At 49.1% G+C, this 130,239-nt stretch overlaps 2 protein-coding genes and 1 long non-coding RNA gene across 6 annotated transcripts; 2 read left to right on the forward strand and 1 right to left on the reverse strand.

Annotated features, from left to right (window-relative positions):
- Positions 1-464: 464 nt before the first annotated feature.
- MACO1 (macoilin 1) lies at positions 465-63,888 on the forward strand. 2 transcript variants are annotated; one of them, XM_042995275.1, is made up of 11 exons: positions 465-702; positions 16,233-16,374; positions 18,139-18,265; positions 23,182-23,305; positions 24,655-24,833; positions 26,232-26,733; positions 49,943-50,101; positions 51,365-51,547; positions 53,722-53,842; positions 57,800-57,974; positions 63,413-63,888. In XM_042995275.1, exons 1-11 carry the CDS (start codon positions 623-625, stop codon positions 63,604-63,606), a joined length of 1,986 nt encoding a protein of 661 aa, XP_042851209.1. In that variant the 5' UTR covers positions 465-622; the 3' UTR covers positions 63,607-63,888. The 2 variants fall into 2 exon arrangements, with proteins under 2 accessions (XP_042851209.1, XP_042851210.1); XM_042995276.1 differs by lacking the exons at positions 465-702; positions 16,233-16,374 and adding an exon at positions 17,876-17,987.
- A 19,244-nt stretch (positions 63,889-83,132) lies between these two features.
- LOC107179766 lies at positions 83,133-96,520 on the reverse strand. 2 transcript variants are annotated; one of them, XR_006221042.1, is made up of 6 exons: positions 96,432-96,520; positions 95,464-95,570; positions 94,709-94,882; positions 93,794-93,870; positions 85,462-85,642; positions 83,133-83,190 (listed from the first exon to the last, which is right to left on the reverse strand). It is a non-coding gene; the product is annotated as an uncharacterized LOC107179766 (long non-coding RNA). The 2 variants fall into 2 exon arrangements; XR_006221043.1 differs by lacking the exon at positions 96,432-96,520 and adding an exon at positions 95,745-95,810.
- Positions 96,521-96,595: 75 nt separating this feature from the next.
- On the forward strand, positions 96,596-120,804 carry LDLRAP1 (low density lipoprotein receptor adaptor protein 1). 2 transcript variants are annotated; one of them, XM_042995836.1, is made up of 9 exons: positions 96,596-96,761; positions 106,039-106,181; positions 107,025-107,137; positions 109,050-109,164; positions 114,660-114,732; positions 115,126-115,212; positions 115,758-115,888; positions 117,351-117,382; positions 118,971-120,804. In XM_042995836.1, the coding sequence occupies exons 1-9, from the start codon at positions 96,674-96,676 to the stop codon at positions 119,113-119,115; spliced, it is 927 nt and encodes a 308-aa protein (XP_042851770.1). In that variant the 5' UTR covers positions 96,596-96,673; the 3' UTR covers positions 119,116-120,804. The 2 variants fall into 2 exon arrangements, with proteins under 2 accessions (XP_042851770.1, XP_042851769.1); XM_042995835.1 differs by having other exon boundaries at positions 117,348-117,382; positions 118,971-120,803.
- The last annotated feature ends 9,435 nt before the right edge of the window (positions 120,805-130,239 follow it).

Genomic DNA, 130,239 nt, shown 5'->3' on the forward strand with positions numbered 1-130,239 from the left:
CCCAGGCCTCCTGGTTTCATACGGTGCTAGTGATAGCCCGCAATGAATATAGCACGGTATGCTCTAGCGTGGATTATAATACAATGAAACGCAATCCAACAGTCATGAAGTGTACCTTCGCAATAAGGCAGAATATAGGATGTTATATTTATAGGGCCTATTTATAAGCCTCTATTTAAATCTTTTCTGATAGGCCCAAGCACGGACTCAGACACTATAATGATTGGCGCATTCTTCTGTCCTTCAAAGAGGCGGGTTCTAGAGTCCGTTTTGCCTCAGCGGGCCCTTGGATTGGCCGGCAGAGGCGTACCGGCGCCTTCGATTGGTCCCGAGGGCCGTCCGTCGGAGCCGAGGAGGCGGGGCAGACGGCTGGCTGGTGCTGGGGCGGGCGGGCCCCGGAATTGTCATTTCTTTGTTTCCGAAGGCGGAGGAGGCTCTGAGCCCCCCCCCTCCCCGTCCCACCCCCTCCCCCCGGGTGCTGGCTCCATGTCTGTGTGACCGGCCCCAGGGGTAGAGTCCAGGCCCGACGCGGGGCGGGCCGGCGGCGGCGGCGGCGGCGGCTGAGGCTGAGGTGAGAGACGGCGGCGGAGGCGGCGCGGGCACCCGGCCCCCCAGCGGGAGGATGAAGCGGCGGAACGCCGACTGCAGTAAGCTCCGCCGCCCCCTAAAGCGGAATCGGATCACCGAGGGCATCTACGGCAGGTGAGCGGCGGCGCCCCCGCCTCCGCCCGCGCGGGCCCCGCGGCCCCCAGCCGGCTCCGGAGGGGCCCGGCCCCGTTATGTAACCCCGACTAGGCCGCACGCCCGCGCCGGGGGCTCTTCGGAGGAGCGCGGCCCGGGGGGCTCCGGCCGGCCCGCAGGGGTGCGCCCCGGGGGCGCGGGGCGTGGCGAGGGCCGCCGGCCGGGCGGGGAGGGCGCGGCGGGCGCCGGTCGAGGAAGCCGCCGCGCCGCCGTTGGGAGCGCCCCGGCCCCGCAGGGGGGAGGGGCGGCGAGCCCCCTCCCCTCCTGCGCCCCCAGCCCGCGCCGCGGGGCGCAGGGCGCCGCTCCCGGGGCCGCCGGGCCTCCGCTGGTCCCCCAGTTCCGCTCTGGCCTGGGAGTCGCCGGCCTGAGCCGGGAGACGCGTGGACCATATGCACTAGGGGGAAAGGCTGACAAAGTTGGGAGCAGACGGTGGCCCCACGGTCCCCGGCAGACTGGGCAGGTGGCCACGTTGCCCCTTCTTTCGCCCTCTACTTCTCTTACGGGATCTCAGACTTGGCACCGAGGGCTGAAGCCGATACCCCCTAATCATGCCTTGTGGCCCCGCTCCAGACTCCGAAGGAGCTGATGGTCATTTTTCCCAGCAAACATTATTTTGATCATTCCAGGCAGATAGTTTTCTTCGAACCTTTCACAGGAGATTTTCTCCAAACTCAGTTTTATTTTTCTAGCGAAAAAAAGCAATGTTTCTTTAAATAGAAATTGAATTCACTGTTCTGAGAGGGGGGAAGGACGACAACAGGTTCATGGGGCAACTTAGTGACAATCACAGCTTCCTAGGCAGAACTTGTATATGACTTATTTTCTGGTTCTTCTTAGAATGTTCATTCTAAACGGTACTGGCCTTGATAAAGCAATGATTTTAGTGGAGAAATAATTAGTTTACAAAGGAGAATGCTCAGCATGTGCATATGGGTTTGAGTCTTTGTGGCATTTTACAATTTAGCTCTCCTAGCTGTGGGACTTAGAGAGAGGTAGCTGATGACACCCAGGTTGTCACCAAGCTAATGACCAAGTGTTAGCATAACTGTACAGCTTGCACATGCTGTTGTTTACATACGTGGAAGATTGCTTTTCACAAGCAGCTGAGTGATGTAAACAGGAGGGGTTTTCTTTATTTCAAGTTTAAAATCATTAAGAAGTCAAAGTGTAAAGTTCTTCTGTGTATCTATCCTTACATATAGATATATCCTTATGTAATGAGCTGTAGATCATAGGAATAATTCATTCATTCAGAAAAAAAAATATATATATATACGTATATATGTATATATATATATATACATATATATATATATATATATATACGTATATATAATATGGCAGGCCCTGTTCTAGCTACGAGAGTACAGCAGTCAGTAAAACCAGCCAAAATTCATGCTGAATCAATCAAACTTGACCATTTAAACTGAAAAAGTAAAAACCATTTTCCTACAAAGTTAATGGGTGGGGGAAATGTCTCTTCAAGTTACACACGCTATGCTTCTTGAATAAAGGATTTTTTTTTCTGCCCATTGAAAAAAGATTTGAACAACTTAATAGTGACACAAGAATAGAAAAAGCGTATTAAACAGAATTGTAGACCAAAGACAAGTGTGGCTTTGAATGGCTGCTATTTACAGTAACATATGAGGAGGTACCTTTATTTATAGAAAGAAGATTGGGGATCCCATATTGTTTACATGTCTTCTGTTGTATTTCACCGTCTCTTTATATTTGGACAAATGATGCCCAATTTAGTACCTACCTGGTAGTAACCACTCAATCAACATGAACAGTGTGAAGTGAATTCATTCTTAATGAAGATCTATTTATTTTAGTGATGATCTCTTGGAATTCGAATGTTCTTACGCTAAAGGTTGATAGTAAATACCCTATGCAAGTTATTCAGAGTTTCGCTATAAAATTTTAAAACCCCGGTAGCTCTCAAATCTGTTTACCCTTCTCTGTTTGGCATTTTTTTTAAGTTAAATGTTAATAAAAGACCTACATATATATTTACTGGTCTTTCCTTTTGGAGCATCGTATATCAAATGAATGTTTTCATTCACTTACCTGTTTCTCAGTTTATAATATGGTGTATTGGCCCGAAGCACAAGATCATAGTTTTGGTTTTTTCCAATTCTGTTTTTTAAAAAAAGTTTAGGAAGTTCTCCTTTATTTCTAAAGCAAACAGAATGAGTGGGCTCGTTATGAATTATGGTGTTTGAGGATTTGTGAGTATCACATTTCTGTGATCATCCAATTTAACTATACTGAACTGTGTTTCCTACCATCTATTTACCCATTTTGTTTCTCAACATGTGGCCAATTTTGGTCATATTAAACAGAGAAGTTTGGTTTTTTTCTGAGTCTCTGTGGACAGTTTTGATAACCACTATCTACTGTTTCACAGCATAACCTTTCATGAACATTATTTTCACGTTCTCAGTCTGCACAATGTTTTGAACCTGGGACGGCAAGGAGGCAGCTGTGATGAAGAGAGCCCTGGACTGCGGGCATCGGGAGACCTGGGTTTGGACTCCCAATCCCAGCTCTCCCACTTTGAGTCCCAGTTCGCTCATCTGTCAAATGAGTCTTGAGGACCAAAGGAGATCACGTTCAGTTTGTGACACTCTGTAAATTCTAGCACGCAATACAAATATTATTTACCATGTTGTTGTTATCACAGTTTAACATGTTTGGTTTATCCTGTAAGGAGGCAAGAGAGACTAGAAGATTTGGTACAGCTATAAACAGAAGTTGAGTAGTCAAAACAGAGGGTGAGTTGCTTCTTGGTCTTGCTGAAAAAAATCCTGTTGCTGAGACGCTTTTAATCATGGGCTCCAATCCAGCAACTGTGACTGAGGTGATTGTCAAATGATAGGATTATTGTCTGTATAATGGCTGTGGTAGAATTGTTTCAGGGGCAAGGTAGAAGGAAAATGGATTGTAGACCTATCAACATGATCTCCATTTATATATGTGCCCTTTGTTTGAAAATTGAAATGTATAGAAATATGTGATTCTGGTCATATTAACAATCAAGAATAGGAGAAAAGAAACAGAAATGGTGATGGATTTCTTTTATATTACTTTATATTACTAAGGGCTAAAATCCAATGTCACTTATAAACAGCCCAAGCCAGCACAGAGCCAGAGTAGGAATTTAGTGCTGGATAAATGTTGAGCGTGTGCATTAATAAATAAATGAATATAAATGAATGTATCCTACTTGGTTAAGGACCTGCGTTGCTCAGGGAATTGTGAAGGGTGTGGGATAAGGCATAGTTTCTTGTCTTCAGGGAGTTTACAGCAGACCATCACAATGCCCTCTTAAATTTGCCCGGTGGTGTGGGGGTTCCAAAGAACTTCGTGTGAAAATATTTTTGTTGCATTACATTTTAACTTGCTATTTTGGTTGTTCACCGGATGCACTAACAGCTTAATTTTGCCCGGTGCTATTTTATGATGAAGTAGACGGTCGCCACTAAGTGAGGGAGTATTTGCTAACTCAGATGAGATAGATGTGAAAGTGCTTTGGAAATTGTGAAGAAAGGTCATTCATAAGAGAAAGTAAAATAAATGAGTCCACTTAACTGCGACATTTCAGAGGTCCTCGGGTTTTACGGCCGGGATCCTCTGCCCGCGTCTGCCTTCACACATGCACCAGACGCTCCCCACGGTAACATCTAATTACGTGCAGTGATTTCTCCAGGCCGGGTGGGGTTGGAGTGCTATGTAGTTTTGAAAAGCCTTAAGGGGATTCTGTGTGGTTTACCCACCTGTCACTCCGCCACACTCCCCACTTCCTTCCCCCTGAGAATTACTGACTTGATAATAGGAGGGTGAGACGAGGTGTGCTATGTAGAAGCCAGAGGCAGAAACGCTGAGGTTTAAAGTCTCTGCAGTCAAAATTGTTACTGACCCAAGTAAGCATAATAAGAATTTTAAGTAAGGCACCTGTGTTAAGCTTCGGGAAGCTATTTTAGATCTTCGTTACTGGTGGTTGAAGGAAGTGCCCCATCACTTGTGAATTTATGAATACTTCCTGTCATCGTGTGCTGGGCTCTGCGTAGCACGCTGCCTGAAGCGTGGGCAGCGCAGGACCGTAGCCCGCTCTTAGATTTGTATATCTTAATGCCTTAAAACCAGAACCGAGGACTCAGGACTTCCCTGGCAGATACAATACCTTGTCCCATCTTTATTTCAGACCAGAGTTGCCTGACCTTTGACTTTTTCAAATGATCAACGTTTGCATCCTTCTCAGCTTCCTAATTTCCTCTTTTGGATCCCAGTCCGAATAATCTGATCTCCAGAGATTTCACTTTCCTGCTTTTCCTGCCTCTTTAATTAATGATGTTTCCTAAGTCTAGTTTTAGCCTCCTCTGGGCTATGCTTATTAAAGCCACTAGAGGCTGGTATGACCCTTGGCTGCCTTGATTGTACATGTGTTCTGCAACCGAAACCCCAGATACCAATGTTGCAACCTCACAGCCTAAAAGCATTTTGGTAATCTCGGTAGGCTTTAACGGCAGCAACGCAGGACCTGACGTGAAAGTGATAAATTCGGTATGGTTTTAGAGCGGTGTTGGGGGAGGGGGTGAGGACAATGTAGAAATGGAAATGTTCTAACCTTTCCAGTGACGTGTTTACCTAATCCTTATTTTTGCAGTTTTCATGAAAGACATTTAAACAAATCTGCCATACTGGAGTTTTGTACTTCGTTTTTGCTAGTAGTGTACTACCTTTAAAAAAAAAAAAGGTACTTTCCTCCAAGTTTCATTTATGATTTTTCTTGCCTGAGTGCTCTTGGCAGTTTAGTTTCATTAGATGCTTTGAAAATCCCTTTAAATTCCTGCTACAAGTTGAGGCAGGGGAAGGAGGGAATGTGATCTATTTCAGATTATTCGCTTTAAAATTTTTTTTAACTTTTTTTATTTTAATTTTTGAGAGACAGAGAGCACAAGCAGGGGAGGGGCAGAGAGAGATGGAGACACAGAATCTGAAGCAGGCTTCAGGCTCTGAGCTGTCAGCACAGAGCCCAACGCTGGGCTCGAACTCATGAACGCAAGATCATGACCTCGGCCAAAGTTGGATGCTCAACCGACTGAGCCACCCAGGCGCCCCTCAGATTATTTGCTTTAAAGCTTCCTGTTTTATTAGTGATATTTTCCTTTTTCTTTGATTTCTCATGGCCTTTCTTGAACCTCACTAGATTTGGAGATTGATTTTAATGGGAGACTTAATAACCTATTATTTTCACTTTCTTGTTAGTTGTTTGCCAAATATCATGGAGCCAATCCTTGTTCTATAAGCACTTATATTTCCAGAGGCTTTTTCTCTGGCCATTTCTCCCAGATCTGCCCATTGATATTAACCCTTTGGGGTTTTGTGTGTGTGTGTGTGTGTGTGTGTGTGTGTGTGTGTGTGTGTGTGTGTTTTGTTTGTTTCGTCATTTTCTAGGCCGTGATCCGGGTGATAACTTCAGGAGATATAACAAGATATAACATACCTCATGGAGCCTGGAGAGTCAGATAGAAATTTTATAAACATGGTTAAGACCTCAAAAGTGAAATACTATAATTGGCTTACTTTTCTTTCTTCCTTTCTTCCTTTCCTCTTCTCCTCTCTTCTCCTGTCCTCCCTTCCTTTATTTCTTTATTTCTGTCTCTACACCCAATGTGGGGCTCAAACTCACAACCCTGAGATCAAGAATTGCAGGCTCTACCAACTAAGCCAGCCAGGTGCCCCTGGGTTACTTTTCTTGATGAAATTTAGTATGCTCTTCAATATATTACTTTTATTTTCTAGGCTTATAGATTTGGGTGTAATTATCTTACTTGGACCATTTTCAAGAAATAGGTTCAGAAGAAAAAAGTTGTGTGCTCAATCAACAAGCTACTTAAGCATAGTGGCAAATACCAACAGTAGAAACACATCTCCTTTGCTACACATTTTTTTTCCATCATGAATTTCTTCAAGTACCCAAGGAGTGACTGTTTCCTCAAGGTCTCTCACCTTTAGGCACATGGATCCCGGTAATAGAGACTTTAAAAAAAAAACAACGCAATCAACTGTTTGAATGTATTCTTTGAGGCTTTATATCTTTACTCTGACATTTAACTGATGTCAGGTTGGCCTCTGCTCATCAGCCTTCCAAAATGCTTATCATCCAGAGACTTTGAAGCCCCTTCATAACTCTGACCTTCATTCCTTTGTTTCTGCCTGCTTCTTTTAAGGGTGATGGACTCACGTTGAGTCATGGGATTGTGACGTCAGAAATAATTTATCCCTCGTCCATGTCTTCTGTTGCCTTTTCTTTTTTAGAGGCTTTGCATTTAAGTGGATTGAAACAGTGCAGCGAGTCCACTTTAGGTGTACCTGTTAGACATCACTGATTGATTTGCGCTGCTTGAGATCTGTTTCCTTACCTAGTACGGCGGAGGTGGCTGGAAACAGTTTAGCTCTGTTTTCAAATTATATTATTACTTTTTTCATCTTCAAAACACTTCCTCTTTTTTTTTTTTTTTTTAACGTTTATTTATTTTTGAGACAGAGAGAGACAGAGCATGAACGGGGGAGGGTCAGAGAGAGGGAGACACAGAATCCGAAACAGGCTCCCGGCTCCGAGCTGTCAGCACAGAGCCTGACGCGGGGCTCGAACTCACGGTCCGCGAGATCGTGACCTGAGCCGAAGTCGGCCGCTCAACCGACTGAGCCACCCAGGCGTCCCTTCAAAACACTTCTAAAAGCCAAATAAGCTACTCAGTACTAAATTCAGTATTTTGCCTATCTTGTAGTGAGGACACTTGAGTTCTAGAGAGGCGAGTGCCACGTTCATGGTCAAACAAAAACTCCTGTCTCAGATGAGAGAGATACTAAGGTTGGAGTCTTCTTTCTCAGGGGTAATAAGCATTATTTTCTTATCTTGCTCTAGGCTTGACAAGCTGTATACGTCATGGTTCATTGTATTTATGATTTTTTTTTAAAAAATGAGTTGTCTTTTTATTTTTGAATTACATGTTTCCTTATTACAATGACCGTTCTAAGAGTGTGAATTTTGCTGGAAAGCAGTCTTGAGTTGTCCCATCTTTTGTGCCATAGTTATTTCTGTAAAGAACATTTGACTTAATTTTTTTTTCTGCAGAGCTTCATAGTGTGTTTACAAATTAAGTTTATAAATTCATAGTTTACGAATGAGATACTGGGGATGTATTCTTTCCTAAAGTACATCTCATTTTTTAAAAACTTGGTCCTGTTGGAAAAATTAAAGAATTATATAATTTGAATATACACATAGGAAAGGATATAAAGAAGGAAAATGATATTTACTGAATATCTAATGTGAGATGAGAAAGTCCAGTATGAGGGATAATTGTATGGGCTTTAAGTCGTATGAACTTGAGTTCAAGGAATGTCCCCGACCCTAGTTATGTGATCTTGAACAAGTCATTTACTTGCTTTCTCTCTCTGTTTTCTCATCTATAAAATGAGAATAGTAAATAAGACCACCTAGTTTACAGGACTGATATAAGGGCAATTGAGATAAGTGACATAAAGAACTTAGCATAATGCCTGACACAGAGAGCTGCTCGGAAAGTTATTTGCTGTTACTATTTTTTTTTTTTCTCTTCATTCTTTTATTTTGTTCCAGTAAGGGTATTAGCTTCAGTTTCATATGTGAGGAAACCAAGTTTGCCCCAAGTTTAGTTCCTTTGATAGAGGCCCATATCTGTCTAACCCCAAAGTCTGTTCTCTTTTTTGTTGCACAGTATGGTACTGCTTCATCACTTCTGAGTGTCATGCATGTGTAATAATTCATACGGAGCTCTCAAGTCTCTACTACATGTAGGGCAAGTGTCATTGTCCTCATTCTCCAGGTGAAGCAACAGTTACCAGGAGCCTTTTTTAAATGAGAATCTCTGTTAAATTAAAAAAAAAAAATCAGTATAGATATGACAACAATGCAAAATGTGATTCTGGACCAGGATATGTCGATGGCTCGATCTCTATTTATTCATCTGTTGCTTCAAAGGACATCAGTGAGATAATTACTGAAATTTGAATAAGGTCTCTAGATCAGGTAATAGTAACATATCAATGTTAATTTCCTGACTGATTAAAAAAAATAACCAATATGTATGCATGGTAACAGGGGGAGCATGATAACAGAAACTTGATAACTTATTTTATCATTTATGGAATCTAGGCGAAAGATAGGAGGGAATTCTTTATACAATTCATGCAACTTTTCTGTAAGTCTAAAGTCATTTCAAAATGAAGAGTTAAACAAATAAAAGTAGTGAGGGGGTACCTGGGTGGCTCAGCTGGTTAAGCATCCGACTCTTGATCTCAGCTCAGGTCTTGATCTCAGGGCTGTGAGTTCAAGCCCGTGTTGGGCTCTGCACTGGGCATGAAGTCTACTGAAAATAAAATAAATAAAAGTAAAACTTAATATGACAATGTATTAGCACAGTGCAAGAGACCTTAGTGCTCCTGCTCTGGGATAATCACTATTACATAGTTTTTAATTATTGTTCTTTCTATATAAGCAAATGGGTATATTTCTTCCTTAACAAAAGTAGGATTCCATTTTACATAAAAGTTTCTTGGCTTTTCTCCTCACTTAATCTCTTCTCCATTTCTTACCATAGAAATGTATTTAGGGACGCCTGGGTGGCTCAGTAGGTTGAGCGTCCGACCTCGGCTCAGGTCATGATCTCACAGCCCATGAGTTCGAGCCCCGCGTCGGGCTCTGTGCTGACAGCTCGGAGCCTGGAGCCTCCTTCAGATTCTGCGTCTCCCTCTCTCTCTGCCCCTCCCCCACTCATGCTCTGTCTCTGTCTGTCTCTCTCTCTCTCTCTCTCTGTCAAAAATAAACATTAAAAACTAAAAAAAAAAAAAAAAAGTATTTATTTATTTTTTTTAGCAACAGTACAACATTCCACATAGAACTCACTCTGTTCTCTGTGGTCTCCAAACCCCTATTCCTGTGCTCTTTCAACAGTGCCCTGCAGCCTCTAGGTTCCTGGTTCCTCAGGTTTCTTTCTTATGAAATGGTAATAACTACCCTGCCTATTTCACAGTTGTAAGGCTAAAATGAGATAATTAACATGAAAGCATTTGGAAAAATTACACGTGTGGTGTGTGTAAGGTGTGATTAGGTGCGTGATTACTACCGTTGAAGATACGAAGTGTCTTCAACACAAGATACTGTGGCTTGTTCTCTTTCTCCTCATGTGCCTCTGCCCCCTCCCCATCCCAAACCTCATAGAGTCCACACTGTCAGAGGTGTGTGTGTGTGTGTGTGTGTTTTAGATGAAAGTGTTTTTGAAACAGAATTTCTAAAACTCTAAATTCTCCAGCAGCTTTAGGTTCCAGTACCTGTCCTTGATATCTCTGTAGTCCATATAGTCCTTCGTAAAATACTATACCACACAATTCTTAAAAAATTCTTAAAAGCTTTTTTAAGTGATTTCTATCCTAGTTTTTCTTTTTAAATTGGTTGTATTTTACAGTAGATTTGTCACCGCGGTGCCTGTATATGTATATATATATATATGTATGAGTGTGTGCGTGTGTGTGTGTGTGTGTAATTGACTCTCGAAAAGTTCTCTTTGCGGTCTGCAGGAGGACTAGAATAGAAAAGACAAGTAAGGAGCAGCTTAGGTCTTCTCAGACTGTCCCTCCTCTCTGGATTGCACACCGGGATGCAGGTGCAGAACATAGCAGTGGGTCTAGACCATTTGATCTTGATGCTTGCACACAACTTTCTATAGTCCACCATTTCTCAGTTGTTTTTGTCTCAGGACCTCTCTCCGCTCTTGGTTTGTATGGGTTATAGCTATCAGTATTTGCTATATTAGAAATTAAGACAGAAACTTTTTTTAAGTTTATTTATTTATTTTGCTAGAGGGACGGCACAAGTTGGGGAGGGGCAGAGAGAGAGGAGAGGGAGAATCCCAAGCAGGCTCCGTGCTGCCAGCACAGAGCCTGATGCGGGGCTTGAACTCCTGAAACCGTGAGATCATGACCCGAGCCGAAACCAAGAGTCGGAAGCTTAACTGACTAAGCCACCCGGGCTCCCCATGAAAGAAACATTTTAAGAATTACTAGTTCATATAAAAATAGTAATAAACCCATGAGAAGGGTGGTGCGGCTCTACATTTTTGCAGATTTCTGTAATGTTAGGCTTAACAGAAGACACTTTGAGAACTCCCGCTGTAGGCAGAGCCAGTGGCAGGTAGGCCAAATGGAATGATAGTCCGGCACCCAGAGCAAGACTGATTAGTGATTAGATTCGTTTGTTCCTAGTGAAGGAGAAAACAGATTGGGAGCATGTGCATGGTAATCTTTGGAGCAGAAGCTGTGTTTGTTTTCTTGGTCGATGTTGCTTTGTTTAAATACCCTTCCCAGTCATCTGTGCACGATCTCTCCATCTACCTTCATTTTAAGTGTGTGCTTTGGTAAAGGCCTTACTGTCGATTCTGAACACTCTTGTGCATTGTAGGTCATTCATTCGACAAATATTTGTTAAGCTTCTGCAGTGTGCGGGTGCTCTGCCGGGCACTGAGGCTAAAGTAGGGAACAAAATAGGCAGCTCTTTTGTTCTGGTGGACTTTACTTTTAAACAGTGAATGAAATAAAATACTACTTATTTATAATTGCGAGTAAACGTTCTTAGGGTCCAGGATGCTGTGTGAGCATATCACGGGGTACCAGTCTTCACTTTGGGATCACGGAGACCTTTTTTAAGGAAGTGACGCTCATGCTGTGCACTGAAGGGCGAGAAGTTATTAGAAGTGCGTCATGTGGTTACGTTGTACTTTGGTAGGGATCTTGTCTGTAACTCAGAAAGAAAGGTAAGAAAATGGACGAATTAACCTTAAACAGTGTTCCTAGTTGAGGGAAGGAGAGCTAACGGTTTGGAGAGAAGAACTGATAATCCGAGGAGATGGTTGCTTTCTTTCTGAGACATTGTGGAGTTCGGTGCTGGTACCATAAGAGCGAGAAGTTGATATGACGGGACAGTACTTCTCCAGTTTTAATGTACACACACACGGTCTAGGGATCTGGTGAGCACGCACGCTTCGATGAAATAGGTCTGAGGCGGGCCCTGAAATACCGCTCTTCTGAAAACCTCGTCCTTAATGCTGATGCTGCTGGTCCCTGGACCACACTTGGAGTAGCAGGACTGAAATCATACATAATAAGATTTCAGCAGGAATATCAGCTGGACAAGACTGGAGGAATATTCTAGAGGTGATGTCGAGTAGGGAGAGGTATTTGATAACAGACAAGACAGCAGTTTGGTGTAAGAAGTATCATGCTACGTACTGAAAGCTAAAAGCAGTTCACGGTTGCTGTCTGAGAGGACGGGAAAGCTAGGAATTGAGATAGATGGCCACTAGCACAGCCAGTGAAGTGTTCTAGAGAGTCATTTCTGTGGTGAGGACCAAGTGAACTAAATGGCCATTAGTCTGCCGAGGGAAAAGGTCAGGTACTGAGGATTGATGGCCACACTATGGTAATTATGTGGGCTCCAGAAAATGATCTAAGTGACAAGCAGCTAGTGGTAGCAGAGAGCAGGTGCACTTTACTTGGAAAAAGAAAAATGTCCAATACTACTTCTCATTAATCATAAATGATTAATCCATAGGTGGAGAGTATTGCTAAATAGGTTCAGGTAAAAAATGGTTGTAAATGGCAAGGGCAGGAATAGAATGTGTGTGTGGGGGGTCGGGGGGGGGTACTTAGAGCTAACAACCCCTTTGAAAGAGTCACCGCCATTAAGCCTGATAATTACACACGTCACTTCTTTATTTCACTGGCATCTAGAACAGCACGTAAGGCCATCAAAAGACACTATTGGTCTGCCTTTGTTTCATTATATTATTATGAAAACTATCTTTTTGTTGCAGTTATGCTTTATATTTTTGTTCAAGACATTTTATAGTTATTCGTAAATGTATTTGGATCAGAGAAAGTAACATCAGGCTATGAACCATGTTACGAACTGTATGCATAAAAATCTTTTATATTTAATCATATTTTCTTCATGGTTTAAAAGAAATATTGTGGAATGCTATAATGGCTTAAAACCTTATTTTCTGTCCCTTTAGAACGTCATCTCTTTGGATTTGGCAAAATCTTATGACCTTCAAAACATGGAAGGAAAGGAATTAGTTAGGGTGTCTACACAGAGAGTAGTCATTTTCGATTACTCGTCTTTTGGCTTTTTTTTTTTTTTTACAGGTACCTATAGAAGGATAATAAGCATAATTTACTGATAGAAAGAACTAAGTGAATACTGAATCAGGCAATTGTCTTAAACTTTGTAAAACCCCGAAGACGGAAAGGAATCAATTCAGTACTAGTCCTAAAGTAAAATCAACTTCTTTTTAAGACGAGTAAATTATTTATTTGCATATATTTAAAAGTGTGGCCAAATACATAATGTAAAATTTGGCATCTTAACCATTTTTAATGTCCAGGTCAGTAACCACATGTATATTCACACGATTGTGCAACTAAACTCTAGAACTCTTCTTGTAAAACTCGTAAAATCTACTTTGTTGATTAGATCGCCTCTTGATTTTTAGAGGCAGGTGCTCCTAAAAGGGGAGCCTGACGAAAGTTGAGGGTACGGCATATGTTTGTGAAAGATCAAGTTTCCTTAGATATCTACACTTCTAAACTGTGACTGAGAACTGGGTGCCAAGGAACACGAAAAGCATGAAAGCAGTTTTTTGAAAAGATACGAAATATATGAAAAGGAACCCTTGTGAAGTCACAGACTTGGAAACGAGTAGTCACTGTTACAAAGATGATAACTTTTGTATTGCCTTAGGTTTAGATGATTAGGTCATGAAAAAGTATTCAACAGCCTGTCAGTCTTTGGATAATGGCTATCTAACTAGTGCAGTAGGATGTTGCTGGCCGGACAGGGGGGCTGCCACGCCTGGGGAGCGTTTGGGGCAGAGAGTGGTACTCACCTTCACCTGGGAGCGGCGTCAACTCCACAAGTTGACGTACTCGCCACATCTCCTTCAGCTGCAGTCTGGAGGCAGCCCCATGGGAAAAAGTGTTCATGGGAGAAGTAAAAAACATCTCCATGCATGCCATTTCTTAAATGCCTTAGAAACATGGCCGAGAGGCTATTATCATAGTTCTTTAAAATCTAGAAACAATTCTAGACACAAGGAAAAAACCGTTCCGTTTGAAAGCCAAGCAGCTTGGAAAGCTGGTCTGAAACTAGATTTGTGTTCCCGCATGCCTATTCGGGACTCAGTTGTCTCTTCTAATAAAATATGTCTTGCTCTCCACTGGATCAGTGATAGATTTGTTGAGTGAGAATGGGGCCCCCATCGTCACCCGGCTAATATTGAGTCTAGGGAGATGAAACTAAAAGGTGAGACTTAGAATATAAGCCTGTTTTCTGGTTTGCCTTGGGTTCCTTGATTCTATTGCAGACCTCTTGATCGAAACCTATCATCAGAGCCCTAAGAGGTTCTATCAAGAGTTAGTATTAGAGGGGCGCCTGGGTGGCTCAGTCAGTTAAGTGGCCGACTTCGGCTCAGGTCATGATCTCTCGGCCGGGAGTTCGAGCCCCACGTCAGGCTCTGTGCTGACAGCTCAGAGCCTGAAGCCTGTTTCAGATTCTGTGTCTCCCTCTCTCTGACCCTCCCCCGTTCATGCTCTGTCTCTCTGTTTCAAAAATAAGTAAACGTTAAAAAAAAAAAAAAAAAAAGAGTTAGTATTAGAAATTGCCCCTAGTTGCAAATTATGCATCATTTTGCTCTTGAATCATTGAGGGTCATACATGTCTGTTCTTGACATCTTTTTGCCCTTGTGACTTGAGAGGGCACAGAAACAATCCTCAGTGCTGGATCCTGTTTTTGTTGCCCCCCGCCCCCAAGTTTCTAAGTTTTTTTGCAGCTTATTTTAATATATTTCAAAATGATTTATTGAAGTCTCGATTTTGGTGGTGGTGGTATATATTCAAACAGCTAATGTAATCGTATCAATATTGGAATATTTGTAGCACAAAGCAGCACGCAAGTTCTAGCCCAAGTCAAAGTGAGTGTTAGGTATTTTCAATCTATCTTACAAAAACCTTTTTTTTTTTTTCAATTTTTTTAACGTTTTTATTTATTTTTGAGACAGAGAGAGACAGAGCATGAACAGGGGAGGGTCAGAGAGAGAGGGAGACACAGAATCCGAAACAGGCTCCAGGCTCTGAGCCGTCAGCACAAAGCCCGACGCGGGGCTCAAACTGACAGACCGTGAGATCATGACCTGAGCCGAAGTTGGACGCTCAACCGACCGAGCCACCCAGGCACCCCATTTTTTTTTTTTTTTTAATGCCTAGCCTTAGCCTGCTCCAGAATTGACTAGGTTAGGGACATAGAATTAGGCGCTTATTAAATAATAAGGGGCTTATTAATCTGAAAGCTACTCTCATCTACTATACAACTCATGAACTGGAAGAATGGACTTTGAGATTTTAATCCATTTCCTTGTTTTGAGCTACTGGAGTGGTTAAATATGTGTTCTGCCCAGTTTATCAAAGTGTGTTTCTATTTAACATATATCCAGAGGGAAATGGAAGCACATATTTGTATCTTAGCTAGAGCAAGGCTGAGATGCTTCAGGATTTTTTCTTTAGTGTACATTTTTTTAAGTTTATTTATTAATTTTGAGAGAGAGCGAGCGAGCCCAAGCAAGTGGGGGAGGGGCAGGGGAAGAGGAGAGAATCCCAAGCAGGCTCAGCACCATCGGTGCAGAGCCTGACATGGGGCTCGAACCCACGAACCATGAGATCATGACCTGAGCCCGAGTCGGACACATAACCGACTGAGCCATCCAGGCACCTCTCTTTAAAGTACATTTTACATCCTTAGCAGTGATTGGCATCTGCTCCTGAAGTTCATTTCTTTCTGTTTAGGGAAGTCATTTGAGTTTTGTTTGGTTAATGCAGGTGAATAATACATAGAGAGGCAAGAGGAGAAAAGAGGGAAGAAGACAGAACCCTTCAAGCATGTAGGGATGTACATCAAGAATTTCAAAGACTCTTCAAGCAGCTGTAGAGGGGTGGGGAAACAGCAAATTTAAAGCCTTTCAACCGTGATATTTTCTTCTAATGAAGAATAGCCTGAAAGCTGTAATTTTGAGAGTGTTGCAGTATTTTGAAGTCAAATACTTAGCACATTTTTAAATAGTGGTGAGATTAAAAAAAATTTTTTTTATCTTAAATGGAATTAAGCATTTTTGGTCATCACCTTTCTTTGAGGGTTGTGGGTATCAGAGTGAACGCCAGAGCTGTTAAATATTAAATGGGTTCCAGCGACAACTCTTTTTTTGTCCTTTTTCTCCATTGTTTTCATGGTATGTGAAGATATTTTTTTTGTCTCTTAAAAAAAAAGTGTGTTTTCTTTTTCTGTGCTTCCCAGATGACCTTGAATTAATTCTTTACTTTTATTACTTTGCAGTACATTTTTATACCTGAAATTCCTGGTAGTGTGGGCACTGGTCCTCCTGGCCGATTTTGTCCTGGAGTTCAGATTTGAATACCTGTGGCCATTTTGGCTTTTCATCAGGAGCGTCTATGATTCCTTCAGATACCAGGGGCTGGTATGTTTATTAATACGTGTATTTCAAGTATAAGCGATTTAATTTTCTAAGAAAATCTTCAGTAACTGATGATAAAACTGTGTAAAGTACATTTTATTAGCAGTCCTTAGGTGACTGAAACTGGCCTCTTAAGGCAATTTTGTCTAAACCCACAGATCAAATCGTCACATTCCCTGCCTCCTCTACCATTCTAGAGACAAGAAGAGAAGGGAAGACCTGGGGAGGGAAACAAAGTAGTGAAGGAAACAATAATTACCTTGTCCTACTCCGAAGTATTTCTGGGGCCCCAATCACTGTGTTAGTGATTGGGTTAGAGTTAGAACAGCGGTTCTCAAACTTTCTGGGGGTCTCAGGGCCCCATTACATTCTTAAATTGCTGAGGATTCCAAGCAACTTTTATTTATGTGGGTTAGATCTGTCCATATTTACTATATTAGAAATTAAAACTTTGAAAGCAAATTTAGATATTTGGTGATTCACTTGAAAATAGTAACAAGCCCATCACATGTTAACGCAAATTACATTTTTTAAATGAAAAATAACTGTATTTTCCAAAACAAAAAAATGCGAAGATTGACTACATTTTTGCAAATCTCTTTAATGTCTGGCTTAATGGAAGACAGCTGCATTTTCATATCTGTTTCTGAACTCACTCGATTGCAATATTACATATCACGTAGCTTCTAGAAAAAAAACCTTAGGCCTGAGTGAATGAGCGTGTAACAGGCAGATGACATCTTGGTATTGTTATGAAAATGATACTGACTTGCGAGACCCACTGAAAGGATCCAGGAATCCCCAAACTAGGTTTGTTTTGTTTTGCTTTGTTTTTTTACGTTTATTTATTTTTAGAGAGTGTGCGCACGTGTGCACATACCCTTGAGCTGGATAGAGGCTGAGAGGGAGGGAGGGAGGGAGGGAGGGAGGGAGAGAGAGAGAGAGAGAGAGAGGGAGGGAGGGAGGGAGGGAGGGAGGGAGAGAGAGAGAGAGAGAATCCCAAGCTCCGTGGAGCCTGATTCGGGGCTTGATATGGGTTCTATTTCAGGAACCATGAGATCATAACCTGAGCCCTTACCAAGTGTCAGACGCTTAACTGATTGGGTCCCAAGGCATCCTCCCCACACAGCCCCAGGCTGTGGTTTGAAAACTACAGGTTTAGAACGAGGGCAAAGACCTGGGGTTGTTCCCTTGGTTGACCTGCAGTTCTCTTGTGTTCCATGACCACACCTTAAACCTGTAACTCTTCGACTTCGAAATCCAGAGCCTGGAAGAGATGGCTTTGAGCTCATGTCCTGTTGGTAATACGTAATAGTGGTGTGTCCAGAGAAAGGTTGCATTATTAAAACCCTGAACATCAGCATAATTCTTACTACTGTGGTTCATTTGTGCTCCAACAGCCTCTTCTTTAAGAATGAGGCTCTTTAGGAATGTTTGATGAGGAGAGGAGCCTTTTCTGTGTTAAAATTCTGACTCTTTTAGGTGACCCACCTGTGGAGTCCAAATGAACTCACTGTGATCCAGCCTCAGTGTGGTCTGGTCCGGTTGTTCTTCATGATTTGAGGCCATAAATAGGATTACTCTTTAATGCTCAATTGACCTCTCCTTTTTATATGGTGGGTTTTCAGTGTTTAAAATGTCCTGTTGTCACTTGCTCTATAGCATGGCAGTTTCAGAGATCTTTGTCCAACATGCTTTTAATAACCTCTGTTTAAAAAAGAAGTTCTAAGATGTGTTTTTAATTTTGTTTTGTTTTGTTTCCTTTAGGCCTTCTCAGTATTTTTTGTTTGTGTAGCATTCACGTCAAATATAATATGTCTGCTGTTCATCCCCATACAATGGCTTTTTTTTGCTGCTAGCACCTATGTGTGGGTTCAGTACGTATGGCACACAGGTAAGTCTTAATGGCTTCTTAACATGGATAGAAATCTTAGATTCAAGTTTTTAAATGATTTCTTCGAATACATTACTTAGGGTTGGATTTAATGCGGACATTTTTAAGTGGCCTTTTCCTAATAGATTACATCTTTAAAGTTTATTTCGTCTGTTTTTTCATTATTGAATGAAAAAGGTTTTTTTTTGTTTTTTTTTTTTTTTTTTTTAATTTTTTTTTCCAACGTTTTTTATTTATTTTTGGGACAGAGAGAGACAGAGCATGAACGGGGGAGGGGCAGAGAGAGAGGGAGACACAGAATCGGAAACAGGCTCCGGGCTCCGAGTCATCAGCCCAGAGCCTGACGCGGGGCTCGAACTCATGGACCGCGAGATCGTGACCTGGCTGAAGTCGGACGCTTAACCGACTGCGCCACCCAGGCGCCCCTTGAATGAAAAGTTTAAGCCTTTATGATTTGACATCTCAGTTGTAGGCATTTCAACGACCAATCCTCATTATGAAGATATTCGTGTGTGTGTGTGTGTGTGTGTGTGTGTGTGTGTGTGTGTGTGTGTATGTTGAAGTGATTTCTCTTTAGGTAGACTCGAAGACAGCCACGTTCCACATAGGAAAAATGTTCCCAGAGTTTCAGCTTTGAAAGGAGTGTCTGAGGTCATTGAGTTGAACCCTTGTTTGGTCTAATAATCCCCACAGCATCACTGACACTTAGTGGTTTAATCGCTGATTGAAAGCCTACAGTGACAAGGAACTCAGCTTTTGGGGCAGCTGTAATAGAAAGTTCTTCCTGATACTGACCCAGAATTTTCCTCCTGATATTTTTGACCCAGCACATCTTGACTGTTTGGGGGCTTGCTTATCTCACAGAGGACATAAAGAGGCTTTCCCCCACAAATAAAGGGAAGTGCACAGAACTTTTTCTTCAGATTCGAGGGGCCTACAGACCATCCCCTTGAGCCCAAGCATTGCGTCCCTACATGAGAGCCACACTGAATGAGTGTGGTCTCCCATCCACAGTTAACATTTCTTCAGAGATTTAACGTCTTCTCTCTCGAGTCTTCTTTTCTGTAGGCAGAACGTCTCTAGTTTCATCAGCTTTCCTTGTATGTTATCTGAACCACTTTCCCCATCCTGACCTTAGCTCTTAGCGGGTCTCTTAACCGAAACGTGCTGTTTCAGGTGTGTTCTGCCTGGAGTGGAGCCACACAGTCACCTCCGTACTTACAGCTGTACTTCTGCTGTCTCAAACTAAGATGAGGCCAGACATTCTCACATTCTTCCAGGCCACCGTGGCAGCCTGAGTCGGGGGCGTGGGGACGTGAGGACTGGCTCTCAGCGTGCTACGCTTTCAGCAAAGCTGCACGAAGCTTGATTCTTAGGCCCAGCTGCGGAACCTGTTAGGATTTTGATCCTGGAGGGAGTGCCAGCTCCTAAAAGCTCCCTGGAGCATTGTTCATCCTCTTCTCAGAGGTGCCAAGGGGATGATGTTGGCCCGTGTAGAAGGCACGGATCAGCTCTGATATTTGAAGTATCCACTGTGAGCACGGTTTTCTCCATCTTTTAGCACTCTCTCATATCTGACTTGATTTATAAGCTAACATGACAGTTTCTTAGTCTGCTTTCCTCTAATTAAAATGATTTTCTTCATACTTTAGTTTTTCCTTGTATTTCCTGGTCCCGGGTCTTGGTTCAAGTGAGTTGCCATTTACACTCGTCATTGTGTCTGGGTTGCAGTTTTTTCTTTGTCATATGAAGGTGAAGTGATCTAGATAATGTCTAGGGGAGCCTTCCAGCTCGATAATCTGTGACTTTGATGAACCGTAGTGATTTTCTAAATTACTTTAATAACGTCTTAGTAGTTGGGGAAAAAACTACCCCTGTAAACAGTTAATAGAACCTATTGGGCACGAGTTTGGTGGGGGACCACAGGGCAGCAGTGAAGCTAGGATCATAAGGGATACTGGCCTCCCTTTAGCCTGAGGCTCAGAAATGCATGTTGGAATAGCTAAGTTATGAAGTAGGTTTTAATTTGGAATGATCAGTGCTCAAATAAACAAAAAAGCAAACTTTGTATTCTTATTGGGCCAGACAAATACGAGTACAGTTTTTATAACATGGGATACATTTCTCTTGCCAACTTGTTAAAATTTAAAATTCTTTCTTAACTTTATTAGGAATAGTTGATGAAATTATATATTGCCACAAAAGAATGATAATATTATATCATAAACTTCTTTTCCTTGCTATTAAGAGGGAAAAAAACACCATACAAAACTGTGTGTACAATAGGACTCTTTCACTTGTTCAAAAATATTTTCATGATTTTATTATTTGACAAGTATAGAAATATAGATATTTTGTCCAAAATGTTCCATTTTTTTCTATAATGTGCATATTATGTGTATGATAACTTTAGACATTAATATAAGAAATTAAGAAATATAAATTTTTTAAAAAGCTTATTTGTTTTTGAGAGAGTGCAGTGGGGGAGGGGCAGAGAGAGGGGGGACAGAGGGTCAGAAGGGGGCTCTGTGCTGACAGCAGCAAGCCCAACCCAGGGCTCAAACTCACCAACCGTGAGATCATGACCTGAGCCGAAGTCTGACGCTCAACCAACTGAGCCACCCAGGCGCCCCAGGAATATAAATTTTTGAAAATGTATTTTGAAAAGAATTTGTGAAAATGCCCCATCTTTTATAGGTTAAATCTATAAGAATGGTTGAGGCCATTAGCTGCCTTGACAGGACTTTGAGTGTCTCTTGCCTCACACACTAGGTCTAAGGGGATTTAGGTTCTCCTTAGGAACAGACTCCGCATCATCTCGGTGATCTTGGACCCAATTTCTATAAACTCTGGGCCTTACTTTCTTCTTCAGTATAATAAGGAACTTGGACTAAATGATCTTCTTTGTAGTTTCAAGAAGCTATGATTTTTCTTTTATTTCATCCCAAGATCCTTAGTAAGAAGACCTTAGGTTACTGATTTCCCTCCCCCCACCCATTCTGTCTTCTGTCACTCACTTGTCTTATACAGTCTCAAAGGAGCTCTTTTCCATAGTTATTGGACCTCATGCCTGTGTAGTCCATCTTCATTAAAAAAATCCCATTATTAATCATGTCTTCACATAGATAGTCCCAGCTTGCAGATTTTGATTGTAAAAATCAGTGAAAATTACCCCATTATTTGTATCTTACTTACTCTACTGCAAGCTGCTTTTTCCTCCCTTGAAACTTGTTTTTAGTTACAAAAGGAATATAAGCTTATAGTCAAGAAAAACAATTTGTAGAACAGAACTTAAATGTCAGAAGCATTTCGTTTAGTTTTTTTTTTTTTTTTTAAGTTTATTTATTTATTTTTGAGAGAGAGACAGAGCAAGCGAGGGAGGGGCAGAGAGAGAGGGAGACAGAATCCCAGGCAGGCTCCATGTCAGCACAGAGCCGGATGCAGGGCTCAAACCCACAAACCGTGAGATCATGACCCGAGCTGAAATCAAGAGTCAGAGGCTTAACCAACTGAGCCACCCAGGTGCCCCTTAAATGTCAGAAACATTTCTTTATGTTATAACTCATTCTTAAGAATTTATTTTTTACGTATCATTTCATGTTAGTACAGATCTTCATTCTTTTGAAAAGCTGTATCATATACATTATACACATTTATTATAAACAATTCTCTGTTGATAGGCATTTAAATTCTACATTTTTGCTATTGTGAATACGATAGTTTATATTCTTATATATTTATTCCAGGGAGTTTTAAAATATTTCTGTAGGGTAGATTCCCAGAATTGGAATTTCTGGGTCAAAGGTATAATATTTTAAGTTTAATTATACTAACCAAACGGCTTTCTAAAACTTGTTGCCCCGATTTATATTTTTGTCAAGTATGAGAATGAACCCTTTGGCTTACCCTCCCTGTATTATTGCTTGTCTTTAAAATTTTTGCTTATCTAGTAGAGTGAAAAATGGAATCTAATTTTTAAAACATTTGTATCTCCCTAATCAGTAGTAGTGAAGTTGAGCATCTTTTCATATGTTTTTTAGCCATCTATATTTTTCTTTTATAAGTTGCAAATTCTTTTCTTCAGTTGCCTTTTTATTGATTTGTAGGAGCTCTTTGTAAAGTAGGGCTGTGACTCTTTTCGTTTACATATTGTAAATATTTTTTGCCAGAATGTTTGTCTTTTATTTTTGTCTATGATTCCATTGCATCTTTTGTCATATAAAAGCTTTCAGTTTGGGTCAGACTTCTTTTTAATTAGTTCGAAAGTCTTTTTAAAATTTTTTTAATGTTTATTTATTTTTGAAAAAGAGAGAGAGACAAAGTGTGAGCAGGGGAGGGGCAGAGATAGAGGGAGACACAGAATCCGAAGCAGGCTCCAGGCTCTGAGCTGTCAGCACAGAGCCTGACTCAGGGCCTGAACTCAGGAACCACGAGATCATCATCTGAGTGTAAGTCGGGCGCTCAACTGACTGAGCCACCCAGACATCCCTAATTAGTTTGAAAGTTTTAATGAAAGTTACTGTAGTTAAGAGAGCAAAGTGATGGTTGCCGGAGGAAAGGAGCGTAGGGGGATGGGCAAAATGGATGAAGGGAAGTGGAAGGTACAGGGTTACAGTTTTGGAATGAATAAGTCATGGGCATAAAAGGCACAGCATAGGGAATACAGCGAATGACATCATAATAACGTTGTGTGGTGACAAATGGTAGCTACACTTGTGGTAAGCATAACATGACATCTAGAGAAATCGAATCACTATGTCGTACCCATGAAACTAATGTAACGTTGTATGTCAGCTAAACTCAAAAAAGAAAAAAGAAAAAGAAAGTTACTGTAATTGAACTCGTGTCCCAAACAACCCATCTGTTATTTTAGTTTAATGTATCGCTGATGCTTGTCTCTCTGCTGTTTCCCACAGAAAGGGGAGTGTGTTTGCCCACGGTGTCCCTCTGGATACTCTTTGTTTATATTGAAGCAGCGATTAGATTTAAAGATCTCAAAAATTTTCATGTAGACCTTTGTCGTCCCTTTGCTGCTCACTGGTGAGTATTATGTGTATTCTTAGTCTCTAATTCAGTTCAGTGTTTTCAGTGTAGAATGGTAAGTGCCATTATCAATTTTTTCTTAGAGATTTTACACGAACCCGAAGACAACATAATATGGCAGTAAAGAGCGTGGGCCCTCCTTTCAGGCAGATGAGTATTCGAGCCCCACTTCTTTCCCCTGATAGCATTGTCACCTTGGACATGTCACCGGCTCTAAGCCTTAGCCCTCTCACCTGTATTTTGGGGACCTATCTTGGGGTCACGGGAAAGATGAAATGAGGGGATATATGTATTTAACTTAATTTCAAGCACATAGGTGTCCGATAAATGTTACCTATTTTTATCTTAATCAGATAGTGATTCCAAAATGTCTTGATGAAAGAGATGGCTCTCTCATGAAATTTAAATGAACTGACTTAATTTTTGCTAGTATTTATGACAAACCAAAATCAACAGGAATCAACTAAGAAGATATCGTTTCCAATATTTTAAAGTCTTTTCACAAGCAAGTGCATTAAATAAACTTGGTCAATAAAACTTGTCACTTTAAATTTGTAGTGAGAGCACATTTAGACTAATTATAATTTATAAGTTTGAATGTTAATGAGACTTAATATGAGTTTTGACAGTGTTTGCAGAAGCTTTGAAATGATATTAGACAGACTGATGAGTCAGATGAAAATATTTCAGCTTTTTATCCCAGAGGTTGTAAGTACAGCTGGTTTAATTTGGTGGTACAAACCAAATGTTGGCACCGATAATATCAATACTTATTTATGTATTTATTTTTTAAATATTTATTTATTTTGAGAGGGAGAGAGTGCAGGAGGGGGAGGGGCAGAGAGAGAGGGAGAGAGAGAATCTCAAGCAGGCTCCACGCTGTCAGCACGCAGCCCAGTGCGGGGCTCGATCCCACGAACCGTGGGATCATGACCTGAGCCGAAATCAAGAGTCAGCGCTTAACTGACTGAGCCCCTCACTCAGGCGCCCCCAGGTGCCTAAGTTCTAAAAATGCACAAGGGAGTTCAGTGTTAATCAAAGACATTAGCAACTGTATCCAGCAGTCACTGGGGTAAAGTTCTTGAGTTGGTTTGAAGAATGTCAGAGTCTGATGAGCAGCCTCTTATGGTCTAGCAGTCCCTCTGTTCCCTGGGGGTTTGCTCCACGTGCCCGCTGCCTGTCACTTCCACAGCAGACATCACATATATTTATGTGTACTAAATGCTCCACTGCCATCATCATCTAGAATGTATTTCTTAATTTCAGTCGTAGGTGTCCTCGTGTGCTTGATGCGTGTGTGGTTTGTGTTTCACTGGCAATTACTGGCTAGGTTTTCGTCTTTCTAGCATTGGGTACCCCGTGGTGACTTTGGGCTTTGGCTTCAAAAGTTACGTAAGCTACAAAATGCGGTTAAGGAAGCAAAAGGAAGTGCAGAAAGAGAACGAATTTTACATGCAGCTTCTTCAACAAGCCCTCCCCCCGGAGCAACAGATGCTCCAGAAGCAAGAAAAAGAAGCCGAGGAAGGTAGGTCTTTACCCTAAAGCTGTGCTGGCTCAGTAGATTAGTCATTATTTTGTCTATCAGTAGATTTCTTTTTTGGCCCTGGAAAAGTTGGTAGGACTTTGGAAGATTACCAAGGATTTTCCTGTTTTCTGGTGTTCCCCTTCAGGGCCATTGCTTTGTTTGATCATGAAATACAGGGCGTGGATGTTTTCTAGCTAGAAGCTGAAGACCATGTGCTTCAAATATGTTTATTTTATTTTATTATTTTTATAGCGTATTTTCCATTTCAACCTTTTATTTGTTACAAATATTTAAAAATGTTTATTCTCAGTAGCAACATAGCATATATAACTATGTGAGTTTATAATGGAAGCAAGTCAAGAACCAAAGTATAAGCAAGATCGCGATGTGGACATAAATAGTTGTTTTTTAAGTTAAAATTCTTCTGAATAGAGCAAGAGTGGTTCGGCCCCATTCTAAATGGTTCCTATAATGCAGTGCGGCTCTTAAAGTGAGCAGTTTCTAGTAAGACCACTCTAATGAGCACGTATCTAATTCAGTAGATGAATTGACAACAATACTAGTTTTCTTTGAAGGTTGGAAGTTTGGAGTCACGTTTTTAGTTGAAATACACCAATCTCACTCTCTGCTATAGTGCAGAAGGATCTCTTCAAGTAGACTTGGACAGACTGGAATGTGTAGGCCTCATACGGAAAATTCTTTTCGAGTGCCCTACTAAATGTCATAGACTTATCACCTCATTGCTAGAGTCAAGAAAAACATAGATGCCCCATATCCTGACCTCATACCTCTCCTTTTGTTTCATTTAATCACTTTCTTTTCAGTAAAGCTATTAACAGTTTGCTTAGCCTGTTTTAAAAGATGGTCTCTTAAGAGTCTGACCTGCCTGTGTCCTCTCATCCCAGGGACAGACAAGTTTGATTTGACTGATAAATTAAGTATGACTTAACTGTAAAATCCTCATCTTCTTTTCAAGGCCCAAACTAGAATGGCTTGGTGTTTATAAATGATAGTGATTTTCCATAAACGATAGTTTTTTAAGTTTATTTATTTATTTAGAGAGAGAGAGAGAGAGAGGGAGAGAATCCCAAGCAGGCTCCACGCTGTCAGCACAGAGCCCGACGTGGGGCTCAAACCCATGAACCATGAGATCATGGCCTGAGCTGAAATCAAGAGTTGGACGCTTAACCTTAACCCTAGGCACCCCATGGATTTGCTTGCGCAAGTTAGCATGATGTGGTGTGGTTATTACTGCTTCTAAATGAGTTTGTAAACTGATGGAGTAAGTTTCTAAGCATAGATAATGCAGTTTGTTGACTCTGTCTGTGCTGTGTTTTTATACAACTAAATGTTCCGGTGTGGGTTTTTTTGTTTGTTGGTTTGTTTTTGGTATTGTAGCAGCCAAAGGATTGCCTGATATGGATTCCTCGATCCTTATACACCACAACGGAGGTATTCCAGCCAACAAAAAACTCTCCACCACTTTGCCAGAGATAGAATACCGAGAAAAAGGGAAAGAAAAGGACAAGGATGCCAAAAAACACAACCTTGGAATAAATAACAACAATATTCTACAACCTGTAGACTCGAAAATACAAGAAATTGAGTATATGGAAAACCATATCAATAGTAAAAGATTAAATAATGATCTTGTGGGAAGTACAGAAAATCTCTTGAAAGAGGACTCATGCACTGCTTCCTCAAAAAATTACAAAAATGCCAGTGGAGTTGTGAACTCCTCACCTCGCAGTCATAGCGCCACAAATGGGAGCATTCCTTCCTCATCTAGTAAAAACGAGAAGAAGCAAAAATGCACTAGCAAGAGCCCAAGTGCTCACAAGGACTTAATGGAAAACTGTATTCCTAATAACCAGCTAAGCAAGCCAGACGCACTGGTGAGGTAAGTGTGCGTGCTGTGTCCTTCGAGCACTTTTCCAGGAAACCCAACTTAAGTCTGGAAAAACAGACCCTTCCATACGGGCCTGTGGGAATTGGTGACCAGATACTGTGGCTTTTAACCCGGCGGTATTTGAAGTGTTTATTTCACATGAGTTTGCTGGTCACCTAGTGCCGTTGTCCTGAAGCATTGATTCGGGCCCTTTTGAGTGTTCTGAGTAAGAGGTGACAGTGTTCTCTTTGCACATCGAATTTACCCGTAACTCGATTCTTGCAGTGGTTTTGAGAGACAGATCTGTGGTCCTGGTCTTGCTCTGTTTGCATATCCAAAGTTCTTGTGGCATAGACACAAGACGAAGAGTTTGTGTCCTGTTCGCACATGTCCCTCTGTCAGACTGGATCCAACAGGCGGGGTGGGGTGGGTGCGGAGAAAGTTGACCTTACCACCTTGTGCTTGTTTTTGCTTGTTTTGGTTAATTCCACTTAAAACGTGGATTATGCCCCCAGATAACTCTGGGGAAATCAAGTTTGAAAGGTAATCTCTAAACATCCCACAGGTAAATACGTTAAACTTCAATTTTAATCACAAATGTTCCTTTTCCCATCTTTAAGTAAGAGAATAACATCGTTGTATTTACCTTGACTGTCTCAGCCGTAAGTCTGTGTTTTATATATTTTCTAAAATACACATATGTTCTTTTTACCTCGTATCTTTTCGATTTGGAAACTGGGATCTGAACGGGACCTTTTTTTTAAGATTTTTAAAAAATGTTTATTATTTATATTTGAGAGAGAGAGACAGACAGACTGCAAGCAGAGGGGGGGCAGAGAGAGAGGGAGACACAGAACCGAAGCAGGCTCCGGGCTCCGAGCTGTCAGCACAGAGCCTGATGCAGAGCTCGAACCCACAAACCGTGAGATCATGACCTGAGCCGAAGCCGGTTGGTCAGCTGACTGAGCCACCCAGGCGCTCCTGAACTGGAGCTTTTTTCATGTGTAACTCAAGAGGACGGTTATAACTCCCTGCCTCCACTAAGTCATCTTCCATTCCTCTTCCTTTGGCTTAATTAAGAGCAGACAATTTCTTCTAGGAGGGAAGGTTTCCAGTGTTATAAATTATATAAAATAGATTATTAATTTGTCTTACTTTTCTGACTGGCAGTTAGATTAAGAGAAATATATGTGGGTTCTGCTGCTAAAGGCTCTAGAGGTTTCCTAGCCCCCAGCCACCTTTAGAAGCATACCATGCTGTTGATGATGTCAGGCCAGCATCCACATCTGTTTGTTGCAACATTCTGCCCATGATGCCCTGCAGAGAAAACACTCAGCAGAGAACCCTCTTCCAGGGGCCCATGGGAGAAAGACCAATTAGTTAACCTTCTATTTCAAGTCAAATGTCCCACAAATTTATTATATGCTGTAAATGAAATATGTGCCACAAGCTTTTTAACATCCTTTCTCCTATCCACGTAAGGTTTTTTTTGTGTTTTAATGTTTGTTTATTTTTGAGAGCTAGAGAGAGCATAGGTAGGAGAGGGGCAGAGAGAGAGGGAGACACAGAATCCGAAGCAGGCTCCAGGCTCTGAGCTGTCAGCACAGAGCCCGACACGGGGCCCGAGCTCACGAACAATGAGATCATGACTCAAGCTGAAGTCAGACTCTTACCGACTGAGCCACCCAGGTGCCCCTCCTATTCACTTTAAAGAATAGCAGTCAAGTCAAAACAGTTTTCCGCTGTTGGGTATTACAGAAACAGCAGATAAGACTCAGTCTTGTGATACCATCTCACTTGGGCCCCAGCTGTAATGTTGATTGACTCTGCCACCTAATCTGCCTCTAGCAAAGAAGTTCAAGGACTCAGATGGCCAGTCTTCCTTCTGTGGGTCCGGTGCCCCCATGCCTCCTCCTGGGTGGTATGGCTCTTCCTGTGGTCACTAATTTGTACTCTGATGTGCCTTGATCTGAAGGGCCCCAGAATATTATTACCCTGTTTTAGGGAATACCTGCTGTCAAATACATAAATAGGAAATACTATATTTAAAATGTTTTATAAGCTTCTGTAGGATTATTTTCAATGTCTAATGTATTACAAAGAATAAGGACACTTTGTGAATATCAACAGGGGAGAAACCTAAATAAATTATGGTCCATCCATTTGATGGACTTTCTTTTTTTAATGTTTATTTATCTTTGAGAAAGAGAGCAGAGAGAGAGAGGGGAGAGAGAATCCCAAGCCGACTCCACACTGCCAGGGCAGAGCCTGACACGGGGCTCGAACTCATGGACCATGAGATCATGACCTGAGCTGAAACCAAGAGTCAGACTGAGTCACCCTTTCTGATGAATTTTTAATATAGACATTACAAAATCATATTTTTGAGCCATATTAAACAATATAGGGAAGTGCTCCTGACACAATATTTAATGAAGAAAGTAGAAAGCAGTTCTATGAAAAACATCTTTTTTTCTCATATACACAAAAATGATTCGAAGGGGAAGGAACTAAAATGATAGCAATAATTATTGCCTCATGATAGTATTGGGGCTTTAGTTTTTCTTTTTACTTTCATGCATTTTCAAATTTTCCAAGACGAACAACAATAGAAGTTTATAAACAGAAGCTATCTGAGCACATTACTCAGCTTGGTTGTAGGAGGCCTTATCACATTTCCTCTCGTCCTTCTTGGCCATCTCCCATTTCCTCTTGTTTGACTTCATGTATGCTTTGGTGAATATTAGTAAGACTATAATTGACCCAAACCTGACGTGCTCGAGTTGTTAGCTAGACAGTGGGGTTGTATCTTAAGATGGAGAGGGGCTGGATTCAGGGGCCCGTAAGGCTCCTTCTGATGTAAACGTACTGGGCTGACAGCCTATATGGGAGCCCTGGGCTACAGCAGACAGGCTTCTGGTTGTGCACAAGCCAGGCTGGCTGGAGGGAGAAGACTGATCTCCCGCTTCCTGTTTAAAAAAAAAAATTTTTTTTTAAATCTTTTGGAAAACCAGTACTGTAATACAATGGTAAGTTAATTGCAAAACATTCCACAGCTCGCCTGTCTCAGCATCATGATTGAGAGCTGTTCTATTTGAGGAACCGGTACTGTGACTTGGGGGAAAAATTCATTAGGACACCCCTTTCAAAGAGAATTCTTGTAGGTCCTTGTGGCTGTGAAAAGGGTTGATGGCCACTCCTTGTTGGAAGGAGCAAGTAGTCCTTCAGGTCTTTTCTCTGTCCCTCTCAGCCCCACGCACGCTCCCCCCCGTGCGCTGTATTCCACAGGTTGGCGAATGACTGCGCCCAGGCCAAATCTGGCCCACTGCCTGTTTTTGTAAAAAATAGTTTTATTGGAACACAGCCATGCCCGCTCATTCATTTACGTAGCGTCTGTGGCTGCTTTTGTGCCACAGTGGCAGTTGAGTAGCTGCGACAGAGAGACAGAGACCGTGTGGCCTACAAAGACAAAGATATTAACGGTCCGGCCCTTTGCAGAAAAAATATGCTGATAGATGGCTACGGTTAGAGAATGTGCGGGAAGGTGGGGATTTGGGAAGAAGTGTTGCCTGTAGGATCCTTCCCAGGAAAAGTTTGGGAACGCGCGAAAGCCAGCCCAAAGTTTCTCTTCTCATTTGAAAAATACATCTTACAAAATGACCTGACTTCTGCCAGCTTGGTTTCTGAATCCTTTACCCAGGATATTTAGAAACAGTCTTATATTGTTGGTAGCCAAAATATTTAAATTCTGACCTGAGAAAAATTCTAGATAAAAACAGAAAATACAAGAAGGAAGATCAGTTATTTGTTTTTCTAATTTTTAAAAATGTTTATTTTTGAGAGAGAGAGAGAGACAAAGTGTTGGGGGGGGGGGGGTTGGGGGAGGACAGGGAAAGACAGAGACCCAGAATCCCAAGCAAGCTCTAGGCTCTGAGCTGTTGGTACTGAGCCCGACGCAGTGCTTGAACCCACAAACCGTGAGATCATGACCTGAGCCGAAGTCAGACACTTAACTAACTGAGCCACCCAGGTGCCCCGAAGATCAGTTATTTTAACTAAGAGCTGGGTTAAAAGGAATGATGGAAATTAGAATGAGATCTGCTACATTTCTTCTAAAATCTGGTCAATTTTAAAACATTTTAAATGTGAAAAAATTACAGAAGATTTAGAGAAAAGGGAGAAATAGTCGCACCATGTGACACAAATCACTGTTAAAATTTTGTCGTATATTCTTTTCATCAACTAAACTTACCTAGTTGTGGCCATAGTGTTTGTGTAGTTTTCGTGTCCGGCTTCTTTCTCTTAAATTGTATCTAAATCATTTTGCCAGTGCAGCCGAACCCTCTTTTTCCCTTGATGTGGAATATTCCGTGGCAGTCTGTGAGATCACTCGGCAGCTGCTCTAAGATGGGGCAGGTCAGGGTGACAGTGGAGTGGCTCTCCTGCAGTTTCAGGGCCTGGGAGCGGGAGAGCCGGCAGCCGTGTGTGCGCTCGACACGAAGCTCCCGCTCAGATACAGCCCCAGACTGGAGGGTTCTTCTTCGCCACTCTCCCTTGTTTCCAGGTCGAGGGAGAGAATGTAAAACTCTGACTACAAAATGTAAAGCGATCGCTGTTCTGTTGAAATGCTGAAACAAAAAAAAGGCTCCTCGGTTCACTTCCAGTCTATTTTTTTTTTCTTTGGTACCCAACACAGAAGATTCATCCCTTCTATTTTTAGTGCTTGTTCTTAATAAGATATCAACTTTGTCTCTAATGTAGTCGAGCCGTATCTGGTACAAAGAGTCACGAAGGAAAAGTCTCCGGGGTTTGCCTCGCAGAGCTGCATTTAACAAAACCGAGTCGGATTTAGAATGGTGTTTATTTGTTGGAGCTGGAAGCGTTCTCAGGGGCGTCTAGACCAGCCTCCCCAACCCTGTCTTTTCGTCTGTGAAGTAGATGAGCCCTGGGAGAGTAGACGGCTAGTCTGAGTGACCAAGCTAGAGTGGCGGTGCCAGGGCCGGAACCCACGCTTCTTGACTTCTGCCTTTTTGGTTCTAACCATGCTGCTTTAAAAAGGTTTATCAGGGGCACCTGGGTGGCTCAGTCGGTTAAGCGGCCGACTTCGGCTCAGGTCACGATCTCACGGTCTGTGAGTTCGAGCCCCGCGTCGGGCCCTGTGCTGACAGCTCAGAGCCTGGAGCCTGTTTCGGATTCTGTGTCTCCCTCTCTCTCTGACCTTCCCCCGTTCATGCTCTGTCTCTCTCTGTCTCAAAAATGAATAAACGTTAAAAAAAAAAATTAAAAAAAAAAAAGGTTTATCAACCTGCTTTATTTTTCTGCTTTATATTTTTCTTTCTGTGCTGTTATTCATTTTAAATATACACGCAAGCAAAGCTGGCTCGGTGACTGGCACCAGACCTAGATTTTAGGCTCTCGTGGCTAAAATCCGTGGAAGAAGTGCTTAGAACTTCAGAATTCATTTTTTATTAATTCATGAGTTATTCAGAATTCATTCATTTCCTTTTTTGTAGAGAGACGCTGTTCTAAGTGTTTTTCAAATTTTTGCTCTTGCCAAAGACACAAGGGTGTACTTAATCTCTGAGTGTAGAGGGGCCAGCCACTCATACCCTTGAAAGCTTACGAGGTCTCTGAGAATTCAGCTCTGCTTAGGGCTAGCTTGGTTCAGACAGCCCAGAACCACCCAGCCTGGAATTTGCCCTTTTGGGAGGGAGAATTCTGGAGTAGGCTTAACTGGTCACCTGGACAGCCAAGAGCCCTGAACTGGAAGACTTAAGCCCAGGGATGTAACCATCGACTTACCCTGAGGAGAGGCCACTAGCGAGTGACTTCCTGGAAGGCCTGGGATCCTGGGGTTGGGACACTGCCATGATAGTAAGTTCTGGAGAAAGTTTGAAGCCAGGGAGCCGGGGAGAGCCTTCTCTTTAGGGAAAAATGGGATCTGGGGAAAGTTATACTCTATTCAATACTCACTCTTTTATTCCTCTCTAAATTTATTTGGTTACTTTAGGCACACCAAAACGTAGTTACTTATAACTTAATTTGTTCACATAATTCTGCTTGTTAGGAGACTTGAGATCCTGGGGGTGGTGGTGGGGAGGGGAAAACTTTGTCAGGATTTTTCAGATAATCTCTAAGCAAGTGGTGACCCTGCCTCAGAGGGAAAGGAGGGAAGGGGATGGATAGAGAAGTACTTTAAGAAATTTAAAAAAAAAATTTTTTTTAATGTTTACTTAGTTTTAAGAGGGTGTGAGCGGCTGAAAGAGAGGACCTGAGGATCTGAAGCGGGCTCTGCACTGATAGCAGAGAGCCCAGCGTGGGGCTTGAATCCACAAACCGTGAGATCATGACCTGAGCTGAAGTCAGACGCTCAACCGATGGAGCCACCCGGGCGCCCCCTTTAAGAAACTTTAACTTGTTCACTGGGCCGCCTGGGTAGCTCCGTCGGTTAAGTGTCCGACTTCAGCTCAGATCATGATCTCACAATTTGTGGGTTCAAGCCCCGCATCCGGCACTGTGCTGACAGTTTGGAGCCTGGAGCCTTCTTCGGCTTCTGTGTCTCCTTCTCTCTCCACCCCTTCCCTGCTTGTGCTCTCTCAAAAATAAATCTTAAAAAAAATTAAAAAAAAAAAAAAAAAGAAGAAATTTTAACTCGTTGGCTTACACTGAGGAGTATTTAACACTCAGCCCAAGGACTGACTTATATTACCAGACCTGGACCTTAGAGAAATATTTTTGGAACATATAGATTGATGACAACATGTTTTATTAAATAGGCTATATAATGTTCTAGTCCGTCAATGAGTGTATCGATTAGTATTATGTTTTAGCAGGCTGTGATGTGTTTGTGACTCCTCTCTTTCTGGTTTAAGCGGGAGGGGGGGTGCAGAATGTCATTGTTCTTCATTCCACTTTCTAGCCCCTATAAGCCTTGTGTTTGTATTTATGATTTTAGGTTTCTCTTACAAAGGGGGACGAAGGTGGCCAAAGCTAAAACAGCCAGCTTTCCCCCTTGACCGGACTTGCTGGTGGCACAGATTGCCCAGATGTGACTTGTGACTGGCAGTTTACAATCTGTTGTACTTTAAAACATTTTTTTTTCTTTTTATTTCAGAGAGAGAGTGCGTGGGGCCGGGGGGTGGGGGCAGAGGGAGAGAGAAAGAGAATCCTAAGCAGGTTCCATGCTCAGTGTGGAGCCTGACGTGGGGCTTGATCCCGTGACCCTGGAATCATGACCTGAGCTGAAATCAAGAGTCAGACGCTCAACTGACAGAGCCACCCACGTGCCTCTGTACTTCTGAATTTAATCTTGTCTTCCAAATACCAGCATTTGAGATTGTTGTAGAACCTCTGACTTACATAAGCCTTCTTAGTGTGGTCTTGCTCTGTGGGGAAAAACGACAGGAGACCGGTTTACAGGACTTCCCGTTTTTCATTTCCCCGCATTTTGAGATGTCTATGCACAACTAAAAATTACATATCCTTTGAAAAGAAAGGGCCATGTTTTTAGATTCTGGTTTTTAATAATCAGTGGGTTCAGTGTGACCTGGTGTGAATAACTGAAAAAGAGCTAAGCGAAGAGAGACTCCAAGAAACTCGTATTTTGTCACCTCAGAGAAGCTTTTCAAAGCAACAAGGAAAGTTAGGGGCAGATGCCATGTCCCAGAAGAACAAAGAGACGCCATTTCTTCTTACGACTGTCCGCCTTTCCCGTCCCTTGTAGGAAGCTGTCCGGGTGTTTGCCCATCTCAGGGTTAGAAGTGGGTGGGGCTGGCTCCTAGCTCCAGAGGCCAGGAAAGACAAGGAACTTGGTGGGTGGTTCCAAGTTGTAACAGAAAGTGAGGAAGCAGATTCAGTGCGTGGAACCCAAGATTGTAGGCACAAAGCCATAATACAGCCCAAAGCTGAGACCTGACCGTGGGGAAGAACTAAGAGCAGTGGATTCAGGAGGTAGAGCCTGTGAGCAGCCCCTTGGACAGGTGCCCCAGGGGGGGATGGCACTTGTATGGACTAATCTAGCCCTCCCCCCCAAGGCCTGAAGAGTCCTCAGTGGGGAATCACAGGGGTTTGGGTGAGACAGGTTACAGAGGGTTCTCTTGAAAGGTGGAAACCCATCTTCAAAGCAAGTAATGGAAAGCCTCCAAGATTGATTGTTAAAGGGGAGGAAGTAGCAAAACATTGCATTTATGAGGCCATTATAAAATATGGGTGGGTATGGTTCTCAGATACACAGAAAACTACGTGGAATAACACATACCAGATGGTCAATTGTAGTTGATTGTAGGGGATATTTACTTTCTATTTACATTGTCTATTTCTGTGGAGTTTGAATTTTTACACGGGCTTGTTAATACCCAGAATAGAACCTAAGCTCAGTGAGGCCAGGGACCTCCTTTTCTCTTACCTGCCATGGTACACAGAGTAGATACTCAATAAATACCTGTTGAATGAGCATTCCCGTCGTGCAGAGAAAATGCTAGAAAGAGACGGGGAGGAAGATGAGTCTCAGTCATCGCAGTGCAGTGCAGTTCAAAGTTGAGTGACAGTGTGGCTCAGAGAGGCTTTTGAAGTTAGAAAAGTTACATATTACATTAGACAGGCCAAGCACCGAACATTCAGCGTCCCACTGTTTGTTGCTCGTGAGTAGGTTGTTAACAAGCTTATTTCTAAAAAATAGAAATACTTTCCACTCTAAGCCCCTTTCCTTGGTATTTCCTAGGAAGTTTTGCAATTTAGTACTCTGTCAGTACTATTTTCTAAGGATATTCAGGAGGTTCAAGAATTTCTGGAAGTTACCAGGGACAAGGGGAGAAAACTCATCCAAGGGACTCCTCTCAAAAAAGCCATTTGCTCTGGCAGTGGGTCGGTTGTGCTTCAGGGCCAGGGAATCTAGGCACAAGCCACGCCTCGGCCAAGAACTTGGAGGAGATCTCAGTTTGCTGCTTATTCATCTCTCCTGGTGAGTCTTGCCCTCTCCCCTGCCAGCCCTGGCCATGCTCTTTGTCTGTGTGGTAGCTGGATAGGGAGCTCAGATCCCACGTTTCTGCTTCAAGGAAATCCCCCAGGTTAGAAAAGGTGTTGACTCGAGGCACCTGGGTGGCTCAGTCGGTTAAGCGTTTGACTCTCGATTTCAGCTCAGGTCATGATCTCACGGTTTGTGCATTTGAGCCCCGTGTTGGGCTTTGCCCTGACAGCTTGGAGCCTGCTTGGAATATTCTCTCTCTCTCTCTCTGTCTCTCTCTGTCTCTCCCTGTCTCTCCTTCTCTCTCTCTCTCTTTCCCCCACCCACAAAATAAATAAACATTAAAAAAGAAAATGTGTTGACTGTTTATATATCATCTCTGGTGCTAGAGGGAGAATGATAACATTTGTTCTCTTTTGCATCTGAACACATTTTGCTGGGTGCCAGAAACAGTTTGCGGAAGAAAATCTGGGGCTTGGGCCCTGGGACTTTACCCCGGCTGCATCCCCTACGGGTGGCCCCTGCACACCGCAGAGCTAACAAACTGTGGCTGCAAAATGACTTGCTTGCTACCCTCCCCAGGGAGTGCTGGCTACCAAAGCAGACCTTTCTGCTTCTATAGGTACACAGAGTAATTTATTTGTAACAGTATTATTTCTAGCCCAGAGGTAGAATTTAGTAAAACTGTGTGAAATTTTAGAATAAAGATGATGCAAACTGGGCAGTTAGAGGTTCCAACTAGATTAAATATGTCGAATTTAGCGGCTGCCGAATTATTTGGAAATGATTAAGTGGAAAAAATAAGTAGTAGAGCCATAGTTCTATTTAGTAAATTTGGTGTGTGTGTGTTCTGTCTCTGTGGGAAAATGTTTTTGATTCATGTTTGTGTAGCATTGCCTCTGAGCAGACATGACTTATTTCCACTTTCTGCCATGCTCATAATATTTACGGTACCTATAGGTTTTATTTGGTTGGCTCTGTTTACATTAATCCACAGTATAGTTTGAGTTGATTTTAAGCACTGCAGTTATTTAAAACTATCATATTCTGAGATATAAATGTGGTAATAGGAGCATGATAATTTTATACTTAAACAGGGCTAGTGTGTGACTTGAAAACCATGTAGCTCGGGAGAAACTAGGCATCAGTGACTTTAAGCCACCAATTTGCCTACTGCCTTCACATCCAGGGAACCAAAGAAGATAATTATGTTGTACAGATAAATAAATTACGAAATGACACCAATTATTTGCTGTAGGGAGTCCACACTGGAAATATTTTTCTGTTGAGTACTAAGAGTTTATTCTAACAAAACAGGGATTTCTAGTTAGACAATTGGAAAGTTTCCCTCCCTAGAATTCAGAAGGAACTACTATAAAACTTTGTGTTAAATTCTGAGTCAGTACCCCTGCTGGCACATAATGAATTGAGATTTCCAGCTAAGGGGATTAGTGGTGGATTCCCTGAAGGGGACGTACTCCAAGGAAAAGGAACTATATTCTTTAAATGTTACTCACGCCATCATTTAGAAACTAGCTATTTGAATCCTTTGACAGCCAGTGTGGGCACACTTCAATCTTTGCAAACGTCTGAGACCTTTTTTCCAGCCAGCTGGGCCTCTCGGGGTTAGAATAAGTTTTGGTTTCTCTTTTATGGGAAGAATGACAGCTCTTCTCTCTCATAAGGTGCATTTCACAACTCCCTTGGCCCAGTGTTGTTCCAGGCTTGAAAAAGAAACAGAGTAATGGACTGGAAAAGACGGTTGCCCTTCCTCTCCCCCTGGCCCTAGAGCTGGGAGCAGGACAGGGCACAGCACAGGCTGGGGTTGGCACCATTTGCATTCGCTACTGCGCCTGGCCCCTGGGAGTCAGGATGCACGTACCCTTCCTGCGGGACAGCTGATTGTCACCATGGGGGACTGCACGTTCCCTTCCTGCGGGACAGCCGATTGTTGCTGTGGGGGATTGCAGGCCTGGTGTTGCTAAATCTTCTGAGATTTTGAAGAGATGCCAAAGATAGATATCTATGTCAAATCTCCCAGTTTTGAAGTCAGGGAGGGTCAAACAAAACATGTTTATGGGCCAGATTGGCTTACCAGTTTGCAGCCTCTGCACCTGACCCTTCCTGTTATTCTTGTATTTTGTTCCCTCCCACCCCTCTGGCCCTACCAATCAAAACTTGACTCCTATAGGAAGGATTTTTCTGTTACGGAGTATCTGGTAAATCCCGTGAACTCGTTTGCCATGTATGAATGGGAACTTTTTGCTTCATCCTCTTCTTCAGTTCTTGGCATTCCTGGAAAACATGCACCTGTTGACAGTGTCTCCCTCCACCCCAAAGACCATCCCCTTTACAGTCACATGCCCACAGCTGACTGTGAGGCTTTCGGAGCACTTAGAAGGAGAAGGGACAGCCGGCCTTGTGATAAGGGTGGTTTGGGTGTCTGGTGTTCCTCCAACCATACGCCACAGAGAGCTGCTTAGCCCTCCTGGGCCTAGAACTGGTGACTTCTCCCACGCCAACATGTTTCTCTCCCGTGTCCTTAGAGCATAAAATACATCAAAATTCGGGACGGGGATGCTGGTTATTCAGACTTCACGGGCCAGCTGGTTTAGAATCTGGCCTCCCAGCACCATCCCTTATGACATGTGTATACTTTGAAGCCTGATGTCAGAACGATGTCTGCTCTTGCCTTTCCAGAGGGAGCCAGACCAGGGCGATAAACTACAGTTCTAGAGTCTAGATTTAGAAAAACTATTGTTTTGATAGCCACTGATGAATGGGAAGTAGTTGATGTCGATTCAGGAAGTGAGGCATTCTCTACTCCAGAAGCTTAAATTCCCCTTTTTTGGGAGTGACCTAAAAAGTTTATAAAGTAAAAGAGTTGGACTTTCCCTAAGGCTTTCAGATTATTCTGAAACTGGCCTGTGACATGGACAAATCTAAGAGTAACAGTGAACACTGAAAAGCCGTGGAAAGCAGATTAATAGCCTCCTCTTTTTTTTTGTTTAAGTTTTCATTTAAATTCCATTTAGTTAACATACATCCTAATGTTAGTTTTAGGTATACAGTATAGACTCAACACTTCCGTACAAGACCCAGTGCTCACCATGACTAGTAGACTCCTTAATCCCCATCGCCTGTTCAACCTGTCCCCTGTCCCCCTTCCTTCTTGTAACCATCAGTTTGCTCTGTTATAGTCAAGAGTCTCTTTCCTGGTTTACCTCTCTTTCCCCCGCCCTTTGCCCATTTGTTTCATTTTTTAAATTCCACGTGAGTGAAGTCACACGGTATTTGTCTTTCTCTGACTGGTTTTACTTAGCAGAATACTCTCTCGCTCCATCCATGGCGTTGCACATGGCAAGATGTCAGTCTTTTTTATGGCTGAGTGGTCTGCCACATACACACCACATCTTCTTTACCGATTCATCAATTGACGGACACGTGGACTGTTTCCATAGTGTGGCTGTTGTAGATAATGCTGCTGGAAGCATCAGGGCGCGCGTATCCCTTTGAATTAGTATTTTTGTATCCTTTGGGTAAATACCTAGTAGTACAGTTGCTGGATCGTAGGGGAGTTCTGTCCTTAACTTTGTGAGGAATCCACACTGTTTTCCAGAGCGGCTGCGCTAGTTTGAGTCCCCACCAACAGTGCAAGAGGGTTTCTCCACGTCCTCGCCGCCACCTGTTTCCTGTGGTGTTGATTTTAGCCATTCTAAAAGGTGCGAGGCGATAATCTCATCATAGCCTCCTCTTTTAAAATAAGTTTCTCCCAATCACAAAATAATAATTAAAATGTTAAAAGTAAGTTCTGGGGCCTCCTGGGTGGCTCAGTCAGATGAGTGTCCAACTTCGGCTCAGGTCATGCTCTCCACAGTTCGTGGGTTCGAGCCCCGCGTCGGGCTCTGTGCTGACAGCTCGGAGTCTGGAGCCTGCTTCGGATTCTGGGTCTCCCTCTCTCTCTGCCCCTCCCCCGCTCGCTCCCTCTCTATCTCTCAAAAATAAATAAACTTAAAATAAAAATAAGGGGGTGCCTGGGTGGCTCAGTCGGTTGAGCGTCTGACTTCAGCTCAGGTCACGATCTCACGGTTCGTGAGTTCGAGCCCCGCGTCGGGCTCTGGGCTGATGGCTCAGAGCCTGGAGCCTGCTTCCGATTCTGTGTCTCCCTCTCTCTCTGCCCCTCCCCCATTCATGCTCTGTCTCTCTCTGTCTCAAAAATAAATAACATTAAAAAAAAATTAAAAAAAAATAAGTTCTATATGTTGAGTATATCTAACTTTGAAGATCAAGAAAAGATAGCCACTATCTTAATATAATATCCTGTCAGTCTTTTTTCTCTTGCATGCATATATATTAGTGCATACATATTATTTTTACAAACAGAGCTCATACTATGTATAATAGTTTGTTCTGTTTAATTTTTTTTAATATTTGTTTATTCTTCAGAGAGAGAGACAAAGTGTGAGCAGGGGAGGGGCAGAGAGAGGGAGACGTAGAATCCGAAGCAGGCTCCAAGCTCCGAGCTGTCAGCACAGAGCCCGATGCGGGGTTCGAACCCACGAACCGTGAGATCATGACCTGAGCCGAAGTCGGACGCTTAACCGACTGAGCCGCCCAGGTGCCCCTATGTAAAATATTTTGTAACTTGTCTTTTTCACTGACTACATCGTGAGCATTCTCCTGTGTCCTCAAATATTCTTCCTTAACGGTTTCTTACTGGCTGCATGTCAGTCAGACACATGAATATACAATTTATTTAGTCAGTCTTCCGTTGAATATTTAAGTGTTTCTGTTTTTTTTTTTCTTGTTCGAAGTAATGCTGCAACAAACACACTTTTATGTAAGTCTTTGTGTGGATCTCCAGTTCTCCTCTGGATAAATGTCAGGGAATGAGATGAACATTTTAAAGGCTTTTGATACAAACTATCAAATCTGACCACATCCTTTAAGGACCTTATTAAAAATACTCGTTGTAGCACTCACAGCTTTATTCTTGAAGGGTTTCAAGAAGTCAGTTCCCCTATTTCCCTATAGGACCAGTTCCGTGAATGCCTCGAGGATTCCTTTTCTCTCTTTGCATTCTTGAGGACAATGAATGTGTTTACCTTTTACATTTGATAGATTAGGGAGCAGAGACGTTAAGTACTTTGTAATAACGGTTTTACTTAGTAATCATCAGTCTGTTGCGTGTTTTGGGATATCTGTGCCTGGTAAGCAATTGTAGTAACCACCGTGAGACCCGAGGCAGCTTCAGGTCACTGTATCCAAAGCTGTGATCTATAGGACATGTGGGAGCAACTTCAAGTCAGCATCGTAGGCCTTACTGAAGATGAAGGGCATTCAGGCTTGTGTGTGCCTGTCCCGTGTTGCCCGTCCTGTCAGCGAGAATGACCTGGAAAGGGGGAAGGGAAGGAGATGGTGGAGAGGGTTCTTCTGGAGACAGAGCTTTAACGTATGAGCTCAGTGTTCCTCATAGACAGCTGTGTGGTCCTAAACAAGTCTTGTCTTGTATGATTGATGTGTAACAGGGGATCTCCTAATGGAATTAGGTCCTTAACAAGATGAAGCAGTTGGCCTTCATTTATTCTTTTCGTACACCTGCCTTCTTCATAAGCAAACGCCCGTTTACCCCTGTCTCCTTCAGCCACTATTAACCAAAAACTCTGACGGCCTGCTGTAGGTAGAATGTTGCCAGGGCTGACCCTGTTCTAAGCACTGTGAAGGTTAGAGACAGTGGCCTATAAGGACTGGAAGAAACTTTAGAAATACAGTTCCAGGGGTGCCAGGGGTGGCTCAGTCGGTTGAGCATCCGTCTGACTTTGGCTCAGGTCATGATCTCACAGTTCGTGAGTTCAAGCCCCACATCGGGCACGCTGCTGCCAGCTCAGAGCCTGGAGCCTGCTTTGAATTCTGTGTCTCCCTCTCTCTGCCCCTCCCCTGCTTTACACTGTCTCTCTCCCTCAAAAATAAATAAAGATTAAAAAAAATTAATCAATAAAAAAAAGAACTACAGTTCTGGCTTCTAATTTTATAGCACATTCAGCCCCTGGCTTCAAAGAATATATAGTCTTTGGAGAAAAAGATACATACACAGGAAAATATTAAACACCAGAACAAATTAAAAAACAGCACAGGGCAACAGCTTAGTACCCAACAAGGATCACCCACAGTAAAGGCTTTCACATATCGGGGGGAGAGAGAGGACTTTGGGCCCTGGAGATCTGCACCTTGTGCTGGAGAGCTTGTTTTGTTTTGTCTTTATTTTTTAACTGGGCCTTGAAGAGTGAGATTTGAAAATTGGAGGCCATTCCTCCCCAAGGGCTGGTATAATTAAAGGCAGAAGATGTCTGGAAACCAGGAGTGGGTAATTTTGGCTGGTGCGATGAAGTTGTTAGAAGCACCTATGTCTCAGCCACTTGGCTGCATGATTTGGAGACAATCTTCTGAAGCCCCTTTTCTTACAGAGCAGGCCATCTTGTAAGTTGGGGCTTTTTTTGAAGTGTGCTTGACATAATATTGAATCAGAGTCTCAGGTGTACAACGTAAGTGATTCAACAATTATATACGTTATGAAATGCTCACCATGATAAGTGTATTATATTATTGACTGTATTCCCTATGCTGTACTTTTTATCCCCATGACTTACTTATTTCATAACTGGAAGAGTGAACCTCTTCATCCCCTTCACCCATTTCACCTCTCCCTCTTCCCTTTGGCAACCACCAGTTTGTTCTCTGGATTATGAGTCCGTTTCTCTCTTTTTTGTTGTTGTTCATTTGTTTTTTTAGATCCCACATATAAGTGAAATCATGTAATAGTTGTCTTTTTCTGGCTTATTCCACTTAACGTAACTAGGTCCATCCATGTTGCCATGAATGGTAAGATCCCATCTCATTCTTTTTTATGGCTGAGTAATATTCCATTGTGTGTATATACCACATCTTTATCCATTCATCTACGGATGGACATTTAGGTTGCTTTCATGTCTTGGCTATTGTAAATAACACTGCAGGAAACATAGGGTGCATATATCTTTTCAGATTAGCATTTTCGTTTTCTTTGGGTGAATACCCAGAAGTGGAATTACTGGATTGTATGGTACTTTTTTTTTTCCTTAAAAAAATTTTTTTTCAATCTTTTATTTATTTTTTTTTTTTGAGAGAGAAAGACACAGAGCGTGAGCAGGGAAGGGGCAGAGAGAGAGGGAGACAGAATCCGAAGCAGGTTCCCGGCTCTGAGCTGTCAGCACAGAGCCCGACGCGGGGCTCGAACCCACGAACTGTGAGATCGTGACCTGAGCCGAAGTCGGACGCTTAACCGACCGAGCCACCCAGGCACCCTGATTGTATGGCACTTCTATTATTAGTTTTTTGAGGAGGCTCCATACTGCTTTCCAGAGTGGCTGCCCCAATTTATATTCCCAGCACCAGTGCTGGAGGACTCCCTTCTCCCCACATCCCTGTTGACACTTGTTATTTCTAGTTCTGTGTTGTCTTGCAGAGCCTGTAACCTCTCTGTCCCCAGCCCTTTAGCGTTCAGAGCTAACCAACAGAGCTGAGAGAGCCTCTCACCTTCCTGATGGGCTCATGGGGTCAAACCAGCAGCCCTGGAAGCATACACTTAGGTAGTTTTCTGGAGTGGGTATAGACTGTGACTCATAGTGGATATAGCTACTCATCCCTGGGTGAAATCCTGGCTGAGAAAAGATCTCCTCCTTTTTTTGCAGGACTTACTTCCTAGGGAAATTTACTGCCCCAAAGCCTTAAGTTTCTCTGAGCTCTCCGTTAGGTCTCATAACGCCTCTGGGTTTATAAAAACCCTGAAGTGCTTGTCGGTACCCACTGGAGACTTTTAAACCTTCAGTGAAGTCATAGTACTGTGGGCGGTAATTCAAGTAATTCACAGAAGCTAAGGAGTATACACATTTAGACACAAATATCTCCCTACCTTTTCACATACTTAAACACAAAACTGCTTTCAACTAAAAGCTGACACTTGAATCCTGTACTTTGGTTTACTACCAGATGCACTTCAAGATCCTCAGAGATATTTTTCCTACTTAGCCTGCCTGACAGACTCATGTTTGAGCCCCATTCTTTTGGTCGGCTAGAAGATTACCCCTTATTAAAATGTAAATCTTTCCTCTTAATAACTACCAACCATTTATATTACAGCTTACCTTAGTTGAGTGGGACGAGAGAGAAAATGAGATAGAGTTAGGGTCTGGAGTGGGTAAGAGGGATCCCTACCCGGCAGCTGTGCTTTGAAGGCGGCCTGCCCATCGGAGTGACGTCCTGAAGGAGCGCTGCTCTGGACAACCCCCGCTGTGGCTGGCAGGGAGGTAACTGCCGGAGGTCAGAGGTGGCTTCACAGGTTACAGGTTGGGTGCCATCTTTTAAAATCATCCGTGGGACGCCTGGGTGGCTCAGTCGGTTAAGCGTCCGACCTCGGCTCAGGTCATGATCTCGCGGTCCTTGAGTTCGAGCCCCGCGTCGGGCTCTGTGCTGACCGCTCAGAGCCTGGAGCCTGTTTCAGATTCTGTTGTCTCCCTGTTTCTCTCTCCTCCCCTGCTCATGCTCTGTCTCTCTTTTCTCAAAAATAAATAAACGTTAAAAAAAATTTTTTTTTTTTTTTAAATCATCGGTAAAAGTAGCCTGGAAAGGTGTCTGGACCTGATAGGTAACATTTTGAGTTGATTAGAACCCTGGCTTGGCTAATTGGGCACAAGTGGACATAGTTAGGCTCTAGACTCCAGACGCATAGACTCTAGACCTTTGCCATGCTGCAGTCTGTCTCCCACGTGGGGACCTCACTGGGCAGACCTCGCAAGGGTGGCAAGTGGGGCCACAGGAGTTGGGCAAGCAGGAAGTGCATTTATTTCCTGCCTGAGCATTTACCAAAGTTTTGTTAAGATCTGTCTGGCCCAATTTTTTTCTTTTTGGTTTTTTTTTGGGGGGGTGAGATTGCAGGTCTAGAGTAAAGTTCCCTTTTATATCTTAATCGTCTGTCGTATAGGGAAGAGAGTAGAATTTAGCTCTGATAAAAGGGCCTGAGTTTATGGATGCGTTGTTTCTTTTTCCTCCTTTCTTTCGATCCCTATTTACAGAAATCAGTTTTAAGGGTTACATACTGTTACTTCTGCCTCATTTTCCTCCTGACCACTTGCTTCTAATTCAGGTGGCAGCTATTGACATTTTCGTAAAATCCCATGAATGCATTTGAAGATTTAGCATTAACCTCTAACCCCATTTAATCAGTACCTCTTGGACTTCACACCAATAAATTACATATCTGCATTTTACCCAGGAACTTTTGGCCTTCAGCACCAAAGGGTTAAGTATACCCTTAAGGCAAGTAGCAGGTATTTGTCTGCTAAATGTCCCTGGTGCTTTGACTAGCTTGATTCAGTTCAGTTTACTAGTTCACAGAATTCTTTTAAAACTTGTATACATTTTTCCATCGAGCGTGTCTCAAAAATTGAGATATATCTTAGAAAATAGGAACGTATAGTGCATCCATACAATGGAACATTATGCAGCAGGTAAATTGTTTATGCAAAATTCCTAATGGTGTGGGAGGGCACTTAAGATGCACATACTATGTGTGTGGTACTCTCTCACCAGCATTAAACAATATTAACGTGCATGAAGAAAGAGAAAAGAGAAACACAGAACGGAAGTAAACCAAATGTGAACAGTGAATGGTTCCGTCTGGACGAAAGAACTAAGATTATTTACCTTTTTATTCTAGATTTCTGCTTTTCTATTATATGCGGTTCTTACTATTGCCTGGGTGTCACTTTTGCGATAAAAAATAAACCTAATGAGGGATTGTAAATTACCACCTACCTCAGTAAAGATTCAAAATATAGTGAACATTTAGGGGCACCTGGGTGGCTCAGTCGGTTAAGCATCTGACTTTAGCTCAGGTCATGATCTTGCAGTTCACGAGTTTGAGCCCAGCATTGGGCTCTGTGCTGACAGCATGGAACCCGCTTTTGACCCTCTGTCCCCGCCTCTTTCTGCCCCTCCCTCCCCTGCTTGTGCGCGTGTGCATGCTCTCTGTCTCTCAAAAATAAATTAACATTTAAATAAATAAATAAATAAATAAATAAATAAAATATAGTGAATATTTAAAAATAAAATAAAATATGGTGAACATTCGGGGCACCTGCCTGGCTCCGTAGGTTAAGCATCTGACTCTTGATCACAGCGCAAGTCTTGATCTCTGAGTCATGAGTTCAAGCCCTGCATTGGACTCTGCACTGGGTGTAAAGCCTACCTAAAAAAATACATACATACACACACACACACACACACACACACACACACGTATGTATATATATTTTTTTATATTTATATATATTTTATATATACGCATATATGTAATTGTCTCTCAGGAAAAGCATCGGTGTTTTTTTAAGTTTATTTATTTAGTTTGAGAAAGAGATTGCATGAGTGGGGGACATGCAGAGAGAGGGAGGGGGAGAGAATCCCAAGAGGTCTCTGTGCTGCCAGTGCACAGCCCAACATGGGGCTCGAACCCACGAAACCCCAAGATCATGACTTGAGCTGAAACCAAGAGTAGGTCACTTAACCGACTGAGCCACCAAGGCACCCCAAGAAAACGTTAATTTAACCTTGAATGTTCACTATATATGTATAACATTCAAGGTTAGATTAACGCTTTCTCTGAGAGACAATGAAAAATTTCCCCTCGTAAGTTTTAAAAATTCCTGAGAGTTTTCCATTTAGCACTTTAAGGTATCTCGCGCATCACGCGGTGTTCGTATAGATCGGCGTTTCTTAAACTGGGAACGCTGGTGTCAGCTCACAGGTTTGCTGTAGCTGTTTGGAGAATAGTAATTCAGAATTTTACAAAATTAAGGGCAGTTATGAAAATCCTGAAGCATTTTTTTTTTATTAAAAGAATTTTTTTTAATGTTTATTGATTTTTGAGACAGAGGGAGACAGAGCACGAGTGGGGGAGGGGCAGAGAGAGAGGGAGACACAGAATCTGAAACAGGCTCCAGGCTCTGAGCTGTCAGCACAGAGCCCGATGCGGGGCTCGAACTCACAGACCGCAAGATCATGACCTGAGTCGAAGTGGGCCGCTTAACCGACTGAGCCACCCAGGAGCCCCCTGAAGCATTTTTTTAAGTTTATTTATTTATTTTGAGAGAGCACAAGCAGAGGAGGGGCAGAAAGAGAGGGGGAGAGAGAATCCCAAGCAGGTTCTGTGCTGTCAGCATGGAGTCCAATGTGGGGCTTGAATTCACAAACTGTAAGATCATGACCTGAGCTGAAATCCAGAGTCGGACACTTAACTGACTGAGCCACCTAGGCGCCCTGAAAATCCTGAAGCATTTTTCACTTCTCTGTCTTGTAAGATTAGGTGATTTTATTTTAAAAATAAATAAACTTTATTGAAGTACAACACACATCTGCAAACATGCACGAATCCTAAGTATACAATTTATGAATTTTCGTAACCCTCGTAACCACGCTCTTCTATTTTTATTGCATTGTCTGACAAAATTTCATAATTATACATAAGAAAATATATTGTTGTTCAGGGTTCTATGGTCTCTGGAAGTTACGCTTAAGATATCTTGCTTTTTTGTTCTCATGATTACATTAACTCTCCGAGTTTTTACATATTTCAAGGAACTCTAAATTTCCATTCAGAATATTGTCGTTATTCTAAGTTCAGGATAGGGAAATTGGCCTTCAGAGATTAAAGATGCAAAAAAGTGAAAACTGCAAAATTACTGACAGCTAGGCTCAGCAGATTTAATTTTTCTTTCATTCCCAACTGCGGCTGGTTGTGTGGAACTTGATTCCTGTGCCTCCGCATATGATACAGCTCAGGTTGCTAATCTGAAGAAGCAGATCAGCAGCCAGCGGTAAGTGTGTCAGGCCTAGAAATCCTAGACCAAGCTGGGAGGGACTTGAGAGGTCATTAGCCCAAGATAGGGAAACTGAGTCCTGGAAGGTTACGTGCCTTGCCCAGGGTTGCGGAGTTGGTACCAGAGCTGAATCTAGAATCCCGATCCTAAACCCCATTAGTAAACCACGCTAAGCCTCTATGCTCCTCTTAAAACTCACCCTTTCTACTAAAAATGCAGTCCTCAGACTTTGAAATCGACTTCTCCGGAAAGATGAATAACCTAGCATGTTTTTCAGCCAAACTTCTTAATGGGGATAACCTGACAGCATTGACCTGCTTTGGGTTGCTTCGGGTGAATGAAGGATGGTGTCGGGTTGATATAAATGCCAGTCTGTAATTGTTTAGAGCAGTTCTGGGAGGACATTCATCTGGAATAACCCTGGCAGTAGGGAAAGTATGGCGTGATGTCGACTTGTGACCCCTTCCCTGGGGAGTGAGCTGCGTCAGGAGACCCAGCAGCATTCTGGAATACTGGGTCTCAAGTCTCTTCCGGGACACAGGACAGGGGGACAGGCTACTGTTCCTGGGCACTGACCATCGATGGCTTACGACTTTTTTGCTTTTGAGATTTTGTTTCAGGTGACAAAAGGTAGATCAGTAAATAAACTGCTCTTTGGTTTTCTAAGGGAGGCCAGGCAACATATGTTTAGTACGTGCTGATCACTGTGGCGGGCCCTGGGGACTTAGTGCTTAACAAAACATGGCTGTAAGGACTTAGTCTGTGGGGCCAGCCGTTCTGGGGAGAGATCACCACTGCCATCCAGAAATCTCGGTTCTGTTGGAATATCAGATCAGTGAAATGCACAAGGATCTCATCGTAGCAGACTGACTTTTGCCCGCCTGTTTGTCAGAAAGGATATCCTCTCAGTCCCACTTGGCGGCCAACCTCGGCCTGACCTTCAGTGCCACCCTCCACAGTCCCATCCACCAGACCCTTTCTGCCCTTTCTCACTCTCTTCCCAGAGTCCAGGCTTTCCTCAGAGGCCAGGCTCGTTCCGTCCCCAAACATCTGTGACCGTCCTTACTTTTGAGTATGTTTTCCCCTTGTTTAGAATGCCCCTTCCCCCTCTTCTACTTCTCTGGATCCTGCCCAGCCTTCGAGGCCCAACCTGGTTCTCATCTTCTCTTGTCAGCGCTCCTGTGGCACTTGTACCCATACCACGGGGAGATGACAGAGCCACAGTTCAGCCTGCTGAAGGGGACAATGGGCTCTGGAGCCTGTATAACCGTGGGCTGGAACCTTTCCTGAATCTAGACTTCTTCATCCGTAAAAATGGGAGTCATAATCTACCCTTAGCCCACAGTTGTGTGTACTAAATGAGTTCATAGCATTAAAGCCTGTAGAACAATGCCTGCGCATAAGTTCTCCTTAAATTTTAGTTATCATTCCTTCTCGCATATATTTAATCACGGCCTTCCTTGCGGTAAGTGTTTAATCACTTTAAGTAGCTGCTTACTGGCCCCTAGTGAAATTATAAAGCCCTCTCATGAAGAAAGAATCCTGATTTTATGCTTTCTGTTGACGCTTTTCAGTCCTACACGTGCATATAAGAGTTCCCCAAGACATAGTGCTTAAAACGAAGCTATTACTGTATTAAAGAAAACAGATGGAGCCAACGCAAGAAACTGAAGAGAGAAGATAGGCTTCAGCTCACAGATGGAGTTTGCTTATGATTCTCAGAGCATGTCATTTGTTCTTTTTTTCATTGTTGTTGAGTCTTGCGAGTCCTGCTGTCATAGTCACCGGAAGTGTGAACACCATTTAGCAAAGATGCTAGTAATTTCAGAGGTTGTCTTAGACACTCCTCTAGGCCCGTGGTGGGAGGGAATCTCAGAAGGTAAATTCTGCTCTGTCAGAATATACCAGGGCAGGTGGGTCATAAGCTGGTCGTTACTAATACATCCCCCTTGCTGCGGGGCAAAGGAAATTCACCAGGGTGTGTGGGTGTTGCAGGGGGAAGGGTTGGTGGGGGGAACCCAAGCCTTCAGGCACCCTCCCTCTGTCTTTCCTTCCTCCTTCCTTAGCAGCTCAGGAACTCACAAGTCCCTCACCTGTCCGTGTTCACAAACATTTGGAGGAAACCCACAGTTACTCTCTGGTGGTGGGAAGAGGCGGGGACCCAGGCAGAAAGAAGCACTCCATAGAAAGCCTGTCGCAGGCAGGCAGGCATCCCGGTGCTGGCAGGAGCCACCGAAGGGAGGGGTCTTCTGCCCTGTGCCCGGCGGTCTGGGACTTGAGCCAGGCTCTCCCGCAGAGGCCCGTGGGTGTCCTTTCCGGGATGAAAATGCCACATTTCTCCCTCTCCTAGGCTGGAACAAGATATTAAAAAGTTAAAGGCTGATCTGCAGGCCAGCAGACAAGTGGAACAGGAGCTCCGCAGCCAGATCAGCTCCCTCTCCAGCACCGAGCGAGGGATCCGCTCAGAGATGGGCCAGCTCCGGCAGGAGAACGAGCTGCTGCAGAACAAGTACGTGCGCCGCGCGGGCCTTCGGTCAGGAGCCAGGCGGCCGCACCGTCTGTGGCTTGGAGCACAGGATTTGCGATGCCGGAGGGACCTGGCAAGGGGGGTTTTCGATGAAATGTTTAAAGTGTTCAATTTAGTATTAGGTAGCCAACATATTATAAAATCTATAAAAACATACTACATTGCAACCAGTTTATTAATATTAGTATTTTTGGCTCATTTAATAACTTCTTCGCTTAGTTTAAAATAGTTATTGCGCCTTTGTGATAATATAAGTAAAAGTGATGAGAAGTAGTTCCGCTACAATGTGAAAATCTTGCTCCTTTGAATGAAAGTTTCCAGGGGAATAATGCACTCTATTTACCTTCATCTCTGGAACTCAAAAATGACATTGAACTTTGATTTTATTTGAAGAGGCAAGCAAAAGCCAGCTCTTCTGTGTGCATTTGTTTATGCTTCCCGTTGATTCGTCCTGGAATTTCTTCTTGACTCAATACGAATATGTCATTTTTTTTATTTTCTTCAATCTCTGCAGTGTGTGCCTGGGGTAGTGATTACTATTCTAGGCTGTGGGCTTTCCCCATTGAAAGAGAAGTCCTTCAGCATTTTTGAACAGCATAACTCGAGTGTTACAGCTTATTATAAGCAAATAACTTCTCCATTGCTTCTGGCTCACATGTGGGGGATGGAGAACATCTCACCTTACACTGATACACTGAGATAGACTCACCTTATATCGATAGGTAAAGCTGGGGGTGGTGGGAGGCAGGGAAGGGACTGTGGCTAAAATTTCTGTCTGAAATGAAGCACCGTGTGACTCTAGCTCCAGGATCTATTTTGGGATCCTCAGAAAACATCTCACAGCTGGAAAGGAAAGGCTGTATTCAGGCAAAGAAAAACCTCCCCTTCCCACCCTTGACCTCAGTTTCAGCGGGGCTGGATAAAGTTTCTTCAAAAGGTGCTTTGGGGCACTAGACTTAGTTCTACAGCTATCTTTCCCTCTGATGGAAACTTGTTTTATGCCTCTTTTCTGGATTACCTTCTGTAGATCACTTACCTTAACAGGCTAGGTCTTACTCTGTATCTTGCTAGGCAACCTCTCTGTTGATGTTTTGGGATTGTTAAATAATAACAACATTATGTTTTTCCTGGGATCTCTGGGAGCTGACTCTTATGATTTGCTGTTCAAAAGAGGAGCCATGTTCCTCCAGGGTTCCGAGTGGGCATTTCTAATTACAAAACTCTATGATAATCATTTCCATATAGATTACATAATGCTGTGCAAATGAAGCAAAAAGACAAGCAGAATATCAGCCAGCTGGAGAAAAAGCTGAAAGCTGAGCAGGAAGCCCGAAGTTTTGTAGAAAAGCAGTTAATGGAGGAGAAAAAAAGGAAGAAGTTAGAAGAAGCCACTGCTGCCCGGGCCGTTGCATTTGCTGCTGCGTCGAGGTATGTCTGCGTCACCCGAGCGCTTCCTCTGAGGTGGGCCTGCCTTGCAGCAAGACAGGCATGGGGATTTGAGGCCTTGGGCAGGATTGGAATAGAGCGATCGTGCAGGGATAGGTGGCCACCGAGCACTGTTGCATGAGCTGGCCAAGCCCCGTCTGTGCAACTCGCACTGTCTTGTAACAGCTTCGTCCTTTGGTGACCTCATCGATGGAGTGGGAGGAGGGACTCACCACGGTTCCCGCACCCGGGAGCAAAGTGCTGCTTGTAAATGGGTTTCCAGTCACTTTGTGTGTGGCCAGTAACTGCTAAACGCTTGGAGAGATTCCAGTCTGGGATTTTATTCCCTTTATAGAGCTGTCGCTACTCTCTACTCTCAGGTGTGTGTGTTTCTGGAGTTTTTGTCTTAAAATAGAAGACAGGGAAAATGTTGCTTGCCCAAGTACTTTGTACTGATCGCTCCTGTCTTTGTTGGCTATCAGCAAACTGTCAAATGAACTGGAAAAGATGAAAGGAAACTTAGGTCACTATTAGATATCATTGAATTTGTGGAGTGAGGAGAACTGGGGACTACTTCTACACCATTGAAAAGGGTGTAAGGATTCCAGAAACTGATATGTAATTGCCGCCTGAATTCCAGCAAGGAGAGAAGATCGTTTAGAGAACTCTTGGGCGGGGGGAGAGCGCTGGCAGCGGAGGGGAGGGGGTGCTCTGCTTCACTTTATCACTTTTTCCCTTCTGTGTTTGTTTTGACTAGTGAATTCCATCTGTGTGTAGGGGTCAGTTATGGGTTTACAGTTGCAGGGCGAGGGTAAACTATTATTTATTTCATTTTAAGTCTTGACCCTAATTTGTATCTACGTGATACATCTCTACCATCGTTCTTCCTTAAGTTTTGCTCTTTGCCTTACGACATGTTAAAAGCCTTCTCTTGGGCTCTGTAGAAAAACTGATGGACCATCGTTTCGCATTTAAGGAAATAATAGCCAGAGAGAACTCGTTCCTCCTGTGTGAGCCCGCCACCCCCGGTAGACTCTCTAGTGCACGTAGCTGAGCTCACTTGGCCCATCAGCGTCTATAAAGACTCACAAGACACTTTACGAGCCTGCCTAGCACGTGGGGGTTTTGTTTGTTCATTTGTTTAAAGATTTGTAAGCACAGACTTCTGAAAAAAGCCCAAGTTTCTGAAGCACTGACACTGGCAGGAGATTTTTCTGAGCAGTCACCTGGTGTGGCTTGTGCTGTCCTTAATTCGTCCAGCACCTACCCTGAAAAAAAGTCCACTGAGGAGGATATGACAGTCCCTTAACCAAGTTGTTCAGTGCCTGATAACTGAGAATCAGGACCTTGGTTTCAGTCTCTTCCCTGACTCCCTTTCGCTTCCAGCCAAGCCTGTTTGTTTTGGTCTTCTCCTTTAGATGGCCCTTGTCTGCCAACCCTTCCGTAGAGGCCGTCTGTATTCCCGAGTAAATCTCCAGGTGTAAGTCTCTCGCTGGACCTTCCTTTTTGGTAGGCACAGGACACCTGCTTTCTCCATCTGGCTGTTTCTGTGATGTGAAAGCTTAGTCAGCTTCAGAGTGGCCATTGCCATCACCTTTTTTAGTTTGTCCTTAATACGGCCCTGAGAAGCAGCCTGATGCTGTGGCAACTTCACGATTCAAGGGAAGTGAACTTGCCGATGCATAGACCCTCAAAAGTGAAAACTTTTTAGCTCACTGCCCCCTGCTGGAGACAGCACTTGCCCGGGGCTCTCTTACTCAGCTCCTGGGCACCGCCTCAGGTCACGTGGCCTGGTGGAAGCTGGCTGCATTAGGAAGCTGGAAAACCTCACTTCTTATCCCAGTTCTGAGAGCTACCAGCTACGTGGTGTTGGACTAGTATTATATCTGTGTGGTCTCAGTTTTCTTATCTGGAAAATGGGACAATATGTCCTGCCCTTGCAAAGAAGGCAGAATGGGTAAAGTACCTCACTTTACGCCTGGCTTGTATTAGATACCCAATTAATGATAATTATTTTAGATCATTGTTGAAACAATCAAGGAACAGAGAATGAGCAGACTGAGCCAAAAACTAAAACCTGACCAACTCCGGAGTAGAAGAGAAATATCAGTCCTGCAGTGTAAGTAAACCATACAGTCTTTTAAATCCCTTTCTTTCCTTCTCTTTTTTTTCAAAAGGGGGGAGTGCACCGAAACCTTACGGAATCGGATCAGAGAATTAGAAGCAGAGGGCAAGAAGCTCACGATGGACATGAAGGTGAAAGAAGACCAGATCAGAGAACTAGAACTGAAAGTTCAGGTACGGGGGGCGCAGAGGACTTTCTCGTACTTGGGTTCCTCTTCTGTGTTAGCTGTGTGCTCACTGCTGCAGTGTGGAGATGGTGCCTTTTGATAAGAGGCCAAATCCCACCACCTCGGAAAATCTCTGAAGGCCAAAAAGAAGCTCTAGCCTCGTGCAGCTCGTTCAAGTCACATTTAATTAGCTGGATTCTAACACAACCAGGAATGCTGATGGTCCTTTGACATGGTTTATACCAGAATTTGACTTCCTGTAGATTCATCTCATTCTTTCAGGTTATAGGCCAGACTAGTATCTTTGGAACGTGTATGCCTCTTCTTAGCCCTAAACCTCTGTCCATTACCAGGGAATTCACCGTTCTGGATGGCTCTGCACCTTGCAGATTGCAGTTCTGAGCAGTGCATGAGAGGAAAAGCTGCCAGTGCTATGGACACGACCAGTTTTCTGACCCATGTGGACTTTAGCCAAGTATTTGGCATTGGTTCTGCAAAGGGACATTTAAAAGTAACGTTAGAGGGTGCCTGGGTGGCTCAGTCGGTTGGGTGTCCGACTTCAGCTCAGGTCATGATCTCGCGGTCTGTGGGTTCGAGCCCCGCGTCGGGCTCTGTGCTGACGGCTCGGAGCCTGGAGCCTGCTTCCCATCCTGTGTCTCCCTCTCTCTCTTCCCCTCCCCCGCTCATGCTGTCTCTCTCTCTCTCTCTCTCTCTCTCTCTCTCTCCCTCTCTCTCCCTCTCTTTGTGTCAAAAATGAATATACATTAAAGAAAAAAAAAAGTAATGTTAGGATCCCTGGGTGGCTCAGTCGGTTAGGCATCCGATTCTTGATTTCAGCTCAAGTTGTGATTTCACAGTTTGTGAGATCGAGCCCCACGTCGAGCTCTGCACTGACAGCGAGGAGCCTGCTCGAGATTCTCTCTCTCTCTCTCTCTCTCTCTCTCTCTCTCTCTCTCTGCCTCTCCCCTACTTGCACATGCACACACTCTCTCTCTCTCTCAAATAAATAAACTTAAATCAAAAAAAAAAAGGGAAGTCGCTAGAGTAGATGACACAACTTGGAGACCAAGCCCAAAGTGTGTAATAAAAGTGGCAGCACAAATGGATGGGACAGTGAGGATCAGTCAGAAAAAGGCTTTGGAACAGTTAAATGACCAGGAAAAAAAGTTAGCAGCTCATCTCCTACCACACAAAAAGAAATTCCAGATGAAGAGTTGAATTCGGGGTGAAAAGAAGCATTTTGTTTTAAACTGGGTGAAAATATACTAGAATTTATTTGATCTTGAAACCGGGAAAAATGTTCTAAACGAAAATAATGGGGAAAAAAATCACAAAACAAAAAAAAAAAAAAACAAATCAAAAAAATCCATTGAGGGGGGTACAGGTATTGCAACAAATATAAGGAATTAATACTCTTGATATGTAAGTAGCTCATAAAATTTGTTAAGTGAAGCTCAGTTGGAAAAATAGGCGAAAGATGTGAACAAATAATTCACAGAAGAAAAAGAAATGGCTGAAAAGAATATAAGAATATATCCTCATCAATCACCAAAGACCTATAGATTAAAATTAGATATCATTTCTCTCCTGTAGAAATTTGTTTCTTTTTTTTTTTTTTTAATTTTTTTATGTTTATTTACTTTTGAGAGAGAGAGAGAGACAGAGCATGAGCAGGAGAGGGGTAGAGAGAGAGGGAGACACAGAATCTGAAACAGGCTCCAGGCTCCGAGCCGTCAGCACAGAGCCCGACGCGGGGCTCAAACTCACGAACCGCGAGATCATGACCTGAGCCAAAGTCGGACACTTAACCGACAGAGCCACCCGGGTGCCCCTGTTTCTTTTTTTTTTTAATGGCATTATATTTGGCATACAATGTGACTTTAGTTGCAGGTGTACAACGTAGTGATTGCACACAACTCTGTACGTCATGCTGTGTTCAGTGCAAGTGTCCCCATACAACACTAGGGTGTAGTTGCAGTACCTCGACTGTATTCCCTTTTCTGTACCTTTTTATCCTTGTGACTTGTTTATTCTGAACTAGAAGCCTATACCTCTCACTTCACCCCGCACCCATTTTGCCCACCTCACAATCCCCTTACCCTCTGGCAACCACCAGTTCTCTGTATCTTTGGGTCTGTTTCTGCTTTCGTTTGTTTCTTTGTTCGTTTGTTTCGTTTTTCAGATTCCTTACATCAGTGCCGTCACATGATACTTGTATCTCTCTGTCTGCCTTATTTCACTTAGCATAGTGTCTTCTAGGTCCATCCGTGTTGTCCCAAATGGCAAGATCTTGTTGTTTTTTATGGCTGAGTGATACTCTTCTCTGTGTGTGTGTGTACAAATACATATCACATTTTATTTATCCACTCAGCTCTTGATGGACCCTTGGGTTGCTTCCATGTCTTTGCTATTGTAAATAATGCTACAAAAAAACATAGGGGTGCATGTTTGGTGTTTTTGTTTTCTGCGGGTAAACACCCAGGTGTGGAATTACTGGATCATATGGTATTTCTACTTTTAATATTTTTTTCCGGAACCTCCATACTGGCTGCACCAGTTTACATTCCCAGCGACAGTGCACAAGGGTTCCTTTTTCTCCACATCCTCACCGACATTTGTTATTTCTGGTCTTTTTGATACTAGCCTCTCTGACAGGTATAAGGTGATTTTGTTATTTTGCATTTTTCTGATGATTAGGGACGTTGAACATCTTTTCGTAGTATGTCTTCTTTGGAAAAATGTCTACTCAGATCCTCTGCCCATTTTTAATCAGATTGGTTTTTTTTTTTGGTTTTGAGTTGTGGAAGTTCTTTATATATTTTGGATATTAACCCCTTACTGAATATCTCTTTTGCACATATCTTCTCCATGTAGTAGGTTGCCTTTTCATTTCGCAAAAGTATTTTGGTGTAGTCTCAATAGCTCATTTTTGCTTTTATTTTCCTTATCCCTTGTGAAATTAGCAAAGAATTTTTAAATGATAATATCAGCCTGGGTGAGGATAATAGAAACAGGCCTCATAATTGCTGGCAGAAGTGTAACTTTCTAGAAAAGTTCATATACTTTATTTCCCTTTTCAGAACTCCTGCCTAAGATAAACATTTTAAAATCTCATCATTGATTGATAAACAAAGATGTTCATCATAGTGGTATATAAATGAAAACAAAATCTTAACAAAGGGAGATTCATTTAATAAATTATGGTACATATACAAGAATATTATATAGCCGTTAAAAATTACATTTTCAAAAACCAGTTGATTTAAGAAACTATACAAAACTACATATGGTGTGATCTCATTTATGCTAAAAGATATACATATGCTTCTAAAAGACTAAAAATATATAAAGTTTTTTATGCTGTCAGGAGTTTGAGTAATTTTCATTTTCTCCTTTGAACTTTAATATATTTCTAATTCTCTGTAATAAGTTTGGATTTCTCCAAAATGAAAAAATTAAAATATCTGTATGTGTGTATATATTTATTTAAATATATGTATTTATTGGCGACATTACCAGTTGTTTTAAGTGGGCTTACTCTGCAGTATGTCCTATCAAAAGAATGAACATTTTTTATAACTTTTTAGTGCAAATTGAGAGTAGATTTCTGGCAAATTGATTACAGCATTACAGCAGCATTTGCAACTGGGCAAGGAAAAAGTTCTTTGTACGTTCTGAATTAGGCTTGTAAGAAAGTGTTTTATTTGGAAACAGAGTCCACTGTTACTAGAAACAGCCCAACACCATCAAATTCATCTACTAAAATAGTTTTGTATGTCATATCATCATATAAATACATTTTTCACTCCAAGTGGTAAGATTCTTAACCCATGAAACACCAGGATTCTGTATTCTAGGGGCCAGGTCAGTAATAGTGGGATTTTATTTGTGATTTCAGGCTAATTTGTAGACATCGATGCCAAAACTATCTTGTAACATCTTGCTGCTTTGATGATGTTGATAGGAGCTTCGGAAGTATAAGGAAAATGAGAAGGACACTGAGGTGTTAATGTCAGCGCTCTCGGCCATGCAAGACAAAACACAGCACCTGGAGAACAGTCTGAGCGCAGAGACGAGAATCAAGCTGGACCTGTTCTCTGCACTGGGGGACGCAAAGCGACAGCTCGAGATCGCCCAAGGTAGGAGAGCAGCGGGCCCCAGAGGAGGTGGTGTGACGAACAATGCACAGGAACACAGCACACGTCCCTTAGAGCTCAGAACCAAAGACATTCGGTTTTCTCGGTTTGTAAGTGCCCGACCTTGACATCTAGGAATTATCACATTAATTCATTCCGCGGACGTATTTTGAGGTGAGAGTATGTCAAGTGCAGGGCACACAGAGAAGGGGATGAGTTTCTGTGCTCAAGGAGTTCATGGTGTTGTTGAAGAAAGAGACAACTGCGGAGTCCCCCAAAGGTGGTGGTGTAGGAACATACCGAGGGGCAGGGACTGAGCCAGTCTGGGAGTTAGAGGGCTGTTTCTCAGGGGAGCTGATGTCTGAGTTGGGTTTTGAATGATGAGCAGGGGTTAGCTCAGTGACGAAGCAGTGTAGGAGGGCGAGGGGCAGAGAGGCATCTGAACAGAAGAAACAGCTTGAGGGAGGCCAGGGAAGCTAGGAAGGCCTGACGCGTTCCAGGCCGCCATGGTTACGAATGAGGGAGCACTGGGAGCAGCTTCTGGAGAGTAGGCCGTGCACTTCACAGCTACTTCCCGAGGCCCTACTGTGTGCTGGGCACTGCAAGACGCCCCAAGGGGACAGGCAATACCAAGCAGGCATGGAGCGTATCAGGTGCTGATGGATGCAGGGATAAAAATGAGGCAGTATCCAGGCAAGAAGTGTGAGTGTCTGTGTGGGGCCACTGGTTTGACACGGTGGTCGTGGAAAATCCTTTGAATAGGTAGCATTTGGGCAGAGGCTGAAAGTAAGAGAGTGAGGGAACCACGTAAATCTAAAATCTCCGGGGGAAAAGCACTTCAGGCCTCAGGAGCATAGGCACAGCCTGAGGGGCGGGTATGGTTGCTGGCGTCAGAGTGGCCGGGCCACATTTGTAGCCCTTGGAAAGAACTTGGGACTTTGCTCTGAGTAACACGGGAAGCTTTGGAAGGCTTCTGAACAGAGGCCTGATACAACCTGATGAAAAGAAATTTAGATTTTGTCCCAGAAACTAATTAGCCAGCATAGATTACTGAAAAAAAAAAAAAAAAATCAAACAGCTAACTTAGTAGGAGAAGGTTATTTCAACAGGCACTTAAAGAACATTCAAAGCATGCGTACGAGAAGCTGAAGGAGAGAGAGGTACAGATAAGACACAGTGTGGTGGGGGATCTACTAGGGTGTTCAAACTTTTTGGTCTTGGGGACCCCTTGACACTCATAAAATTCTTGAGTAACCCAAGGAGATTTTTTCCAAGTGGGTTATGTCAATCAGTATTTACCTATTAGAAACTGAAACTTGGGGGCACCTGGGTGGCTCAGTCGGTGAAGCATCCGACTTTGGCTCAGGTCATGATCTCGCAGTCTGTGAGCTCGAGCCCCATCTCGGGCCCTGTGCTGACAGCTCAGAGCCTGGAGGCTGCTTCGGACTCTGTGTCTCCCTCTTTCTCTGCCCTACCCCGCTCGTGCTCTGTCTCTCTCAAAAATAAACAAACGTTAAAAAAAATTTTGTTTAAAAGAAATTAAAACTTAAAACATGTATTAATTCATTTTCAAATAGCATAATAAGCATATAACTTATTTGTATGAGAAAGAACTATATTTGCCCAAAACCCCAGAGAAAATTTAATGAGGAAAAATGGCATTGTTTTACTGTGAGCCAATCTCTTTAGTTTCTGCTTCAATAGAAGATAGTTCGGTTCTCATCCCTGTTTCTACCTTCAGTCTGTTGTAATTTTACTTGCATGTGGTTTCTAGAAGACTCCACTTACCCCCAGGAGGGAATGAATGTGCAGAAGGCCAACGATGTATTAGTACGATCACAAAGATGGTTGGACCCTGTGGGCCCTGTGTACAGCAGAGAGGCCTATTGCCAGTGGGTAGAGGTAGGGGACTTGAAGGGCCAGAGCAGTGATCAGGGGTGGCTTCACGAGGGAGGGGACATTGAGTGGGCTTTGAAGGATGGATTCTGGGGGCAGAGAATGGCAGGGGAAAGACATTGTTACCTGGGGGGCTCGTGCAAGCAAAGGAAAGAAACGTCCAGATGAGCGGTGGCCTCAGGCTGGAGGACTTGGGAGATGAGGGGGACCGTGCATGAAGCCAAACCAGACTGTGTCTTCCCTAGATTTTTCAGGAGGGACGGGGTGACGTGTTCTGGCCATTATTTTGGAAACGTCTTTCCAATAGCAATGTGAAAGATGGATCTGGAAGGTGAGATTGAGGAGAGGCAGGTAGACTCCCTAGGAGGCTGTGACTGTCTTTTGTCTCAGAGGTGGGGAGTGTGGGGAGGGAGGGTGGTCCAGACAGGGAGGGAAGGAAAGTGGAGGCACCTGGGGGATGTGGGAGGCTAAAGTTGCTGGGAGCAGAGAAGAAGAACAGAACAGAATCAGGGAACAAGAAGAGAGAGTGACTTTGGTTGGAGATGCTCGGAGTTGGAGTCGTTTCCTGGACACCCAGGTGAGAGATCGTCGTCAGTCAGGGGGCATTTGGGGTCTCATCTCCAGCGAGAGGGCCCAAACCCCGGGAGCAGGGGGGAATATACAAGTTGTGAAAAGTTAATGGAGCCGTAGGAGGGGCTTGGGATGGCCCAGATGATAGAGCAAGAAGAATGGCAGGTTGGGAGTCGGGCTTATTAATCTGTGGGCTCAGGGAAAAGCATTTAAGAAGAAGGTTCCTGGGAATTCTGTTCTAAAGCTGACCTTCTGGGGCACCTGGCTGGCTCAGTTGGAAGAGCACGCAGCTTTTCATCTCGGGGTCATGGGTTCAAGCCCCACGTTGGGTTGTAGAGACTACTTAAACTTAAAAAAATTTTTTTGGTTTAAATAAATAAAGCGGAACTTCTGGCCACACACCGGTTCCTGTGCCCTCCTGGCTCAGCTGGCTGCGAAAGGGGCCACCTCATTTCAGCTGCTCTGATTTGCACTGTGGGAGGACAGCCCCCTGGAGTGCGGGAGCACCTGGTCTCTGAATGGCCAAGGGGAGTTTGGCTTCCCAGCACAGACTGGGCTTCCGTGTCAGCCCCCGAATTCTTGCAAAGAGACAAAAAAAGCAAAGAGAACTGCCTTTTTCAAAGCTCCGGGAATGTTTGCATGTTACTGATTAAAAACATCAAACTTGCATCTGCGTGGGGAAAAAAGAAAGGATACAGCGGCTCACAGATGCCGTTAGGTATTTTATTCATCCGAGGCTTATTTTGTTCAAAGGGAAGGAGGATATTTGATGCGAACTTGAAGCTGAGGGGCCATGAAGGAAGTCAGAGCAGTTCCTTTCTACTGCTCTTTGCTGGGCCTTCCCACTACTTCCCCCCCTTGTCAAGCTGAGAATATTCTAATAAGGATCCAACTTTGTAATTCAAATCAAACCCCTTGTTGCTTTTCTGCTTCCTACTTTCTGTATCATTTGATTCATCCCACTTCCAAAATGACTTTCATCTCTACTACATGCTTGTTAAAGATATGTCACCGCGCCCTCTTGCATTTCAAATGTATTACCACCTTCTGCAGGAATCAAAATGAGTGCAGCTCAAATGCAACCTCTTTTTTTTTTGAAAGCATTTAAATTTCTGAAGTTCTGAAGGGCTACTCCTGAGTCCTGAGTGTTCTTCCCGCAGTAGACCAGGGAGCTCCAAAGCGTGATGCAAATTGCGTGGGCTCTGGAACAGTGGTGCCAGGTTTAAATCCCGCTCGACCTCTTAATCACGGAATGACTTTGGGCAGGAGACATAACTTGCAGAGCCTGAGCTTTCTGGGGGGCTGGGCACTAGGGATGTGGCAGCGAACAAGGGGACAAACCCAGCTTCTGCCCTCATGGAGCAGAGGCCACTGGAGATGACGGGCACAGAGCATCACCCAAATGGGTAGTTACAGGAGGTAAAAGAATGTGGTACGTGGGAGTGCAGACTGGAGCCAGACCGCACAGAGCTGAATCCTGGCTCTGTCATTCGGCCTCTCTCTGCCTCAGTTTCCTCATCTATAAAATGGATGATGATGATGATGATGATGATGATGGTAATTCCCACATCCTAGAGTCATTGTGATAAGTGAGTTTGTCTATGTAAGCACTTAGAGCAGTGCCTGGCACTTGTGTGTTAGCCATTGTAATTATTATCCTTATTAGAAGAAAGGGACAAAAAGGAAAGCATGGGATGTGTTGAGAATCTAGGGATGGGGGGGTGCGTGCAGGGTCGGGTCTGATTTTAAGGGGAGGGTCAGGGAAAGCCTGGTGAGGAAGTGAAACCTCAGGAGTGAACACAGAGCAGGAGAAGCCCAGAAGAGGAAGCGGCCCAAGGCAGGAGTTGGTTGGGTCAAGAAGCTAAGCATAGCGGGGGGAGGGGGGATGCTGGGCGGCCGAGTCAGGTAACGTGAAAGTGTCCGGCAGGTGCAAAGTGGGCCGACAGGCCGAGCGGCACAGTGCCAAGAGGTGGGGAGGAGCACACTGTGTCACTCTAGACCCCCCCAGTGCAGCCGCTGCCGGGCTTCGTGTGCCTTCTGTAGGGGAACCCGGAGGCCCAGCGTGCGGTGATGGATTCTCGGGCCTCAGGTGTTCTGTATCCCTCGGTCTGACACTCAGATGTCCAGCCTCCCAGAAAAATATTCCCGCTCAAGAGGTGCAGCCGTGGTGCACCCTCTCGGCTGCCGTGGGTGACTGCCGCGCTCCACACGTGGCTCAACCTGTCGCTTGTCACCCCTCCATAAACAGAATCCCTTTTTTTTTTTTTAATTTTTTTTTTCAACGTTTTTAAATTTATTTTTGGGACAGAGAGAGACAGAGCATGAACGGGGGAGGGGCAGAGAGAGAGGGAGACACAGAATCGGAAGCAGGCTCCAGGCTCTGAGCCATCAGCCCAGAGCCCGATGCGGGGCTCGAACTTGCGGACCGCGAGATCGTGACCTGAGCAGAAGTCGGACGCTTAACCGACTGCGCCACCCAGGCGCCCCCAGAATCCCTTTTTAAACACCTGTAAAACCACGGCCCACAGGCCAGACTGGCCTGCCACCTGTTCTTGTATTCCCCATGGGCTGAGAATGGTTTTTGCATGTTAGAAAAAGGTGGGGGGGAGCGCCTGGGTGACTCAGTTGAGCATCTGACTCTGGACTGCGGCTCAGGTCATGAGATCGAGTCCCGAGTAGGGCTCCACACTGACAGCATGGAGCCTGCTTCAGATTCTCTCTCTCCCTCTCTCTGTCCCTCCCCCACTGTGCTCCCTGTCTCTCTCTCAAAATAAATCAACTTAAAAAAAAAAAAAACAACAAAGTGTGTGGCTCGCAATGCCTAAAATATTTATTGTTTGGCCCTTAACAGGAAAAGTTCCTACCCTTAGAAGCCATCAGAGCTGGAGGCGAACTCACTTGGGATTGGGCCTCCGCGAGGGATTGTGTTAGAGGGACCCTCCCTTCTCACTAACGGTGGGTCTTTACTCTTTCAGGACAAATTCTTCAGAAAGACCAGGAAATCAAGGACCTTAAACAGAAGATAGCCGAAGTCATGGCCGTCATGCCCAGCATAACGTACAGCGCCACGACCAGCCCCCTGAGCCCCGTTTCCCCCACTACTCTTCCAAATTTGTGGAGACCAGCCCCTCTGGACTTGATCCCAATGCCTCTGTTTACCAGCCCCTGAAGAAATGAAGGCCAGCTGTGGCTTTTGCCCAGCCATTTGGTTACCAGAAGGCATCACAAAGGAGCGTCTCTGGCAGTCAAGATAAAAAAAAAAAAAAAAAAGTTTATATTGTATTTTGTGGGACTGTATATGTTGTCGTTTTTAAAAAGGGGGGAAAGATAACATCCAAGTCTGATTAGAACTGCCCATCAGTTTTTCTTGTAAATTTTTAGAAGACCTCACAGAACTTTGCAGTTTATTTTTCTCGGCCAACACATTAAAACCATTCTTGGATTTCAAGTAGCCAGTTTTGCCTTTTATGTATTCTTACAGTTTCCTCTTGAAGAAAACAGACAGACAAACAAACAAACAAAAGCAGGGTTTTTGCTTCCCAATCCTTTATTTTTGTTCTGTTTTGTTCTTAAATAAGCAAGCAAAACCTGCACGTTGGATTCACGTGGGATGCTAACAGAAGCGTTTCTTTTTTAGAGTGGAAGGGTTAATAACCTCACACAGCTTTGCTCTCATAGCTGCATTACCCAAGATGATTATTGACATGACAGAAAACAAAAGGTGATTACCCCTCCGAGGAGCAGACAGACCCCAGGAGTGTCCCGTAAGCCGAGGGGAGCCAGGTGATGGGACTTGGCTCTCGAGCGTCCCTGGGGTCGAGTTGGAAATGCTCCTGTCCCCCTCGGGTGTGCAGTCCTAGAAAATCGCTAGCAGTGCCTTGGGAAAAGACATTTCAAGAGGAAACTTGATGACTTTAGACTATCTTCCCCCTTCCCCGTCATCTGTCTTCTATCTGTGTCGAGCTCACTGCGGATCCTGCTGTACAGCTGGCGTGTAGCTGGGCTCTTGGACGCCACCCCGGCTGCATCCCGTGTCCTCTCAGAGAAAGCACCCGGGTGTTCTGGACTTCTCGAGGCAAGCACCTGGGGGCGGGGAGCCGGGCCGTGTGTGTATGCCACAGACCTGCAAAGACAGCCAAGGAAACCGGGTTCGGGTTTGTTGGGTTTCATTTTTTAATCTCCTTTCGTTTAACTGTGCTTTTCCTCTCTTCATCATCTTGTGTTGGATGATTTAAAAGAAACTTGACTATTCCTCAGCTCTTGTGCCAAGGAGGGTTTGTTTTTTTTTGTTTTTGTTTTTGTTCTTAAGAGTTTTAAACTCAAAACTCTGCACAAAGATTTCGGTTTCAAGTGTATATTAGACACTGGTAGAAAAGTGTTTGCACTGGCCACTTTTGGAAGTGTTTAAGAATCCGGGTGGGGGCGGGGGGAGGGCCGGGGAGAGGGAGGGGCGAGGCAAAATTGTATTGGGAAACTAGGAAAATTAAGGAACCAAACAGATTGGTTTTGCTTCCTTGCCATGGATTCTGGAAGGACACCGTTCTTCCCAAATTTCCCGTCAATTGGCGTGCACGTCATATTTAAAGCAGATTAAGGGGGACGAGCAAGTCAGCAAAATCGAAGTATTAAAAAGAATCATCCTTTTAATCACAGATCTTATTTGGGGGTAAGAAAAAATAAAAAAAACTTCTAGCTTTAGCCAGGTGTGCATGTTGCTGCCATTTTGCATTTTTGAATCATCTTGTGTAATTGTCATCTTGGAAGTGTTAACTCACAACTGTCACAGGTTTTTTTCATCCTTGTGCAAAAACATGGAAAATTGTCACTGACTTTGTGTTGAGGTTTCCCCCACTTTGCTGCCTTTTGGGACACTATTTTCGTTAAACACTTGGTCTTGGCTGCATTCTTTTTTTTTTTTTTTTTTTCTTTCCTGTGGGGTTCAAAAGAATAAAAACATTTTCTTACAGATAAAACTAGTTTTCTGCCTTTTTAAACTTTGCAGGAGGGACCGCAGGGTAGATTGTTCTGAATGGGCCTTCGATGGTCGCCCTTGCTCTCTCCCCATCCCGGGCCCTGTCAGGAGGCAGTGCCCCCCCCCCCCACCCCTGTGTGGTGGGGCAGAAACAGGATTTGGGATGAATCCAACCAGGGTCTCAAGTTGGTTTTAGTTCTAGTCCAACTTAAGACGTATCCATACTCATTCTCCCTCCCACCCTCTTCCCTCCCTCCCTCCCTCCCTCCTTCCTGGTCCATCCCTGCCCACTTTCTTTCTCCCTGGCTTCCTAGTAGAACCAAGGCTGACCTGTTTTCTGGTACAACCCTCCTCTCCTGAAAAGGCAGGTCAGGGGTGGGGTTGGAAGGGAGTTGGCAAGGAAATACTGAGAGCAAATTTCCTTCCCGTTTTCCAGAATCTTTGGGGCCGCTTTGTGACCGATAGCCTGTTGGGTTTCCTATCTGCTCTAGATCCTGCGCTGACCTCCAAGGTAGCCACTTCTAAACCCTCCCTTGTTTCTAGAGGCTTTGTCTGTTTTCATCTTCTGACAAGCCAGCCTCCTCTCTTGGTCCCTGCTTTCCTCTCTTGGCCATTGTTGCAACTGATCTTGGCTCCAGTTTTGGAAAATTCTGCTCTTGGCCCCTCACCCTCTGTCCCCGTTGCTGCCTGGCCTTCCTGAGTCTCAGCCACTTAGGCTCTTACAGATACACCACACTTCATACCGTGAGCAGAGCTCCTCGGGGGAAGCACCTTGGCCTGGCCTTGGCCTTCGCCTTCCCGCAGGAACGTGTCTGCCCACGGCATTCTCACCGGCACGTTCTTTTACACCAAGAAAACCTCCAGTTGTTGTCTTTGTTGTTTTAGGCCCATGACAAAGGGGTTCCGCTCCTTAATACACTAAACATTCGTTACGTGCCATAAAGCCGTGTTTGCCATTCTGGATGGTTAAACATTTACAGAAGGGGCAGGGCCGAGTGTGTTTTGACTGGCCGAATAACCTCTCTTTATTGCCATCCTCCAACCTGACCAGGAAATAGCCGCCGTGTGTCCGTTCTCTGTGACAATCTTTCCAGGGGAGCCTATAAAGTGAGAAGGAACAGTTCCTCAGGGCTCGGGGCCTGAGGGGAGGGAATCGTCCTTCCTCCTCCCATCCCAGCTCGCCAGCCTCACCTGGCTGTACTCATGGGGCCGTGGCAAAAGCCACCTGGGAGGGCCGAACATGTCTAACAGCTGCTATCGGGCTGCTGCTTGCGAAATTCACAGCACGCTAGAGGGAGCCGAAGAGGTAAACCGGAAGGAAGCCCACCCGGGAGCCGGTCCAGTGAAGGGCATAGTAAACTGTTTTCCAGGCGGGCTGTGGCAGCTAGAAGGACCTCTGAGCCGGTAAGCGCCTGGTCTGGTTGCTCTCTTTGCCGCTGAGCTGGCCTCCTCCCAGGCTTGCTGCACCTGCCCGAGGGCACCGCTCTCTAAAGGCCCCCGTCTGCCCCAGGCCGCGCAAAGCCCGGTGGCTTCGGCAAGCCCTCTAGACCGGGATCCAGTTCCGTGACCTCCCGCAACCTCTCCGGGGTGGGTGCGGTTTCCTCACCTTTAAGGAGGAGTATTGTTCCTGGTCGCCCTGCTGGCCCTGCTGGCTGGAAGGAGTTGCTATGGGAACTGCAGACTACCCAGGGCCTCCCCCTGCAAGTCCAGAACTGCAGCAAGGAGTCGTGGTGGGGCAGGGAGCCGGCAGAATTCCTGTTCCTGGGGCTAGCTGCGTCCCCCACGGCACCCTGGGAGCTCCCCCCAGCCCCCACCTCACCCCACCCCACCCAGCCGAATCTGCATTTTAACAAATCTCCAGGTGATTTGGTGGCTTCGCAGTGTTAATTGTTTAGAAGCCTAACCTGAAGACCAAAGCACTGTGTCTCTCTTCTGGTTCAGAAAAAGCCAACTCTCAGGCTTTGAAAATTCAGTTAAGAGCTTAGTAGATGCAGGGGAATGGGGGGGGGGGGTGCACCTGGGTGGCTCAGGTCATGATCTCGCAGTTCGTGAGTTCGAGCCCCACATTGGGCTCGCTGCCGTCAGCGCCTGCTTCAGATCCTCTGTCCCTCCCTCTCTCTCTGTCCCTACCCCTCTCGCGCTATCAAAAATAAACATATATAAAAGAAAAGAGCCTAGTCGATGAGCAAGCTGGAGATGATGGGCCCTGAGCTTTATACATTTTGCTTATTTTGTTTATTATTCCCCTCCCCCATCGGGATGTAAGCTCTGTGCGGGCAAGGGTTTTCATCCGTTTATTTACTGCTGTGACCGAGAACAATGACTGCTACATAGTAGGTGCTCAGTAAACGCGTGTTGAATGAATAAGGCTAATCAGCGGGTTAGACGTGTTAACCTGAAAAACCGCCTCTTAACAGCGTCTCTGTAACAGTACCGTGAGAATGACAGCGTGCACGGAACGGTTTCTAGAAGATGGGACAATTTACCATGACATCTTACATCTGCCTGTGTCTCGTTTCTGCCGAATCCTTGTTTTCTTGTCAGATTTTCTCGACAAACGCCTGCTTGACTTCGCCAGGGGCAGGGATTTCCTAAACAGCCGAGTGCGCAGAGGACGCTCACTTCTCCGTCAGGGAAACCTTGCCGCAGGGAACCTGCTGGGCCCATCCATCCGTCCAGCCACCCATCCATCCGTCCAGCCACCCATCCATCCGTCACCCAGTTGGAGCCTTAGACCGACTTCCCCCAGTTCTGGCACAGCTGCGTCTTGAGTCAGTGTGGGATTTTCATTTTGGCAGGGATCGGACTATAAAGCGTTTCCTCCAGGAAGGTTAAAAGGACTTTTGAGCGGCTTCTTCGATCTAAGGAGGCCACACTTCGCTGCTGGCCTCCTTTCCTCTCGGGCTCCTTTGTCCCTGCTCTGTTCCTGTCTCAATGCTTGCTTTTCATTCCTCCGCCTTTACCTGAGGGAGCTCTTACGTTCCCTCAGCTTCTGGAATGACCCCTGCCAGTGTACCTCTGAGCTCTGTCCTAAGAATCCCGGGCCTAGTTCCACACAGTGCGTTGTGGCCTTTTAAGCCCCACTGGGGAAGCCCGGACGGGTTTGTTCACTCTGGGAGCCCCGCCTGCCCCCAGGCACCTTAGGATGGAGAGGGAGGCCACTCGGCCTGCGGCCAGGGACCTTTATGAGCTGGTTTGGCCTGGCGCCCGCCCCTGCAGCACCAACACGTCTTTAGCATTGCCCTCCCGCTTGTCCTCACAGGCCGACGCTGTTTGACACGCCCTCCGGTCCCAGGCCTGTACTTCCCTAGAACAGTGGTTCTCAAACTTCAGGGTTCATCAGAACCCCCTGAATGGCCTGTTAAAACCCAAATTGCAGGGTCCCACCCCCAGCGGTTCTGATTCCGGAGGTCCGGGGTAGGGCCTGGAACGGTGTGTTTCTAACAAGGTCCCAAGCGAGGCTGGGTCCTGGAACCCCACTCTGAGAACCACGGACTTGAGAGCAAGGGCTGGCCCTGGGGCCCCGGCCCGGCCTGACGCCATCCCCTCCAGCTGCCACCAGAGGGCACATGGGAGTCTTTTCACCTCCCCCGGCCGCTCGGTGGGACAGCAGATAGTTTTCCCTGAAGATTTCTTTCTTACTGCAATTTTTGTTATGTATGAGGAAGAAGAAATATTGACCTAAAAGATAAGGTGGGTTCTCAGAGTCTGTCTCTGACAAGTATCAAAGGTCGGATGGACAAGCCTTTTTGAAGGTATTGAATATCCCAGGTTTCGGGAAATGGAAGTGTGTTCCCAGGAGAGAAGAGGACTTCCTGGCCCCCCCTCCTCCACACCCCGAAGGACTTTCTTGCAGAACTTTCTTGCAGAACGTCCTGAAGTCATTCCATATTCAGAACCCAAGGGGCAGTTAAGATTATAGATGATTTTCATTTTCTTCTTTCTACTTCATATTCCAAACGTCCTACAATAAACGTAATAATACTTTTATGGTAAAAAACAGTAATTGTTTTAAAAACACAGTTTAAGTGTAATTAAAAGCTAAAAAAAACATCAACTCAAAAAACAAAAACAGAACCAAAAAAAAAGCCAACAACAACCCAAGGGGGAACACAGGGTTGGGGTAAAGAGAACTCCCAGCCGGAACTTGCCCCCCACTCTGCGGCTTTTTGGTTCTGCCCAGGTAGCTACCTGAGGGGGAAACACAGCAGGACGCATGCTCAGGAAGGCCCAGCGGGGACCGAGGGGTAGATGATGACGTGTGAGGGCTCGGTCACCTCTGTAATTCACCTGTCGCTAGAGCTCGTGGCCTGATGCCCAATCTCAGCACAGCCCTAGGTCACGTCCAGTGCTGCTGATCTCACGCACCAGCGCTTCCTGCCGGCCAAGCAGATGGGAGCAGCCCAGAGCTGTTAACACTTGGTTTATAGCCCAGAGGTTCCGAATCAGTGGCCTGCAGACGCATTTTGTCTGACCTGCATAGAGTTGAGTAACTTGGAGCTAACATTTAAAAATGGCGAGGGGGGGGCGCCTGGGTGGCACAGTCGGTTAAGCATCCGACTTCGGCTCAGGTCACGATCTCACGGTTCATGAGTTCGAGCCCTGCGTCGGGCTCTGTGCTAACAGCTCAGAGCCTGGAGTCTGCTTCCGATTCTGTGTCTCCCTCTCTCTCTGACCCTCCCTTGTTCATGCTCTGTCTCAAAAATAAATAAACATTTAAAAAAAAATTATAAAAAAAAATAAAAATGGCGAGGTTTCACACTATCCAGATTTTTTTTTCTTTTCTGCGGAAATATCCATAGATCTGAAATCGCAGGGGCTGACATCCCTCTCCAGGCACAATGGAGCTTGGGGGGGGGCCTCGGGTCCCCACCCTGGTTGCTCATTAGAGTCACCCGGGGAGCTCTTTGCACACCCTGGTCTCCAGGGTCCCCAAAAAACCTGATTTAATAGGCTGTGGAGGAATCTGGGGAGGAACGTTGTTGTTGTTATTGTTGTTGTTGTTGTTAATTCCCCAGAGATGTCTCCTATGCAGCCAAGGTTGAGAAACGAACTCGAGTATAAGAGGAAGCCTCTGTCCTGGCTGGGGCCTCAGAGGATATGTTCTGGGCATCTGGGGGCCAGGAGTTGGGGCCAGATCTTTGGGTGTTTAGCTGGCCAAGTTGAGAGGTGAGGGAAGGGGGTCTGTCTTCCCGCCTTCCCTGTGCAGACCCTTGTCAGCTCCCTCCTTCCTCGTGACCCCTGGGCTTCCCTCCAAGGCCCGTGTCCTGAGTCCCCTTGCCAACCACATTTATCCCACCGATCTTTACCAATTTAAAGTGTTGGCCCTCCGGGTTCCAAAAAGAAACTCTGCTAGCATCATCTCGAATTTGTTGTTATTTTGTGTTCTTATCTGAGGTGTTTTATATCGCAAGCCATATGAACAGACTGTGGCCAGTGTAAATCCAAGAGGGAATTGAGTGGAAAGGGAGGCGAGCACGTCCAGGAAGCCGAGAAGCCGGCTGGGAGGGACAGGGGTCAGCCAGCTTCGGGTCTGGGAGGCAGAAAACTGCTCTCGGGCCGGGGCCCTGCCCCTGGGGTGAATGAGGCTTGAGCAAGAGTCCGGAGACTGTGGTAGACTTGTATCACTGTTCCCCAATTATCCACTTCAGCCGCATGGAGAGAATTCCACCTCCACCCTCCCCGGTGTCAGAACTGGCTTGTGGAATGTGAGTGGACATCACATGGGCCCAATCTGAGCAGAGATTTTAAATGCACCTGAGCGGTTCAGGTTAGCCTCTTGCTTCCGTCTGCCAGGAGAACAGTATTTCTCATGCCTGGCTGAGAGCTGAGTGGGGTCAAAGTCAACCCTCATGCCCACGAGCCAAAAAGAAAAACAAAAAGCCACTGAGATCTGGGGGCTATTTGTTACTAGAACAAAAGCCGACCAATACAGAGGAAGAGTCCATACCTGGGTCCTAGGCCCTCCCCTTGGCTGATCCCTGGACAGAGAGGAGCCTGGGGAAGGAGGTGCTGGGCCCTCAGCTCCACGTGGGAGATAGAGCTTATGCCCCCAGCACACGTGCGCGTGCACACACACACCCACACACCCACACACGTGGTTACAGAAGAGAAACCAAGGCGCTGTGGGGCTGGAGAACAAGAAGCCCACACGTCAATCGTTCTAGTAGCCAGAGCCCAGGGCAGTGGGGTCCTGGCCTTCCCACCGCCCCAGCCCCTTGAAGATCCTCGTCTCCCATGAGCTCCATGTTTTCAGGATTTTGCCAACAAACAGAAGTGACTACACGTAGGAATCCGTTACTGGCAACGTTGTGCGTGTTCAGAATGCGGCCCATAGAAGTTCCGATCGACCGCCGTGGCCAGGGGAGCTGAAAAGCAAGAGAATTCAACGTTTTAAGTCACCCGCGCAGCCTTTCTGAAATACCAGAAACAGCTTTGGGAATGCATGTTGCAGCCTCCAGGCCTCTAGATCTGGGCCCCCAGGTGGGAACGGGCCGCCTAACATGCTCGCTCTCCTGACGGCGTGTCCTTCCAGCCACTGCCCCGGGAAGCCACAGACGCGTCCAGCACCACAGCAACCGGCCCAACGGGGGCGTGGGGTGTGTTTTGGGCACAGGGCAGGCTGGCACAGCGGATGCAGACAGGCTTCTCCGGGGAGGCCCTGTGAGTAAGGCTGCTCTCTGCCCACTAAGCAGCCCTGACTGCAAATAAACCAAATCCCTTGTGAGAACAGAGGGGCTTGACGTGACCCGCCCACCCACCCTGGGATGCTTTCTGCTGGAAAGAGATGGGGCCACGTCACCTAAACTCCCTGTGCCTCACTTTCCTCATCTGCCAAATGGGGATGATGAAAACGGTCCCCAGGTCAGAGGGCCCCCAGATTCAGTGGATTTGTCCCTGCCAGACACTGGGCTGGTTAGCCCTTGACCTCACCCCTCCCTTCCCTCCGCTTCACCACCGATTCAGGAGGAAAGTACGAGAAGCGAGCGGGGGAGTTAGTTGCGAGGAGGACAGGGGCTAATGCACACGAGCCTGCATCACCTCTCCCACTCCCCCGCCCCCCCCCCCCCCGCAGGCAATCTCACCTCCCTGGGTTTTAGAGTTTTAAATTGTTTCTTTGCTGATGACACCCACATTCATAATCTCCAGCTTAGACCTCTCTCCTCAGCTCCAGACTTGTATTTCCAGATGCCTCTTGACATCTCCGACTCAGGACGTTTAAACTGAATTCCTGATTTGACCCAAACCCGTCTTCCCCTATCCCTCCAGTTGCTCAGGCCATCCCTGGGTGAGGAAACTGGGGCGCAGCGAGGCAGGGCCACACAGACAGGAAGCAGAGAAGCATCTGGCTCCCAATTTCCCAGCCTCCCTGAGACCCCCCACCTGGGTCCCCAGCTGGGACTCCTCCTTCAGCCATCGGGGCGAGGGGCTTTGTGCCCTGGTGTGCAGAGGGAGTGTGATTCAGCCCCATCAGAACATCACGCACGTGCAAGGAAGGGTCTGGAGGGCGAGGGGCCTTCCTGGGTGGACCGTCACCACAGCTCCGGGCAGGCGAGCCGACGGAGGCCCTGTCTGGGCTCCAGCTCCCAGCCGACAAGAGGACGAGCTGGGTGGCAGGAGTCAGGGAGCTCCCGGACTCGGAGGGCCCAGCGGTTAGTTCCCTAGAGCGAGGCGGGGGGTCAGTGCAAGTTCTCGGCTTCCGGAAACAGGAGTGAGCGGGCAGGTGTGGCCACCTCCAGCATCTACCTGCTTCTCCCCCCCCCCCCCCCCGCCCCCGGACCCTGCCTTTTGTTCAGGGGACTCGCCTCCCTGCACTCTGGCCGGAATCAACGCCTCCCCGCTTCTGGGGACGGAGCCAGTCCGCCCAGGCGTCCTTCAGGTCGCCCAGGCGTCCTTTAGGTCACCCTGACTGGTTCAGGGATGGAAACGCAACCCAGCGAGGGCCAAAGGGATTCGAAGAAACGTTGTCCATCTTCTGGGCAAGAGCCTTCCTTTCTCTCACACCCAAACTGCCCCTGGGTGCGAGGGTATGAAGTTCAAGGTGGCAGTAACCATTTTTGGTCTGCTGTCGCGGGCCGTACGGGAGGCACTGCGGGAAGAGCCCCACGCGAGGGCTGGCCGAGCTGAAGAGGGGACACAGGGCGGTGCTTCCCTGGTGCTCACTGACCACAGGACCAGCACGTACCAGGGATCCCAGACACACCCGGCATCTGGCTGCGGTAAACTTTTCCCGAATAAATGAATAGATGGACGAAGGATACCTCCTCTCGGCTCCCCGTCCCAAAGGAGCCTCGGTTCCCTAATACATGGGTGTAATACTCGTCTCTACCTGCTGGACTTCTCGTGGGAAGTTGGTGAATTAGTACACGCCTGGCACACAGTAGACACACAGCAAATATCATTATAATTATCATCCCCATCCTCCTCATTTCCCTCTGGAGCCTCAGTTCTCTCCTCGATGAAACGGGAATTCATGTATTCAACAGACTGCTGGCCATCACCTTGTGCCAGGGAGCCTGGTGAGGATCTGAGGCAGGGACGCAGATGGACGGGCTCTGGTCTCTGCCTGGGAGAATCAACCTTCTGGTGTGGCGGGCAGTCAAGAGTTAAAACCCAGCGGGAAGAGATCCCGCGGTATATGGAAAGTCGGCTGTACGGGTGTGGGGTGTCCTGGGGCGTAAACGGCCACCTCCCGAGTTGAGCTAATTGAGGTGAGGGAAAGGAGCTGAGCCCATGTCCTCTGATCTTTCCGGTGCGTTGGCATGAAACCATGAGGGATGGGCTCCAGTTGTCGACCCAGGTCACACAGGAAAGGGAAGATAAATGACCAGAGAGCCCAGGGCTTAGAGTAGGTAGATACATAAAAGTTGAAGGTCGAGGAGGAAAGAACCAACTTGTATGTCAGGTGTTTTTCTCTTGAAATATTATATTGGTTTTTAAAAGTTATGTGAGGGGTTCCTAGGTGGCTCAATCAGTTAAGCGTCCCGACTTTGGCTTTGTCACGATCTCACAGTTCCTGGGTTCGAGCCCTGTGTCGGGCTCTCTCTGTTGTCAGTGGGGAGCCTGCTTTGGATCCTCTGTCCCCTCTCTCTCTGCCCGTCCCCCACTCACACGCTCTCTCTCTCTCTCTCTCTCTCAAAAATAAACAGTTTTAAATGTTAAAAATTATGTGAAATAATGGCAAATCTAATTCTTTAGACTTTTATCTTTTTTTGAAAAATGAGTGAAATTTTTATTTTAATGGCAGTTAATGTAATGAGCCGCCAAGTGACACCGCCACCTGGTGGCAGCATACTAAAGTCCCAGGTTTGTTTTATTTTGTTTGCGGTAACATAACACTGCGGGCCCGATTTTTGGATGTGACTAGAGATCTCAGAGCCATTCCCCTCTTACCCCTTCTCCCTATCCTTTCGCTGCAACCCGGCTGCCATAGTCGAAGCTCCCAAGTTCTTAGCTTTTTGCCTGAGCCATGCCTGCTCCAGTCTGAGAAGTCAACTTCCTCCTCCTCCTTCGGTGCTGACCTTCCCTAAGCCCGCCACCCTGCCCACCAGGGGGATGTGGGAATAGGGAGAGAACCTACCCCAGTGGTAACAGTGAAAGAGCACAGACGCTACGGACTCCTGTGAGTTCAAATACTTACTGGCTATGGGTCTGTGGACCTCTCTATGAGGCCCCTATGAGCCTCAGTTCCCCCACCAGAAATAGGAACTCAAGAGACTTCTTATTCTTTCTACTCCGTGGCTTTCTCTTTATCCAGAGCTGGAGTGAGTGGGGACCAAGAAATGAAGGGGAGGAGTGGGTGGAGTGGAGCAGAGAGGCAGAATGCCCCTGCGTTGCACTTACCCCTCTTGGGGACCCTTTGCAGAAATGCCCAAGGCCGCTTGCTTCCTGGGGCCACCTCCCAGGTTCCCCTTCCCGTCCAGTTCATCCACTTTCTCTTCCAGGCTCTCTCCGAGCCTGGTTGCTGACACCCTGCACCGTCTTATAATCCACTTAGCTCTGAAGGGACACCCTGCACCGTCTTATAATCCACTTAGCTCTGAAGGGACAGCAACCGAGCAAAGGGCCATTGGCCCTGCCTTGGGCTCTAGAGACGGCAATGCTTCATGCTTCCCCCCGTCTCAAATGGCTCAAATGCACTTGGGAGGGAAGAGTTTCAGAGCTGGGCTTCCCCAACCTTGGCAGCCACGAACGGTTCGGGAATCCAGCCTTCCAGCCCGAGGCTGCTGCCGCCTGGATCCTGTCGTGTGGCCTTGAACAAGTCACTTCCTCTCTTGAGCTGCAAATTCCGTTGGTAAAAGGGAGCTCTCCAGTCTAAGTCTAGTCCGGCTCCCATGACATGGCAGCCAGGGCCGCTGAAGAGGTGGGCAGGGTTGGGGTGTCCTCTCCCCTCCCTGTCTTCTTGGGGAACGCCAGGCCCCTGCTGGGAGGGGGAGACCCTGCTTTCCCCTGGGGAAGTGAGTCCCAGGGCAGCTCCGTGATGCTCCCCACACTCGCTGTGGGCAGCAGAGCTGAGTGCTGTATTAATTATTACCAACTCCCCCTGGGAAGAAAATTCAAAGTCAGGTCACCATGGTAACCTAGACGGTGGCAATGTGACCAAATTTTTTAAGTGCTCAACGTGTTCCAGGCAAATTACCTCTCAGTGGAAGAGAAAAGAATGGGGCCTCAATCCCACACTTCAGTGGCCGGGGGAAGAAAAACGCAGGAACTCCCACGGGGCCCAAGCCTTTCTAAGGGAGAGGGCGAGGTGGGCGCAGGGCTGTTGCAAGGCCAGAGCAGAGCTGCAGATGACATCCAGGCTTCTGAACGAGGGCCCGGCCAGAGAGCCAGACGCCTTGGGGTTCAGTCCCAGCTCCGGTCCCATCGTGTCTGTAGCCTCCCACTGGTACCCTGACCTCTCTGGGCCTCCGGTAAACCTTCACCCGGCAGTCTCTCTCAAAGGCCCAATGAGATGAACGAGCCAGTGGGTTGTTGACCTCACTTGGGGCTGGGGGTACAAAGGGGAGGCCCAGGGGGGTTTGCTCATCAGATCTTCGAGGCGGAGAGACTTGGATTCAAATCCTACCTCTGCCACCTAGCAGCTGTGTGACCTTGGACCAGTGACTTCACCCTTCTGAGCTCTGGCTTCCTTACCTGTAAGAGGAGGCCGAACAATAGTCCCTCTCCCTCGGCGTGACCGTGATTAAGATAATCCATGAACGGGCGTCCGGGTGGCTCAGTCGGTTAAGCGTCCGACTCTTGATCTCGGCTCAGGTCATGATCTCACGGTTCATGAGATTGGGCCCCACGTCGGGCTCTGCACGGACGACCAGAGCCTGCTTGGGATTCTCTCTCTCTCTCTCTCTCTCTCTCTCTCTCTCTCTGTCTCTCTGAACAATAGATGAACGTTAAAACAAAAAGATAATCCATGTAACGTGCTCAGCACAGCCCCCTGGACACCGTAGGTGCTGATGTCATCATTGTTGCTGCCACTTTAATAAGGGTCCCCTATGCCAGGCTCTGAGTTGAGCAAGTTTTACACAGGACCTATCATCAAATCCTCCCCCATTCTTCTCGCGAGATGGCAGTTACTACTAACCACAGTTCACGAGCGTGGAAACTAAGGTTAGCGAGGCGAGGAGGGGCTCAGACACACCTGACCTGGGTCTGTCTGCCTCCGGACATTCCCTCCGCGGCCTGAGGATGACACGAGCCATGTGTCGACTGCCCTCACTGGATAGTGAACCAGTGGGCACCCTTGGGCACGTCCAAGTTGCATGTCGCGGCCCCTGTATGGCCCCGGACTCCCATCTTCTGGGGTTTGGGATACTGGGATACTGGTGGGCTGAGGCAGTGATGGGGAATTAGAGGCAGGACCCCCCCCAAAAGGCCCCCCCTTCAGGCCACTGCCCCAGGGGGTGCCGGTGGCCATCAGCATTACAATGGCTCTGCCTGTCCCTGGGCCCCTGGCTGTCCTCACACTGTGGGACGCAGATAGCCAGGAGCTGTCTCTGACCTCATCGCGCCCTAGCCACTCTGGCCTTGCATGGCCCTCACCTACCCTTTCCTGCTGGGTCAGCATCCCACCCACCCCCCCCACCCTTGAAGCTGCCCCCAGGCAAAACTGGCTTTCCCGGGACAGAATGAGGTCAGTCCTGTAGGGTGATGGATGGATTTAATAACAGACCATTCCTACTGCCAGCCCATTTGCCCTTCACAGTCCCGGACCCATGTAACGGCCAGAGTCAGCCCCATCTGTCAGGGGACAGGAGTCAGAGGGGGTAGAGACCATCCTCCCAGCCAGCTCAGGGCCCCCCAGGAGCCCAGAGCAGGTCAAAGTCAAAACCCTGAGATATGGGCACCCTCGTTCTAACCTTCTCCTTGACGGTGGTACGCCCTTGAGCAAATCACTGCTCTTCTCTGAGCCTCAGTGTCTCCATCTGCAAAATGGAATGGAAAACGCCCCGCTGCTTGCCTCCTGGGGTTTCTGCAGGGACGGAGCCCGCGGCAGATGTGATCTCCAGGCACTTACAGAGGTGATCCTGGTCACTGCTCATCTTGGTTGGGTTCCCCCAGAAGCCGACCCTGAGATAAGAATAGAGAAGTTCCTTTGGGCAGTGATCCTATGATAGGGAAAGAGAGGGTAAAACAGGCAGAGAGGGAAAGGTTAGGCCGTGAGATCCCTGGGTGGGGAAAAACACATATTTTGAAACAAGGCTGGGAGCCTCTGACCACAGCAGTCTCCCGGGGGCATAAGGTTCCTCTTAAGAATGTTACAGACACCGCCTGCTCCCCCTCAGGTTCCCCTCAGGAATTTGACCAAAGACCTGACTAAAAATAAGCAGTCGACCATAAAATGTATGACCCACAAGGAACGGTGTGGCCCTAGACCACCCCTCATACGATGGAAACCAGCCAATCAAAAAGGAATGACTAGGCATTTAGAGTTATCACGCCGATAAGGGTAAAACCAGAGAAGAAATGAGTGGGGGTGGAAGGGGGGGGCGACCAAAACCTTATAAAACAAGGACCCTCGCCTGTAGTCGCGGGCATTCACTCCCTTCTCTGGAAAGAGAGCTCTCCTACTATTCTTGCTTTCTGATCTTATACTCTAATAAACTTTTGCCGGCTGCTCATTTTATTCGGTGCCCCCCCCCTTTCATTCTTTGCGGCGAGACAACGAATCCTGGGCATCGAGGTTAAAAAAGCATCCTGCAACAATCCCGGGACGCGCCGGTAGGGAAAGGGGGAAACTGAGGCAGGGAAGGAAGAATCCCAGAGTCAGGACGCGCTGGTGAACGAGCCGCAGCGGGGACAGCCGAGGCTCCGCCCCTCTGGAGACTTCCAGGAGATGGGGTGGAATGGGCCTCACGTCTGTCCCAAGAAAGAGGGGAGAAGGCTGGGCTATTTCCCCACCCCCACCCCCTCAGCTCCCACCCGCCCTTGGCCGAGGTCTGCTCCCGCAGACATCAAGGTCCCAGCACTCCCCCAGCCTGCCCGTGTGGGTGAGCAGCCCCTCTGGCCAGCGAAAGCCCTCAGAGGCTGTCCTGTGCACGGGAACGATGATCCTGAGGGGACGCAGGCAGGGCTCCACATGCACGATCTCATTTCCTGTTGCCCGCGGTCAGCCTGGCAGAGGAGGCAGGGTGATGCACCCCATTCTGCGGATGAGGAACATGAGGCTTAAAGGGCTCAGAGGGGGCAGGGTCTTTGGTCCTTGCACGGCCTCTCAGATGGGCAGGGTCCACTTGCTTGTGAGCTGTAAGCAGTAGCATGCTGATAACTGGGTAACAATAGGAGGAAAGAGCCCTGGCTTAGAGGGTTTGCCGGTTGCCATGGCGTAAATACTCCCACCATGGCCGATTTCATGCTACCGCAGTGATGGCTGTCACTGAGCACCAAGTTGGGAAACGATGCTAACCATCGGCTGCCAGGAGCCGGGATGGGCTGGATTCAGCACACCACTGGTTGGAGCCCAGGGCAGCCCTCAGTACCAATAACGCTGACTTTCTCTGCAGGGTGCAAACACATCGTCCTGTTCCGGCTCCCACCCCTTTGCTGCCCCCGTCCCTTCCCTCTGGAACGTCCCTTCCCGCCTGTCCACGTCGCCAAACCTTACTCGCCTTTTCAGAGGCTGCTCTGGTGCCGCTTCCTCCAGGCTGTAGTAGGGGAAGCACCGCCAGCTGCTACGACGAACATGACCCCGTAGCCGCAGTCATTCAACAAACACAATCTAAGTTTACCGCTGCCTGTGGTGGTGGAGTGGGGGCTGTTCTGCTCCCCCTGGAAGGAACGCAGCTTCCTTCCATCATGGATGCCTCATGTCCAAGTTCACCCCAGGACGGGGAGAGAGAGAGCGAGCGAGCACAGGTTCTCACGAGTTTTATGCATATCACTTCTACCCACTTCGATGGCCAGGTCTGCCTCTCCCGACTGCAAGGGGGCCAGGAAGGGTAGTTTCACTGAAAACTGAGGAGAAAACGAAACCGTGAAAACGAACCAAAGCCAGCTTCTGCTTCTATTTCCCCCACACCCCAACTTCCACAGTCCGACCAATTTCCTTCTCTTCTAGATTCTTCCACGACATACCATCCAGAAACGGTTTTTCTTTGGTCTTTGGCTCAGACTGCCCAGCATGGTTCCTGGGGTGGTCTTTTTTGCCTCCATAAACTCACAGAGGCTGAGCTATAGAAGGTTCCTAGAGGCTGGGTTCCCAGTGCTTTCTTTGGGTACGAATCATCTGTGAACTCAGGGTTCACAGATAATGCATATCTGGGGAAGGGCCCATCATTCAGTATCTTTAACCAGCTTAGGTAGTTCAGATGCCCAGCTAACACTGGAACTGCTGATTTAGTTAAAATGTCCCACTTAACAGATGCGAACACTGAGGCCCAGGGGTGGAGGGAGGAATTTGTCCTAAGCCACGGAGTAAGCTAAAACTGGATCTGAAAGTTGAACCCGGGGCTCCTGACTTTTAACTCTGGGCTCTGTCTATATACTATGGTGTTATCTCCCGTAGAAGATCCGATGGTAAATTCCAGCACGAGACACTGGTAGATGCTGAGTTGGTCATGGGTCATCAAGATGACCTTCGTGGTCAAAAGATACTGACTTGAATGTGAGCTCTAGAAGAAGGCCGACCTAGGTTCAAACTCTGCTTTTTGCACCTACTTGTTTTGAGATCTTGGGCAAGACTTCTTACCTCTCTGAGCCTCGGTTTCCTCATCTGGAAAATGGGGGTGATAATAGTACCTATTAGGAGGTTAAAATACAGGAAAAGTGCTCAGTGCTGTATCTGGTAAATTCTCAGTGTGTACTTATTGTTGACTCTGATTATCCGCCAAGGTGAGTGGTTGTTCTCAAGGAGCCTGCGAGGCATCTGGAAACAATCTCAAGGGTGAGCCTTATCCAGGATTGAGAGCCTCATCCGAGTAAAGCTTCATCCACTGTGCAGACAGAATTTTCATGAAAATCAGCTCCCCAAATGTACAGGCTAAGCCTCTGGAAATTCAAGCTGCACTTCTTGACCTCAATTTTTATCCAGTTTGGTGTTTCACTCAGTTTTGAAAATATACCCAAGCTATATGTGTGTGTGTAAGCAAGTCTGAGCAAGCATTGCTTCTGTGCACAGAGGCTGCTCGGGTCCCAGCCCACAGAAACGCCAGGTCAGTTGGGGAGGGCTGGGCTCTGCTGCAGAAACAGATGACCCCCACATCTCAGTGGCTACGGACAACAAAGGTTGCTCTCTCGGTCACTGTCCCCGCCCTTCGTGGCTTGGTTGGAGCCCTGCCCGTGGTAGGCACTCTGGCACATAGGCTGAAGGAGAAACTACCAACTCAATTGTTGCTGTTCCTGTAGCCAAGGAAAAGAAGGCTCTGGAAGAGAGCTCAGGCAATAAAGTGGTATGGCCCGGAAGGGACTCACATCCTCACCAAGTCTCTCTCTTCTCTTAATGTTTATTTATTTTTGAGAGAGACAGAAACAGAGCACGAGCAGGGGAGAGGCAGAGAGAGAGGGAGACACAGAATCGGAAGCAGGCTCCAGGCTCCGAGCGGTCAGCACAGAGCCCGATGCGGGGCTTGAACTCATGGACCGCGAGATCATGACCCGAGCCGAAGTCGGAAGCTTAACCGACTGAGCCAACCGGGTGCCATTGTCACCAAGTCTGAATGGAGATCCCACAGCACGGAGGCACATCCTGGAGCCCATCTCCTTCCTTGTCTGCATAAAGTGGCGTAGAATAGTACCTACTTCAAAGGACTGGTGCGAGGGGCTACCTGGTATAATGCTGAATAACTCTTGAAATAGCACCTGAGAGGGGCACCTGGGTGGCTCAGTCAGTTAAGCGTCCGACTTCGGCTCAGGTCGTGGTCTCATGGTTCATGAGTTCGAGCCCCGCGTCCGGCTCTGTGCTGACAGCTCGGAGCCCGGAACCTGCTTCGGATTCTGTGTCTCCCCCTCTCTCTGCCCCTCCCCTGTGCTCTCTCTCTCTCAAAAATAAATAAACATTAAACACATTTTTTTTTTAAAGGTGAAATTTGTTATATGAATTCTATCTCAATATTACAAAAAAATTAGGATCTCAGTATTATTAAAAAATTAAAAAGATAATAATGCTGATAAATAATAAACAATGGGGAAATCCCCCTCCCCCTGCAGGGTTGTTCACCTTCACCCCAAAACTGCCAGCTCCCATTATAATCCTCATCTCTGGGCTGTCGTTTCTGTGGGCTGGTGTCGCCCTGGCCGGGGCGCCCTTCAGCGTGTGACCTGTGCTCTCTTTCACTCTCAGCGACAGAACTATGCCCACACCACGTGCGTGTAGGGGTCACATCCTGCCACAGGACGACCGCCCTTCTCCAGTCTCCCCAGGCCCTCCTGCTGCCTGGGATCCTATGGGATGCCTGGGATAGAAAAGCCCTTGGCCATCAGCCATCCAGCCCCTTCCATTCAGTAATGAGGAAATCCAGGTCCGGGGCGGGGCGGGGGTGGGGGGGGGAGGGATTTGCCTGATGTCACACAGTGAGATGGTGGCGGAGCTGGACCCAAAACCCAGGTGCCCCATGGTACACCCGGTGTCCCTCCTATGGTGGTGGCGCGTCCGCGGGCAGGAGGTGGGGCTGGGCAACGACTGGGAGACTCTCGGGGCCTCTCTGAGGTCCTCACACCAGACAGGTGCATGAGGACAAGGAGGAGACAGCGGGCTGGCGGGATAGAGGAAAGCTGAAGTCAGACGAGGAGGGTCCCAGCCGCTTGCTACTTCCTGTTTTGCTCACAGCTTTAGTCGTGGGAAACAGTTGTCACCACAAAACTGCAACGCCAAACCCACTAGCTTCCCTTCGTGCATACCCATTCCTCCCACTGGTCTCTGTCTGGGAGCACGTGCCCCCCTCTCTCTCGCTCCAGGCCCACAGAACCGGGCGCCCCTGCCACTCCCACCCCAACTACGAGAGGTAGCTCTGGCTGTCATATGTTCAGGACTCCCTGGGAGCAGTGTTTGAGGAGAAGGGGACACATTCATGGAATGGGGCCGGCGGGCACAGATGCCACATTAAAGGACACAGACTCACAGAGGGTGAAAAGGGTTCCATTTCTGACGTGAAAGTCTCAGTGGATGCTGTCTGTCTTTCCGACCTTTCTGACCTTTGCTAACCTCCCTTCGAGCGCAAAGACCGGCCCTCAGATTGAGAACAGCCAGGGCGCTGGAATTTAAGGACACTACTTGATTACCATTATACTCACACGACTGCTTCGCTTCTACTTGTGGCAATCACGCAAGTCCTCCGTTTACATAGTTTCCTTTGAAAATAAATTTAAGTAAAGACGAGGTGATTTTTCTAGAAACACTGAGTGGCCATCAGCACAGGCAGAAGGGAAAGTGGTTTGGAATGTCTAGGAGTCTGGGAAGCAGTCGGCGGAGGTTTTCCGCGTCTGGGAGGCTGGGCTGAATTAGTCCTGGCTTTCCCCTGCTGGAAGGACCCCGGCCCGGACCTGTCAAAACTGACTCTCGGTGGCCTGAGCCCTTGACTTGCAAAGCATCCAGATTCAGGCTCCCTGCCTGCAGAGCAACACCGGGGTGGGCACTAGAGGCCCTGAAGGCGGGCTCCTGGGTGGAGGCCACCCTCCCTCGGAGGCTGCCTCCTCCTGGGTGTGTGAGCTGCCTTGTCACCTGCGGCCCAGGACCCAGAACCGTCATCCTCCTCTCTTCCCTACCCCCCCTTCCCCACAGCTTTTCCTACAAACCCCTCAAACCACCAATTACTTGGGCCTCCCTCTCACTCCCTACCGTTGTAGGTAAAGTTGAGGTTCCCTGGCACCCTACTTCCTGGACCGTGGTTCACCTTCCCTGTGCTTCTTCTCCCAGGTGCAGTCCCCTCCCTGTCTCCCCACTGCCCAGGGAAGCTGCCCTCGAGTCTGATGTGGTTTTCTGGCACCTTCCTTTGAAACCCTACCACCACCACTGCCACCACCCAGATCTGTGGGACCCCTGTAGAGCCGGGCCAGGACTAGGGTGAGGATAGTGAGGTGCCCAGGGTGCAAAATTTATGCAGATGTCCATTCTCAGTGGCCACCCCGACGGGGAGTGTCTCCTTAACTATGTGTCCAAGGTACCTCACTTGCCTCACCCTAGTCCCACACCTGTTGCAGAACACAGGAGAAAGAAAACCTGCTGGTGAAAGGATGTTCCGGGGATTACTGGGGTTCTGAGTAATGTTCATAGCAGTTACCCCTTTGGGATCCTACAACAACATCTCCCAGGAGCAAGGCTGTTGCCTAAACACAGCTGCGTGGGGTGTGCACTGAACAAGGGTGTGACGCCAAGGGGTAAGTGTGGCTGAAATCCACCTGTCTCCACTCTGTGTGTCTGAGCATGGGGCCTGCGTCACCCTGGAAAAGGGGGTACCTGGTTGTGTTTTATCCGCTGGTGACGGAGGCTTTCAGTACCTCCCACCAGAGTATGGAATGTGCTAGTGATGGCCCTGCAGGCAGCATGGAGCAAAGGTGACGGGAGAGGGAAGGCACTTGCCCTGGGACACAACAGCAGGGCACCAGGACCCGAGTTTCTTGAGTCTTCACTTCATCTTCCCTTTACTTTTTACCGCTCAAGTACAATATGTTAGACGACTGAGTGCTCTGCACAGGCAGAGCTGAGTCTAAAGCAGATGTCCCTTTTATGCCCTTTCTTGCCTGCCCCTCCCCCGCCTTGCTAAGGCCGAGTTAATTCCCTCCACGTCTTTTCAAGCAGCTTGGGCTCGCCTCTAATCCCACGTCTGTCCTCCCCACTGGACTGCGGATTCCTAGAGGGCAGAGACTGTGTCCCGCGGCCTCAGTCTCAGCACATGGCCTGGTAAATTCTAAGTGCGCTGGGCGTGCATCACCCACATTTCCTGGGAACCCTGGGGACCCAGGCTCGGTGCCACGAGGCCAGAGCACTTAATAAGACACAGATCATTAAACAAAAGTAATTTAAAAATAATGCCAACTGTGACTTGTGTCCCTCTAATACCCTTACAATCCTTTTCCCTCCGTGTCCCCGTCCCTTTCTCTCTCTCTTTTCCATTTCAGGCCCTCTCCACCTATTTTCTTGCTTCTGTGATACAAAACCTGGAAACTAGGTTGTCCAAGAGCCGGAGTCACATTCCAGAGGGAGGGCAGGTATAGCGGATCAGCCGGTTGTCCTCCAACCCTGTCCCCCTCTCCCTCACTGGCACGTGGCTGCTCTGCTAGACGTGATGTTTCCTGGCCTCCCTGGCAGGAGTGGCCACGGGACTAAGTCCCGGCCGTCGGAACGTGAATGCAAGCAAGGGAGGCCACTTTGAGGCCGAGGCCTTCTTTTTCCTCTCTGCTTGGCTGCAGCCAGCCGTGGCGACAACCCCCAAAGGGGGCGATGAAGCTTATGGGATGGAAGCGTCCCACCGCGGAAGGGTCTCTGAATGGCCAGGGCCTCCTGTATGAGAGACGGTGTCCTCGCACGGGGCCTGCTGTGCGAGAGGCCAGGACACTTCTATATTCCTTACGCTGTTCTGTGTTGGGGTGTCTTTGCCCCAGCGGAGAGCAGTGTAGGCTTACCCGTAAGTAAGAGAGCCAGGAAGGGGAGAGGCTGGCTGAGCAGTTACAACCAGAATCTTCTCCAGGAGAAAGGGCGAGCGGAGTCCGGGCCTCCCACACGACGGGCTCTGTCCCATTACACGCTTGGTGGAATGACGGAACGGCCAGGGGTGCTCCCAGCAGAAACAAATGATGACGGTTTCTTGTGTAACCAAAGGGGAAGGGGAAAGAATGGGGTCACCTGGCATCCGGGTTCAGTGCTGTCAGACCCTCAAAAGCAACAGAAACAACCTCCGTTCTATCTGCCACTGTTCTACAGGACTCTTACTTACCCTGCCGGCCTTCCCTGAGGGGAGGGCAACAGCAAGCCCCCTGCTTTCACAAGGGCCTCCCAGAGGAGAGTGGGAGGCTTGCCCAAGGTCACCCCGGCTGTTAGAGGCGGAAGGGCCATGGAAACCCCAAGAAGGGATTTGGAGCCAAAAAGGATTTGAACCTGGAAGCAGATGGGGAAACCAGCAAGGGAACCCTCCCCAGGTGGAAAGATTAACTCAAGAAGCTGTGGCCAAAGACAATGGATGGAAATGACCTAAGGAATTGCAGGAAGGAGAGAAGCCTGCTGTCCAGGCACCTGGCGGGGTTCCTCACAGCCTGCTGAGTGGCCACCATTCACACTGACTGGAGGCGCTAGGGCTGGAGGAAGACGCCAAGGCTGAAACATTGAGGTCTGAAAAGGAAATGCAGGAACCACAAAGTTCTGTGAATTGTCTGAGCCAAAAGAGACAAAATGGCCTTGGGGAGGGTCTGGAGCCCAGACGGCCAGGGGGAAGGAAAACCTGATGGGCCTCCAATCTTCCCAGGTAACGTCCTTTCTTTTCAACATTCCCTGAACATTTATGGAGTACCTATAGTATACCCTGCACCTCTGTACCCTAAGGATACAGCCATGAACCAAACAGGAAAAAAAACAAACAAAACATCTTTCAGGGGCCCCACCTGCTAGTGGGGGAAGCAGACAGTAAAACACAACCACAAGAAATAAGTCAATTCTGCAGTGTCAAGATGCAGTAAGAACAAAAAACAAAAATAAAAACGAAAAACGATGGGACCAGGAGTGACGGAGATGAGACTGACTGCGTAATTTGCAGAGCCCAGCGCAGAACAAAAACGTGGGGCCCTTGTTCCAAAGGCAGAGAAAAGAGCTGTTAAAGGTACACAGGAAATTTTCCCTTCTTTCTGCAGTCTCCTCTCTCCCTCTCTCTTTGTCTCTCAACTTGTCACTGTGTTTTTATTTGCTGTTTAATGTCATTCTAAGTAAAGACAAATCTTAAATTACCAGCATGGGTTTTACCACTCTTTATATTGTACAATGCCAGCTTTGAAATGAAAATATCAGAGCATTTAACTCGTACGTGGAGTCACAGAAATTACACAATTTGTATTTCATGGCTTGTCCCCAAGGGTGCCCCAAGCCTGCCAGAAGAGGCCAAACAGAAAGAACTGGAGAGAGGAAGAGCTGATCTGCCCAGCTAAAGTTTAAGTGAGCTCTTCTGGGAACAGAGATACCCTTAGGGTAAAAAGTATCCTGGGTACCCGCGGGCCCTGCCACACTATGGTGGAGGCACCCACTCTCCAGAGCCTGACCGTTGCCAAGTTCCCCTTACCAAATTGTCCCTCCCCCCAGATGCAGGACTGATGGGTAGCACCCAGGTGAGGGTGGGGCCTACGGAACTCAAGCCTGGCCTCTCCTTCCCACGGGGCCACTCTTCCAACCCTTGGCAAATGGGTAACCCCCAAAGGTCTTTAAGCTTCCATTCTGGGCTGTGCTCAGGACCTGCATCAGGGTCTTGCCCCACTGAGATGTGGCCTTTCTGGCCAGTCACCTACTGGACGCGCCACGATGCTGCCAGTGCAGGGTGGGGACAGCCATGCCCTGTCCCAAGATGCTGTGGGGTGTGTGCACCTGACCTCCCCTCCCCTGTCCCGGGTCTGTGATCGGGGTGCTGCCAGCCACCAAAGACAGCCATAGTCTTCGAGCAGGGCCAGAGAGGGGAGGCGGAACGGGGCCGGAGGTGCTAATGGGCAGGGGACCAGGTGGCACATGTGAGCTGAGGCCAAGTTCCTGGCGCGTATCCCCTTGTCCCATCAGACTTCACTTACAAAACACAAATTCAAAGATAAAATTATTAAGAATTTCGAGACAGTGATAGTGGAGCATAAAATGCAAAGTGTGGGACTCATCTGAGCATAGGGTACTGAGTCGGGGTGCTGGCTGTGCTCCCAGAAGCCAGCCCTGGAGGGAGGAGAGGTTGTCACTCTGAACAAATGTTCCCAGAAGGCTTTGTTAAAAAGATGATGTCTGAGCAAAGACTTGAAGAATGAGAAGGAATGAACCACTCAGATTTCAGAGGGAAGGGTGTTACAGGCAGAGGGAACAGTATGTACAAAGGCCCTGGTTTGAGAACGTGCCTAATGTATCCAGGGGGCAGCCAAGAGGCCCATGCAGCTGGAGTGGAGGGGTTAGGGGCCAGTTGTGCAAGGCCCTGGGGGACAGTTAAGGGATTGGGGCTTTTGGTCTGAGAGAAAGGGGGAGCCAAGGAAGGGTTTTTTATAGAGGAGTGACACGATCAGATTTAGGTTTCCAAGGGGCTTCTGCTGGGTTAAGCCTAGGCTGGAGGAAGCAGGGAAATAAGCCAAGCAGCTACCGCAATAACCCGGGAGAGGGATGACGGTGGCTTGGACCACCAGCCTTTAAGGATGGGTGGTCAGAACCTGGGTATTTAGTAACATTCCAACATATTTATTCAGCCCCCAGTACACCACCTATGGTCAAGGCTCAGGGGGTTAATGAAGCAGGAGACACCAGGTTCCAGCTGTTGTGGAGCTTTCCAGTGAGGTAGAAACAGATGATAAACCAAAACAGAAGGGCCTCTCTGACATGTCATTTCAGCTGAAATCTGAGCGACATAAGGAGCCACCGTGAGATCGGGGAAAATCATTCCAAGTAGAGGACACAGCATGTGCTTTAGTCAGCTCAGGCTGCCATAACAGAATATTGCAGACTGGGTGGCTTAAATGGAAATTTATTATTATTTTTCCCCAGGTTTGAAGGCTGGGAAGTCCAAGATCAAGGTGCCCGCCAATTCAGTTCCTGGTGAGTGCTCTCTTCCTAACTTGTAGACGCCCAACCTTTTTTGCTATGTCTTTGCATAGCCTTTCCACAGCACCTACAAGTGATCTCTCTCTTTCTTTCCTCTTCCTATTTTTAAAAAACTGTTTAATTTTTTGAGAGAGAGAGCTAGAGCAGGGGATAGGCAGAGATGGAGGGGACGGAGAATCCAAAGTGGGTTCCACACTGGCAGCAGAGAGCCCGACGTGGGGCTTGAACCCACGAACCTGTGAGATCACGACCTGAGCCGAAATCAAGAGTCAGACACTCAACTGACTGAGCCACCCAGGTGCCCCTCTTTCCTCTTCTTATAAGGCCACCAATCCTATCAGATTAGCTCCCCACACTCTTGACTTCACTTAACCATCCTTGCCCCCTAAAAGCCCTAGGTCCACATACAACCACATTGGGGGGCTTCAATAGGCTCAACTTAGGAGTTGAGGTTGGGGAGAGACAGTTCAGTCCAAAGAACCCTGAGTTGGCAAATGAGCTTGGCCAATCCGAGGCAAGGCAAAGAGAAGGCCAGTGGGCACGGGGGGAGAATGTTTCAGACACAGGTGGGCAAGGCGGGCAGCAGGCAGCTCACACAGCCTTACAAACTAGGCCAGGAAATCTGGATTCTACTCTAAGGGCTGACCATTTCTGAGCACTCCCTATGTGCCAGGCACATGCTAACGACCCTACGGGCATCATCTCATTTAACTGTCACAGTCATCCTAAGAGGTAGATGTTCTCTCTGCCAATTTCACAGTAAGGAGACCGAAGCCCGAGCAGCAGTGTTCACAGAAAGGAGGCGCCCTGTGCTTGCCTGTCGTGGTGCTCAGCCCCGCCAGGGGAGGAGTACAGAGCAGCCCTTAGCTGAGCCCCTGGAATGGGCCCTCCAGACTGGGTGGCCTCAGAAGCAGACGTTGGATTCCATCCAACGGAGGCATATTGAGCATCTGATCCTGGTGAGGGGTTCCTCCGTGTGAATCAGCCACAGTCCGGGCGAGTTAGGACAGGGCTTCTCAAAGTGAGGTTCTCAGTCTTCTATATCCAAATGTCCTGGGCACAGATTCCTGCCCCACCAGCAGCTAGTAGCTTGGAAAGCTCAGAGGGTGTTGCCAGGAGTTTGCATCTTAAACAGATGTCCCCACGGGAACCTCTGCTGCAGGGGGAGGGGCAGGCAGCTGGGCAAGCAGCTGGCGAAGGGGGCACAGGAGACAGGCATCAGCTGCACCTGCAGAGGGGCCCGAAGCCTTCTGCTGGTGAATGACTTCTTGAAGTAATGTTGCAGCCGGGCGTTGAAGGAGGTGGAAAGTGGGGAGGGCGGGAGAGGGCATTCCAAATGGAGGCACCTGCACAGGCAAAGACTTGGGGGCTGGGCACAACCAGAGGAAAAGGGGAGAGGGGGAGGGTAAGAGGAGGTTGTGCACCAGCTTTCTTCGCTCCCCACTGGGACCAAAGGACAAAGTGACCAAGGTTAGCTTCGTCAGCCTGCAACAGCTGTGGGGACAGCTTTATTGCAGAGGCCCCTGCTGGCTGCACAGGCAGAGCCCCCTTTGCCCAGGCCCCCGGAGAGTTCTTCCTGCTGAGGGAGGAGGTGGATGGGCGGATTTCACAGAGAACAAAGGGGCTGGAGGCTTGGGGGAGGGGATGAGCGAGGACCTCTGTGTGGAGCATGGTGACCCATGGCCCTTCCCTGGGTGGCCCTCAATGGGTTGGCTGGGCAGAGGGGACAGGAGGTGGCCTGCTACGGGCCCCAGAGCAGTCACACCCAGAGGGGTGCTGGAGCTAGGTGCTGGAGCTGGCGGGCTCACAAGAGCAGACTGTAAAAATATTCAGGAACTTTGTAAGCCGGTTGTTAAATTTTGGTAACTTGAAATTGGCCTTGATGGGTGTTTACACAGCATGGAAATTGGCAAAAAATCAAGGATTTTTTTTTTTTTTTAATTCTTCCACGGAGCTGATTAATCAGCACTTCACTGACAAGGGAGCCACAGCCACTAGCATCATGGGGCGGGCGGTAGCCGGAGACCCTTATCCAAAACACACCCTCCTGTGCAGGGCACAAGAAACAGCCAGGTACATCAGACACACTCAAGTGTCCCTGCTCTCAAGGAGCAACCGGTCTGTAGGGAGACAGCAACAACAACAAAAAAGCCACAACCTGGGATGTTCTCAACCAGGGAAATAATGCTAACAACAGCTGCTATATCTTGAGTCCCTCCCATGGGTCATGCTGCTGGGAACCTCTCCCCCATCACCTCCGCTCCTCACAGCCGATCCCACTACACAGATGGGAAAAACGAAGCTCGACAAAGTCACCTGCCCGGGATCACACGGCTGGCAAAGTCACGTCCAAAAGCCACACCATTCTCCCTCGAGCTTGTGTGAAGTTCCTTAACCGCTGCAGCGCCCTGCCTCCACACACCATGCTGCATGCCTGGGGCAGGTGCAGGGCTGGCAGTGGGAAAGGCTTCCCAAGAGTGGTGACATTCAGTCTGGGTTTTAAAGGATGAATAAGAATTTGCCGGTTTTAGGGCGCCAAGAAAGGCATTCCAGATGGGAGGAGAAGCCCAGGAGAAGGCATGGAGGAGTAAGAGGGCATGGGAAGTTTGGGGGAAGAGAGAACACGGTTGGATTACAAGGTTATATCATGGGGAAGCAGGCAAGATGGGAAGGTAGGTGGGACTTTAGTGAGAGGGGCCTTGAATGCCAGGCTAAGAGATGTGGTCTTTTATCCTAAAGGCTTGGGGGTCACGGAAGTGGAAGGTCCTGGGACCCATATCCGAGAACGATGTAAGTATTTCGGCGAGATTGCTACTATATCCATTTTTACAAGTTGCCCTGGAGCAAATGCTTCTCAAACCATCTGTGGAAAAGGACCATTTTTTAAAAAATTTCTAATCTGTCCCAGACCAATACTTTTGTAAAATACAAGGAAAAAATGAATTACTAGAAAAATAAAATGAAAAAAAAAAAACCAGCCATTTGTTTTTATGATGAGATTCAAGACCTACGATTACTCTATCGGATTGCGCTACAAGTTTTCAACCCTTAGTTTCTGCGTTCACTTTGATAGAAAAGAGCTGGTCCAGGCAGTCTCTGTTATAGGCACACATCTAGGACAAATAAGGGTTCTCCTCGTGAGAGTCGAGCGCTGCCAAACAAATGCTATTTTGGAGATGAGGAATCTGTCGTCCAGAGAAGGTAAAGTGGCCTGCCCAAGATCACATAGCTGGTGAGAGGCAGGGCTAGGATTTAAACCCAGGGCTGTCTGCCTTATTGAGGCTGTCTGCCTCAATCCACCTGCTGGGTGCAGCCCAGACCCTCTCAGCAGAGCCCTCCGGCCTGGCCCTGTAGCCTTGTCCCTGCTCTTAACACAAGGTCAAGAGCCCTGCAGTGGGGGGAAATGGCACCATTGTAAGAAGGGAACTTCCTTGCCCAGGGTCCCACGCCCGAGGTTGGCAGAAGCAGCCAGCCTCCAGGGCTCCTGACACAAGTCTGTCCTCAGTGTCACCACTCCGCCTGCTTCTGTGCCTGTGCGCTGACCTCTAGGCCAGACAGTGCCAAGGAGGGCAAGGGAGGGAGGGGCACGAGGAGGCAGGGGACGTACCAATTGCTGGCAATTACACAGTGCTTTGTCATTCTTAATTAGCTCAGCGGCTCCATAGGCAAAGACCTCCCCGTGGAAGCAGAAGACAGCGGCTGGTGCTACCCAGCGGGGGCAGACTGGGTGGGTAGGGGTCCCCCAGGAGCACTTTCCCCAACGCGTTTAGGTGCTGCTGCTTCTTCAACTGCAGAGGGCCACCCACTTGCTGGGCACATGCTGAGCACCAGAAGACAGAACTTAAGTCGAGGCCTTAGATGCATACTGGCCACCGCCTCGGTGCCAGGGAACCCTGGGGTGAATGATGATTTCCAGCCCCCAGGCTTGAGACATACCCCGCTGCTGGGGGAAGCAAACAGGTTCAGCCATAAAACATGAATGACGACCAGAGTTACCATTTACTAAGCACCTGCCACATGGCAGGCGCTAGGCCAAGCGTTTCCCACATATTATCCAATAGAAGCCTTACAAAGCCCTCTAAAGTGGGTATTATTCCTGCTGTACGGATGAGGAAACTGAAGCCCGTTAGCTAGGATTGCATAGATATAGATATAGATATAGATTAGATATAGATATAGATATAGATATAGATATAGATGGAGAAGTTGGTTTTAAAGTTTTTGTTTGTTTGATAGAGAGAGTGAGTGGGGGAGGGCCAGAGGGTAAGAGGGAGAGAGAGAATCTCCAAGCAAGCTTCTCAATCTTATCGTGGAGCCTGACGCGGGGCTCAAACTCACGAACCGTGAGATCATGACCTGAGCTGAAACCAAGAGTCGGATGCTCAACTGACTGAGCCACCCAGGCGCCCCTGGAGGATTTGGTTCAGAGCCCAAGTATGTAGAACTCCAAGGTCAAACAGTTGACTAGGGGAGAGAGAGAGAGTGAGAGCTTGGGCGCGCGAGAAGAGGAAGCTTGTGAGGGAAGACAAGTGTGTGGGTAGCTACGACTGGGTATTGGGGAGGAGGCCAACTAGACTTTCAGGGCAAAGGTGGGTAGGCTGGGAGAGTTGAGGAGGCAATCTGGCTGGATGTTTCTGGAAGAGGAAGCATCATGAGAAGGGTCTGAGGAGGGAAGGGTTCAGAACAAATTGGTTAGAGTTGCTGGATCAGTGGGACACAGGAGGCAGGTCAGGTGAAAAGTCAGAACCAAGTCTCAGGAGGAATGTGTGGGCTCCTGACTCATCAGTAACCCAAGTTCCCTCCGATTCCCGGGGAGAGGGCTGTCTCAGACCTGGGCCTGAGGTGGAGGGGGAAGTCCTACCTCTCTAGTCGGGAGAGGGGGTGGGGGCTCTGGGGTGAGGCTGGACGACCCGCAGCTCGGACCGGGCCAGGTCCCAAACCCAGGAGGGCTCCCTTCCCTGGGGGCCAGTCAAGAACCATGATAAGAACAGTCATTCCACCTTTACTATCCAGCCAGTCAGGAGAGTGACTCCGATTTTATTAAAATATACAATATATATAGCACTCATTATAGGCCAGGCATAATTCTAAATACGTTCCAAACTTTAACTCTTTTAATCCCTACACTAATCCATGAGGTATAATCCCCCCTTGACAGATGAGGAAACTGAAGTCCGTGGAATTTAAGTGACTTACTTAAGGTCACGAAGTAAAGAGGCAGGGGAGACAGGATCCCGGGCGCCAGTATCCATGTGTTTAACTACTGTGCTCTGCTGGTGGGGGAAAAGAAAATACACTCTGCTGTAAAGACTCCCATTTTACAGATGGAAAAACTAAGGCCAAGCCAGGTAAAGGGACTGGCTCAGGCAAGGAGGGAGGACAGATCACTGGAGGAAATCGGGGCTCCTGACGTAGGCTAGGCTTCTGTCTTGGTCCCAGTGCAAGTCCAAGTGATAGCTGGAGAGAAGCTGAGAGCCCTCCCAGGGAGGGAGCCCTCCCTGGCACCCACTATCTCATCTGGGGTCCCAAAAGGGCCCAGGGCGGAGAAAACAGTAAGATTACAATCCTGGCACCCTTTTCCTAAAGACAAAAGCCAGTTATAACCACAGGTAGCTTTTCCCTCCCTTTTATTTATTTTCTTTCTCTCTTTTTTTTAAAGTTTATTTATTTATTTTGAGAGACAGAGAGTGACCAGGGAGGGGCAGAGGGAGATGGAGAGAAAATCCCAAGCAGGTGCTACACCGTCAGTGAGGAGACCTACTCAGGGCTTGAACCCAGGAATCGGGAGATTGTGACCTGAGCTGAAATCAAGAGTCAGATGCTTAACCGACTGAGCCACCCAGGAGCTTCTATTTTTCTTTCTGATTGCTAAAGGCTATACGACCACTGCAAAAAATTTTTACAAAGTTAGATCACATGAGCAAAAAGAAAAGAATAAAAAAATCGCCTTAAAACCCCTCCTTGAATACCGGTATATTTTCAAGACTTCTCTGCTCCCTCTCGGTTTTTATAAGCATCCAAGCTGTGAAGCAAGAGACTTGGCTTCCGATGCTGGCTTGCTGTGTGTCCTTGGGCAAGTCCCTGCCCTTCCCTAGGCCTCAGGCTCCTTACCTGCGAAATGAGGGTTTGGACACGGTGACCTCAGAGGAGGCCCCTTGCCGCTCTGACCTTCTGTTTCTGCTTCTGTTCCTGGATTGGCAGAAGGGGCACGAGCCGGCTGCCCCTCTGCGGGGGATTCATGGCTGACAGCTCCCAGCAAGCCACCTCCGGGACGATGCGATGGCCCTGGAAACAGCCTTCGCTGCAGTCTCAGCGTTCCCAGGCCCGCCTGCCCGCTAGGCCCATATGGTGCCCCCTGCCAGCTGGACACCACCAGCTGCCCTTCACCTGCCAGCCCTGGGTGACTGCTTTTCCTTCAGGCTCCAGAATGCTCTCTCTGCTGCCCCGGAACCTAGCTGGCTCAGGGTAAGAGAGCTGGGGGCCTCTGCCCTGAGGACCTATCTACCCATCGCCACAGCCCTTTGGGGAGAAGACAGCCTCATACGGTAAAAAAGATAGAGGGAGGGAGGGAAGAAGACAGGAAGGAACACTGACTGTAATCCAACTCCATTTGGACCCCTTGCTAGGCATTCAGGAATGAATCCGAAAAACGCACTGCCCTTGAAGGATCCAGAGTCTAGTGGAGGCAACAAGAGTAGAAACAGGCAGCAGAAACACTTGCAATGCTGAGAGCTCAGGCCTGTGAGATCCCAAAGGGAGAAGCCTACTAGATAGCAGTCAGGGAAGGCTTTCTGGAGGAGGCAACTTCATAGGTCAGTTCTCAAGAAAAGGTGTCTGCCTTTCCAACTCAAGTTTTTAATTCTTACCGGCAGCCCTGTGGAATAGGTGTTGTTGTCCCTTTTACAGATGATGCTCGGAAAGGTGAGTTCACAACCACCAAATGAAGAAAAGCCAGGTTCAAATCCCCATGAGCCTGGGACAGAATGAGACAGAATGGCTGAAAAAGCACTTGGTTTATACTCTGAGAGAGGAATGTCAGTGGGGCCTCACTACCCAGCTGGGGATAGCACAGCCCCATTTCCCCCTCAACACAGGAACAGGACTCCTGTCTTCTGTGCGAGGAGCAGTCCTAGAGGCTGAAGTTCACCTTGCTGAAGCATCCCCATCTAGAAGGAGCAAGGCTGTGGCATGAAGACAAGTGCTCTCTTTTGACTCCCTTCCACAAAGCGTAACGGGAAGGCATAGGATCCTAGAGAGAATCCTCAATCCTAGCCTTAGAACATCTGTGCTTGAGGAATTCTAGAATCCACACTCCCCTCAAAATGCCTCCTAGTAACCATGGCAGGGTCTGGGTCAAGGTCATGCGGCACCTGGCCCTTCCAGGTTGGAAGGATGGCTAGAAATAGGATCCCATTTCCTTTGACAGATAAAGATGAAGACATAGTGGGGGGGGGGGGGGGAAGAAATTGCCTAAGGTAACACAGCAAGTCAGTGTCAGAGCATAACACCCAGGTCGTATCACTACCTGGGGGGTGGGGTGGGACAGCCCAGATGCCCAGGTGGTGCCAGAGAGCACCCTGGGTGCTGTTGGAGGAGTAAAATCCCCAACTGGTCTTACTAAGGCAAACTTTTATAGTCCTGCGCAGTACTCAGCAAAGTTCTAATACCCCAACTCTCCTAAGCCTCGGACAAGACTCTTCTTTCCCACCCTAAGTCTACCCATCTGTAAAATGGCCCCCAACTACCTTTCAGCTGGGCTGCTTAGAAATCCTAGGAATAAGGGGATTGGAAGAGGGAAGAAAAGAGGGGGCGTCTTGGGCTTTAGGCTCCCTACCTCAATGGCGCCCTTCACCGGGACAGCCTCGGGGAGTAGAGAGCAGGAGCCGGGCCAGGCGTGGCGAGGCAGGGCCGTCGGGGGCGGGCCCAGGGGCGGGGCCTAGCCGACCATCGCCCCGCCCCGTCGGACGCCTGCGCGGCCCTCGCGCCGCGGGGGGAGGAGCGCGAAGCCCGCGCGCTGCGCGGCCCCGGCGGAAAGTTTTCCCTGACGGAGTTTTGGCGGCGGCGGCCGGAGCGGCCATGGACGCGCTCAAGTCCGCGGGGCGGGCGCTGATCCGGAGCCCCAGCCTCGCCAAGCAGAGCTGGGGGGGCGGCGGCCGGCATCGGAGTGAGTGTGTGCGCGTCCGCCGGGCCGGGCGGGGGCCGAGGTTGGCGGGGGGGGCTCGGGCCGCGCGGACCGGCCTCCCGCGGGTGCCGGGGACAGAGGCGCTGCCCGCCCGGTGCCCTGCGGCCCTGCCGGGTCCTGCGGGGTGGGGGGGGTCGCCCGGGGTCAAGTTGTGCTCCCACTCCTGTGCCCGCTCTGTGCGGCTGGGGAGGAGGGGCAGAAGCCGGGGGAGAGCGCGGAGCTCGGGATCCCCAGGTGCAAGCGGCAGTCGGAGGGGCCGCAGGTGAGGCGAAGAGACCTGCGCGACCTCCGGCACCTGACCCCCTCGCCGCCCGGGGCAGCTGAGGGGAGACCGGAGCTCAGCGTCGGTGCCTGGGGCAGGAGGAGTGGGCACCGGGGCTTAGGGGAGATGCCCGCACCCTGCGCCCCAGCCGCTGGGTGCGCGGCCGGCGGGCGGCCACGTGCCCCCTCCCCGCAGTCCAGCCCTTGAGGTCGTCTTTAGACGCCCAGAAACCGACTCAGGTGTGAGCGGGGGTTCGCAGGTACCTACTTGAGGTTGGGGGCGAGGCTCAGCCTGGGGTCTCAGGACGTAGCACACACCGAGCCGTCCAGACCCTTGCGTCCCCTCCTCTTCCCACGTTCTGGCTGGTTTTGAAACCTGTTTTCTCTCACACTTTCCCTCTCGGGCCTCCGAAGTCCCGCGGCGCCCAGGCGAATGGCAGGCTCGCCGCCACCCTCTCTCTCGGGGGCGTCTGGGAGGCCGGGAGGCCGTCCCCCACTCCTCTCCTCGTCTCGAATTACTCTCGGGGAACCCGTCACCTGGCACCTTCCCCTGAGGCCTGAGAAACCCAGCCCGAGTCCTTCTTTTCTGTCCAGGAGAAAGAGCGTGGGTTGCCTGGGGTCACACAGGCCTTCCCGGTAGATATGGAGCCAAAGCAGGACTTCCGTACCCTCCCGCCCTCCTGTCAAACACCTGGGCTTCTCCCTGCACCTAGAAACCACTGACAGTACAGTTGCACCCCACCCCGCTTCCTTTTCTTTCCAGGGCTCCGCCAGGGGAGCCCGAGTTCCCTCGAACCACGAGTGCCAGCGTGTCTGGGCCTAGAGAACCCGCCCTGCCCCTCCCTCTTGCCCCCACTCTGCGGTTCCAGTTGTGGCCACCCCCTAAACGGAGACTGGTGTTCAGAACATGGGCTGGTGACCGCTGGTAGGGGTAGGGTCAGAGACCCATTAGGGCTGGTCCGGGCCAGGCCAGGGATGCACCCTCTCCCACCCTTATTGGCCTCCCAAACAGCCCCTTTAAATATTTATGGGATTTGACTAGGACTTCTGAGAATAATGGTTTGTTTCAGCGGGGGAACCCTACAGTTTTTTTCCTGGGATGGGAGAGGGACGGGGTGCTGGGTAAGGGAAGAACACTTAGAGGCCTCTTTGATTCTGGGGAAAGGGGAGAGGTAGCCACCTTGGATGGTGGAAGAGAGTTTTTCCTGCTGCTCTGATCTTGGACAAGTCATTTTCCTTTCTGACTCTGTTTCTTCGCCTGCAAAATGGGGATGAAAATTCTAACCTGACAGGGGTGTTGAGAAAGTCACTGATAATGCTTCCTCCTGGCACCTAATTGGTGGTTTCCTTCTGTCCCACACTTGCCTTTCTTGTCATGTGGACCCTCAACAGGACTGTTGCTCTGGTGGAATAAGTTTTGGGGGCTCAGAGCCCATCTACACCTGCAGAGGAAAGGAGAGGAGAACTCCTGTCCCCTGCAGACCCCCAGAGTGCTGTTCTGAGCCTTCTGGACCCAGAATGATCTGGGTGGGATCTTCCCCTGTCCCCCGTTATTAAGTGTCAGTTTCCTTATCTGTAAATTGTCCATAACAGTAGTACCCAGCTGGGGTGTGTGTGTGTGTGTGTGTGTGTGTGTGTCTTAAATGAAATAGTGCTTGCCTGGAATGGCAAAAGAATTCAATAAAATAACAACAACTGCTTTTGTCACTTTATGTTTTACACAGTGTTTTTGCTTCTGTTATTTCATTCGCTCATGTCAGGTGATAGAGCAGGGATTCTTATCAGACATCCCCCGTCACCCCTGTCAGAGATAAAAAAAAAAAAGCAAAAAACCTGAGCCTCAGGCTCCAACACAGCTTCCTAGAGGCAGCCCTCCAAATTTCCCAGCCCAGGAGTCTTATCACTGTGCCTCCTGGGGCAGGTGCCACCCCAGGTTGTGCTGACAGTCTCTGAGAACAGTGGTGGCCACAGGGTAGAGAGGGAGGCTGTGGGGTGTGTCTGGGGTGGAGGTGCTGGGGTAGCCTGGCCTGGGGTGGTGTTCCAGACAGGCCCTGGGCCCATCCCTCAAGGCCAGAGCCCTGTGGTTGACTTTTGGGGCCAAACTGAAGCCAGTGGGGTTAAGGATAGACTTGACACCTGCTATCAGCTGTGACTTGCTCCTGCCCCCTCAAGATCCTCAGCTGGGATTAGCATGATCATTGTTTTATTTGTGGAGAAACTGAAGCCCAAAGAAGGGAGGCAGTTTGCTTGAGGTCCCAGCAAGCTAAAACCCCAGGCTTTTTTTTTTTTTTTTTTTTTTTTTTTTTTTTTTTTTTGCTGTGAACCTTATGGCCCTCTGTCTCCCAACTAGTCCTGAGTTTGAAGGAGAACTCTTCTTCTCCCACACATGGCCTTTTTCCCATCTCTTCGGGAGCGTTGAATATTTGATCTCAGTCCCTGGCCAGGGATTTTCCTTTCTTCCAGATGCCTGGAAAGGTGGCTTATCCTGGCCACACAATACCCTTTTTTCCAAGAGAGATCCTCTGACCCTCAGACTTGCTTCTTCATGGGTTGTGCCAGGCTTTCAGAGAACTCCAAACGCGGCACAGTTTCCAGTAAAGCTAGTTTATGGTAGTATGTGGGGGACAGAAGATCTGTTTGTACTTACTTGTAATATTTACAATAAAAGATATTATAAATAACCCCCCTAGTCATATTACTTATTGGTCACAGACTATGTGTCATGCACTGGTAGGTACTGGGGAGTCTGGTGAATAAGCCAGTCTGTTGGCCCATCGTGCTGCCGTCTGTTGGAGGAGGCAGACAGAATGACCAGGGTGCAAACGGAAGGTATGGTCATAAGTAGTGATGGCGCTATGAAGAAAGATCGAGGAACTGCAGAAACGGGGACAGCTTCCGTAGACTGGTATGACCACTCCGCTTCTTCTAGAAAGCAGATGCCGAGAGAAGGATCTGAGTGCGAGCCATCTATCTGGGAAGAGATCTCAAGAAATACCTTTAGGAGAAGTGAGAAGAGAGTCCAAAAAGTGGATAAGTCACCAGCGTGAGTGACTGGAGTGCCATCCTGTGGAGAGCTTTGGGAGGCAGTGGAGAATGTGCTCTTCGGGAACTCCATCCGAGGGGCAGTTCCCGGCAGGGGTGGGCACAGGGTGCTGGGGCTGGAAGCCCTTCATGCCCCAGGCTGCGTGGGCATTGGCACCTCCAGGAGCCAGAGAGAGCCGTAGGCAGAGAGGTGGCACGTCAGGTGACATGTGTGGAAACGGCACCCAGGGAGGGGGTAGAGGGGGGGCCCTGACGGTGTTAGTGCAGACAGGGGTGGCCTCTCCAAGACGGTGACTTGGAGCACACATGAGAATACAGGAGGGAGGAATCTGGGAATAGCATTCCAGCCAGAGGGAACAGCAGGGGCAGGGGACATTTAACTGGAGGCTGGGGCCCTGCTTCTCACAGGTCTGGTGGCCGAGGGAGGGACGTGTGCCTTGCAGGAGTCAGGTCACCCCTGCCCACTGAAGGGCACTCTGTCCAGGCAGCCGTGCAGGACACGATGCCCGCCCCTCTGACCTCTGCGTGGCCCGGGGAGGGAGGGGCTTGGTGGGCTGCAGGAGTGGGTGCACAGCACTGTGGGAGGCCAAGACCAGCTCTGTATTATGAGTCATGGCCAGACTCCTCTGAGCTGCTTTACCTGTGAAGTGGGAGTCCTGCATATCCTTGCCTCTCCTGACAAAATACTGCAGGTGGCTACGTGCACATCCAAGCTCTTTGCACTTGACCCGTGGTGATGACAGTAGCTCACACTTCAGTGGCCCTCGGTGTGTAGCAAGCACGATTCTAAGCCCACCTGGCATGTGAACTCATTTCATCCTCACAGCAACCCCACGGGGTGGACATGCTTCTTGTCCCAGTTTTTAAGTGAGGAAACTGAGGACCAGGGAGGCGGCGTGACTGAAGCCCACAGCCCATCTCCAGACCGCATGGTTTTAACCTTGACAGCATGCTTTTCTCTTACAGACTAAGGAGGTGCCTAGGAAGTGAGAGCTTGTGCCATTATCATTTAATAATTTTCTTTGGATAATCTTAACAACTTCTGAAATTTGCCTGGCACTTTTTACATGCTGAACCCGTTTCTAAATGATGCTCTTGAGGGACTGAACCCATTTGTCAGACAAGAAGGCTATGGCCTAGAGAAGCAACCGCATTCCAGGTCATGGCAGAGCTTGAGTCCCCTTCTGAGATGTCACTCTGTGGCTTCTGAGGCCATCTCCCCACCAGGCTGGAGGAGGCTGGAGGCCAAGGCCCTTCGAGATTTCCCCATGGCCCCTGGATTTGGCTGTAGCTCTGATGTTCCAGACACCAGCCAGGCTGGGTCTCCTGGGCAGCAAAAGGGGCACAGGGTCCCCTCGCCCAGCTCTGAATCCTGGGCAGGGGACCTTAATGAGGAAAGAGCACACGTTTGCAGCCGCAAGTAAAACTGGGCATATGGTCCATCCCCAGCCAACTCTGACAGCAGGGTCATCTGTAAAATTGCTAAGTTAAAATAGCACAGTCATTACCCACCACAGGGCCAAAAATAACCAGGACCGGAACAGGGCTGTGGACTCAGGCCTGTATTTGCCCAGGGGCCTCTGGGAGTTCTTCCTGAAGTCCCAGGCTCTTCCTAGGGAGGAGCATGTGGCCTCTAGTCTCTGGATGGTGAGCAGGCATGAATTGTGTTTGTTTTATCCAGTGCTCTTACGTGTTGGTTTCTTCAGGGAGGGTGTGGGAGACCTTATATTGAAAAGATGAATCAGGGGCGCCTGGGTGGCTCAGTCGGTTAAGCGTCCGACTTCAGCTCAGGTCACGATCTCGCAGTCCATGAGTTCGAGCCCCGCGTCGGGCTCTGGGCTGATGGCTCAGAGCCTGGAGCCTGCTTCCGATTCTGTGTCTCCCTCTCTCTCTGCCCCTCCCCCGTTCATGCTCTGTCTCTCTCTGTCTCAAAAATAAATAAAACGTTAAAAAAAAATTAAAAAAAAAAAGAAAAGAAAAGATGAGTCATACCTAGAGGTACAGGAGCCTAGGGGGCGCCTGGGGGGCTCAGTGGGTTGAACGTCAGACTTCAGCTCAGGTCATGATCTCATGGTTCATGAGTTCGAGCCCCGCATCGGGCTCTGTGCTGACAGCTCAGAGCCTGGAGCCTGCTTCTGATTCTGTGTCTCCCTGTCTCACTGCCCCTTCCCCGCTTGTGTTCTGTCTCTCTCTCTCTCTCAAAAATAAACATTCAAAAAAAAGACGTAGTACAGGAGCCGAAGCAGGGTTCCCTCCTTAGAGGGGAAGGAGGATCTTGCTGGGCCTGGGAGGGCAGCATAATGGGAACGGGGACAAGGACGAAGGAGAGCAAGCAACATTAGCCAGGAGTTCACCGTTTCCAGCTGCTGAGGGAGACAGACATGACTGGAAGTCTTTCAAGAAGGCAGATGGAAGACAGCTGCTGGCTATGGGTGATGTGGCTGTAGGAGGAGGACAAGGAAGTCCACGCTCGAGAGAGGCACAGGCAACCCACTGACAGGAGGGATGAGGCCCCATCAGGAGGTATGACCACGGGCAGGCCCTCTGCTAAGCGCATTACATTTAATAATTTCATTATTATTTCACCAGAGGGTGGAAACAGCAGCCCTGTGAGCTGGGGACTATTGTTACCCCCATTGTATGGATGAGAGAACTGAGGCTCAGGGAAGGGAATTAATTCGTTCAAGATCACTCAATGTCAGAACTGGGATTCTAGGATTAAGGCCTTTGCCCTTAAGGAAGGCTTCCTGGATGAGGGTGGATGCAAGGGGTTTCAATCAAACGAAGGGAAAGGCATTTCTGGTAGAAGGAACTTGAGCAAAGGCGTAGGAGTGGGAAAGTAAATGTTACATCAAGAGGAAGAAGTTCTACATGGTTGGAGCTTCCGTGTGTGTGTTCTGTGTTGGGTGTGCATGTGCCTGTCTGTGCACGCAGGGATATTGTGGGAGAGGAGACTGTGGGAGAGGAGACTGTCATTCCCCAGTAGTCATTGTGAGAATTGCCTGTAGTAGATTAGGAGCTTGGGGTGGGGGTGGGGGTGCAGGGGGAGAAAGCTCTGACTTGCTGTGTGATCTTGCACAAGTCCCATCCCTCTCTGGGCCTCAGCTTCATCATCTGTCATGTGAGGAGTTCTGGCAAAGGGTCTCCATGGCTGATGAGTGGCAACCAGTCTACTGGGGCCCTCCTCATGCAGGAGGCCATAGAATAGGGGAAGGGTCAGGCCAGGGAAGGAAGAATGCAGACTATGACAAACATTTCAGAGGTCAGGGAGGACTGGGGAATATTTTGACAGCAAAAAGGTCATCTGTGACCTTGGCAAGCTTTGACCCTTTGGAATGGAAGGAGCGGAAGTGGCTTTGGAGAGGGGCCAGGAAAGGCTGAGCCTGAGGAAATGGGAGAGTAGGGACATAAGAATGGGGGGAGCGAGGATGTTTGCTGTGGAGCAGGGGTGGATAGGCAGATGAACAAGGCCACCCCTGATTGATTAGTGTTGCCTGCCTGGAGCCTTGTATTGAGAAACAGTCCAAAGCCTGTAAATCAGAGGGAATAGAGCTGCAATTGATTGGCAATGTCTGCCAAGGACACTAGTGATAGGCATGGTGACATGTAGTTTGCCGTTCTTGCTTAGATGCATGTTGGGTTGAAAGTGCTGTTCTGAGTACCCACAGAGAGGAAGCCTAAGGAATTAGGAATTGTGGGAGGAAATATCTCTGGCTCTAGGAACTTCCTCCTAACCTTTTGCTAAAATGAAGGTAGTTTGCCTCATGGGAAGTTAGTATCGGCTAATGGTCAGGAGCTTGAACTTGAGAGTCAACCATTGTGACAAATTACTCGTCCTCTGAGCCTCCCTTTCCTCTGTGAAACCGGAATGAAAGAATGCCTGCTTGCAAGGCAGCTGTGAATGTTAGAAGTAATGGTAGGAGCTGCTTTGTTATTATTGTTGCCTGTGTTACTTGATAGTTCTGTTCTGCGCTGACGATGTGGTGGTTTTCTTGGTTTCTTTAAGAACAAGTCTCGGGTCTGAGTTGCTCCAGGGCCCCCGTCACCCAACGCAGGACTGGGACACCTCAGGGACTTTCTGATTCTTTTTTGGAAGATCAAATGAAATAGGCCTCATGGTTGATACAGCAGAGGATAAGGTCACTTTGGGGGCTTCTCAGCAGGGACTGGGCCTCGTGTTGGGGTGGTGGCCCAAGTGCACAGGTTGGAGGGCAGTGGGCCAGGGCCCAGAGCTGAGGGTGGCCCTGCAGGCCTGAAAGAAGACTTGGAGTTGTCCAGGTCATTTCTTCGCTCAGCAAATACGGAGTGCCAGCTGCATGCCAGGCTCTGGATGACCAGTCAGCAAGTCCCTGCTCACCTGGGTCTCAAATAGGGGGACTGGGTATACCTGTACCCTCCCTCAACACACATGGATTCTTTTTCATGAGGAAGCAGTCTCGGAAAGGGACAGTGGCCTGCTCAAATCAAACCCAGAGAGATATGGGTATACAAGGCTCCGTCTGGCTGGTGGAGAAGGAGGCAGAGCCCCTGGAGGACTAGAACTCCAGGACGGTTGTTGTAAGGAGCAGCATGGGCCCAGACAGGGTAGAGGGCCCAGTGCTTCCAGCTGGGCCCATAGCACAGGAAGCCCGGAACCTGCTGTGCTTTGTAGGTGGGGCCCACTGCCCTGGCACCAGCGATGCCCAGTCCTGAGCTTTCTTCCTATGGCTCTTCCTTCAGAGCCACTGAGGGCCCCTGGAAGAGCGGGGAGGGCACAGGATTGTCCTAGCTCCTCTCCCAAAAAGTAGTCCAGAGAAGCTGGCCCTGGCCATCTCTGTGGTGGACCCTGGAAACTGATTCCTATCTGGATCCTGCCCTGTCCTAGATTGTGTGTGAGCTGAAGAGCTCACAGTTTTCTCATTTGTAAAATGGGTAAAATCATAATACCTCCTCCATTGCAGCATCAGAGATGCTGACTGACAGGATCGTGGAGTGTTCATTCGTCCTGCTGATTGGGCTTGGAAAGATTCCTAGAAACCTCCTTCCTCTTCTGTCCTCATTACTTCCCTGCTGAGTGATCTCGTGCCTCTGGGCCTGAGCTGCTAAGGAAGAACCCTGGGGATGGTCCAAACCACTCATGAAGACCACACTTGCCCTCCTGTTCCTCTGTCTGACCAGGGTCCTCTCTCACATGAGTAGGGCTATGTAGGGGCTTTTCCAGTTCTCGCTCCCAGTCTGTTCCCCTACCCAGTGAGCTGGCCTCACCCCGGCCTTTTCCAACCTTCCTGACCTCAGTTGTGGGTAGAGTTTTCAGAGGACCCCTCCCATGTGCCCTGCTCTGGACTTGAACCCGGGTTTGCTGATTCAGGCAGCCTTCATACAATGTCATTTGAGATATCACCCCCTCCCCACCACAACCGCACCTCTCTTCCTCTCTGTGGCTATGCAGAGCAGGCTGGGGCCATGGAACCACCCAGGTTTGAGTTCTGTTCTGACTCCGGCCCTTTACTCACTGTACGTGGACTTTGTCTGATGACTTTGCCTCGCTGAGCCTCAGTTTCCTAATCTGTAAGGTGAGGATAAAATCCATCTCACAGGATTGTATGAAAGATTCAGGAAGAAAATAGCATAGTTTGCTCTCAGCAAGTTTGTGTTAAAGAGTTTGAACTTGAAAATACGGGTTCCGATTTTGGCTCTTGTACTTGCTGGCTCAGTGGACTCGGTTGGGTGATTTCACCTCCCTGGGCCTCAGTGTCTTTGTAAGTGGGTATGATAAAAGTGTCCTACCTCATAGGTTGTCCTAAGGATTAATGAGAATATTTTACGTAAGACTTCTTGCCACGGTGCTTGGTGGGTTATTCCTTTATTATAGATAAAAAGTAATGATAGATGGACGACCCCAGTGCGCCTTGCTAGGTCTTCCTAGGAAATGCGGGCCGGGAGGACAGGGTCTGAGGCCTGTCCCCGTCCTGCCCAGAGCTGCCAGAGAACTGGACGGACACTCGGGAGACACTGCTCGAGGGGATGCTCTTCAGCCTCAAGTACCTGGGCATGACGCTGGTGGAGCAGCCCAAGGGCGAGGAGCTGTCGGCTGCTGCCGTCAAGAGGATTGTGGCCACGGTGAGCCCCGATCAGGGTGGGGGAGCCGTGAGCCAAGGGCCAGCTTCTTCCTGGGGTGCCACTCATCCCCTGCTCATTCCCCTGATTGGATGCGTCTGAGCTGTTCTTGCCCTGAGTCCCCTTGCATCTGGCCTAGGGACTCTGGTAGACAGGAGCCACTGGGCTTGTGGGGTCAGGGTCAGTGTCCTCCTCTCCCGTTGTTGTGGCCATGGCCCCTCCTAGTCTCCCCTCCCCCCAACTCGGGTCCCCTGCCTGAGGGTTAGTGACTTAGTGCAAGGAGTAGTGGGGAGGTTGCTGTCACCCAACCACTTGCCCTGTGGCCCGAGGGACAGGGTAGCCCACCAGAGACCAGATCTCCCCACTCCCTTACTCCCCCTCCTGAGTAAACGTGGCCTAGAAATGCTCTTCCCTTGGTGGTCTCAGACCCCTCAGCTCAGACCCTCACAGGTGCAGTGGGTAGAGTGGAGAGTCCCCAGGAGTGATCCTGCTGGGTTGAGATAGCCCACTCAGCACTCAGAGCCTGAAGTCCCTCCTAGCTGTATGTCCTTGGGCAGGTCCCTTGACCTCTCTGAGTTCATTTATTTCCTCCTCGGTGGGGAGCTCTGTTGCCTATAAGATGACTCAAGTTCCAGTGTCTGGCAGACAGTGGGTACTTAATGAACAGCAGTTGTCCCTGTGTTTAGTAGAAGAGAGCATTGTTGACTAATGTCTTCCCCGGTTTGTCTGCTGTCTCTGAGACCTCACACGGGCCTCAGGTCTGGGACTTAGACCAGCTAGGTGTAGCCCATAAGAGCAGCTCCCAAGTGAGGCAGGCAGGCTTCTCTGACCCATGTCTGCCCCAAGGCAAAGGCCAGCGGGAAGAAGCTGCAGAAAGTGACTCTCAAGGTGTCACCACGGGGGATTATCCTGACCGACAACATCACCAACCAGCTCATTGAGAACGTGTCCATTTACAGGTATGCTCAGCATTGGCCACCCTCGCTCTGTGCCTTGGGGCGGTGGGTGGGGTGCCCTTCCTGCATCCATGCACCAGCACTTTCTGTCTGGGTGAACTTGGAGCCTCAGTTTCCTTGTGTGTATGTGGGGGAGGAGCCAGATCCCACCTCCCAGTGCTGTTAGGAAGTGCTGTGTACCCAGCCCCTGGCTCACAGCGGGTGCTCGGTTAAAAGGCAGCTGCTGCTGTCATTATTGCTGGTTGCAGCAGGCAGCTGAGGCCTAGCCAGGGCCAGGACCCTCCTCCCCACTCCCCTTCCGCAAGCATGCTGCTGAGTCAGGCTTGGAGCAGAGGGCTGTGGAGTCGCTGCCCTTCTCCTTCCGCTGTGAATATAGCCGCTCAGCTCTGGACATCTGGCCAGGCATTCAGGGAGGCCTCAAGGCAGAGTCCAAGGCCAGAGTATAAATGGTATGGGGGCAGGGGGGGTGGCCATTCTCAAGGAGACAGAGCCTAGCCCTTGGAACCTCAAGCTCTTCCCACTCCCTCTCTTGGCTGATCAGTTGTAGGATTTCAGCCCTGGAAGGGACAGTCCATTTTATAGATGGAGAAGCTGAGGCCCAGGGAATTGCCCAGGGCCCCACGGTGAGGTAGTAGCTGAGCTGGGAGCATCGAGGCTGGAGCTCTGTCCGGCAGGCACCCAGCTGCCAGGCATTCCTCCATCTTGCTTTGTCTCCAAGCAGGTGGTTCCATCCGCTGGAGCATAAGCAGTGTTGGGGGCGTTGAGGGTGGGGGTGTGTTGGAGGGTGTGGCTTTAGAGTTTCTGGCTGGTGTCTTCCTCTCACCGTTCTGACTCTGCTTGCCTCCTTTAACCAGGGGAGGCCTCAGCCTCTGCCCTCAAGGAGGGAATGGAGGGGAAGAAATAGGAGATTAGAGTGTTTCCCAAGAGGGCAGAGAAGAAGGGGCCTGTCTGAGGAAACCTGGGAAGGCCTCCCAGGGGAGGTGGCAGGAAGCTTGATCCCCTGAGATAAAGAAGAGGGAGCTGCTGGCCTGGGGGTCTTAATGGTGCTGATCCCCATGTCCATGTCTGATTAAAGCTGGGGCTACACTGGGGAAAGAGTCTGCTGAGCTCCTGTCCCACCTCTGGGCTGCCAGTTCCTCTCAGATTGAGATTCTCAGGATGAGCAGCCAGCAGGGAGGCAGCAGACTGGGGGTGGGGGGAGGGCATGTTTTCCAAGAGGAGGGAGCTGCTCTGTGTTCCTCCTGGACCCAGTGGGGCTCCTGGTCTGGCCGTCTTCACTCACCCTCGTGCTACTCCCAGCTCCGGGAGAATTTGCCAGCAGTCTCAGTCACCCTGGGAGAGAGGACCTAGAACTCCTCCGACCTCTGGGCAGGAGAGGAGGCCTGGTGCGGGGCATCAGTGGGCGGGGAAGTGTCCAGCTTCCCCTTCCCTGTCTAGTCAGCCCAAGCCCTGAAGGATTCCAGCCTCTGGAATCCTCAGGTGAATGCACATCTCAGCTCTGCCGCTAGCTTGGTGGTCTGAGACCGTAAGCTTCAGTTTTCTCATCTGAAAAGTGGGAATAATAATGGAGCCCATCTCGGGCAGCTCTGAGAATTAAATGAAGTGAGATCTAGAAAGAAGGGCTTAGCTATTACCATTTTGAGGTGTGGCTCAGTGGGGGGCGGTGGGGGGAGGTGCCCTCAGTCTTTCCTTCTGCTCCTTCCTGCCTAGCGTGGGTACCCCCCCCCGCCGCCCCCCGATGCCATCAATGGCCCAGAATGCCAGGCCCAGAGGTCAAGGCCACATCTCCTGAGTTTTACCTTCAGGGAGTGGGATAGCAGGCTCTGGGGGACTCAGGGGAGATGCCCTATGGGGCATCCCGGGTGTGGTCAGGCCCCATGCCGGGATTTGGTGACACTTCGCACTTGCCTTTCAGGATCTCCTACTGCACAGCAGACAAGATGCACGACAAAGTGTTTGCGTACATCGCACAGAGCCAGCACAACGAGAATCTCGAGTGCCATGCCTTCCTCTGCACCAAGCGGAAAATGGTCAGTGCGGAGAGGCTGGGCCTAGGCAGGCTTTAGCTTTGCCTTGGCAGCCCTGCCCTTGGGGGCTCTGTGTGGTAGGGGAGGCAGGACCCAAAGATGGCATCACTTAACAGGAAGTGTGAAATCCCCGGGGACCCCAAGACGATGCTGAGAGCACTGAGTAAGGCCACAGCCCTGTCAGAGCGGGCTGCCCTAGGCGGTCAGCCTGGCCTGTGGGTGGTGACAGGCCCGTGGCCCCAGTGAGTGCCCTGGCGCCTTCCTCTCTGTAACATGAGTGATTGGATTTGAGATTTGGGTGGGGGCGGTCTGTAGTATGGTCTGGGGGTGCAGGGTCTTGTAGGAATTAGTCCTTGGGGAATGGTGATCAGAGGGTCCCGGGAATGGCAAAGGGACCTGGCTTGCTGTAGCCAGAGTGGGGAGGGAAATGGCTATTTTTCGCATCTGCGATGTGTCTCTTTCAGTGGTAGGCTTTAAGGGATCTTTTTGTTTAACCCTCTGTGAGGTGGCGGCTGTTACTGTCTTTATTGTTTTTATCTTTAATGAGGAAGCAGACTCACAGAGGTCAGCTGTTGCTGAAGATGACACAACCAGCTGGGCAGAGTGAGGGTTCAAACCCATGTTCTTCCCCTCCCGGCGCGACCGTGAGGAGCCACGAGCTCCCTGCCCCAGTTTCCAGGCTACTCCCTGGCCGTGTCCGGCTGAGATGGGTGGGGCCTCAGTGGTCTCTGGGCATTTGTCTTGAACTTTGGGACAAGCAGCCAGGCTGTGTCCACCTTTGGTGTTGGGGCTTTCGTTTTGGAGGCCCCTGAGGTCTGAGCATCTGCTCTGTGAGGAGGTTCCTGACATTTACTCGTTGAGTGTTGGCCTCCGTTGACCTCTGTGTACAGAGTCCAGAGCCCCAGTCCCCATGCCCAGTGGTCCTTGGAGCCAAGGAGACGGGATCCTCTCCCCTACCCCTCTCATCCAGGACTCGTCAAGGACATCACAGTCTTTAAGTGCCCCTCAGGCTTCCTGCTCTGCATCAGGGCCTGCTTGAGATATAGTATTAGTTTCCTATTGCTGTTGTGAGAAGTCACAAACTTAGTGGTTTAAAACAACCTGGATTTATTCTGCTACAGTTCTGGAGGTCAGAAGTCTTAAGTGGGTCGGCAGGGTTGTGTTCCTTTTGGAGGCTCTAGGGAAGAACACACTTCCTTGCCTTTTTTAGTCTCTAGAGGCCACCATTCCTTGGTTCCGGGCCCCTTCTCCAACCTGAGAGCCAGCGGTGAAGCCCCTTCCAGTCTCCCTCCTGCTTCCATTGTCACATTGCCGTTTCTAGCTCTGACCCTCCTGCCTCCCTCTTACAAGGCCCCTTGCGATTGGGCCCTCTAGGGAATCCAGGATAATCCCCCTCCATCTCAAAGTCCTCCACTCAGTCACACCTGTAAAGTCCCTTTTGTGGTGCCAGGTAGCACTCAGAGGTTCCAGGGATTAGACATGGACATCTTTTGGGGCTGTGATTCACAGGTCTCGTGTAGGGAGCACTATGGGACAAGACCGATTAGGGTCTGATCCTGGCTGATGTGCTGTGTGACTGTGGATAAGACCCTGCCCTTCTGTGGGCTGCCCGCCCATCAGCAGAATGAAGAGGTCACCTCAGTGACCTCCAGGATTGTTCTGAAAGGCCCCTTTCTTTTGTGCACCTTGTTTCTTTCCTGCAGACTCAGTGTCGCCAGACACTCACCCGAGGCCTCGTGATGCCCCAGGTCCCTGAGCTACAGTGGCTTCTCCCATGACAGCCTTGTTGTCACAGTGACTCTTGGCTTTGTCTCTTATGAGGCCACACTGACTTAAAAATACAGGCTCATTACGTCTCCATTGTTTGTCTCTTCCTCTCCACTGACCAGAGCAGGCACTGGGCTGGGGCAGCTGGCCCACGGCCACTGCTGCAGAATGTGGACCCTGGTGCGGAGGGGCTCTGAGCTGCAGAGGCTTCCTCTGGGAAGGGAAGGTCGGAGGCAAAAGAAAGCGGATGCTGGCCCAGCGGCTCAAGGGAGGCCTGCCCTCGGGCCAGAGGACTTTAGACAGGCCTGAACAAAATCACCCTGCCCCAGGCCAAGAGGCCAGTTATTGAGGAAAACAGCCTACCCGCTGCTTGGTGCTGACAACACCGCCCTGATCCGGCAGAGGGAACGGCTCCTGCGGGCCGCCTGGGCCCAGGCTCTTCACTTTTCCCGGCACGTTGTCCTCTGTGCCAGGGGCTGACTGGCTCGATCACAGCGTACCCATCCTTCCCCAGCTGGCCTTCCCCCTTCAGGGAGCCTCGGGGAAGCCCCTCAGCCCGCCCAGCCCAGGGCAGTGTACAGGCCACCTGATGCAGACGCGGTGTTCTTGTGCCCCTCCTAAGGCCCCAGCCGAGCGCAAGCTGGCAGGAGCCTGGCCACGTTGGAAATGCTGAGATTCTCAGGGCTTAGTGGACACATCTGAGAAGGAGGCAGAGGTGAAACGAGGGCCTCAGGTTCTGCAGCCCACCTGCTGACAAGCGTCACTTGTCACTCCACAGACGGCACTGCTGCCTGGCCCGGGGCTGAGCCCTGTGGTGGGCACTGGGGCCCCAGGGGATCGGCCATGGAGACACCAACAAGATGGTTGGGGGGGAAGAGCCAGGATTCAGTAACTGGGGGGCGTGGCTCTAGGGTGGAGGTTCTTAAGTCTCACTGGAGGTCCCTAAGACTTCCCAGAGCAGGAGACATTTTGAATCGAGCTTTGAGAGCTGAGTAATGAGTGGGAGTTTGCCGGCCAAGAGAAGGGGGGTCAGGGTGGTGAAAGGCCGCGTGCACCCCAGCACAGGAAGCAGCATGTGCAAAGACAGGTGCAGAATTAAATGGTAGGATTGGTGGGTGAAGACTCTCATGTCACTGGAGCTGGGGTGTGGCAAAGCAGAGGCAGCCCGCCAGGGGGAACTTGAATTTGGATGCTGACATAGCCCTCATTGCTTTTGGCCGGCAGCCCACAGTCTCCACCTCCCCACTCTTTCTCGCCTGGCTGCCTGCATGAGTGAGAAGCTGTGGCCACCCGGGGTCGGGGGAAGGGGTTCCTTTCTGGGTCACCCACCGGTTCAGCTTAGCTCGGGCAGCATGCCACCAGGCCTCCCTCTCCCGGTGACTGCTGTTAGGCACGGCCAGGATGAGTTTCTCTACAAGGAAATGTTTCCATCTGCCCGGCTGGGAGGCCTCGGCCAGCACTGCAGCCTGTCTCTGGGTTCTGAAGTGAAGGTGGGGTTAGGGCTTCAGTGGGGGACCCAGGAATACAGTGCAGGTGGACTGACAGCAAGCAAGGTGACACCCCCTGATTCTACCCCGAGCAGGCGGGGGGCAGAGCTGCTCTCCCTCACGTGGGCACTGGCATTCCTCGGGTAATCCTTTTGTGCAGGATTTATGCTTCTGGGGCAGCAGGGCCATAAGGGACACGTGGCCCGACTTGGTGGGAGTACCAGGCTAGGATCTGGGATCCTGGGGGGTCCTGAGCTAGATAGACCTGGCCCCTTGAAGGAGCTAACAGCCTGGTTACTGGGAACGAGACAGGGACATGAAACACTGGGTGTTAGAACCCAGTCCTGGTGAGAAGAATGCCACAGGCCAGAGGCATTCTGAGGAGGGCTGGGCTCACAGCCTGTGGAGTGAGGGAAGGCAGGCCTCCCGGGGGTTGGGGGGTGGGCAGGCCCTAGCAGTCCTTTCTTGTAATGCTGCCCCAGAGAGCCGGGCCCACCCCGCTCCCAGTCCCTGCCCAGCCTGGGCTTGCAGCCACCTGCACACATGTGCATCTCGGGTTATATTTGGTTTACTTACAGCTCAGGATTTCGGGGCAAAAGGGCGGGGATGTATGCAAATGAACAAGTTGATTTATGCAAAAACAGTATCAGGTTTGTGCCCGCAGATATCCTGGAGGCAAAAATTGGGGTGTTTCCATCTCCCTGCCACCTTAGGTGACCAGCCCTTTCCTGGGTGTATAGTGATTTGACTCTGGCTGCTAATCAGCCCATATTTTTAGTTCATGGGCAATTCTCAATGGTAACTGGGTCTATTAAACTTGATTCAGACGTGACAGCTTAAATTGTAAACAGCTGTGAAGAGTTTCATACTTAATTACCATATTTAGGTTTTTGCCATAAAGCGCCAGTACTTCCATCAAAAATGTAAATGACGGAGACATTCAAATGAGATTTTATACTTCGTGAAGTTTAATTGGCATGGATCAGTCAGCTTGTTTAAGGATTTTAAATTAAAAAAAAAAAAAAAGCGTTTTGAAGGCAAGTAGCCACAGCTTCATTTCTCAATTAAACCAAGTTGTCTGGTGGATGGTATGAGAGTGGGTCTGAGACTGGTTAGGCCTGAACTTGTGCACTTGAAAGAATCTGGTGCTTTCTTCCCTAGGCCCAGGCTGTCAGACAGAAACTAGATGCCGCTTCCGGCTACAGCTGAGCTCTGGGGCTCCCGCTCCCAGAAGCCAGACTGTGATTAACCCTGAACTGGAAGCAGAGAGAGGAAGGGGCTGAGATGAATGCGGGCTGGGGCAGGTCCTGGCCAAGCGAGGCCTCAGGAGGCCTGCCCCTTGGGCAGATGGAGTGCAGCCAGCCTGTTGCACCTCTGGAGGGCTTTGGCCTGCTCTGGGGATCAGGGGTGTTTAGACTAGATTCTTGCCCTTGGGCAGCGGCCCAGATAGGGTGACACAGGCATGTGAACTGGTGACACTTCCATATGCATGATGCCAGAGAAAGGTAGGTGGAGCTGTGGGGCACCAGTGCTGGTGACCTGAGAGAGCTGGTGACGTCTGAGTCGGGTTCGAAGGGGTGGATGGGAGTTCCTCAGGGGTGAAAGGCCAAGATGTGGCCCCCTCTTACAGGTATATGGCGCTGAATGGTTTTGGTACCCTGACACAGGTACACATTGACATTTTGCTCCTGTCAGGCAATGTACAAGCCTCCTCCTCCCTTTTTTGGGATCCAGTTGTAAGTCCCTCCAACCCAGCATAGGGCTAACCAGAGTGTAACCTTTGCTTCTGACTGTGGCTCATTCAGGCAGTGACTGGGCCCTTTCCAGTTCTGGCTTTTCTGTTCTCTAATTTCAAGGACTCAGTTTCTGTGTGAAGTCCTCAGGTAATTAGGGAGGGCTCTTGGAGGAAGTAAGCCTCCTAGTTAATTGAATATAGGGAAGCCCAAAGGGAAGGGGAAAAGGTGGAGGTGAGCAGTCGTTGCAAAGGTTGGGAATGGAATAGAGGTGGGAGCCGTGGCTGGGCTACAGGTGCTGAACCTGGGGCCCCCAGCTGCCTGGAGTGGTTCTGGCCTCATTACACCCCAGGCTGCTTTGGTGACCTGGGCGGGGCCAGGACTCTGCTTTTGCCTGTCTGGAAGTTCAGAGCCTTGAAGGAGCGGAGCCTCAGCCTCCGGGCCTACATTTCTCACTTGCTGTTACCTGCCTGACCTGTACCCCTCCCCCACCCCGCTTCCTGTTTTTCAGGCCCAGGCTGTCACCCTCACAGTAGCCCAGGCCTTCAAAGTTGCCTTTGAGTTTTGGCAGGTGTCCAAGGAAGGTGAGCCTTGTTCAGGGACACTGTGGTGGGTGGGGGTGGAGCTGGGGAAGCTGACAGAGTAGAGAGGAGTTGGCGGGAGGGGGGGAGGGGGTGGGGTGGGTGGTAAAGTCCCTGGAGTCCAGGCCTGACTCTCCACTTCATCAGCTGCCTGGTTGGTGACTTCGGACAGGTCCCTTCACCTCTGTGAGTCCCTGCTCCCCCTGTGAAGAAATGGGAACAGCTTCCCCCCCCCCCCCCCCCCCGCCCCCAGGGTGATTGTGAGGATTAAGTCTACAGAGTTTCTCTCCTCTCTGCTGGAGATCTAATGCCTGCCCCCTGAGAGTGGCCGCAGACCTCCCCTGCCCAGCGAGTGCTGGGAGTGGGGCTCCAACGCCCTGTGCCTTGGTCCCACAGAGAAGGAGAAGAGGGAGAAAGCCAGCCAAGAAGGAGGGGACGTCCTGGGTGGGGGCCTCCGTGACAACACCCCATCGTTGAAGAGCTGTGAGTCCTGGGCAGGGGGTGGGGCCAGAATCAGCTGCATGTCTCTGGGTCTGCCCTTCATCCTGAGGGCCCCCCTCCCTCCTGGGCTGGGGCAAACCCTTGGTTTTTTATTTGTGTTTTATTGTTAAATAAATAATACATGTTCATTATAGATAAATTAGAACATGTTGTTAGAAGGGAAGATTGCTCATTTTGGTGCATGTTCTTGCAAATATGTTCCTGTGCAGCTATATAAATGTATGTATACATCTCTCTGTATACATTTAACATCTTATTATGTGATCGCTTAAAAAAAACTTAACACCTGTTGCGAATGTAAAAGTTTCAACCTAAAATGTTAGTTGGGTAGAGGTTCTCACCGTCCAGCTGCTTCGGGAGGTGCCCAGGTGGGGCTCTGGGTGGTCTGCTTGACAGGCCTGGGAAGGCCATGCCTGAGGAGGGAGTCAAGACCACAACAGCCCAGGAGGCTCCAGGATCGGGCTGGGAGATGGGGCTTGGAAACAGGCGGTTCCTCCCACTGACACACCTGACTGGACCCCTCATAGTGGTTGCCACTGGGAACCTGCTGGACTTGGAAGAGACGGCCAAGGCCCCGCTGTCCACAGTCAGCGCTAATACCACTAACATGGATGAGGCACCGAGGCCTCAAGCCTTGAACAATAGCAGCGTTGTCTGGGTGAGTGGTCATGTGGCCTGGGGACCCCATAGGGATCTCACAGCGAGCCTCAGCCTGATCCTGGTTGAGGCCTAAGGCTGCTCCAGGACCTGGGCCCTGGCACGCATGACTTCAGTCCTCTGGGCGGGCCAGACCCAGCCCAGCAGCGCCCAGGCCCAGGGTGGGGGGCAAACAATGTCCCCTTTGAACTCGGGGCTGCCTCCCCAGCAGGCTTGGCTCCCAGCACAGCTGTCTCCTCACAATGGCCGGCCTCTTGGTCTGAGCGTCCATAGTCGGCCCACCACAGGACCAGCTAAAGGCTCCCTTGTTCTTGGTGTGGGCACAGTTTGCTCCTGACCCCCGTCCCCGCCCCACCATCTAAAGGAGGAGTCTGAGGCCTGGCGGTCAGCAGTTGGCCTCTGACTCGCTCTGTGACTCCAGGCAAGCCCCCTGACCTCTCTGTGTCTCAACTTTTTCATCCCTTCAATAAAGATGATGACCTCTGCCTGCAGAGTCTCCCAGAGGAACCTGGGTTGTTTTTTTTTTTTTATCAAAAGTGAAAAATTTTTTTCGTCTGAAAATAATTTTAGAACTACAAAAAAGTTGTAAAAATAGTACAAAACATTCCTGTTCACCCTTCATCCAAATTCTCCAAATGTCAGCATCTAACATCACTGCGTTACAGTGATCAAAATCATTAACATCAATCTGATAGTGTTACGTAATCTACAGGCCATAGTCACATTTCTCTACGTGTCCCCCCCCCCCCACCGCCTCCCCGTGTCCTTTTCCTCATCTAGAATCCATTGCAGAATCGTTATTTTGTCATGTCTGTTTAATTTTAAAGAATCTGGAATGTTGGCAGACTTGAAAACTCATATCCTGGTCCCTGTTGGGGGCCACCTGTAGGCACCGCGAACCTGTTCTCTGCTGCCTGGGATCCACCCTTGGCACCCACCCATCCACTCAGGGAGGCTGCAGGGAGCCCTTGCCAGTGTTTTCCCACCTAGGCTCTGGGATTCCTGCCATCATTTAATCCCTCATGAGCTTGGAATTCTGGCATGGCTCTTGGAAGTGGATGAAAGCAAGAACACCGTCTTCCCTACCCTCTTGCTCTTGGAACTTGAAAGCCATAGACCTCATCCAATCCAACCCACTCATTTTACGGAAGGAAAAGCTGAGTCCCAAAGAGGAGCTGCAACTTGCCCAAGGTGTCACTCGACTAGTGGCAGAGCTGGGAATTGTACCCACCCAATTGTGCTCTTTTTCCTGTTCCGCATCCCGGGTTTGAGTCCCTGGGTTGAGATGCACGTGGCAGTCGCCAGGTGGGGGGTCTGCCTGTGCCTCTTTCCCCAGGCACCCGCCAGACCCCTATGCTTGTGTCCAGAGTCCCTGTGGCTTATCCAGGGCTGGGACACCCTGGCTGTGAGCATGTGTTCCCCCACTGAGGGTTCATATCTCCTGCTTTGTTTTCTCCAAGGAGCTGGATGACGGCCTGGATGAAGCATTTTCAAGGTAACGTTAGCTGGGCTCCTCGTGCTGGGGAAGGAGGTGTGGGCTGCTCTCCGGGGTCCTTTGCCTGTCTGAGAACATGAACTCTGATCTTCTCCAGAGCAAAAATCTCAACTCGGATACTTCCAGGGATGGGGAACTCACTATCCGGGGTTGCCCGTGTCTGCTAAAAAGCTCCTGCTATTGAATCAAAAGCTATTCCTTGTGGCTTCTCTACCACAGCCTGAGCTGAACTGAACTGAACTGAACACTCCGCAGCTCAGGCTGATTTCCTCGCCCTGCACCTGGTGTAGCCTTCAGAACCTGGCTTTTTGCAGGCTTTGTTCCCTCCAGAGGTTCTGCAGTTGTGGAAAGGGGCAGGGAGGGGGCAATGCTTAATTAAGCCCGTAGAGCGATACACAGAGGAGGGATGTCAGGCACAGCAAGGAGGTATTTTGGTCTTGCCTGAGGGTGGTGGCATTTCCCCATCTTCCCAGGGGCCCTCCCTGTAGCCATGACTACCTTCAGCTTGGGGACATGGCACTGAGAAGGCTGGGCTGAAGAGAGGCCTGGGCAGCTCAGGGTTCTGAGCACTGGGCCTGGGCAGTCAGGACCCCCTGTCTCCCTGGGGACCCTGGGCAGCCCCCTGCAGCCCTCTGCTTCCTCCCCAGCCCCTTCCTGCTGGAGCCTGGTAGATACCCCTCGGCGCAGCCCAGGGAAGAGTGGGGGGGGGGGGTCAGCACGGTTGGCCCTTTCGTGGAGGCAAAGGCATTCTTTTCACTGTCCTCCCTGCTTCACTAACTTCACTAACTGACTGCAACCCCCTCATTTTAAGAAAATCTTCCATTCGCTTTTTCCAGATTACTTAAGTATCATGTGCCCTTTATTAACAACCTCAAAAATCAGCAGAGCATTAAACAGGAAAGAACACCATCCTATAATCCCACAGCCCAGACTTTTGGGCTTAATTCACGCTAATCCTATACATATACACTTTTTTTTTCTTTTTCTTTTTTCTTTTTTCTTTTTTTTTTTTTGGCTTTGATCAGCTCATGGTATTTGCATTTGGGGATCCCGATTTTCACCTAACGTTGACATACCAGGAGTGTTTCCCCAGGCTGTTAACAACTCCTTGTAAACACCTCATTTGTTCACTACTCCCTCATGTGCTTCTAAGGACCTGAGTCGTAATTTACTTAACTCCCCCCTGTTCTTTGGATGTTTGGGTTCTCTTCCTTTTTAAGTCTGTGTTTTGAACAGCACTGTATTGAACACAGTTCTAGCCAGTAGTCTCCTAGTTGAACCGCCTCCGTCCCGCACATGCCCCTCACTGACCTCGCCAGCACGGCCCTTCCCTGCCCTTTCCTGGTGGAGCCAGGGGTGTGGAGCCCCTCTCTCCGTGGCGGGAATGCCACTGCCCCCCCAGTGTTCTGAGCCATTAGCCCTCAAGGGTAGACTCCGGTCAGAGGCTCCACCTCTCCTGACATCCTGGGGTTTCCCTTCTGGCCCCGGTGTCCTGGCCTTCTCCCATCCCTGCCCTCTCACTCTGACCCTGGCTCAGGCCCCGCCAGCCCCTTCGGGGACCCTCGGCTCACACAGCTCTGCCTTCCAGGCTTGCCCAGTCTCGGACGAACCCTCAGGTCCTGGACACTGGATTGACAGCACAGGACATCCATTACGCCCAGTGCCTCTCACCTGTCGACTGGGACAAGCCTGACAGCGGCGGCGCCGAGCAGGATGACCTCTTCAGCTTCTGAGGTCCCGGGGCTGGCGGGACACGTGACAGACCAAAGCCTCTTGTGGCGGGGGTGGGGGGGGCAGCTCCAGGGCCCCCAACCACCCTCTTCCGGTTGGCAGCACCGTTGGCCTGCAAATCAAAGCCGCGTCCGGTCAAGCAGGGGGAAAGGAAAAGTTGTTTTTTTTTTTTTTTTTTGTCACACTCTTATCCTAAGAACTGAAGGATGCCTTGAATATTTATTCAGCGACTCCTGGTTCACCTCAGAAGCCAGTTTTGCATCAGGCACAAGAGCAGTGTTTTAACCAGCTTTTTGCCCTGTCCTGAGAAAGCTCTGCTCTGCTGTGGGTATCAGGACGGTGACCAAAGCATTTCTTGTCCCTTCTCTTTTTCTAAGGACCCAAATTTCCCTGGAGGCGTCCCCACGCCTTACAGAAAGCTGTCATCTTTGAGCACAGGAGGGCCCTGTGGCTTCAGGGGAGCCCCGAGTCTTGTGCCGGGGCCCCAGCAGGTGTGGGCCTGAGCCCCTGGCCCCCCCGGGCTCTGAGAGACAGAGGGGCAGCCCCTGACCAAAGACAACGCGTAGCTGGCACTTTAAAGCACACACGGCAGGTGTGGCCCCCAGGGGCTCCTCGATGGTGCTGTTGGCATAGAGCTTTCTGTCTGGCTGCCCGTAGGTTCCCAGGGTCTGACTGCAACAGTGGAAATCATCTCTGTGTGACTGCCCTGTCGGCGTCCCCCGCCCCACCCCCCCGTCGATGAGCGTGTGCCCACTCTCCTGTTTCCTCTGAGCCCCAAGTCCCCATGCTCCCTGGGACAGTGCGTGGAGCCCAACACCTAGACTTGGTCAGGACTATCTGGTCGCCGTTTTACAGGCAAGGAAATGGGCCCCAAACGTGGAAGGGGTGGAGCGCACACTAGAACCAGATCCCATGCCAAAGTTGCCTTCTCACCCTCCCTTCTCCCAGCTTGCACCTCCTTTCTGGTTTTGTTGTCCTCCCAGGAACCAAAAACCCCAGCTATTTTCTGACCAAAATGTGTTTCATAACAAACCATCTGGTGCCTTTCCACACAGAACTGGCTTGAGCCTTCGTGCCCTGCTAGCTGTCTGGCTGCCGACTTCCGTGCTAATGGAAGTACTGATGCTAATTTGGAGGGTGAAACAAAACCAAACTCTGGAAGCGTCACCCTCTTCCTGACTCTCACCCCTGGGTCGGGACATGTCAGCAGCAGTCTGTCCTCAGTCTCCCTTCCTCCCCCCTCCCCCCCCCCCACCACGTCACCCCTCGGGGCACCCATCAGAGGTGCCTCCCAGGCCTGGCTTTGCTAAGCTCAAGTCGCTGATCACAGTTGGAGCAGGTTTCACCAGCCCAGGAGACACACACACCATTTCTCAGAATCTGCTTGTCCAAGCACTTGAATCAGCACAAAGACAGAAGGGCCTGGGCAAGGAGTGGGGTGGCGTTTGTAGAGTCTATCAGAATATGGGATCATTTCTTTCCCTGCCCAGCTCTTGCACCTTGCTGCCCACCCCAGACCTCCTTGGTATTGGCCCCTGGATTTGTTACGCAGCAGCACGTGTTGGGCCTGACAAGCTGTCCCTGGCAGGAGGATCTGGGAGCCCCGAGAGGCCATGCTTGTGTGTGTGTGTGTGTGTGTGTGTGTGTGTGTGTGTGTGTGTGTGTGTGTATCTGGGAGCCCCAAGAGAGGCCATGCTTTTGTGTGTGTGTGTGTGTGTGTGTGTGTGTGTGTGTGTGTGTGAGAGAGAGAGAGACAGACAGACAGACAGACAGACAGACAGACACTTGACCTTCACAGTGGTCTTTGGCTGATAAGCCTTTGGGTATGCTCCAGTGTGTCTGCAGATAAGTCTTATGCTTTACTTTGTGTTGCTGTTAAAGTTGTTCTAAAGAGGAAAAGAATAAGTAATAAAGGTTCTCTTTTTGAAAGACAAAGAGCACTTGCAGGGAGCGGCCTGGGGCCCTGTGGGAGCGTGGTTGGTTTGGCAGTTCCTGGTTTTAGTGGTTATAACAGCAGTGACCACAGGCCGAGATGTGGTGGTGGGGAGTGCTCTGTGGTCCCCTGGTGGAAGCCCAGCTGGGAGCCCCTTTTCACCCAGCAGATGTGGGGTGTGGTGAGGTCGTCCCTGGATAGCTCAGAGAGGCCACACCAGTGATCCAGGGCCACAGAGACCTAGGTCAGGGCGTCCTGGTCAGGGGTCTATGAACCCATCGAATGTGCATATGATCACGTATGTGTCCACATGTGCGCTTTTCTTGGGGAGGATGACCATCGTTTCCATCTCATTCTCACGTGGGTCCGTGACATTCATTCATTCGATGGACTCTTGCTAAACACCAACTGGGCTTGGGGCTCCGTGCTGGGGCTGGCAGTCCAGACAGGGTCCAAACGGACTCCAGAGGTGTGGCTTTGGTGTGACTAGGGACCAGGGTGGAGGACAGTGGAAAGTGTCTAGCTCAGGCTGTGACATTGGATCAGTCACTTCTTTCCTGAGCCTCAGTTCCCTCTTTGGGAAGAGGGTTCAACAAGCTCCATGCCCCCCACCCTCCCTGGGTTTTGTGAGACTCGGGGGGGACCATTATGTCATTGTGGCTACTGAGACGGCTCAAAGCTCATTCAGAGCAAAAGGCATTTGGACCAAATACATTTAAGCAGGCTGCACACCCAGTGTGGAGCTTGACCTGGGGCTTCAGCCCATGACCCAGAGATCAAGACTCGATGCAGGGCTTGAACTTGCGACCCTGAGGTCAAAGCCTGAGCTGACACCAAGAGTCGGAATCTGACTGAGCCACCCAGGTGCCCCTGGGCTAAGTACATTTAAGGAAGTCCAAGTAAAATTGATAGCAAAGGCACCTGCTGTTAACTGAGCTCTTACTCTGTGCCTGGTGCTGTGCTAAACTTAATCTCATCTGAGCCCAGGTGCTTTTTAGCTCCTTTGCTGCAGGCACTAAGGCTGGGGAGAAAGTCAGTCATGTGCCCAGTACTCTGCAGAACCATAGGGCAGACTCAGTTTTGTCTGACCCTTGACCCCACCACATCCTGACCTCCCTGGAGCCACACCAGTAGTCCTGTTGCTCCTAGCCTCTTGTGAGCCCCACGGTGTCTGCCACAGAAAGGCCCCTCTCTTCAGGCTCCGGTGGGGGTGTCCAACATTTATCCCTTTGTCCCTTCCAAACAGTGATATTTAAAATGCCTGGAACCCAGAGGTGGTTCACAGGTCCCTGTGATGTCAGCCGGTCAGGCAGACTCACTGTGAATTCTGAGTGGATCGTAGATGACTAAGAAATTCTCTCCTTTCTTCTTCTCCCATAATCTGAAAAGACACCCAACAAGTTCATCTTTCGGTTTAAATTTGGCCAGTGCCTTTAGTCTCCGGATGTCTCAAATTATGAATCCCGAGCACCCGCCGTCTGCTCTTTCGTGCATAACGGATGAAGCCGGGAAGAACAGAGTCGCCTTTCAGATTTGATGTGACCTTCAGCTTCACCGGGTGGGTATTGAGGTCTCCTCTCCCAGGAGGAGATACCATCCCAGTTAGACCTCTCCAAGGACTTCTCAACAAGCCCAGGTAAGGAATTGGGGTGGATTCCGTGCCCTCAGGGCTTGGGGTCGGCCTTCCCCCACTGCCACCGCATGTGTACAGATCACAGCAGGCGGCCCCTTTATCTGTTAGAGGACGTGAACCTTTCTCCAGTGTTGGATACCTGCCAGGCCCTGTTAGGTCCTCTACATCTAACGTTGGTGATACTGGTTGTAACAACCGTGCTAGGAGATGGGTGGTCGCGGTCCCATTTTCAAGATGGGACAAGTTGAGGGTCAGGGAGGATAAATGAGTTGAGCCAAGTCTCAGCCAGTAAGGAGCAGACCTGGATTCGCACCCCGGGGGGTGGCCCGACTGCAGTACTTGTGTACTTACACGGCACTACCCACCCTGTGGAGTGAAGGGCAAGTCCAAGCCGAGCCGCCCGCACCCAGCAATGGGCAGCCTCTCCCAGGGGACAGATGAGAGCTGCCGGCCAGTGGGGGCGTCCACGGGCAGAGTGGCAGGGTCTGGGACAGGGGCCATCTTCCAGACAGGTCCGAACGCGTCCTGCCTGCCTGTAACCAGGCAGCTGCCCTGTGGGGCTGCTTCTCCGGACATGCCCAGTTGAACACTTGGCAGCTGTGTCTCCTCACGTCAGCGCCAGGTAGTGCCCACCCCACCCCCCAGTGGGCATTGCCCAGCCTGTGGCGGGCAGGGCAGGGGTGGCCAGGGTGAGCTTGGGGGTCTCTGAGAGGAGGAAGGCTTCCCCTGACAGCAGACTGCACGCATTTCTGGTGGCGAAGGGCAGCCGCAGAGGAACCAGGAAGGGGAAAACAGCTCTGGAACACTGGTAGCACCTACACACATCGGCTAGTTGAAGCGGCTGCACAGTGACTGGGCTAGTAGGCATTATACGCCCATTTTAGAGACCATGAAACTGAGGCTCGCTGAGCTTATGTGGCCTGCCAGCCTCCCACACGTGGGAAGAGGCAGGCCTGGGATTCAAAGCCTGTGTGTTCTCCACCGACCTGGAATGGCCCTGCCTCCCTGTGGGTCACTTGGAACGTTTGGACGATACCTTGCTTCCTTAGGAACATTCTGAGCCAGGCGCTCGGCACACAGACGCTGGATCAGGTTGGTGCTTCCAGCCCGGACAGATGTGAGCTGTGTCACAAGTCCTGGTTGCCAAGCAACAATTCTGACTGCACCTGCTGAGCCCCCGCGTGGGGGGTGGGGCCACCAGGGCCCGTCCTGATCTCTTCACAGTCTAGGGGTTGTGGGTCACGATGCCCCAGGGAGCTGGGCATGGGCCAGGTCTGCACCACACCAGGTGGACATTGGAAGTCAGAGCTGAGGAAGCCAGCAAGAACTTCTGGAAGAGGGGAGCGTTCCTGCTGGGTCTTGAAGGGGGGGTACAAAGGTTGGAGACTGCCTTCGCTACCCTGAGCTCTGGGCGGCCAGAGCCCGTGTTTGAGACACCTGTGGGCCCAGTGTTCAGCATAGCACCTGGCACAGTGGCTGTCATTCATTGGAGTCAGCTCATCCAAAGGGGGTCAGCCAACCTGGCTTCCTAATGAGGACCCTGAAGGGGGAGGCACCCTGGATCAGCAGGCAAGACCCGCCTCTGGGGCGCCATGGTCCATTTGGCAGGGTATCTGTTCTGGAGACAAACCCATCCCAGGACAGACTTCTCCAGGCGCCCCGGACTGGGTGCTCTTAGTCTCCGCCACGCACGGCCCAGCCTGGTTTGGTAAAACGTGTGTGGTCTGCTTCGCTGCCCTGACCAGACATCTTAGTTTTCCAAATGTCTTCAAAGCGGCATTCTAGAATGTCAGTGCCAGAAGAGCCCCTAATGGTCCTCCAGCCCACCCACTCTGCTTATAGCTGGGAAACTGAGGCCCACGGAGGGACTGGACTTCCCCAAGCTGTGCGGGAAGTTAAGCAGAGCTGATATTCCAGCCATAGTTTTTTGTTTTTTTTTTTCCTGCTCAATCCTCCACCCCAGAGGGAGGAAAGAAGTCCCTTCCCCACATTCGCTGGGAAGGACCATGTGCTCGAGGCCCGGGGGCTTCTGGGAAAGTGGAAAAGATTAGAAGAAGGGCTGGAGAAAGGGCCTGGTGAATTCCCAGGCATGGAGTGCGTGTCAACTCATCACCTCTTCGGCCCCTCCTCGAGCCCCGAGGTCTCTGCAGCTCAAGCTGCCGGCTCACAAGCCCTGAGAGAACCAAGAGCTGTGGTTATGAGCACAGCCTCTAGAGCCAGCCTGGGCCCGAATCTCAGCTTTACCACTTCTTAGCCGCGTAAACGACTTCATAGTCGGGCCTCGGTTTCCTGTCTGGGAAAGTAAGATGGTAACAGTATTGTCCAAGCCAGGGTGTTTTGAGGAATGAATAAGGACTAGTTTGTATCATAAGGTGCCGAAAACACCGTCCACTGGCGCTGTCCCTCTGTCCTTGTGAGGGCGGCTCTGGGGGCGGGGCGAGGCAGGGGTGGGGAAGACCAACCTCACTCAGCCCAGGGGAGAGGCTCACCCCACCTTTCCCGGCGGCAAAGTGGAAGAGGAGATGAGTCGTGTCCCCCCACCTTCTACCCTGATGCCACTCGAGTGCACAGTCCGGCTTGTCCCCACCATCGAAGTGTGCCCTCTGGGAAAACTTGAGAAACTTCCTTGTCCTTTCGGGATTCAGTCAAGAAACATTATGCTAGCAGTTTCAAGTAGGAAATACATCTCTTAATAAAGAGACTCCGCTGGCAGGGCTAGGGGCATGAAGGAGGCCCCAGCTAGGGCTCGGGGAGTCGGGGAAGGTTGGGGTCAAGGGAAGTGCTGGCAGGGATCTTGGCGCCCCCTCTCCTGTGGCTCTCATGTGATCCGGTCTCACAGGCGGAAGCTGCTTGGGGTCAGCTCACAAAGGGAGGTGGGAAAGTGGTTTGTAGGCCTCTAGCCCTGAGATCCAACAGGGCACATAGAAGGGAGGTGGTGCTGGGCGCCTGGGGGGGCTCAGTCGGCCGAGCGTCCAGTTTCGGCTCAGGTCAGGATCTCACGGTTTGTGGGTTCGAGCCCCACATTGGGCTCTGGGCCGACAGGGCGGAGCCTGCTTGGGATTCTCTCTCTCCCTCTCATTCTGCCCCTCCCCTGTGCTCTCTCTCTCTCAACATAAATAAACTTACGAAAAAAATTTAGAAGGGAAGTGGTGCCGAACAGCCACCAGACCACCTGGCACCCCTCCTACCCTGCACTCCGGGGGGTGGATAGTCCAGAGAAAACCTACCTGCCACACTGACCCCCCTCAGGTGCCACACCAAGAGTCACACGGGATCGTTAATCCTTGTGACAGCCCTGTGAGAGCCAAGCCTCTGAGAGGCAAAGTGACCTGATAAATGACAGAACGAGGACCGCACCCCAGGGCTGTCTGCACGTGAGCCCGGCCTCTGCCCCTGGATGCTGGCTGGGCTCACCACTGATTGAGTACCCCCGTATGCCGGGCAGGGTTCTAGGTGGTTGGAACATGGCAGGAAATGGGAGTTGACGTTTCACTATGGGGAGGGGACACCGAGCCCCCTCCCCTGCAAATATGAATCAGTCTCTGGTGCTCAGTCCTACGAAGATGCTCGCCTCAGGGCGAGGGGATGGGCGACAGGGTGGGCAGGGGACCTTGAGCAGAGACCTACAGGAAGCAAGGAGCCAAACTTGTGGCCGTATTTGAGGACGGGGCATCGTAGCAAGTGCAAAACCCCTGAGGCGGGCAGAAATGTGGAATGTGCCAGGGACAGAAGAAGGAGCAAGATCCGTGTGGCTGGAGAGGAAAGCTGGGAAGCGAGGTCCGAGAGCAGGTCAGGTGTGTGGGGCCTCCATGGCAGGGGCCTTTGACCGGCTTCTGAGCAAGACAGTCATGAGGAAGTTCTGTGCGGGGAGAGACGAGAGTGCAGACAGGCCACACGCAAAGGTGGTGCAAGGGCCCCAGGGGTACCACGGTCATCCGAGGTCAGGCCTGTGCATACCCGAACATGAGCCTGGGAACACATGAGTCCAGCGGGGAGCGGGCGTGTGTATCCCTTTGTGCATATATGTGGGTCCCTGCTTGTCTCTAGGGGGCAGCAGTAGGGAATGTCTTTGATTTTGGCTCACTCGCTGTCCGGGCCCCCTGCTTGCCTGACATTTCCACAGAGCTCAGCTCTAGTTTTTATAGTGAATCAAAACAGATGACCCGTGGGACCCGGCAGAGCTGGCATGTGCTTCTTGGGGACTTGGGTCGAGGGTCTGCCCCCTGGGGGTCTCAGCTGAAGTAGGGAGCACTCCCAGCCACGTGCTGTAAACCCAGAGACCTCCTCCTCCCCCCGGTGACCAAGTTGGATGAGGGCTCCCTCCACCCAGTCAGGAAGACTGATGTTTGATCCCTGCCAACCTTAAGCAATAGCCAGATTCCTAAACCCGAGGGCCTTCAGGAAAAGCCACGTACGCCTTCAGTACTAACTGTGGAAAGGACACAGAGCTAGGACTCAGAAGGACCTGAGATCAAATCCCATTTCTGCCACCTCCTACCTCATAACGTTGGTCGGATGACTGCTGCGTCCCCATCTGTGGAGTGGGGACCCACCTCAGGGTGTTATTGTGGGGTCTAAGTGAGCACTCCCTGTGTGCTAAGGGCTCTTCGTGAAGCCGCCGCATTTACTCCTCACAATAACCCTCTAAAATGGCTGCTGTCCCCATTTCACAGAAGAGGAAACCGAGGCCTGGGCAGGTGCAGTTACTGACCCCATCACTCTGCTGGGAATGGGCAGAGTCTGGGTTTGGGCCAGGTAGTCCGGCTGTAAAAGCAGCAGCGTGAGACGGGAGAGGAGAAAGCAGGGTGCCTGACTCCTGGTCAGCGTTTGGTCAGTGGTGGTTGTTATTATTGAGGCCGAATCCTATTCAGGATCAAGCTCCTGACCCCAAAGGGTAGCTCGGGGCTCTCTTTTCTCATTTTAAATTTAAAGAAGGTAGTGGAAAAGCACCAGGCGCAGGGGAAAGAAGTTCAAACCCGGGCTCTGAGAGTCCTTCGCTGTGTGACCTTGTGAGCCTCCACGTGTTCTCATCTTACATGAGGACGCTCACACCGGCCTGCCTGTAAGGATCAAATGTGTACAAAAGGGCTTCGCTTCCTGTCATGAGTCAACTCGTGCCCTCCCAAAAAGATACATGGAAATTCCAACCCCCGGTACTTCAGAATGTGGCCTTAGTTGATGGCTGTTTGTTGGGAGAGAGAGCAAGAGAGAGAAACCAGGGGAGAGGCAGAGAGTGAGGGGGAACCGAGGATCCAAAGCAGGCTCCACACAGAGCGCCTGACATGGGGCTCGATCTCACGAACTGTGAGATCGTGACCTGAGCCGAAGTCAGATGCTCAACCGACTGAGCCACCCAGACGCCCCAGAATGTGGCCTTATTTGGAAATAGGGTCTTTACAGCAGTAACTGAGTTTAAACAAGGTCATTTGGGTGGGCCCTCATCCAATGTGACTGATACCCTTACAAAGGGGGAATTTGGACAGGACGGACACACGCAGAGGAAAGACGGAGGAGACACAGGGAGAGCGCCATGTGAAGGCTGGAGCCACGCTGCCGTGAGCCGGGGAACTCTAGGGCAGTCAGAGGCTGGCAGAGGCAAGGCGTGGTCCTTCCCCTGCAGGTGACAGACAGAGCACCGTCTTCTGGCCTCCACAACTGCGAGACGATACGTTTCTGTCGTTCTAAGCAACCCCGTTTGTGGTGCTTTGCCACAGCAGCCCCAGGAAGCTAATACACAGGCTGTGCCAGAACATCCAGAATGCCCTCCGTTTTTTCTGGGGATACAAACACCCCACCCCGCCCACGAACCCTGTGAAGAGACCCAGGCTTACAGAGGCGCCGTCGGTGGCCGCGTCACACATCAAGCGGGTGCAGTGCCAGGACTCGAACCCGGGTCTGCCTGACTCCAAAGTCCGTGTGGCTCTGCCTGGCAGCAGAGGCCGAGGCTGGAGGCCAGGCGGCCGGGGGAGCCCGGAGCAGCCCAGGAACCGGGGCGCCGCTCTTCAGCTTTGCTCCGCGGCCTCTCCCCATCCTCCTCCGCACCCCTGCCTGCCTCCGCGGCCGTTGGGTCTCACGGCCTGGGCCACAGGGCACTTGGAGGGGGAGATGGCGGTTAGTGGCTCACTGGTGTCAGAGCCAGAGCTCCCGGGTTCCAGTCCTGACTCCTGCTGCCCAGTTGTGTGACTTGAGCAAGTCACTGCCCCCTTTCTGAGCCTTGTCTTTGTGAAAAGGGACCAGGAATGGATCTCTGCCTCGCGTGCAGGGAGGTTGTGAGGTCAGGCACAGGAACGAGTTCACGGGATGCTGTAACTGGGGCCGCTGCCCAGGCGGGATATAAAGTCGTGCCTGAGGCCACAAGGGTGCTGTGTCCCACACTAGCTGATTGGTCTGGTCTCACCTGGGGTGGGAAGGCAGGTGGGTCAGATTTAGAAGATTCGGAAAGCTCTGAGATGGATTGGGATATTTCGTGGTCATAATTTATCAAGTGCTTTGTGCCTCATTTTTGTTTTCATGCAGTTTTCACAAGAGCTCTGCAGAGGAGGTGATGTTGGTCCCATTTTATAGATGCGGAAACTGAGGCTCAGAGAGATGAAGTTTGCCTCAGGTCACAGAGGCGGGAAGGGCCAGGACCAGGGTATGAGGCCGGGCCTAACTCAACACACCCGTGCTCTTTCTGCTTCACAGAAGCTCCTTCATGCCAATACCAGCCTGATGGTTGGCGGACACTGGGCTGGGACCCAGAGAAGGGAAGGAACTTGTCAGAGGCCACACTGAAGGGCCGGGGCCAGACTCAGGTCCAGGCTTTTCTTCTTCAGAGAGCAGGGCCGAAGGGCAGCTGCCCATGCACTTAGCAAACCTCGATCGGTCTAGAGCCTTCGGCCGCCCGTCCTGGTATGGAGGAGGCAATGTGGGGCCATCGGGCAGAGGCATCGAGGCTGGCCTGAGACATAGACCAGAAGAGGGCCAGAAGGTGAGGTCCAGGCAGATCTCTGCCTACAGCGTTGTGCCCCAAGGTGGCTCTGTCAGGGGAGGCCTCAGCTGGGCTGGGGGTGCCAGGCCAGTGTTTCTGGCCCATGATGATGATGTCCCTGGAGCGTGGTGTCTGTCCCAGCCCCGCTGGGTCCCCTGGGGCAGTAAAGGCCCCATGCCTCCTCACTTGCACTGCCGCAAAGAGAGAGCAGGAGAGAGAATGTCTTGAATGCTGCTTTATTGCAGTAAGTTTGTCGATTCAGCTCATTACATTTCATTAGAATTATTTAATTAGAATCTTAATAAAAGAGTAAAGCAGGAAGGAGGCTGAGAAGCGGAGGTGGGGAAATCCGTGCTGAGCGTGTGAAGTAGACCCAGCTGGGGAAGTGGGGCGGCAGGAGAGGGGACTGGTCCCGCTGAGGACACCGGCCATGTGGAGAGCGGTCGGACCCATTTCCCGCCCTCACGGGAAACAGACAAGACGCCAGACAGTTACAAGGCCCAGCGCTGGGGACTCCAGTGGGGGAAGCAGAGATCACTGTGCCAGCCATAGAGGGGGCGTCTAGCCTGGCGTGGGGTTAGGAAGGCTTC

The sequence above is a fragment of the Panthera tigris genome, chromosome C1 (genome assembly GCF_018350195.1).
Source record: "Panthera tigris isolate Pti1 chromosome C1, P.tigris_Pti1_mat1.1, whole genome shotgun sequence".
NCBI classification, from domain to species: domain Eukaryota; kingdom Metazoa; phylum Chordata; class Mammalia; order Carnivora; family Felidae; genus Panthera; species Panthera tigris.

What these genes read in the sequence shown, in the direction of transcription:
- LDLRAP1 (XM_042995835.1), top strand. Translation starts at nt 96,674, where the DNA reads ATGGACGCGCTCAAGTCCGCGGGGCGGGCGCTGATCCGGAGCCCCAGC. An exon ending in TCAAGAGGATTGTGGCCACG is followed by an intron (nt 106,182 to 107,024) that starts GTGAGCCCCGAT and finishes GTCTGCCCCAAG; the next exon opens with GCAAAGGCCAGCGGGAAGAA. An exon ending in TTGGCAGGTGTCCAAGGAAG is followed by an intron (nt 114,733 to 115,125) that starts GTGAGCCTTGTT and finishes TTGGTCCCACAG; the next exon opens with AGAAGGAGAAGAGGGAGAAA.
- MACO1 (XM_042995275.1), top strand. Translation starts at nt 623, where the DNA reads ATGAAGCGGCGGAACGCCGACTGCAGTAAGCTCCGCCGCCCCCTAAAG. An exon ending in ACCGAGGGCATCTACGGCAG is followed by an intron (nt 703 to 16,232) that starts GTGAGCGGCGGC and finishes ATTACTTTGCAG; the next exon opens with TACATTTTTATACCTGAAAT. An exon ending in AACTAGAACTGAAAGTTCAG is followed by an intron (nt 53,843 to 57,799) that starts GTACGGGGGGCG and finishes TGATGTTGATAG; the next exon opens with GAGCTTCGGAAGTATAAGGA.